The sequence below is a fragment of the Hemicordylus capensis genome, chromosome 3, assembly GCF_027244095.1.
Source record: "Hemicordylus capensis ecotype Gifberg chromosome 3, rHemCap1.1.pri, whole genome shotgun sequence".
In the NCBI taxonomy this organism is placed as follows: domain Eukaryota; kingdom Metazoa; phylum Chordata; class Lepidosauria; order Squamata; family Cordylidae; genus Hemicordylus; species Hemicordylus capensis.
In genome coordinates, this window is record NC_069659.1 from 255,647,805 (window position 1) to 255,791,983 (window position 144,179).

The 144,179-nt window shown below is 43.1% G+C and overlaps 1 long non-coding RNA gene across 1 annotated transcript; it reads left to right on the plus strand.

Moving 5' to 3' along the window:
* Window positions 1–44,625: 44,625 nt before the first annotated feature.
* Window positions 44,626–95,130, plus strand: LOC128351575 (uncharacterized). Its single transcript, XR_008319876.1, has 3 exons — window positions 44,626–44,737; window positions 54,456–54,542; window positions 94,990–95,130. It is a non-coding gene; the product is annotated as an uncharacterized LOC128351575 (long non-coding RNA).
* Window positions 95,131–144,179: the final 49,049 nt, after the last annotated feature.

Genomic DNA, 144,179 nt, shown 5'->3' on the forward strand with positions numbered 1-144,179 from the left:
TAAACAGCTTTGGACTGGGCTACCTGGGATAGCTTCTTCTTCAGTATGATCCCCACTGCTTTTTAAGGTGATCAGAAGAAGTCCATCTGGTTGCCGCCAGCTCATCTGACGGTAACTAGGGACCGGGCCTTCTCTGTAGCAGCTCCTGGGCTCTAGAATGCACTCCCTACAAATATTAGAGGTTTAAGAGTTTTATCAACCTTTAAAAGAGCCCTAAAAACATCTTTTTAGCCTGGCCTTTAGTGAGTACTGAAATGATTTTAACTGGATTTAATTTTGTTTTAATGAGATTTGTTTGTTTTTTATCTGATTTTCACCTAGAGCCATCTGGGTGAGACAAGATAAAAGTCTAATAGATAGATAGATAGATAGATAGATAGATAGATAGATAGATAACATAATAAAGCTTGCCTCCAGCCTCAGAGGCAAGATGCCTCAGAGGCAAGATGCCTCTGAATACCAGTTGCGAAACGGTGCCCAGGGCAAGCTGGCCCTGAAATGGCACCCCCCGGCCCCCACATACCATGAGGGTGCGGCGGCGCCCCCCAGGCGGCAGATCGCCGGCGGTGGCGGCGACTTGGTGGTGGCGTGCGGCGGGTTGCCACCGAGTGTGGTGGTGGGTCGCCCGCCGAGTGTGGCGGCGTGCGTGCGGTGGCAATTTGGCGGCGGCGGGCAGCGGCGGCGGGTCGCCTGCGCCCCGCCGAGTGCAGCGGTGGCTAGCTGGTGGCTGGCGTGGCGGCGATGAGCTGTAGCGCGGCCCGAGCGGTGGCGGATCACCCGCTGAGGATGGAGTGCAGGCCGCAGAGCGACACCGAGCCTGCCTCCTGGCCCGGCATTGCTTCCCAACTGCGCAGGCGCGCCTGAACTGCACAGGCGCGCCTGCACAGTTGGGAAGCGACGCCAGGCCAGGAGGCAGACTCGGCGTCGCTCTGCGGCCTGCACTCCGTCCTCGGCGGGCGATCCACCGCCACCGCTCGGGCCACGCTACAGCCCATCGCCACCACTCCAGCCACCAGCCAGCCACCACCACACTCGGCAGGCCATGGGCGACCCGCCGCCGCCCGCCACCACCAAATCGCTGCCGCCCGCCCGCCGCCACACCACCCCGGCGGGCGATCCAGGGGGGTGGGGGGAAGCCACTTTTTGGCGCCCCCCACGTGACCCGCCGGGGTGGTGCCCGGTGCACGTGCCCCCCCTGCCCCCCTATCATTACGCCCCTGGTTGCAGGGGAGCAACATCAGAAGAGAGGACCTGTGGGCCTCTCAGAGGCATCTGTTGGGCCACTGTGGGAAGCAGGATACTGGACTAGATAGAGGCCTTGGGCCTATTCTGGCAGTGATGATCTTAAATGATGAGACCCATATCCAGCATCTGCAGGAGGGCCAAAATGGTGCAGCCTGGTGTAGACCCTGCTGGTCTCTTTCATCACTGCCACCATGCAAGCACATCTCTCTGCTGAGTGAAATGACGGTTAGATTTGGCAACCTATTGGTTATCCTCTCCTACCTGATGGTCCACCAAAATCTGTAGGTGGCCTTGAACCTTGGATGCCACGGTATACATGGTACAAGCCAGCCTATGGGTTACTTAGCATGTTTTCTATTTTCTATTAATGGAGTGACAAGATACTACTTGTAGCAGACTCTATGGATACACTGGCTAACAAGATGAGGAAAATTACTCAAAGTAACCCCACTGAAAATAAAAGGACAAGTTAGGAATTGCCTAATTTTAATTTCAATGGGACTACTTTAGGTATGGTTAGGCATTCCCTAACTTGTCCCTTTAATTCCAATGGGGCTACTTTGATTAATTTTCCTTATCATGTCAGCCACTGAAAAATAATCAAGGCATTATTAGGTAATTATTTTGTTGAATAGTTTATTTCTGAGTAACAGCTAGTTATTTGGGGAGCAAGCTCCTTATATCTACTTCTCACAATGAACATTCCATCTGAGCTTGAAGATTTGTCACAGCTGCTGTGGCAGTCCCAAAGTAAATGGGGAAATTGTCAGTTGTATAGATACAGATCCCAACCCAAAACATTTAATGGCTCGTGGATAACCACTCATGCCTGGTGTGTATGTTTCAGGTAGTCTCTTATGGGCTGATACAAAAGCTCTACCCTCCTGCTAATTTAGCTGTGTTTGTATTGGGCAAAAGCCAGCATCTCCTACTTGTGTAAATGCATTTATATTACAAAGAGCCTGCAGATCTGACCTGTTTAACCTATGATGGAAAAATGCACATTTCCTCTTCCTTTGAAAGATTCCATTTCTATCTACAACTTGTTTTTCAATCTCTTCCTTCCCATATTGTGGCAGGAGATCACATTTGCAGAAGACTAACTTTAATTTCTAATGACATATTTTTACTATCTCAATAGCTGAGATATTTTACTATCTCAATAGCTGGAACCCATTTTTCAGTATTCACAGTTAAATCACAACCAAATAAATAAATAAATAGACACTGTTTAATGTAAAACACAGGGATGCCAGTCTTTCAGATCATGCCTTCATTCAGTTCTTTTGTACAGAATAATAGTGATATCATTGAGGTTAGGAGATTCTACTTTTGCAATCATGTCCTGTGACTAAGATGGCAATTTAGTGAGTCACTAAAACAACAAGAGTCTTAGAATAAGCTTTTCGTGGACTGCAGTCCATTTCTTTAGATACATTAATTGTAATTCTTAGTAGGCGATATAGATGCATGGGTATGGAGTGGGGTGACCCGGGGTGTCAATAGCAGGAAATGCAAGAGGTCTAGCCTTGTGACTAACTTAAAACTATGCAAAATAAACATGGTGACAATTCACAATGAGTAACAGCCAGACTAGTCTTGTGCTAGTGCTTTGGGGTCCAGAAATGGGACTGTCTGTATATCCCCCTTGGAACCAATACAAAGGTGCTTAGTCTGGTTTAACCTGGCTTTGAGAGAGAAAGAGTGAGAGAGAGTGAGTATGAGACTGTGTGTCTGTGTCAGGAACAGTGTTCAACATTGAAAAAAAAGGGTAGCATAGGAAGACAAGCAAGGAAATAGGCGTAGCAATTGCATCCTATCCCTATAGGAGTCTGCAAAGGGCTCCCCAACACCCACAAATAGACTCTCTGCATGGCTCCCAGAAGCATTCTTGAGACTTCAAACCAGGTGTCCATGTTTTCTGCATGTCCTACCTTTCCTCACCTAAGTGTTAAAACTATCCAGTTCCTTCCATAACTGCCTAAGCAGGAGAGTCAACAAGCCTCTAAAATCTTTAAATTCAACACTTTACTTCCCAGGTAATCCCATCATTCAGTCCAGCCCTTCAGATCTATTCTTCTATTGAAGACCACCCCCATTAATTTATAACCAGAAGAGACACTGGACCGGGTCTCACGACCCGTGAGACCCGGTTTGGGGTGGTGAGTGGGAAGAGTGGGCTAAGCCCGCTCTCCCTGCTCACGAGTGGGGAGGGAGCCCTAGGCGGCTGGATTGGCCACCCACACGATTTCCAGCTCTGAGATGGAGCCGGCGGGGGCTGGGGAGCTCGGGGGCTGCGCGGTCCCCGGAAGCCCCAGTATGCCCTGTGCAAGTGCAAGTGCAGGGCATACTGGGGAGACCCCCAGAGCTGGGAGGTGGCTTTTTGCCTCCCCTCCTGGGGTCTACTCATGAGTAGGCATGGCGTGAAGGCGCGCCGTGGCTACTCATGATAATTAAAACAAGGTTTGCAGAGCACTCGAGCGGGTTACCTGCTCTAGAACCACCGGGCTTGGCTGCGAGCCCGGTGGTTCTTACGAATGGCAAAAATTGGGCTAGGCTTTCCTATTCCGATTTTTGCCGATCGTCTGAATAGCCCCACTGTTGTAGTTTCTTTATACAACTGCTGACCTAAACTTCAGTGGCATAGAGAGCTTACAGGTGGCTGAGGGACAAAGTGCAGCCAGAGGGCCCTCCCTCCACTTTCCCACTGCATGTACAATGTGCGTGTGCACCCCAAGCCACACCCCCTGCACAGGCGCGGCTCATGAACGTGCCTCCGGGGGGGTGATGGGCGGCTTCTTTAACTGTAAACAGAGCCAGTGCTCCATGCCACCCAGCAGCCCCCGCAGTGAGGAATCACCTCCTCCACTCACCTGACTCCCATGGAGGCGAGCTCCCTCCAGCGGCTAGGTGAGTGGCGGAGGTGATTCCCCGCCGCGGGGGCTGCTGGGCGGCATGGAGCACCGGCTCTGTTTACAGTTAAAGAAGCCGCCTGCCGCCCCCCGGAGGTGAGTTCACGAGCTGCCCCTGCCCCTGCATCTGACATCAGACATAACGGGTGGGGCAATTAGCTGCTTTACTCACATTGGGCAACCGGCCTCTGCTGCCTCCTCCCGACTGGCATGGTCGGGCTCTTCAGGTGCCACTTTGGCCACTCTGCAGCCAGCCTTGGGTGCCACTTACCTGTGGTCACTCTGCATCAGCTAGCAGCCTGCCCAGCACCCAGCTGTGCAGGCAGGAAGAACCATTGCTAGTTCTTCCTGCCTAGCACACCTGATCTCATCTCCAAAATGAAACGCTGCCGGGTTTCTTGGCATTGGCCCCGCCCTTTGTGACTGACATCAGATGCATGACAGGACCAATGCCCGGGAGAGGGTCCCTCCCTCTTCCAGAGAGCTGGAGAAGAGAGGGGCATGCTTCGTGCTCCCAGCCAGTGAGCACTTTGCTCCGCAGCCAAGGAAGGGGCAAGATAACATTCTTAATAAGGGAGAGCCTTGTGGGTGTCACGCCCTCGATCTCCGACAGCGAGGAAGAAGGGGAAGCTGTCAACTTTCCAGCCGAGTCAGGAGTGCCTGAGGGGCAGAGCCCGGCTGTCAGCGTTCATGAAATGGCTGTGGTAGATCCAACTAATGATTTAGAGCAGGCACAACAACCTGAGTCAGCAGAAAGCGTGAGAGACCAATCGGAAGAAGAACTAGGCAATGAAACACTGACACCAAAACAACGCAGGCGCAATAAACGCAGAACGCAATTAGAATCTATTAGAAGGAGCAAACGCCTCTTGCTGAAGGCTGATAAGCCGTGAATTATTGCCAGCTGGGAGCTATCGGCTTCCACTATAAATCCTGTCACTAGCCGTCTACTCCTTGCTGAAAAACAACGTACGTCATTCAGTCGACAGCGTTCAGCCAAGCCGTGAACTTCCCTGGCATTTGGCCAGACCTTGACAGTGGGCCCCTCTGACCCTCTGGGCCTGGGGTCAATTGTCCTCCCTTATTTAATGGATGCTATGCCCCTGCTAAACCTTCCAATTTTCAGTCTTTGGGACCCATTCTGAAGGCTGTTCAACCCTTTGCTTTGCCACTGTACTCCACTCCATTTTTCTCCACTGAGGTCCCAGCTTTCTTCTTTTCACATTGGACAGGTAAATTATAGGGAGAATCTCACTCCTTCCTCTGCTCCCAAGAGTCTTCTATCCATCCTGGGTGTGTGTGTGTGTGTGTGTGTGTATGAATGTGTAAGGTACCAACTAACTATGCTAGAAGCGTTTTAGATCTATTTTTGACCAGAAAAGTGGGAAATGGTATATTCCGCCTTCCAAGTCAACTCCTCCCCAGAATAAAAAAGAAACTCCTGTGGGGACCCTGACCCAAAAGTCTGCCCAAAGACCACATATTCATGAGAGATGATATTCATTAAAGATGGTACTCATACTCATGAGAGAGATATTCATGAGAGATGGTCCATTAGGAGAACAAGTCAATTTGATCATTTCTTCCATGTACCAGAAAAAATGATCAAATGGACTTGTTTACTAATGGAGTCTGCACATAGACCAGTCTCTCACAAGAGTGTGAGCTGCAGTCAGAGAGCTGTTTCTTAGGCTTTAGATGCCTGGGATGGAATGAATTTCAGCTGATTTTCTCAGCCTGGGGTACTGATCTGGTGTCCCTTTAGATTCAGGTGATATTTGCCACATCGCCCCTGCTTGTTGTCTTCAATTGCCCCCTCTTCTGCCATTCCAAAATGGGCCTCCAACCCCCCCTCAAGTCCTCTTGGTGACATGAGCACCGCTCATTTCAGGGTTCTCAGCAAATTCGCTTCATTTGCATAACTCTGCCCTGGGGTTCACACCATAGTCAGGTTGCCGAGCTGCAGCCCTTCCTTCATAGAATGAAACTAGTTCTCCCCACTCTTTCCTAGTATCTTTACCCAAACTCATTTGGGCTTTTCAGTCTCTCCATTCTGCTCCCTTCTCTGAATCTCGAAATGGGCTCAATCTGATTTATTTTTCCAAACTTGCTCAGGTCTAAACTTTGCTTCCTATCGTGTTCTACACTGAGGTGATGGTTTTGAGCTAAGAATAATACTCAGGAGGAGATGTGAGGTGTAGTTCGTGGGAGTCATATGTCAGAAGCTGGGAATCAATACGAAGGAGCATACAGGGGCAATCAAAGAGCATGGTCAAGGGAAGCTGAGGGTTGAAATCCAGCAGTCTATATGGAGCAGCACACAAGAGCAGATGAGAGTGTGGTCAAGGGAAGCTGAGGATCAAAATCCAGAAGTCTATACGGAGCAGCACACAGGAGCACACAAGAGCATTGTCAAGGGCAGCCTAGAATCAGGAACCAGGAGTCAAGACTAAGAAGGAATAACAGACAGGCAGGCACTTTGGCAATGATGCTGCTTCAGCAATTGTTGTCTGCTGACTGAGCTCTTATATAGTCTGGCTGCGGGTTACAGTTTGTTGCTCCATCCCTTCTTCCGGAGACTGTGGCTGTTTCAAGTGGCCAATCTCTATTCCTTAAACACAGACTCCTACAGAGAGGTGGTGGTTCTTCAGCCCCTGGATGAGGATCAAGTTCATCTTCTGAATCAGAGGATATGGGCAATGGAGTATCCTCGGGGTGAGGTATGGGTGGAGGCTCTTTGGGAACAAGTGTCTTTTTGGTTTCCCTCTCCTCAGAACTTTCCTCACTCTGTCCTGATTTGGCTGGTGCTACACATGGTTTCCAGAGCGGAGCCTCAGGGCTGGATTTTGCGGGCGCCTCCAGGGGACAGAATCCAGTGAGAGCTCCTCTGAGCTCACACTATCTACCTCTACATGGTGTGGTGGTGGATTTGGGTCCATGGCACTTCCTTCTACTCTTCCTCCAGTCCTCTGGACTCACTCTACAAACTTCCCTTCCCTGAACAAATTCTCTACCTGGATTTGTCCTCCACTTTCTTCCACTCCTCCTCTGGTCCTCTCAACTGACCCAATTTGCTTTCTCTCCCTGAATTTTTTTTTTGGTTTTTGTCTTCCTTCCGTCCACTCTTCCTCTAGTCTTCCAGATTGACTTGGTCTACATTTCCTCCCCAAACTCATTTTAGTCTCTCTTCAACTTTCCTCCGCTTCTTACCTTCCTTGATTGATCCTGCTCATTCCTGTCTCTCCCTCATCTCCCTTAACATCCTTCACCTCCTTCCCTGCCCCCAGTCTTCAGTATAGCACATGCATTTAAATAGTCAGTATGTTAAAGGTCAACTATTAGCACCCAGACACATGTCCACCTTGCAAATTCTGTATCAAGTGAGGATGCCCCGCAAAGTTCTATCATATTCACATCTGTATTCTGTTATATATATATATATATATATATATATATATATATATATATATATATATAAAAATAATTTGGATTTTAATCATGTGGTGATAACTTTCTGGGAAACTGCCTACTTTATAACCTTAGCCTAAAAGATCCCTCAAGGGGATAGATGACTCCTGTCATAACACTAGTGTAAATGTTGTGCGAGCATGACACGTGGTCATTGCATGAAGAAATTCACCTCCATTCCAGATATTATTGTGCTAGCACAAGCTCTTGTGCTACCTCTTGCACAAGCTCTTGTGCTACCTCTTGCACAAGCCTGCATATGTGCAGATGGTGAACTCCTTCCTCAAAGTGCATTTGAGTTTATCTTCCAAAAGTGGAAGTATACATGTGGGGCAATACAACCGTAGTCCTTCTGTGAGCACAACTATGGATTCTGCTACCCCAAAGCAGTAATAAGTAATAATTAACTTAGCATTGCTAGGGGGTTATCAACATTGTGGTATAATTAAAACAAAACCAAAACATTGAGGCTATCCCCATGATCACTGGAAAGCAGACTAAGGGAGCTTAGCCCACTTAGGAGGAGAGCTGGTCTTGTGGTAGCAAGCATGACTTGTCCCCTTAGCTAAGCAGGGTCCACCCTGGTTGCATTTGAAGGGGAGACTTGATGTGTGAGCACTGTAAGATATTACCCTCAAGGGATGGAGCCGCTCTGGGAAGAGCAGAAGGTTTCAAGTTCCCTCCCTGGTTTCTTCAAGATAGGACTGAGAGAGATTCCTGCCTGCAACCTTGGAGAAGCCACTGCCAGTCTGTGAAGACAATACTGAGCTAGATAGACCAATGGTCTGACTCAGTATATGGCAGCTTCCTATGTTCCTATGTTCACTTTCCAGGGATCATGGGAACCACCAGGCTTGCAGGTGAGCCCAGTGCTCCCAAGGCGGCTAGCCCGCCTAATTCCCCCTACTTTTAAATGAAGTTAACAGAGCGAGCGCTCCATTAACCTCATTTGGTTGCTTGTGTGTCACCACGGCACACAGCGACACACGAGCAGACCCTCGACCAGGAGGCTGCAAGCAGCCTCCTGGGCTTGGGGGTCCCTCCAGGATGCCCTGCATGCTTGTGTGAGGCATCCTGGAATGTGTGGGGTCTGCGTGCCCCCGATCCTCGCAGCACCCGCTGGCTCCATGACAGAGCCAGCAGCTGTGTGGGCGGCTGATTCGGCTGCCCAGATACGAGCAGCTGCTCATCTGTGGGGAGAGTGGGCTAAGAACCCCATCAGGCACTTGATCTTGATTCAGGCCTAAAGAGATGTTGACAAGCCTCACTATGAATTCAAATTCAGCTAATTCCAGGAGACTATGCTGCAAACCTCAAAGTGACAATTCTCCAGTAGAAACATTTCAACCAAAAACTAGGACAAGAACCAGGTCAATTAAAAAAAATTATAACGAGACTTGACACCATCTCCATAGGCTTTAATCGAAGCAACATTTTTTGTTTACTTCACATTGTAGAGCTAAATTAAATAGCAGTGCTAGGAGGTTATCACTTATTACTGCCACTGTGAATTGTCACCCTATTTATCTTGAATACTTTAAAGCTATATACTTTCTGCAATTTGACATTCCTGTTAGGGGTGTACATGAACCCAAAATCACAGTTTGGTTTCAATTCAGATTTAATTTGAACCAAAGCACGTGCTATGGAACCAGTTTGGTTGAACCGGTTGGTCCGTTTGACCGAACCGGTTTGGTGGTTAGAGCAGCTAATATCTGTAAAGCAGAATCCAGTGAGGATTCCCTTTTTCAAGTAGAGTGGCTTGACATGGTGGGCATGGGTGGTGAGAGAAGTAATAAAGTTTTTACCTTGCAAGCACAGCTGTCAGCACTGCTGCTCAGACACACACACACACACACACACACCCTGCATGGCCCCAAGCATGTGCGATGCCTTGTTAGCCAGCCACCCATGTGGTAGTGGTGCAGTTCCTGCCTCTGTGGATGCATGGAGGCTGGAACCATGCTGCCGCCGTGTTGGTGGCTTGCTAACAAGGCATCACACGCACTTGGGTCTGCGACAGCGTGAGTGGTGGCAGCTGTGCTGGTCAAGTAAGACCCTTACTATTTTTCTTGCTGCCCCACCTGGCTACCCATTTGTTGCCCAACTGGTTTGCCTGAACTGGACTTGGTCCGGTTCGATTGTGGACCAAACCACCCCCAGTTCAGTTCCTGATCAAGCCGCTTAACCAGCCCGGTTCAAGGCGAACTGTTTCGGCAACAAATGGTTTGTGCATACCCCTAATTCCTGTTTTTGTTGTTTTTTAAATTTCCCCCCTGTTCCCATACGTATGTAGGTGCCTATTACAGATTATATTTAATGCATCTGATGAAGTAAACTATAGTCCACAAAAACTTACATTACAGTACATTTGTTATATTTCAGTGTGCCACAAGACTCTTTATTGTTTTTGCTGCTACAGACCAATCCATCTGGAACTTTTCTGTGGTATTTCTAAGTTTGAAGATCTATTAGTGACTGACTTGCCCAACTAGCTGTTTTTGCTTTAGTAGATTTTATTGGAAAACCATGAATAATGTGCTATATCTGATTTGAATACAGTCTTCAAAATTTCTCATGCTACAGAGCATTGTTTTAAATTTTCTTTCTCATTATAGTTGTTGCATATTTCTCATTTGTCACCATTCCACAAGACACTTTGAAATGCTCTCTAATCACTTGAAGCCATAAATCCTGGATATCATGAAGCCATGCAAGCAAAAGATGAAACAAATTCTATTAGGTCATCTAGCCCATCTTGCTGCCAATTCAAGATTGTTCTGTGGATCTGGACAGTTCACACTGCCAGGACAGACTTCCTGAGCAAAATGGGAATCATAATGCTATCTCAAACAAGTGATACTTGGAGCAAAACTCAGACTTTGCTTCTTTATAAAGTGATAGAGGTTTGCTTTCATGTTAGTGTCTCATCAGAAAGGAACATTTAGCACACACAAGTTATTGTTAGTAAATGATTCTGCACAATTTCAGAAGATACTGGCAAATCTACACTATGTTGGACAGCTTAAATCTCATTAAGGTCCATGGGATTTAATCAGCCTGTCTGTGGGCAGGATTGTGGCTGTCTATGCATCAACGTATATTAAAATAATAATAACCAATGCTGTTGATTTTGGATCTCTGCAATATTTTTTTCCTACCATAACTGAATAGCAGCCATATCTTTGTTGTTGTTGTTTTATCCATTATTCAATTTATATACAGCTTTTCATTAGAATACTCTCAAAGCAGTTTATAATATTGTTAAAACAATACACAATTAAAATATAGAAAGTACCGCTATTAATATAAATATAAAAATAATCTCCATTAAATTTTTTAAAAACCTATATGAAACAGTAATACACTATACACATAGCAGCAGAAGTAAAAACGAATTTCATTTAAAAGCCTGGGTGAAGAGCCATGTCTTTACTTGTTTTCTAAAAACGGTGGTGGAAGCTGAGGAGTGGATACCAGTTGGGAGAGCATTCCAAAGCCTGGGGGCAATGACTGAGAAGGCCCTGATATGCATGCTTGACAGCCAAGCCTCTTTCACTGTCGGCACGCAGAGCAGAGCCTCCTCCAATGATCTTGTCCAACGGGCAGAAATCTTTGGGAGCAGGCGGTCTTAGATAACCAGGGCCCAAACCATTTCAGGCTTTACAGGTCTAAACCAGCACCTTGAATTGGACCTGGAAACAAATTGGTAGCCAGTGCAGCTCTTTCAGAATAGGTGTCATATGCTCTGAGCCAGCAGTTCCAGAAAGAACCCTGGCAACTGCATTCTGCACCAACTGAACTTTCTGAATATTCTTCAAGGGCAGCTCCACATAGAGCACATTGCAGTAATTCAGCCGTGACATGACTAAGGCATGGGTAACAGTGGCCAGAAATTTAAAGTTTGTTTCTTAAAAGATGGCATTAAAAAATATCGCAAAAGCTAAAAACAAAAAAGCCTTGGGGCATATTTCACCATTTAAGTCAGTTTAAAAACTACTTTTAATTTTGTCTAGAACAGGATCATGATGCAAATAGGAGATTAGATAAAGTTAAAATATAATTGACCTAATTTTGCAGTGATAATAACAGGGAAGCATGGCCTAATCAGGCTTAGTTTCTTGGTTCATCCCAATTCAACAGTTCTTTCTAGTCTGTTTGTAAAATACTTCCTTCCACCTGCTGGGATATTCAGCTATATATGTTAATAGCATTGAGAATTGCCGTAAAGGCTGTTACTGGTTGCTGTTCAATTAGACTAAAACCAGTGAGGTTTTAGTGCTCTTGTCATTCTTTTCAACATGTGGGTGCCTTTTTGTTTTCTCAAAAATATAGCATTGCCTTCATCACAGCCAAAGTGCTCCTTTTAAAACTGTAACAAAGAAGTTACAGAGCAAATTGAAAACATGTACATATGACTACAAAAAGAACACATCTTAATGAATACATTTCCCCCGATGTGCATTTGTTACTCCTATTCAGTTATGAAACTCAGTATGTATACAGAATAAAGAAATGAAAATATACATTTCTCATTAGATGAATTTCCTTCAAGATTTAGAGTTCATGATCACATATTTAGTTTCAAGTAGGCTTTTATTAATCCAGTAGAAATCAGTGCATCAATACATATGATTGGTTATTTTGTTGGTTTGTTACACTGGTAGCTACTCACTCCTTTGTCCAAGGAGCCTTACAGTATGATGCCATACATATCCACGCAAAAGTAAATCTCGCTATTGGGACTTTGCCAGGAAAATGTGCATTGAATTGAGCTTCAGACCATGATTCCTAAAGGTCTTTCTATCCAGTTACTTGCTGGGCCCAGATTTGATTAGCTTCTGTCAGATCTTGTGCTGGATTCAATACATGCTGCTGGTGCTGCTGGGAGGGTCTTACTGAAGAGCAGACAGATGGTGGTCGAAGGGCCTAGAAACAGCAAATGTGGACAAGAGAGGCTGGGATCAAATTGGCAAAGAACAGAAGGGCCAGAAGCAGAAGTTATGGTTGTGGAAAGATGAATGATCAAATCCTGGTAATGCTGTGCTGCTGCTCAATAAAGAAATGTCCAGCTGGGACAGTTAAACAGTACCAGCTAGGTGCCTATGGGCTCTTGAGGTCACCAGATTTAGAGAGCTGCAGTACTGATTCTGGCCATTATGTGGGTGGCACTGCACTGCTGTTCAGAGCAGGCTGGTGACTTCTTTTGCTTTGGAGCTGCTGTGGTGGTGCAGAGTAAGGCACTTGCACTTTGCTACCAGAGTTGTGGTTCAGGATCCTCTGGTACTTTGCACTTTTAAAGATGGAACTGTATGGAGCCTTTTCAGACCATTCTCTGCTAATGTCAATAGTGTGTGAGCTGGTTGAGACAATTGTCCACTGGCAAATGTAATCAGGGTGGGGATGTGCAGATAGAGCACCCACCCTGACATCACTGCAGGATGTCCCAAAGTGCTGTTGTGGCATCCTTTAATTACACAAGAGGCAGGTTCATCTGAATCACTCCTCTAAACATGTTCTCAAACCCTGTTTAAACAGTGCTTTGTAGAACATTTAGAGGAGTGATTCAGATGAACACCCTTCTCACACAATTAAAGGATGCCTTTACAGCATGTCAGAGTATCTTGCAGGGACTTTAGAGTGGGTGATTTCTTAGCACAGATTTCTTAGACCTGTCCTGGTAGCGTGATGAGGCCGGTGATCATGTGAACTGGCCCTCTACATTGTTAATGTTGGAAATAATGTAGTCACTTTATTATTATTTATTTCTTCAGTACAGACATTTGATTTGCTCAATAGTATTGAACAAATGTATCCAAAAATGCAACTTTATTTCTCCCTTGATAGGTCCGAAAAACTTTGGTGCCATAAGAAAGAAAGATTCTGCATCTATGAGAAGCATTATCCTACTATGACTCTTTATTTGCAATAGCATTATGTAATTCCACCCAAAGCTTATCATGGCTATAATTAAAATTCTACACTAAGTAACCTGAAGACCACCAGGTCCCAAACATTCATATAAAATATGTTGCTATGGGAGCTGGTATTGAATGGCAAGGTAAAAATCCGTAATGTTACATTATGTTTGCTCGGTTCCCACTAGAAGGGCCCTTAAAATAAAGTCACCTTTTATCTTTGCTTTCTGAATAAACATAAAACTGGATTTTTAGTGCAAAATCCCTATTTCAAGGTTATTGATGCCAGACTAAATTAATACAGTCTGTGCGATAGCATACAAAATCCTCAGCAAAGCCAGGGATACTCCTGTCTTTTGAATGCTTGACATTTGTTTTTCATCATGAACTTAAAGGTCACCAGCTACAGATGAATCAGGATACCTGCCTGAGTTTACATTTACATGCATTTTATTTTATTCCCATGTGAACTTTTTTTAAAATGAAATCCATCACTTGGATAAAACTGTATCCTTCTCTTATTATCTAGGCTGGATAAACTGGAAGAATAGTCAACATACTGCCTTTAAGAACAAACAAGAGTTGCTTTTACTCCCGGTCCTCTGTAGGACAGAGTGAAATGCCGTATCTATCTCTGGACTATTGCTTTTCTCTTGTACTGATCATTCCTGCTAAACAACTCCATACAATAGCACTTAGCCCACTTGTAATATCACAGACAGATTTTTTTTTATTGTTATCATTATCAAGATTTTTTTTCCAAGCTGTAATAATAAATGTCCATAACGATTTAGATATATAGCATTCATTTCCTTCTGCTCTCAATACTTAAGTTGCTGCAGATAAAAATGATACAGTAAAATACAATCAGGACAGCTCAAAAGTGTTGGCACTTTTTTGAATTCTAATGTGAGTTTCTAGACAAACAGAATCCATTAAGACATAACACAGGATCCTGGAGTTTATACAGATTCAAACAGAAATAAATATTGCATAATACAGAAAGTACTCTGCCCTTTTCTGCATGTAATTCTCCCACCCCCACCCTAGTTTCTGCTAGGCGTGTGACCCGTCTCACTGTACAGTTTCTCTCTTTTTTTTAGCAAAACCAAATAATGTTTTTTTAAAATTAAAAAAAGCCAAAAATACCTGTGGAGCTGATAGAGCATGATGCATTCATTTTCCTTGATTTTGTAGTGAGGGAAAAGGCTAGCATGAATAATTCAAAAATAATGCTGAGACTGTTAAGATTTAGTACTGGAGAGGTCATTGCAGTTGGGAGAATGAGCTAGGAGACTATTACTATTCCACGATCTTTGAATCTCAAGGTGACATCATTATTATTTCTCTATACTATAATGTGGTGCTGCAACCAACTTATTGCAGTGTTTCTCTTGTAGGGTAGAAAGATCAATTACATACAGACCTCAAAATGTGAACTATAAGCATAGTATCCAATAAAACTGTCATTAACAGTCACCACAATTTTAGCTGTATGCTTCCAGGTCAAGCTGTTTTAAAAATGATAACTGACATTGAAAGGTTGAATAAAGAGCACTCATCTTAAAGGGAACAACTTTCAAAGCCAAATAAGCTCTTTCATTAACAAGCATGTTAATCTTTCTCTGGACATAAGGTTTATAGTTATTTATTGATGCAAATGCATTGTTCAGAGATTCATGTATACTCTGCAAAAATAATTAACAACTTTAGAACGCCAGATATGGTGAACCCCAGACAAAGCATCCTCTTCTGAATGTGACTTAAAATAATATATTTCAGCAGAAAGTTGAACAATTTTAATAGGAAGAGGAACAAAATTCCTACACCAGGGTGCTGATTCACAGATTAAGGTTCCAGGGTACATACAGAGGACACACAATCTGTTTACATTGATATATAGGTACATGTGGAAACTGATAGACATTCAGAGATCCAGGTTTATTGGAGTCCCTGGGGGCAGGGAGTGCTGCAGAACTGCATTTAGCTTTTCCACATTATCATATGGTGACATCAGAAAAAAAAGTAATCAAAACTTTCAAACACTCACCACCTGTGTCAGCATTCCCACTCCTTGTATGTATACCCCACGCCCCACACACCCAGAGTGGCATGAGAACCACTTTCCCACATACAATCCCACTCTGCTAGGGAGTGTGTGTGAATATTGCAAACATAGGTGGCCTTCCCACAAAACTGGCACCCTTCCGGAAGGGATGGTGCTTTTCATTGAGAAAGGTACATGATTGGAGAAGCAGCTCTCATGCCACTGGGTATGTAGCTGATTTTAGCAACCCATAGGTGAAACTGAATATCAGACTATTAGGACATAGTTTTCTTTAGCAACCTTTGATTCTTTTTTTTTTTTTTTGTACTTCACAGGCTCTATTCACATCTATACCAATGACCTTCCCATCACCACTTTCCACCATTCTATCTTCATAAACAATTATGTTTGGCAGTACAGGACCAAATCTTCCATCTCCTATGAGACATCTGACAGGAAAGAGATGGCCCACTATTGCAAAAGGCAGAGACAAACATATGGCCAAAAAGTCAATTTCCAGCTGCTCCCACATAAATGCCAGCTTACAGTTACTAAGCTTTCTGAATGGAAACATACTGGACTGTAACCCAAAGCCTGTGTATATATGGGAGATTTTCTCCTTGCCTTTCAAGGATAACCTTATTATGACATTGCAGAATTAAAGACTTGAAACAATCTGATGAACAAACTCGATCATTCCACTTGGAAAGCCAAAGCACAACTTTGGTCTTACCTGAAGTCATCCTGTGGTAGAGTGCTGCTCCCTAGTGTGGCTGAGTTCTTGCATGAGACTTGCAGATACTCAAGTGAATGAGACAAGCAGTTTCACTGACTGCCTTATTCAAACATTAGCCAACAAAAGATAGCAAGTTGTCTTGTAGAATCCACTCCGTTAAGGTGCAGCATGCAACACACATAGTCCTCCTTAAAAATATATTATAGTTTGATATGCTGTAGAAACCACCCTTAGGTACAGATGGGTTGTTTATATTCTTTTAAGTTTATATCCAGTTTTGTGAATGTTTTAAACATCTGGGATTCTGGGTCCTGCAATTATGGATGACACATATGTCCCTTTATACCTGAGCTCACCTATTTTCCTCTTGGGTTTATAGCCCTCAAAGCCACCTAATGGCGCAGTGGGGAAATGACTTGACTAGCAAGCCAGAGGTTGCCGGTTCGAATCCCCGCTGGTATCTTGCCCAGACTATGGGAAACACCTATATCGGGCAGCAGCGATATAGGAAGATGCTGAAAGGCATCATCTCATACTACGGAGGAGATGGCAATGGTAAACCCTTCCTGTATGCTAACAAAGACAACCACAGGGCTCTGTGGTCGCCAGGAGTTGACACTGACTTGATGGCACACTTTACTTACTTTACAGCCCTCAAGTACTTTTCTATCCTTGGCTTCTCAATCATTTCCTACTTACCTCATTATCATCACATGAGGGAAACAGCTAACAATTGCATGCAAATTGTAACTTTTTGTTACTATTGTTACTATTAAACATTGGAGGACAGGGAGGGAAATCTAGGCAAGCTAAAGAAAGGAAAAATTGGTACTGTAGTTATTTCATGTTCACACTCTGAGGTATAGTTGCAGTAGGTTATATAGACTAGGGAGTTGTGCCAAAAGCTTCACTGAAAGGTTAATTTTTAAGGAAGGATTTAAAGTAGGAGAGGAGCATCGTGTAGGTACTCTAGAATGGCATTTCAGGCATAAGAGACAGCAAGAAAGAAAGGGTGGTGTTTGAGGGAGAAGGAGATCTTTAAACAACTAAAGGCAGTAGAGCTAGAGGTCATGGGTAAGAGTGTAATAAGATATGAAAGGGGTGGACAAGCCATTGAAGGCTTTGAAGGTAAAGGGAGGATCTTGTGCTGGATACGGGAGTAAACAGAAAACCAGTATAAGGAGGGTTGTGATGTGATCACAGAACTGAGAGGATGAATGATTTGGCAGCAGCATGCTGGATGAAGGCAAGGGGACTAAAGTGAGGTAATGGAAGACCAGAGAAGAGAAGTTTGACCATGCCACTGGGCATGTAGCTGATGAGTACATACTGGCCACATTTGCACATAACATGAAACTGGATGTTGCTGAACCCACAGTTAATTTTTTTAACTATGAATTTCATCACATATGTTTGTTCAACAGCAGCCCAACAACCTCTATTTTCAGGGAAGAGTGACCCCAGGAGAGTGGCATCGCCTTCCTGGCAAAAATAAAGAAGGAAATGTTCAAATGGGTAGATGGGCTGGCAAAGGGCCTGCTTTGCGTGCTTCCTCGCGGCTGTTGCCAAGATAGGGAGAGTGTTGCTGAGGTACCTGTTCCCACTTCATGCTTGTGTGGAGCAATCGGGCTGGGTGCTCTTGTGAAAGAGCAGTCCATGGAAGAAGGGCTTTCATCACACATTATTAGTGATTCTGCTCAATCCCCCTGTACCCCCAGATAGTTCTTCTCATGAGTTGTGGTCTTCCACTCATGGCCTTCCACTATCATGAGAGAGTGGTCCACTCAGGAGCAGCAGCCATCCTCATCACATATGAGAAATCTCTCCTTTCACTATGGCTGCAGGGCTCTTCTCATGAGTATGTCTAGGGACTGCATGCGTTAATCCAAGGGGAAGGGGGTAGGCCCCCTTTCCCAACATCATTATACAGAAAATAGACCTCTGCCATTCAAGAATTTCTGAGTGAGGCTGCCTTTTAAACCCAACCCTGTGTATTGCTGCCCTGCTATATGTTACCACCTGAGCGATTTAATGGGGTTGCCCTGTTTATGTTGCCAGCACAACTGCATGTGCTTGTGAACATACATTTTTATCGCTTCATTTTCAGAGAGCAAAGCACATAGTGCCCGTCTTGCTAACCTGTCTCCTTTCTCTCCTGGTTGCCAGGAGGGGAAAACAAGGCACAGTGGGAAGGGGGCGTGGCCCCATGTGAGTTACAAGCTTGGGATGGTATGAGGTGTAAGCTTTTGACAAGATTACAAGCTTTGTATGGGATGTGGCGGAGTCCCTGTTGCTGAGCAACTGCCTTATTAGATGGAGACAGGGGCAGGGCAAGGAGAGGCGGCCAGTGAGAAACATTGCAGGTATGGAGTAGGCGCAATCCCAGGTGGGTCTGCATTGATTATGGTTCCAGAAAGTGCATGAAACCATGGTTATGGCAGAATCATCTGCATTTGGACGTAACACTGCCACTGCAAAACCTCAGGTGGGTGTGGCAAAACTCACTACAAACTGTAGGTTCAAACTGGAGTTTGGTGAAGGAAACTGCAGGTCACCTTTGCTGTGAAACCACAGTTTCATGCATTCTGATGTACACAAATTCCAACCTCTGCCACAATTAACTGTGGTTTCATGTTACATGCGAATGTGGCCAGTGAGTAGCTCTGAGCCAAATATAAATGAAATCTTATGCTAAATTATTCAGATACCTAACCTCCAATTATGCTTGGCCAGGGCATGAGCTAGAACTTTTGATGAGGGGATAGAGAGGAATAATAATAATTAGCTGGGCCAGGCGAAGAGCATCTGTGCCTCCAGTTTCCCCCACTCGCCTGCCACTGCCTTTTTCTTTTCCACTTGCCTCCGCTTTCTTTGCCCACCCTCCACCACCGCTGTTTTCTTCCCCACCTTCCCACTGCCATTGTTTTCTTTTCCCCGCCCTCCTGCCTGCCACCACAGTTTCCCCCACTGCTGTTTTGTTTCCCACCTCGCCTGCCTGTCTGGTGATGCTACCGCTTTCCTCTCTCCCTGCTGACAGCTTGTTTGCGAGCTCTCGCAAGAGCTGCCACACATGGGATTAACAACAGGTACGCCTTAGGGGATATTTATTTATTTATTTACTGACTGACTGACATATACTGGAGGGAGACATGGACGATTGAGCACTTAAGAACATAAGAACAGCCCTGCTGGATCAGGCCCAAGGTCCATCTAGTCCAGCATCCTTTTTCACACAGTGGCCCACCAGATGCTGCTGGAAGCCAGAGGCTGGAGTTGAGGGCATGCCCTCTCACCTGCTGTTACTCCCCTGCAACTGGTATTAAGAGGCACCCTGCCTTGGAGGCTGGAGGTGGCCTAGCCCTTCAACTAAAAAAGAGAACTGGCTCAGTATTGTCTTCACAAACTGTCAGCGGCTTCTCCAAGGTTGCAGGCAGGAGTCTCTCTCAGCCCTATCTTGGAGATGCCAGGGAGGGAACTTGGAACCTTCTGATGCTTTTCCGAGAGCGGCTCCATCCCCTGAGGGGAATATCTTACAGTGCTCACACTTCTAGTCTTCCATTCATTTGTAACCAGGGCAGACTAACCAGGGCTTGGCTAAGTGGACAAGTTATGCTTGCTACCACAAGAGCAGCTCTCCCATGCTGCTATGTGTGTCTAAACCCCATCTCCGCTGTTGTGGAACAGCCCTGTTCCCCTGCAACTTAAAGTTGCTCAAATACAGTTGTGTAACATCCATTATGGATGTTTCACAACTGTGCTTGTGCAATTTTAAATCTCAGTGGAACAAGGCTGTTCCACAACAGCAGAGGTGGAGTTCAGACATACACAGCTCAGCTATGCACTTTGAGTAAATAGCAAAAATGAGTTGCAGTAAATAGGAAAAAGGCCAAATCTTTATGAAATGTTATGCAGGATGGCTGTCGGGCGCTGTGGCATCCAAAGCTCTTGCAGCCCTGCAGCCCATGTCGAGGCACATGTGGGGTGCTTTCCCTCCTTTGAGGCATTCCTTCCTCCCCGACCCTGAGGCAGGCAGGCTGTGATTGGAGCGGTGCACACTTTGCACCACCAAGGACCCCTGGAATAAGGAGCTGCTGGCAGCAACACAAGTACTAACATGAGATCCCAGAAGAATGAGAGCAGGGAACAAGACCTGGGAGGGGGCGGGGTTGAGGGGAAGGTTGGAGCCCTGCTGGCTCTGCTCAAGGCTATTTGAATGTGAGGCAGCCGATGATGAGAGCTGCTCTCTGGGAATGGGCTGGAGTTCTCCCAGAGAGGAGATCAGTCAAGGTAGCAGCACAGGAGGCCGAAACGGTGATGGTACAAGCCCCTCTCCTGCACCACTCTGAGGCATCTGCCAATGCAAAGAATCTGGGAGTTAAATCCATAAAGGGGCGAGCGTGCCACTTATTCTCAACATTGCCTGATAATGGTTCAGATACTTAACCTTCAAATGTGCTTATAGAATACAACAGAATAGGAATGATTCCTATTTCCACAGCCAGGACACAATCCCAGTCACTATTAAGCACCTTTAAGACTCATTTATTTATTTCAATAGAAGATATTTAATCAGAGGCATTATGTTCCCATTGAAATCAAAATGCTTAGCTATGGCTGGATTGTACCCTCAAAGGCCATTCACACAACCAAACTGAGGAGAGTTGGGGGGAAGGCAGGATCCTACCTGCCTTCCCGCAGATGATCCGAACCTCTTCTGGACTCTACTGCTTGAGTGCCCACATGACCAATGCTGTGCTGAACCCAGTGACAGAGTAAGGAGTGGAGGGGAAAGGAAGCTGTGTTGATATCCCACAGTGTACCATGGGAGAAGCACAGTGCATTGGGAAACCTCCCTGCTTCCAGGCTGCTCTTTTCCCCACGCTTTATTGCCAAGCAGCTGCTGGCAGCACATGCACCCAGATGACCAGAGACTGAGATAGGAGCAGCGTGTTTGTTCTCCTACCTCACTTTCTGCCTGGATTTAGGATCAGGTCTACCTGGGGGAAGAGCAGCAGGATCGGGAGCAATCCTGGCACTTCTAACAATCGGTCTTACCTGGGCTAGCCCTGTCCTATCCAGATTATGGCTGGTTGTGAGAACAATCCTCAGTAGTGATCCTCAATAACAGTTTAATATCAGTGTTAAATATTGTCGAGCAGTATTATTATAAAGATGACTTAATTTTAACCTATAATCAGAGCTTTAAGGCATTCACATTAGAAGAACTTCATAATTTGGTGATTTAAAAAACCCCTTTTTGTTCCATTACACAGACTCAGGAGGACCTCTATATTTCAAATTTAAAACACTCTATCTATGAAAATCTGTATTGATGCAATTTCTTATTAAGCTCCATAAAAATATTCCCAGAACTAATTTTTAATTAATATAGTTCATGGAAAACTTATAAAAGATTCATATATAAGATGATAAAAGAAATAAACATCTTCAATGCCATGTCACTTTATTTCTTCTCTTTGTGAAACATCTCCTTTTATGTTATCACAATGACAAAACCAAGGTTCAGGAAATTTCTTACATTTATATTTTGCTAGATCTGTCATTTTTTGGACATTTTATTAAAAAAATAAAGTGCTACTTCCAAAGTTTGTCACCAACAGCATCTCAGCTCTTGTGATGTACCAGCAGTGGAATGCTCAGTGTTGTGTGTTTAAGTATTCAGTGGCCACCCCAAGAGAGACCTGGGAGGGGGAAAGAGAAGGGCTAATCAATTTATTGGAACTTACTGCTGGAGGGCATCCAGGGAGGGTAGAAGACCTGGTTTATGAACCATAGGAACAGCCACTTAGAGGCCTCTAGTACTTTGTGTGAGCATCAATAACAGCACCAGTCCACACTTTCTCAGATATTATTTATTATTTATTAATTTATTAATTTAATACACTTCTATACTGCCCAAAACGCAAGTTCTCTGGGTGGTTTACAAAACAATAAAAACAGCCAATAAAAGATTTAAACATTTCAACAATTAAAATTAAAAGTTAAAACTATTAAAACACAATTAAAACAGTATCTAATTAAAAGCCTGGGTGAACAAATGCATCTTGACTGCCCTTTTAAAAGTTGTAAGAGATGGGGAGGCTCTTATTTCAGCAGGAAGTGTGTTCCAAAGCCTCGGGGGCAGCAATGGAGAAGGCCCGTTCCTGAGTAGCCACTAGACGAGCCGGTGGGAACTTCAGGTGAACCTTTCCAGATGATCTCAATGTGCAGTGTGGTTCATAGCAAAGAAGACGTTCTCTTAAATAGGGCCAAAGCTGTTTAGGGCTTTATAGGTTATAACCAAAACCTTGTACTTTGCCCAGAAACTTACCAGCAGCCAGTGTAGATGTTTTAAGATAGGAGTGATATGGTCTCTCTGAGATGACCCAGAGACCAATCTGGCTGCCACATTCTGAACTAACTGCAGTTTCCGGACTACATACAAAGGCAGCCCCACATAGAGCGCATTGCAGTAGTCAAGTCTGGAGTTGACCAGCAGATGTACTACTGTTCTGAGGACATTTATGATGCAGTTGGCATATCAGCTGAAGAAATGGATGCAGTTGGCGTATCAGCTGAAGCTGATAAAAGGCACCTCTGGCCACTGCTTCAACCTAGGACACCAGGGGGAGGTTTGTGTCCAGAAGCACCCCCAGACTGCGTACCTGTTCCTTCTGGGGAAGTGTGACCCCATCCAGAACAGGCAGATCAAAATAATCTCCCGAGTTCCGACCCTGCACAATAAGTATCTCCGTCTTCTCTGGATTCAGTCTCAGCTTCTTACCTCTCATCTAGTCCATCACTGCCTCCAGGCAGGCATTTAGGGAGGTTATGCCTTCTCCTGATCATGTTGACATGGAGAAATAGATTTGGGTGTCATCAGCATACTGATAACACCCTGCACCAAATCTCCTGATGATCTCTCCCAGCAGTTTCATCTAGATGTTAAACAACACCGGAGACAATATGGAGCCCTGAGGGACACCATACCAAAGTTCAGTTTTTGAAGAACAGTCCCCAAGGGACACCATCTGGAATCTGCTCGAGAGGTAAGAGTGGAACCACTGCAAAGTAGTGCCTCCCGCCCCTAACCCCCTCAGATACTCCAGAAGGATACTATGGTTGATAGTATTGAAATCCGCCAAGAGGTCCAAAAGGAACAACAGAGTCACACTTCCTCTGTCAATTCCCAATTGGAGATCATCCATCAGGCTGACCAAGGCAGCCTCCACCCCATAGCCCACCCGAAAGCCGGTCTGAAATGGGTCTAGATAGTGCGTTTCATCCAAGGCTGCCTGGAGGCTGATATCAAGAGGCTGCTGCTATGCAACATAGAGGAATTCCTCCATCACCCTTTGCAGGTGTCCTGCACTAACAGTCAACAGACAGACTTTTATGCCTTCCCAGGTGCTGCCTTGAATGGTGACTTTCAAGTATCATACCTACTCCCCATTGCAGGAGCCATTGGTGATTATTCCTGCCCCCAGGCAACAACAACAAACAACAGCAACAACAACAACAATATAATGAATAATAAAATTAATAAACGATATTTGTAAGCTGCCTCATAACAAATTGTTCTTTGGGTAGCTCACAACAGAGGATTAAAACATACAATAAAAACATATAACACATTAAATCATAACAGCCAAAAATGAAGAAAAGAAAAATACAAAATACAATACAAAACAGGTTAAAACATTTTAAAATTAGTTAAAAATCAGATCAAATCTGGAACCCAAAATTTAGAAGGCCAGAGTGAACAAAAAGGTCTTTACCTGGTGTCTAAAAGAACAAAGCGATGAAGCCAAGAGAACCTCACTGGGGAGGCTATTCCATAATCTTACTTATTTTCCTTCACAATGGACCAGAACCAAAGTATGCAATGGCTGAAATACAGAATGCCTTTGGTTAAGCATTGACCATGACTGGGCAATGTGGTATTGTATATCATGATTGTTTGGGATGGTGGTTTTTATTATTTACTGCTGCTACTACTACTACTGGGAGGAGATCCCCCCCCCCCCCGCAATTGTAGACAGATAAGTCAGAATTACCAACCTGTAAAGCTGTGTTCTGCCAGAGAAGCAGTATTGGGGTCTGAAAAACCCGTAAACTACAGATTCATCCAGGCTCCCCCTCCCATTTCTGCGGTGGCTCTGTCCCTAATCCACCAGATCCCCCCAGATTCTAGTCCTATCTACCATGGCTTCACAACCTTGCTCCACTCTAGGGACCAGGATTTTTGAACCAACATCTGGCAGCCCTAAAAGGAAGGACTGTAACATGAATCAGAGTAGTGTATAATTTGAGTGCAGGGTTCTTGTGTCTTTTATCTAGGGTGGGATTTTTGGAAAAGTCATCTATCTATCTATCTATCTATCTATCTATCTATCTATCTATCTATCTATCTATCTATGATAAATCGTATTATATTATGAATTTGTGCAACCTCTGTTGTGCTCCAGACATGATGATTTCACTATCTGAAAGGTATGCAAAACCTAAGTACAAAATCTGATGTTAATTTGTAAATAAATGCCAAATCTGAAGATCAGGTTGCTTAGCTTAACTTCATATTAGTACTATTTCTTCTCAGTGTGGGTAGGGGTTGTGCAGCATCAGCCAAACAGCTAATGTCATTATATGATGGTGGTCTTAGTTTGTTTTAAATTTCATCAAAAACACCACTGGGTATTCCTTAATGTTAGAGGAAAGAAAATGATTAATTCAAAGCTCAGGTGCAAGACAGGGTCAGGAACAGAATGTTAGTGGATGTTCTGAGCATTTCATGATGAATTTGTGGTTCGAAGCATCATTTTATGATGCATTTTCTATTTTGTTATCAGGGGAAGTATGATGTGTGACATGCAAGTGATCACAGTGTTTTGGCGCAATGTTCTGTGATGGGCTTTTCATAAAAATTAGCTGACAATGTCATGAGTATACAAGTAAATTTATAGCTTTCATACTGGACTGCCATTCCCATAGCAATTTCCAATCACTTGGGCTTTTTATTAAGTTTATTGTTCTTTTATTGTTCAGCAGAGTGTAAGCAGTGAGATTACAAATAAATGTAAGTTTCACTGGGTATGAAGTCAAGCTTGTAGAATTAGGAAAGAAACAAGTGAAGGAAAGCACAAATTAATTTGAATCATTTGTGATATGAAAGCCCACATCCTGGCGTTTCTTGTCAAATGCATACACTGTCTGCGGCAGCTGAAACTGACATACTGCTCATGTTCATGTCGAAAGAGAAATTTTTTGAAAACAAAGCATCATTTGTAGCAAAAAAAAAAAAAAAAGGATTGATGGAGCTTTTGACTTCCTTGCAGAGATCTGTCATTTATGTTTCCCCAGATCGCTTCCAAAATTCGTCATTCTGGTTTCTCATACCAGCGATTGCTTGCAGCATACCAGAAACCAACAAGTGAAGGGCATTGAACTTTCTCAGTGCAGTATCATTCTAATAATATCTGCAGCTTGAGACCTTCAGCATTTATTTCTCTCCACTTATTTTCCCTCGAAGAATGAATGCTTTATCATTTTGGTTAATATCTCAAGCAGCAGAGCAGAAAATCAGACTCATAGCTTTTAATGACATATTTTCAACTGCAAGTTAGTAAAAAAAAATGTGTGTCTTCAATACTTACACAGTCTTTGGGAAATATAATTAAAATTTGTGTTCCTTTCTTGTTATTACAGTATTGGAGTTCACTAAAACTGGATGCTGTTTGTCTGGACAAACAGACAATAGCTGGTATCCACCAGCAAATCGATTTGCTACATGGTTTGTGCTATTACTTAAGTTATAAATAAAATGATTTTTTCCCAGATGGCTCCCTGATGGCCCTGCAATCTTCCCAGCACACAAACAGCTTTTCATCCCTGCCGTAAGTCCCTCCTGACTCTCTTGATCCACTAGCACCTACTGCTTTGTTTCTTCCTTGCAGATTTGCTGAAAGCTCTCCCCAAATGGTAACCTTAGAATGCCAAGCTTATAACGACAGAAAGCAGTTTGGACACAAATAATTCAGGAATCAAATATTTCTCATATGATCCAGTTCTGAAAAGCTCTGCAAAAGTGTTCAGCATGCCCCGCCCCACCCCCGCACCCCTCCTATGTAGTGCTGTTACTTAACATGGATACCATTTGGTTGGGTTCTTAAAACTGGGTGTACAGGATATCAACAAATGAAGTTCAGTGGGAAAGGAAAGCTATGCACCAGTAATGCCAGAGCAACACACACGGGTCTCTAGTATGGCATTGTTGTGAGGATAAACATAACCATGTACAGCGCTCTGAGCTCCTTTTAGAAAGAGTGGGCTATGCATGTAAATAAATAAAAATAGAGGCTAATAGTGGCAGTGTGACTTGGGAAGTCCCTAGTTCAAATTGAACCTCAGCCATGGACTTATTAGGTAGCCTTGGGAAAGCTATTTTCTCTCAGCCTCAGTTCCCACCATTTGAAATATGCAGTTAATACTACTGATCTATCTTAATTTAATTGTAAGGATTGCTGATATAATGTTAATGATGCACTTCGAACACTTGAAATATAATATATAAATGCAAGATATTATTATCATGATGATTTCATCCCTAAGGACAATAAATACACTGCATGCTCCCACTGCAGTTGATTGAAATTCTGGCTTTTTTTCCTATCAGGAAGCAATCCCAACCTACAATGAAAAAGTGTGGGGGAAATAGTTGTGAGGTGATTTCTGAAATTGCTTTGCAACAGTTAATTATGATGGTGGCTGGCCCTGGTACTTCAAACAGGTGAAATGGCATTTTTCTTAGTTGCCACCTATGCTAAGTGATGTGATATTAGAACAAAGGCAGGACTTATGGAATGATCAAAGAGGCAATAAATATCTTTGTAGTAGCCATCTAAAAGCCTAACATATGACATCTGTAGTGCATGGGAAGACAGTTGTTGGTATCATCTGTTTGTACATTATAGCAGTATCACAGACATTTGGGATACTGTGAATGGGTGAGGGAGGGGTAATTTAATGATAGGCTGGGTTATTATCTATATATATAATTCTTGTAGATGTACCTGTTGCTAATCCCATGTGCGGCAGCTCTCATGAGAGTTCGCGAGCAAGGGGCGGGGGAAAGGAAAGTGACAGCAGAGAAGATAAGGTGAACAGCCAGGTGGCCAGGCAGGGAGAGAAACCGGCGGCCAGACTATTTATATAGCACTTTTTAAAAAAAGTATCAAAGCAGTTTATATACAATTTATATATATATGAGGATAGTTCACTATCCCAAAGATGCTCAAAAACAAAAAAATAAACAATAAACTATTTATTAGCCGCCCCATAAAAAATTGTTCTCTGGATGGTTCACAACACAGCATTAAAACATGAAATAAAAACACATACCACATTAAATCATAACAGACAAAACTGGGGGAAGAAAATACCAAATACAATACAAAGCAATTTAAAAACTCTTTTAAAATAAATTAAAAGTCAATTTTGAAAATCAAAATTTTAAAAAGCCTGAGTGAACAAAAAGAACAAAGTGATGGCAACAGGCGAGCTTCCCTGGGGAGGCTATTTCATAAATGGGGTGCAACCACCAAAAAGGCTCTCTCCCTAGTAGCCACTTGCTTCACCTTGTTTGGCAGGTGGACCTGGAGGAGGGACTCCTCCCTGAAGAAGGCCCTGCTCTGAAGTGCTTTCTTGCTCAATTAGCAAGAGTGAGGCATGGTGACATGTGGTCATAGGCATGTGGTATAGTGGACAGTGTGTTGGATTTGGACTGGGGAGACTTTGTTCAGAGGCTAACCTTACCTACCTCATGCATAGAAACAGATAAATAGATTTACACAGATTATCATGTGGTAGACATCACAGTATATTTTAAGTCTGAAGACACTCAAAGGCAGGAAGTGTCAATAGAGCTCTTCACTTGTTGGCTAGAGAATGGTAGAGAGGATCCCCCGCTTATTGACCAAAAGAACCCCTCATAAATCATTGTGGATCAGAAAATAAAACTGTGGTATCTAGCAAGTGGAAAAATAATGTATAATTAGTCATATTATGTGGCAGCCAGTCTGGTCTCTGGGACAACACAAAGGGACCATAGAACACCACATTACTCTAGCAAATTCATGCCCAGCAGAGTTGTCTAGGATTGTGAAAGGCTAGTATATGCCCCCTCCCCTTGAATTTGAACTTGGAACCATTAGTCACTCGCTGTGATGTTTTCAATGACTTTTTTGCTAATTAAATCTCTTGTATTTGTGCCAAACTGGATTCCATAGTTACTGCAGAATCTACTGTGGAGGTGTCTAACAACTTCTCTTATTGGATTAAATTGGATCATTTTCAGTTTTTGACTCCTGAGTTTGTGGACAAACTGCTTTGGATTGCATGTCCTACAACCTGTCCTCTTGACCATTGCCTAACTTGACTTATTTCTTCTGGTAATTGTATTATCAGAGATATTATAAATGCAGAGATATGAATATTATCATAAATATTATAAATGCTGCTCTGAGGGAGGAGGGATGCTTCCTTAAGGAGGCTATTAGTAGATCTTATTTGAAGAAACCTGTATTGGATCCCTCAGGGTTAGCTAATTACAGACCCATTTCCAATCTTCCATGGTTGGGTAAGGTGACTGAGCAGGTGGTGGTCTCTCAGCTCTAGGCAGTTTTGTATGGTACAGATTATTTAGACCCATTTCAGACCAGTTTTTGAGTGGGCTATGGGGTTGAGACTTGCCTTGGTCAGCCTAATGGATGACATTCAATTGGCTATCGACAGAGGGAGTGTGATGCTGCTGATCCTTTTGGATCTCTCAGTGGCTTTCAATACCACTGACCATGGTATCCTTCTGGGTCACCTAAGGGAGGTGGGATTTTACAGTGGTTCCATTCCTACTTCTTTGGTAGATTCCAGATGGTGTCACTTGGGAACTTGCTCTGCAAAGTTAGAACTAAAGTATGCAGTTCCACAAGGCTCCATACTGTCTCCAACCAGAGATCATCAGGAGGTTTGGTGCAGGATGTTATCAATATGCTGATGACACCCAGATCAATGTCTCCATATCAACCTCATCAAGAAATATCATAACTTCCCTAAATGATTGCCTGGAGGTGGTAATGGGCTGGATGGGGGAATAACAAACTCAAGTTGAATCCAAATAATACAAGGTACTGACTGTGGAGGGGTTAGGACCTGAGAGATTATTTAGATCTTTCCTGTTCTTGATGGGGTTATACTTCTGAAAGACTCCTATGTTAGATAATTTGCCTGGCCGGTCCGATGAATTTTATTTAAATTATCTTTTAACTAATGTGGACACTGATATTATCTCTTTATGGCCAGGTTCTGTTATATTATTTGTAAAATACATACTGGTTTATTGTAAATGTTTGCTGGTCAATGACCGAATAAACTTATCTATCTATCTTCTGAAAGATTAGGTAAGTAGCTTGGGAGTGCTCCTGGATCCAAAACTGTCTCTGGTTTCTAAGGTTGAGGCAGTGACCAGGAGTGATTTTTATCAGCGTTGACTGGTAGGTCAGCTACGCCCAAGTATACCACCCTTCCAAAATGGCTCAGGGCGGTTTACAATTAAAACACTCCACTAAAACAGTAAAGAGCTAAAACAAATTAAAAAACAATATAACAATTAACAATTAAAAAACATTTTAAAACAACAATTAAACAATTACAGTGATTAAAAACCCCAAAATTGGGTTTTGAATTTTAAAATAAACCAGAAATTAAAACCCCCACAATTTAGGAAGCTGAGAAAGCTTGGGTGAAAAGAAGGGTTTTCAGGTGTTTTTTAAAAATTGCCAGAGATGGGGAGGATCATATCTCAGCAGGGAGCGCAATCTCGGGGCAGCGACCGAGAAGGCCCGTCTCTGTGTAGCCACCAAACTTGTTGGTGGTAACTGGAGACGGACCTCCTCAGATGACCTCAATGGGTGGTGGGGCTCATTACGAAGAAGACGCTTTCTTAGGTACCCAGGGCCTAAGCCGTTTAGGGCTTTGTAAGTTATAACTAGCACTTTGTATTTTGTCCGGAAACCTATTGGCAGCCAGTGTAACTCCATCAGTAAAGGAGTAACATGGTCTCTTCGAGATGACCCAGAGACCAACCTGGCTGCTGCGTTCTGAACCAACTGAAGTTTCCAGACTACGTACAAAGGCAGCCCCACGTAGAGCACATTACAAAAGTCAAGTCTGGAGGTTACCAGCAGATGTACCACAGTTTTGAGGTCATTGATCTTGAGAAATGGGCGCAGCTGGCATATCAGCAGGAGCTGATAGAAAGCACCCCTGGTCACCGCCTCAACCTGAGAAACCAGGGAGAGGTGTGGATCCAGTAGTACTCCCAGACTGCGAACCTGTTCCTTTTGGGGAAGTGTGACCCCGTCTAGAACAGGCAGATCAAAATTGTCTCTAGAGTTCTGATCTCGCACAATAAGTACCTCCGTCTCATCTGGATTCAGCTTCAGTTGATTCTCCCTCATCCAGCCCATTACTGCTTCCAGGCAGGCATTTAGGGAGGATATGCCAGCTCCTGAAGAAGTTGACATGGAGAAGTAGATCTGGGTGTCATCAGCATACTGGTAACACCCAGCTCCAGATCCCCTGATGATCTCTCCCAGAGGTTTCATGTAGATGTTAAAAAGCATTGGAGAAAGTACGGGGCCTTGAGGGACACCATACAGCATATGCTGTTAACCTCCAGGCTTGACTACTGTAATGCACTCTGCATGGGGCTGCCTTTGTAGGTAGTCCAAAAACTACAATTAATACAGAATGCAAAAGTCAGACTGGTCTCTGGAACAACCTGAAGGGACCATATAACACTGATTTTAAAATAATTGCACTGGCTGCTGATATTTTTCTGAGTGAAATACAAAGTGCTGGTTATTACCTGTAAAGCCCTCAATGGCTTGGGTCCAGGGTACTTAAAAGACCATTCTCTTCTTTGTCATGAACCCTGCCACTTATTAAATCTTCTGGGGAGGTTTGGTTATAGTTGCCACCGGCTCATTTGGTGGTGACTCAGGCCTTCTTTGTGGCTGCCTCGGGGCTTTGGAATATGCTCCATGTCAAAATAAGAGCCTTATTTGTTTGTTTTTAGGAAGCCCCTCAAGAAAAATCTGCTTCCTCAGGCTTTTAACTGGAATTAATTTTAAACTTCTTGTTTGTATTCCGTGTGATTGGTTTAACTTTTTATTCTGTGAATTTTTTAAAATTGTTTGTGGTGTTTTAAATCATGTACACTGCCTAGAGATGCACATTTCAGGTGGTATACAAATATGATAAATATGATAGGTAGGTAGGTAGGTAAGTAAGTAAATAAACAAACAAACAATATTAGTACACAGATTTTATTCCACTTGTCAGATATTATTCACACCAATCGTTCCAAATACTTATTATTCATATGTTATTTCTTTGATATTTCACAAAAGCCCTGTGTTCTTTTTGCCCACTGAATCTATTCATTTTATCATAATGAATTTAATTTAAAATATTATCAGTTATATAAATGTTTGTTTTCTAGTTTCTAAACAGTGAATTGAAGTGTATTCATGGCTAATTCAGACTGCAATCCTATGCACATTTACCTAGGAGTAAGCAGAGTGGAATGTACTCCTGAGTAAGCTCACATAAGACTGAGCTAAACACTTGACCAAGTACACAAAACATGGTTTCCATTGGACTACAATGTATGGGGCGCTTTTTATGTCAAAGGCAGAGCTTCAACAAGTACTCTACTGTTTCTACTTCCATGCTGAACAAAGCTGCACATACTGAAATTTCTTCTAAAGCTGTGTTTCTTCTAAACATAGATTCCCTGTCAGGACAAATTTTTTATTTAATATACCAAAGCGTTCTTAAAAAGTAGTTGCCAGCAGAAAGTGATACCCATTTTGACTCCAGATTTCTTGTGATGTAAGAATTAAAAAAATAATACACACACCTTCTTTTTAAAAGCCTTCTTTGATAGCTTGCAGCATTAAAGGAAAAATAAAATATACAGTAAGCCAACACATTCCAATTGTTCCAGAAATATATGATCTGGCTTCTTCCAGACATTTGCACTGTGAAAAAACATTTAACTTCAGATATGACAGATTAGAGTCACATTGTGCAAATCCTACTCATCACATGACTAATCACTATTTAAATGAGTTTTCCAGGTCAAGTATGAAATTATCATTGCCATAAATTGACATTATTGTGCTTGGAATTATAGGAATCTGCTTTGAAAAGCTTGAAGTCACTTTACTTCTGAGTAGTCCAGCTGGTTTCAGTCAATCAATCAATCTTCATTGATACAGTCACAGACCAGCAAACAACCCCAATACTGGTCGAACAAAAGAAAACAAGTTGGTTTCAGTGGGCAATTTGGGTTAAAGATTTCAAAGATTGCAGTCAAACTTTTAAATCTAGTATTTATTTCTTCTAAGCTTTCCCAAGCAAAGGTTGTGTGTCAACATGACTTTGGATTCCATACAGCACTTGGTAACATTTTAAGTGGATTTCCAAGCTGTTTTATGCTTCCCATGTGCATTTCACTTGCTTGGATTGAATCCCAGGAGGATAATTTTCTTTACCTAAAACTATGACTGCAAGACCCCCTTTCTATGGCCACCCTTTAGGACCTCTGCTACAGTTAAGGTACATGTTATGGTATGTATTGCCACCCCATTCATAATCCATTATTTTGGATAATTCCTTGTTTGTGAGACATGGAGAAATTGAGGAATGTTTGAGCATATTTGGAATACTTATCTAATGGTAGAGCACTGTAGAGTGTATCAGTTGACTTTATATCAAAAGGCAAATGACATTTGTTTTCTTAGCAAAAAAGAAAAGAAAAGAAAAGAAAAAGAAAAGCAACCCATTGTAGTGCTGGAAGAGAAAGCATTAATGAATGAGAGGATTATATACTAACACAGCAGATTTAAACAGCTGCTATTCTTAAGCGGGGATTTGAATTTTATGAAGTTATATGACTAACACTATACTATGGAGGGATGTGCAGGAAGTTAAAGAAACAGGACATTTTAAAGCAAATAAACTTCAGCAGAGCAATATAAGGAATGAGGTAATTCTTCATGAAACCCCTTAGATAAAACATCCTCATGTCTTGCTAATGGTCCGATAGTCTTGTCACTCAAAGTTCTCAAGCACAATGGGAGTTAATTGTTCTTGTATTTATAATGAGAACCCTCATGGTGGTGCAATCTGCTTCCTCTAAGTATCATATAAACACTACAGCAGAGGTAGAGGGGATACTTTGCTGAGGGTTCATTCATCCCCAAATGCTGCTGTAATGTTTAAAGGTCTTCAAACACTTGAGTGACACCAATCGCTTGGGTCCCTAATGCAAAATCATTACTCCTGATTCCAGTCAAATGAAGATTGCATGATAAGGACTTGTATGATTGACTCAATCTTCCTGATGGTGTTACAGTCCAGGCCTGATTTATATACTAAATATGCTCATTAGCTAGCATACAAAATTAGGCCTGGCTCATAGTGTCACCAAGTGACCAAGTTCTTTTATATGGTGACCATGTAGGATCTGGGCGCATGGAAGAAAGGAGATCAAACCAATCCTCAAAGATTCAATGGGCTTTATTGACTATAAAAGAATAACAACATCAATTCTAGTTGAGCAGAAAGCAGAACACTCTATCAATATTACCAACAGTATTTAAACAGAACATCCTAGCCAGTACCAATATTCAACCAGTGTTCCTAACTAACATGTGTGTGTGTGTGTGTGTGTGTATTAAATCTTCCTAGAGCCTAACATAATTCAGATATAGACAGAAAAAAGGTGGGGGGGGGGGGGGTAAGGAAGGCTGAGGGCTGGCATGGTTTTGGGGAGATCAGGAATTAGTAGAGGGAAAGGGGGGGGGAAGGAGAAGAAGGGGAAGGGATGAGGGGATCCAAGGCTTGTAAAGGCAGCATATTACCAGGATCAGAGAGACTTGAGAGCAGTGGATCTCTTCAGCTGAAGGAGCGAGGTTCTTGGCTGGAGACAGGAGTTTTAGCAGTTGCTCAGATCACGGCTGAGAGTCAGAGCACCATGGCTGGGGAAGTCTTGACTTCTCACTGCACAGTAGAAGTCACAGACAGCTCCTGTCCATGGACAGAGTTCCTGCTTGTTGCCCCGCGGCTTAGCAGCAAACCCTAGAATTGCTTGTGAGCAGATCTTGCTTGTAGGCACAGATTGCCCATAGGCACAAGACTGCCAACTCTCTGTCCAGTAGCCTCATTCTTTATAGTGTATTTTCCTTTGATCTATTCAAATCTCATCTTTTCCTGGGTCCTCAAAAAGGGGTGACAATGCTGTTACCTTCTGGACAATGTCTTTTAATTATTCAGGATATTGGCCAGTCCAGAGAGATCTGAATCTCATCTTCTGTAAACTGTGTGCTTAGGAAGGGGGGGCATTGCCCAAAGCAAATCTGCATCTCTGAGTTGCAAATGGGTCTCTTCCCAAAAGGTGTTAAAAGTCAGGAGTTAGTGAGAGACTTAGTTCTATTTGTGTGAGACAGCAATTACATTATTTCTTGTGTACCTCTATCTAGTGTGTAATTATAACAAGAGAATATTTAAAGTAACATAAAAAGGGGTATATGTGTGAGACGAGTTAATCAATACATTTGACTAAGGCAGAAGCATCCTGTCAGTGAGGTAAGAATTAAAGTCTACAGGTGTTTTATTTGTATGCATTTACCTATGTTGAATCTCTATAGAGAGCAATTGAGTTAATCGTTGACAAGGATTAACGCTGACTTCTTGCAACAGGAGAGGGGAGATCAGGCTCTGGCCTCTTCCACAGACATTATGTGGTAGTGAGTCACATTTTAGCATTTGGATATAGCATTCAGCATTCAGGCCTGGCTTTTGTACTCCCTTGAGTATCCATTTCACAATACAATGCTGGATTGCTTCCTCCTTCACAGAGCAGTTGACCTGGGTGTCAGTTCACCTTGAGTCCAGGCCTTAATTGAACTCTTAATATAAAATGAAATCAGGCATAGGCCTGAATTCCACATACTTCTGAGTTGGTACCTTTAAGTCTAAGGTTGGGGTACATACATGTGCCCGTAACATAGGCGGGCCTTATAACAGTGCTGTGGGATGAACCCATAGAAAACAAACTCCCACACTGCTGCTGTCACATCTGAACCAGGGGTTCTCAACCTGTGGTACTCCAGATGTTGCTGAACTTCAGCTCCCATCACTCCAGCTACAATTTATTGTGGATGGGGATGATGGGAGTTGTAGTTCAGCATCATCCGGAGGATCACAGGTTGAGAACCCCTGATCTAAAGGATACCAAACAAATCCACGCCACTTACAGATAATCATTCAAGCAGAACAGATTTTTGTAATGGAAGGAGTGGCATCCAGTGGCATACCTGGGTCAGAAGCATAGGTCGGGAATAAAACCTACCACCATGCTACTGCATTCCCCCACATATTTATTCATCCCAGACGGACACCTGTTAAGGGACCTCTGTAATAATAATGACATGGTTCAATATTACACTACTGGGATTTCCCTTCATGCCCTTCTGCATTCCACATTTAAAATTCTTAGAGTGTGTTTGTCCAGATAAGCTATCCTTCTTTGCTCCTTCATATACGCTTCTGAGGGTTGTTGTATCTGAATGGCTATGACCAGGGTGTCTGTGGAAGTCATGGGCACAGGACAGAGTTCTGAGGATCTCAATTTTTTAGACAAGCAAGTCTCAGGCTCTTCTGAAGATGAAGAGTTGAAAGTGTGTGGACTATGCCCAGTGAAAGGAAGGTCCCCACATAGCTCACTGTCCCTCTCCATGAGAAACAGTAGCAAAATAAATTATGCAAAATAAGCAAACATATTTAAAACTTATTTACACAGGTTGCAGCTTTTCCTGGCACAGTACATAACATTTTAGCTTCAATGACTATGTTTTTTTAAAGAGTCACAGCCATTGATTCCATACATGATCATATAAGCATATGAAGATACCTTATACTGACTCAGACCATTGGTCCAGCGAGGTCTCTATTTCGCTCACTGGTAGCAAATCTCCAGGGCTTCAGATGCCTAGAAATGAACCTCTTCTCTGCCACTGAGCTACAGTCCCATCCTGCATCCATATAAACAGAGGTACAGCTTGTATTTAGTTTTACATTAAAGGTTCTATATTATGGAGCAGTGCTCACACTAGACTTCTAATAACTAAATTATCTATTGTTTACAATTAATTGGAAAAACCCAGTGCATAACAAAAAACAAGCACATCTACCTACAAGCTGTATCTAGTTCTAGACATCGGGGCCTAGGGCTCCCTAGGATTGCTGCTGAGGAATGTGAAACCCAGAGAAAATAATACAGGCCGAACCATTTCCACAGGCTTCTGCTGCAAAACTAAAATGTTTCTTCAGTAATTTCACATGGCTTGTTTCATTCTGAGGCCTTCTGGGCTTGGTTGTGAACCATGCAGTACACAAAATTATAGAGCTAATAATTACACTATTTTGCTCTTAGACATGTCCATTTGGTGGCATCGAAATAATTTACAAAGAAGAATCCATCTTATTATCTGATAATAGAATAGTATTTTACTATTATGAACTGCCATGGTTCACAGTTATGTAATGATTTTTATTGCTCTTGAAACATATGAAATGGATTTATTTATTTATTTATCATATTTGTAGACTTCCACAAACTTCCATCTCTGGGCAGTTTACAACAACATAAGACAGATTAAAAGTTAAAACCTTAAAACTATTTAAAAACCAGTCAAATTAAACAGCTTGGGTGAAAAAATAAGTCTTTAGAGACTTTTTGAAAGTTGCAGTTTTGAAAGTTCTTACAACAACCACCCAGTGAGGCAACTATTGTACAATGGAGCCCTATTTTATGGGAGGAACTGAGGGTCATCCAGTGAGTTCATGCTCAAGGTGGGACTGAACATGGGTCTAGCTCCAGTGTTGTCATTGCAGTGGCACTCATTCATGTTCTTCTGGAAAGAGCGGATAAAATTCTCACTCTCAGAATGGGAGCACTAACATTATTTCAATATGGAGAGAATTATTTGGTTTTGAGAGAGTTATGCTTTTGTCTTTTGTGAAAATTTCTGGTCCAGCAGGTTACTTATGTTGCATGTTTGACTTAAACCTCACAGAATGTCAATGAGATTTGAGGCCTGCTGGTTACACACATTGCTTCAATGCTTTGTTGACCTCGCTTTACACTGTGATCTTCTTTCTGCTGAAGTCAAGATTCACCATGGGTCTACTGATTTCTGCAAGAACAAAACTGAGCCCTTCTGCTAAGATGTTGCAATGCAACTTTGCTCCGTGGATGTTTTTTTTTAAAAAAAATTATTTTCCTTTGGAAAAAGTGTGATGTTGCTTTTATTGATTTGGGGAGTGGGGAGACAGTGTTAGAGGGTGACCTTGAAAAATGTGATAAGTGGCAAGAGTGCTGAAAAGTTAAATCACAAATGGGATGGCTAAAAGCGGAATTCTTTCTAGCCTTTGTTGATATTCCAGGGTTAAAGACTTCCACTTGCTTCTACTCTATTTGAAAAAGCTATTTAGCAACCATCAAGTGGCCTGCTCTTCTCTCAGCTTCCAAAAGGAAATATTCACAGTTGTAGAAGTGTCCACCTGCAAAACATTAACCAAAATGTCCTCTAGGCATGCTCTCATATCTATACAATTTGTGTAGTTAAAAGCTCAATCTGTAAAGATCTCAGAATTATCATTATACAAATGCAATACATCATCCAGATATAGGGTAGTTTTTATTCTTTTGAATAGTGAATATTCTGAAAGTTCTCAAATATCTATTTGTAATGGCCTGGAGAAAAAGTATAAGTAAGACTAACTGCTTGCATGAACATTCTCTAATTCTGACTAGCATAGTCCCCATAGGTTCTTGTTATAAGACATTCTCTGAACCATTAGAAATCATTTCAGGGTCAGAAGTTCCATTTAGTTTTCTATTTAACACTCAGTTCTGCTGCAGAGCTGAAGGTCTACCATTTAGACACGGCAGGAGAGGCTGGCTGTAATCAACTTCTCCTTCCACTCATGTTTCAGATTATATATGATAATTCATCATTTGTGGCCAACTCCTTGGTTCTATCTACTGAGGAGCTAATGTTATAAACAAGTAAAATGGGCTGTTATAACATAGAAAACACTTGGCTTACAAAAAAGTTTGAATGTTTGACCCATGTTGATAACATTCCGATAGTTATTATGAGGTATAAAACAGTAACCACAACAAATGCTACAAAAATATATTGTATTTTTAAAAAATATATGATATTGTATATATTCAAGAGCAGGCCTTTAAACCTTGATTAGAATCTTATTCCCTGCACCACTCAGAATATGAAATGGGGCCCAAAGGGTAACATTTGAAAAACTGTGTGTTTTTAATTTGTGACAAAACCTGTGAAATATAAATTTGGACATTACAGCCTACGGATTGGTTGTAGAAACCCCATGGTCTGTTGTTGTGCTGGCAGGCTGAAGTTGACAGCTACTTGGAGTTGATTTAATAATCAGTTGCCTTTCTTTTATGAAAAAAAATTGTAATAAATCATGTAAGTAAAATTTTTTTGAATGGTGCTTCTAATTGAAAATGGCGTTCAAGGACTTAATTATACAATAAGAAATTTCTGGGCTCAGAACTGTGAGGAAAACCTGTGCCCTGTAATCTTAGATGTGTGAGGTCTGGTAAGATCTAAGATTACCAGTGTCACAGCTTCCAGAGATAGGAACTGCACATGGAGGCCTTGGAAACAACTGACTGCTGGGTGCCCTACAATTAAGATATAGAGACAACTCTGTTTAGAGGGATAGGCCTGCCAAAATGCTGCGTGCTTAGCATGGGAAGGTAACAAGCATGGTAGGAAAGGGGTAGCTACCCTGGTTACAGAGATGGCTCTGCACTGTAAGGATACATGAGACTTTCCCTTTAAGAAAAAAACTGTCTGGATTAGAAGTGAAGCCTGGAAAAATGGGGCAGGGGCAGGAAGGCAGTGTAAAAACAATTGAAGGAAAACACACCCGTTGTAAATACATTTCTTCACAGATATGACTTGGTTCTTTAGAGTGCAAGTGATAGGAGTTAGTGGCAGCAAAACCACATGGAAACATAAGGTATAGATTGGGGTCAGGAGAAGGAAACCGCAGGTCTATTTTCCCGCTAAACTCCAGTTGCCTGCATTCAGACATACAGCTTCCAAAACTGGAGGTGAAGGGACCTCTACTTTTGTGTTGTTTGTGAATGCAGCCAGTGTTTAGAGTACAGAGGCAGAAAGGGGAGAATATATAAATACTAGCTGATCCCACACAGAGCATCTGTGTGGTAGTGCACTGAGCCTGGGGCATCCCCTCTCTCTCTCCTCCCACAACTTACTCCCTGTCTCCCCCCCACAACTCTCTCACTCGCTCTCCCCCCAACTCTCTCGCTTACACTCTCCCCCCATAACTCTCTCAGTCTCTCTCCCCCCAACAACTCTCTCACACACACTCTCTCTCTCCACAACTCTCTCTCTCTCTCCTTGCACAAGTCTCTTTCTCTCTGAGCATCTGCAGCTCTGGCTGGCCCAGCCACTGCCGCTGTTTCCACCCCTATACACACAGGCTGTTGTTATGCCCGGCTTTCTGTCCTGCTGCCCCCCTCACTGAGCTTTCCCCTTGGCCGCTTCTCCTCAACCCTGCAGTGGCCACTTCTCCTTGGCCTGCCGGCTGACCCACCAGCAGGCACTTCCCCTCGGCCTGCTGGCAGCCACTTTCCCTTGACCCGCCAGTGGCTGCTTCACCTTGCCCGACCCGCCAGCCAGCCCAGCAGCAGCCAACTTCTTCTCGGGCCATTGGTGGCCACTTCTCCTCAGCCCACTGGCCGGCCCGGCAACAGCCGCTTCTTCTCGTTGAGGAACTCTCACGAGAGATTGCGACGCATCCCCACACATCAAAGACCGGCCTGTCTTGGAGAATTAATTATATTGATAGATAGATGTTAAGTTAAAACAAATAAGTAAGTAAATATGTTGGGCCTTAAATTGAGTAGGCTGTCACTGAGGGGGGTGAGCCTAAGAATGCAAACCTGCTGGCAGGGCCTCACTGGGTGAGGTTTCAGGACAACTTCATATTAGAACAGACTGTTGACACAGGAACAAGCCATGGTATAATGAACCTGTGGCTGCCCGCCACAGGGAATTACACAAGGCTGCATCCAACAGGAAACAGTTGCTACTGCATATGTGTGCTTTATAGAGACACAGAATGGTCTACTTAGCTCTGTATGATGTGGAACTGCTCCTTAGGATGAGAGACCTGTCATCCTGTGGTGAAGAACATTTTAACACACTGCTGCCTTGTTTAGACATTTTTGTACATGTGTGCAGATGTGGGTGCATGCACATAGTTTGGAGCCACTTCAGATGATACTTCATTTCCCTGGCCCACCACACATGATAAGGATGTGCATGTGCCATTTTGGAAGGGCGGTATACAAATAAAATAAAATAAATAAAATAAAATAAAATAAAAAAATAAATGTGCCATAAATGTGCATGTCCTTCCTCCCCTTCTGGCGTGCAGGAGCTTCTCTCCTTAATTGCATGGGTGTGTATGTGTCTGAACTGCCCTCCACACACGTTAGAAATACTAGTTAAACCTAGTATTAACATATGTAGAAGAGTGGCCCACCCCCACAAAATTAAGGAAAGACATTCTTGCACACCATTCATTGGGAAGGACATGCATACTCAGAGGGCATGCATATTCTTAAAACATGTGCTGGGCTGGGTGGGCAAAGTGTAGTCCAACAGCCCCTTTGTGCAAATGACTGTATATGGGTTCAGGTATAGTGAACAAGAACTAGTGTGCTCTATTGGAACAACTGTACTAATTTTTCTTTCTTGCCCCACTCCCCACTCTGGCATTTATGTACTATTGCAAGGATATGGCTTTGATGTTCCCACAGTGCAATGTTCCGATTGCAGTCCTTGGCAGGACAGTATAAGTCAGTGGACCGGGTTTCATGATCAGTGAGACCCAGTTTCTCCTGGTGAGCGGGAAGAGCGGGCTAAGCCCGCTCTCCCCGCTCACGAGCGGGCAGGGAGCCCTGGGCAGCCTGATCAGCCACCCACATGATGGTCGGCTCCGAGATGGAGCCGGTGGGGGGAGCGGGGGCCACGCGGCCCCTGCAAGCCCCAGCATGCCCTGCGCGACTGCGCAGGACATACTGGGGAGACCCCCGAGCTGGGAGGCTGCTTTTAAGCCTCCCGGCCAGGGGTCTACTCATGAGTAGGCGCCGTGCAAAGGCGCACCGCGGCTACTCACAATCGTAAAAAGCAGGTTTGCTGGAGCGCTCGCTCCGCAAACCTGCTTTTTGCCAGGGGTTCTCGAGCGGGTTACCTGCTCAAGAACCACCAGGCTTGGCTGCGAGCCCGGTGGTTCTTACCATCACAAAAATCGGGCTAGCCTCTGCTAGCCCGATTTTTGCTGATCGTGAGAAGCGCCCCCTTGTGTGAATAACAGCACATGTGTTCATTTAAAAAGTGAATCTGGGTTCAGGCCCCACAAATGCAGCATACTGAAAGGAAGTATACTATATGTGTGTTCAACATAATGTGTGAATAACAATATGTGCACAGATCATGCATACATCATATACAGAGTGTACATGTACTAAATGTGTGAATAGGGCTTCTATGTACAGCATACACATGCTTGTATCTGTACATGCAGATACAGTAATCTACAAATTAAGGTAATGCAACCTGACCATTACGTGTGGGTGGGGAAGGCGCAGGGGCAAGGGAAGATCCAGCTTATCTTCTCCCCAGACGAGCATGTTCCACATGTGGGACACGTGGCTCGTGCGCCCACACAATCTGCACTACACTAGCAGCGCAGAGTTCTGGAGGCCAGGAAAATGAGTCCTGGCCTTCAGGTATCCCACAGTGTAGTGCATGACAAGCACGGTGCATTGGGGGAATCCCCTGTGAATTGGGAGATCTAAGTGATGGGGATAAGGTACCTGATGGGGTGTGCTTGTGCCTTTAACCCTGACTAAAGTCTGGGCTAAAGAGTTGGGATACCTGTGAGAGCAGCAATGAGATTTGGCTTGATGCTGGTGCTCCACACAAGCAGACCAACCCAGGCTAGGCTGTCCTAGCCTGGGTTGGGCTGCTTGTGTGAACAGCCCTACTATGTTCCAATGGAGGCACAGCAGTACACAGCATTATTCTATTAATTCAACTATTTTTTGCTGACAACTCTCTGGAGCAGCCCACTACAAAGAAAATTAGACTGACAAATAAAAAACAAGCACAACATATCTGAGGACCGTCCTTACTTTATAATCCATCTCGGTCGAAGGCTGTTTAAACCCCTAAGGAGATCATATGAGCCCAACCCTTCACACAGGCTTCTGTTGCAAAACTAAACTTCCCATCCAGTTCTCTCACATGACCTTCTCATTGTGAGGCATTCTGGACTTGTCCCATAATACTGAACATATTCGTTAATATTAGGCATATGTGTGGATTCAGCAGTAGAACCACAGTGGCCATTTCAAGCTTCACATTCATATGAATTGACCCTGAAAGAGATTAGCAGGAAGCCAAGAAATAAGATACCTATTCATTTCCCCTTTAATTATTTTCCTGAAAGATTATTTCATCTTTATCAGTTTAAAATCTGGTCTGATAAGAACAAATATAGTCTTTCATAACATAACAGCCCTGCTGGATCAGGCCCAAGGCCCATCTAATCCAGCATCCTGTTTCACTCAGTGGCCCACCAGATGCCTCTGGGGAGCCCACAGGCAAGAGCTTAGGACATGCCCTCTCTCTTGCTGTTGCTTCATTTCCTTACCCCACCCCATCAGATCCTTTCTTAATTCATTTGCTTTTAATTAGTTATTTTTGGAGAGTTTGTCAATATGGTCTGGCTCCTCCTTTTGGCCTCAGTGATTAAAGGCCCACTCATTCATGGGAGACAAATGGAGCCCCAGCTCAGATACTCCTGCTTCTGAGGAGAATGTGAGGCAAAGGACGTGGTTGCAGAAACTACGAGAGGAAAACTAAAACACTGCAACCTCTGCGTAGGATGATTTGGAAAGGCACTGCAAGCCAGAACAGCAGTGGGAACAGCAGAAACTGCAACCTGCGAAAGGGGATGCGAATTACAGGGGATTTAAGCATAATCGCTGCAGGAGGAACAGAGACTGCAACCTGTGGGAGCAATGCTGAAAGAAAAGAACTGCAGGTCAGCATAGCAGCAGCAGGAGCAGGAACACAAGAGACTGCAGCTTGTCAGAGGCCCTGAATAAAAGCTGTAGGCCAGAGAAGCAGCGGGAAAAACAGAAACAGTAACCAGCAAGAGGAATTCTGAGAGAAAAGGAGCTTCAGGCTTCACAGCAGTGAAAAAAGAATAGAAAACTGCCACTTGGCTGCTCAGGTTCAGGGGAATGGAGCAAGTACGATGGCGAAAGGGGCAGAAAGGCTGAGCTTAGTGTTTTCTGACTGAAGCAATTTGGTACCTGCACTTGACTGGGCTACTAGGTGGTAGTATTAATGTATTTGTATATTAGTATTAATGCTGCTGGGTGATTTTTTAAAAAATTATTGTCAAGAGGTTCAGAGATTTGGGACATGGTTCTTCAATGTCAAAACTGAATTTTAAAAAATAGGCTAGGCTGAAGAAGCCGATTTAGTTAAATACTAGTTTTCTAGACATTTTGATCAAAGCTCTGCATTTTCTCAGATTTTTTTTTAAGTTGCTCTTACTTCAAAGGGAAATGTTAAGTTGGAAAACTTCAGTTATGAAAAATAACTATCGGCCATAAACAGCTTTCCTGAGATTATAGTTCTGAAGGTCAGAAGATATTGGGGCCGTTCACACGACAAGCCCTACCTGGGCTTGCACAGCCCTACCTGAGTAGGACTGGTCATGTGGAATGCTAGGATCAATCCCGATCCAGTGTTCTCCGACCAGGTATCTCAGGTTTTCTACCCGGGCTACAGCCTACAAGTAAGGGAGAAGGACATTTGTACGTCTACTCCCTTACTCCCAGCTTGTGCAGAAGCCTGGGCCCAAGCTTCCATATAATTGGGTAGAAAAAGCACCCAACAGCTTGGAACTCCCTCTATGCACCATGCTCTTTGCTCAGTGCATTGTGGGATTCTGGAGGACTTCCTGAGCAGATCATGCGATTGTGTGGACTTCCTGCTGTGGGTTGTCTGGGCACACGAGCAGCAGAAGTGGAAGGAGCTGCTGGTCGTCTGGAGGAGGCAGGTAGGAGCTTGCCTCCCCCCACTGCCCCGTTCTCAGTCTGGACGTTGAATGACATTATTTGTGCAAGGTATAGTGAGCAAGAACTAGTGTGCTCTACTGGAACAACTGTACTAATTTTTCCTTCTCTCTCTCTCCCCCCACCAACTCTGGCATTTATGTACTATTGCAAGGATATGGCTTTGATGTTGCCACAGTGCAATGTTACCCATGCAGTCCCGCCAAAAGGCAAAACTAGCACTTGGAGTGCAAAAATAAACCCCAGCCAAAAACACAAACCCCAAAGTTATTAAAGATCTTGTCTGGACCAAGATTAGCCTGCAAATTACTTCAGTGGGACTTATTTCCAAGTAAATGTGTTTGGAACCAAGGTGTTAGACACAAGTAAACAGTTTCATAGAATTTCTATGACTGAATCTTATTTTCAAGGAAGATATTTGTTAACAAACAGAAAAATAGAGTCAGAGTAGAGTCTGCACCTAATTGTGCAGGTAACCTGCCTAGAGAGCAGGAGGCTGTTGGTTCAAATCCCCACTGGTGTGTTTCCCAGAATATGGGAAACTCCTATATCAGGCAGCAGTGATATAGGAGGTGCTGAAAGGCAACATCTCAAACTGCACAGGAGAAGGCAATGGTAAATCACTCCTATATTCTACCAAAAAACTCACATGGCTCTGTGGTTGTCAGGAGTTGACTCTGACTCAACAGCACAACCTTTCCTTTTCCTTTAGAGTCTGAAAGCTGGTAATGCTGCTAACATATTGCATTTACTTGGGAGTTAATTCCATTGTAGTCAACAGGACATTCTTCTAGGAAAACTTGCATAGGATTGTGCTGCACCGATGCAAAATTTTCAACCAATGCTTCTACCTAAAGAGTGAATCATAGCTTTCCTCCCTAATCTCTGGTTCGGGTGGGAACCTAGAATACATATTGCAATCCACCAATTTCACCAATAGAACAAAGTTGCTAAAGAGAAGCTAAATACAAAATGTGTGTATAAAGTATCCCAGTTAGAGAAATGGAGGTTACTTGTTCCAAAAGTTCATGGAATTATTTTAGCACACAATCCTGGATCCCAAGCATTGAGTATCTGCTGAATTAGATCTAAACATAAAGCAACATCATTAAAAATATATTTGGTTCAAGTATTCTTTTCACATGATCAGTCATTTCTTGACAATAATGAGTTCTTGAAATTCATGATTATGAGATCTGCCTTGCCAAACTGGGACTCAAACCACATGCTTATCAAAACAAGTAGTATAAACTTGGCAAAGGCAGTGCTCTAGTTCAGCCAATCATATTTTTATTTCAAATAGCAAAATAACTTTCGAAGCCACTTAAGACTTAGCTCTGTTATTGTGTTTAAATAAAAACAACATTTCACACAGTATTCCTCCACATTGAAGCCAAAGTCAACAAAAGATTGGTACCTTTCCCTCTGAAATGATAATGGACTTATTCACAGAAGGTTCACAAAGTTCCTCACTGCCCACCCCAACCCCACCCCACCCCACCTTCTGCCCAGCATGCAGATATATAGAATTGCTTGCTTGGGGTTAAAGCTCTAAAACAGAATTATATATAGATTTTCTTCTGACTCTGCATTCAAAAGAATTGTGGAAATCACCAAACAGTGAAGTTCATTATAATTAGGGCTGTTCCCAAAATTCTCCTGTTTCAGGTTTTTAGCCAAAAACAGCAATGTGTGTGGGGTGGGTGGGGGTGGGGAGAATACTTAGGAATACCGCTCCCCAAAGTTTGAGTCTGTGAATGTACACACTGTTTTTATCCTTTTCAGTGCCATTGTTTCTTCTAACAGCTAGTGCTGCTTTAGCACCATCTCTTTCTAACTAGCCAACCTGCACAGAGCATCTTTGGGGCCGGCTGTATCCCGCTCACTCCCTTCTGCTCCACACTCTTGCCCCTCTTCCCCTACCTCCCACCCCACTCTCTTGCCCCCTCCTGCCTCACTCTCTCTTGCCCCTTCCCTTCCCTCCCCACTCTCTCTTGCCCCCTTCCCTCCCTCCCCACTCTCTCTTGCCCTTCCTCCCCCACCCACCCCTCTTTCTCACCTGCCTGCCCCAGTCTCTCTTGCCCTCCCCCTCCCCTGATCCTCTCTCCTGCCCCCCTTCCCCCTGCCCCACACTCTCTTGCCCTCCCTCCCCTCCCCCTGCTCATCTCTCCTGCCCTTCCCCTCTCCCCTCCCCCCACTCTCTTAGCCTCCCCCACTCTCTCTTTCCCTCCCCCTCCCTCTTTCTCTCCCCTGCCTCCTCCTTCTTGCCCTTGCCTTCACCCTGCCCCACTCTCTCTTCCCCTCCCCCTCCCCCCACTCTCTTCCCCTCCCCCTCCCTCCTCTCCCTGCATTTTATTTTACAGTATTTACCGGGCGGCAAACACGGAAGTTCTGCCACCCGGATCCCTCCCACCCCAGCCTCCCGTGGGCGTCTGGCCTCGGTGGCTGCTTCCACCGCCGCCTGGCCGTGAACTGCCTCCGTGGCCGGGCCCAGCACCTCCGTGGCCTGCCCCGCCGCTGGGCCGAGTGCCGCCTTTGCGGCTGGGCCTGCCGGGTCCATTGCCGCCGCTTGCTAGTCTCTGTGGCTGGCCTCTTTGAGGCTGGCTACCTCTCCCCCCACCCCCACCTTCTTGTCCAGGCTGCCGGGCTGAGTCCCGCTGCCTCGCCCTGGCCCGCTGCCTCGCCTCCACGGCCGGGACGGGCCTGCGGCCACCGTCACCACCCGCAGCCTGGCCCGCCGCTGGCCAAATTATCCTGGGTGCGCTGCGCTAGCCAATCAGGTGCCTACGCCACCAAGCCAATCAGCTGGGCATCCAGGACGCACATTTGGAGGCACACTCAGGAGAAATATATATATAAATAGATGAATGCTCCTTTTTTCACTTCCTAGATTAGTTACACAGGTAATCCTATTCAGTCAGGAATCTAATAATCACTAGGAAAAGTGTCATGACTCCGCATAGCCAATCAGATTTGGGTATGCAATAATATCACAGAAGGTAAATGATATCAAGAGGGAGTGGGGAGAGTAAATGAATAGGCTACCATTTTTGTGAGCAATGCTAAAATAAAATGTCAAAAAATGGGATAATATTTCTTTTTGACAAAATTGTTGATGTCACAGGCTTGCAACGCTCAATACGCCCACTGCACGGGCGCGTTGAAGGCCCAGATAGACAGGCCCATCAGCTGCTGCACCTGCTGCCACTGCCACCATGGGGGAGTCCGAGGCCTACTCAACTCATCTCCTCCCCACCTCCTGGTTGTGCACACGGCAGTGGTGAAAATGACGAGGAGTGGCGCAGCAGGCGTGGGCAGTGGCACGGTGGCAGGAGCCCCCCCAGGACATTTGGAGGCCCCCCTGGACTCAGGAGGCCACGGACTGGGGCCCATGGTCCGGGAGAAAGAGCACCTCTGCCTGAGGGCTAGAGAGGGAATAGAAAACTGATTCCAATTTGCAGGTGAAAATGTTGTTCTGCCAGTGCAGTCTTAGTCAGGATATCTTAGTGAGTAGTCTTAGCTGAACCCTAAATTATTTACTTTTGTTTTTTATTCAGAGTGAGTTTAGTTTCACAACAGCCATATAAAAGAAGAGGTTGTTTAGGCAGAGAAAGAATTTCATAGCAGAACAGGGAGTTGAACCAGGGGTTCTACTTTGATTGGAGCACACATTTCACATGTTTTATTTCCACTTATCTCAGTGCAGCTCAAAGAAATAAATAGGGATTCAATCCATTGGAATAATAGAGCACAATGGGCAAGGTACACCATAAAGTAAAGTAAACTTGTGCTGTCGAGTCGGTGTCTGCTCCTGGTGCCCACAGAGCCCTGTGGTTTTCTTTGGTAGAATACAGGAGGGGGTTACTATTGCCTCCTCCTGTGCAGTATGAATGATGCTTTTCAGCATCTTCCTTTATCACTGCTGCCCAATATAGGTGTTTCTCATAGTCTGGGAAACTTACCAGCGGGGATTCAAACCAGCAACCTCTTGCTTGCTAGGCAAGTTACTTCCCTACTGCGCCATTTGGTGGCTTGCCTATATGAAAGGCAGGGGTGGTTCTTCCATGAGGCAAGATGAGTCAGATATCTCAGGCAGCAGATTACTGAGCTGCCAGCATGCTGACAAGATTCCCTCTGCTGCCATCAGTGCAGTTCTTTGGGACTGATCTGACCCTTGCTAGTTTTGCATGGAGCAGCTCTTTGCAACACCTCTTTTGCATGGAGCAACTCTTTGCAAAGCTTGCAAGAAGCACAAGGAGAGAAGGGATTGCTGGCAACCTTTCCTCCTCATGCCACTTTTTGAGCTTATAAGGGTCAGTTTTGCAAGCCATACCAATTGCTTTGGTTGTGTTTTAGTCACTACAATATTTTTGGCCACCCTTGATGAAAAGTAGATACAGTGTTACATTTGTCCCATTTGGAGAAGCACCCAGCCTCTGTCACTTATATATCATTCTCCCCGCCAGGCTTGGTCACCATAGCTTTAGTATTTTAATTGTACCATACATTTATCTGGGGCAATGAGATGACCACTTCTTAGTTTAATCCTTGCATGAGACAGTCTGCCTATTTGACCCCTGGCTGTGTTTCTGCTTTCTGTTTCTGCTTTTCTGATATAGCAGGAAGTAGAAGAAGGGCTCCATGGTACATCAGAAAGCAATACCAGTGTGTCAGAAAAGGTTCTTGTACAGAAGCTACAACTCATGCCAACCTAAGTGGCTAAAGTGAGCCAATGATGACCTTGTTTGGGGATTCAGTTGCCTTTTGTGCATGATCAATGCACACACATGATGATATGATGCATTTTGGAGTTTGATCTGAGCATTGATACGCTAGGAAACTATTCACACATAAAGACAAAACTGGGCTAAGGAAGGCCAGGGTTTGCCTGCTCATGTGTACCACCGGGATCATGCCCGATCTCGGCGGCGCTTTGATGGCAAGCCTGCCTCCAAAGCCACCCTCTTAAATGAGGTTAGGAGAGAGTGTTCTCCTAACCCCATTATACTGATCATCTGCCAGCCCCGATCCAGCCACCCAGCAACAAAAAGAAGATTGTCTGCAGGGGAGGTAAGCTTTTTGAGGCTTTCTCTCCTCACCCCTTTGAGCCCTTCTCACAGATTGTGAGAAAGGGCTCATTGACTGCTCAGCTTCCCAGATATCAACAGATATAGACATGGCTTTGTAATACATTCTCTTTTAGGTGTGATCCACATTTTTCCAGCTATCAGTAGTCTTCAGTTAGTTTTATTGTGAGTTTTATAACTTCAGTAAGTTTTGAATACAAAACCTCAAGTTAGATCTAAAGAGGCATGAATAATTTGCTGAACATAAAACAAAGAATTGTCACCAAATGAAATTATATCAACTGGGACACCAACTTGACAGCTCTTAATCAATCAATCAATCAATCAGCCACTACACACAGGAAGCTAATTCCTTTTTAATATATTTATTATTTCAGCAGTATGTGATAATAGTTTTTGTTTATCTTTATTTAACTGATAGAACATCTTCAGAAGAAACAGAGCAAATACAAACTAGAGTGACTTATGTTATGTTAATTACATGTATGAAATAGACGTAGTGTGAAATAGAAGTTGTGCTCCTTGTATTTTTCACATACCATTAATGTTCTGTGGGGTTTACATACAGCCCTGATGTAGGGACAGCTCGCACATATCTTCTTTTGATCATTAATTGTATGCATGAATACAGGAAGTGTGACTTGCTATAAGATTCTGAGTATTTATAAGTACCTGTACTTTAATTTTTTAAAGAAGGCACTTCATTGACAACTGCCCATATTTACTTGGAACCATCTGTTATACACATAATTAAAATAATTTGTAATGAGCTTATTAGTGCACATAATATAAACTATGAGGATATAAATCATGAATGTTGGGGGATGGGCAGCATATGAGTGTGAAAATATAGCAACTTAAGCTCCCAATTATTCACGACTATGCCCTAGTAGTTTGACCCATTACAAAGGCAAAATCAGGAGTTCTAGTATTGCTGCAATTTTTAAAGTAATAATTTCTTTTTTCAAAGATTCTTTTTCTCTTCCTCCCACCTCTTGTCTGGAGTCAGATGGCCTCTTATAATTGCAGTATCAAATCTTTGCCTCAATTTTCAAGTGCAGGTGATTTCCAATGATTAAAGATGCACAACAGGGAATAAACAAAAATGCTTACATGCAATTATTTTTAATTAGTATTTGGCTATAACGTGTATGCCTTCATAAAAAAGTCTGTTATTCACATAAACATCTGTTACCATACACACAAGGAAACACACTGTAAGTCTGTCATCACATCACCACAACAGAAAATACTAAGGAAGGCCAGACAGGAAAGCCAACACTTGGAGTTTTGAAACAAAAGATATAAACATAACGGCCAAAACAGACACTGCACCACGCCTTACAATTAAGGCCCTTGACAATCAAAGGAAGAGCTGTTGCCAATGGAGTTGTACATGAAAAAGTTAAAATAAATGGAATTATTCTTTGAACACAATAGAATTCCATAAGCCTAGGATGATTTCAAACTCTTTTACTAATTTTGTACCAGTGTGCATAATCAAAAGATTTCCTGTTTGCGTGGTATTCATCAATTTTTGAAATCTTTTTTTAAAAAGCCAGTTATACCACATTAAGAACAAACAGCTCTGCTGAAGCACCTAAATAAATAAAAGCAGAGGACTACATTTTGGCCTCATATCCAGAAGCTGAATCATTAGTAAGTGGGAGAACAATGCATGTGGGATATTTTTCAAAATTTTCAAAATGTGAGTCTGCGTTTTGTCAAGAAATCATAGTGATGGGCACTATAGGAAGTCAAAGGGTAAACTAGAAGTTTGATGGTAATCAGTCTGGCAGTGACAACCCTAGTTGTTCCCAGACACAAGAGCAGAGCACAATTTACAGAGGAGAACTGGAGCTAAGGGTGCATAACCCTTCCCTTGTCTATACCATTTCCCCACAATAAGCCTCTCCTTTTGCTCTTTCTCCTTCAGCTGGGATTCCCAGGCTGACAAATATTTAGTTCATTTCTAAGACACCTTGCTACTCCCCCTTTTGTATTTATGGGTCATAGCCATGCTTCATGGGCCAGGAGCTAGAGTTCCAACCTGCAACTCAGATAAATGCAATGAATGTATCAGGCAGCTATGGACAGCCACGAAGAATTCTATCTGTCATACCACATTCTAGGTTATGGGGCAGTTTCCAAGTGCTAGGCAAGATGGGAGGTTTCTGTCATTTCCTGTCTACCAGGATTCTGAAGCAGGGATCATTGGAGGGATTGTTGATGTTATTTTCTAGCTGTTATTGCTAGAGCAGCTTAGGGAAAAGACATATGTAATATTAAAAGGGAGCTCAAAACATAGATGTGCTGCCAGTTTAACTTCCCTGTTGAACTGAAAGCAAAGTGAATGCTGGTTCAAGCTTTCAGTTTGCCCCTCCCCACCCATTTCTCCTCACCACCACCACTTCCTCCTCTTTTTCTTCCTTCTCTTCCTCCATATAGGAAAAATTAACCATGTACCATGAAGCTGATGGCCTGAAACAGTAGCTTCCCATCTTGGGCACTTGCCTACATAGTGCTTGACTGTGGAATAGTCCACCTTGCACAATGGTGGGTTTGCCTTAATTAGAAGTTTACCTACAGAGGCTGGTCAGATATATGTCAGGGTTATCACAATAGTTTCCTTCTCTGTGCAGGGGGTTTGACTAGAAGACCTCTAAGGTCACTTCCAACTCTAAAATTCTATGTTTATATTATTGAACTTTGATCTAGAAAAATCCTATAATTGGTTCAAGAACCTAGAACCCAGTGTGCTTTTGGAACTACTTGTAGACACTATCCAGTACTACCCAGGAAATTCCCCTCCAAGCATCTGCTTTTGTGCTCATCCCTGCTTCTTGGAACTGGCTAGTAGCATATACGGTGCAGATGGTCAGATTGGAAGCTGGTGGCAGTCTGTGACTTCTACATTAAGGTGCCTGCCTGGCAGCCTTGGCCTCTTGCCCCCATAGTTCCATGCTTTATTACAGAATGGAACCCTGGATCTCCATGCCTGAGGTCCTTCCCTTTGTTTGCATCAACTTCAGCAGACAAGGCAAGGATGGCCCTAGGGGTTTTGGTGCCCTAGGCAAAGTTTTACTTTGTCAGCACCCCCACCAAGAAGTGCTTTAACGTGAGCCACCCAAGCTGGTCATTGGCCAAGTCGAATGACCAGCCTATGCAAATGACCAATGAATACCCTGTGTTGGTTTGGGGATAGAGTGGAAGGGGAAGAGCTGAGGAGCTCAGAGTCTGCCCAATACCCAGCTTTGCTCTATTGCCTCTGCTTACCTTTTCTAAGGAGTGCAGGCCCTGCTATGCGCAGGACCAAGCAAACTCTGTCTTCCTGAGAGGCAGCTTTTAACAGTGCTGTGAGGAGGTTCTCTCCATGACCAACTGCAGCCAAGCCTACCATCACACCATTTACTTCCTGGTTTGGGATTGAGAAACCAGAATGGAGACTACTACCTGAGCAGCTGCAACAGTCACCAAGCAGAGGGAGGCAGGGAGGGGTGGTGCAGAGCACACTGGAGGAGGAAAGTAAGTCAGAGACCACCTAGGAGGCGGGCCTTGCCCGCTTGACTTTTGTCCAGGGAGCTGTGGCACCCCCCACAAACTGGTGCCCTAGGCAACTGCCTAGGCCTGCCTAGTGGTGGATGGGCTGACCCTGAGATTTGGAAAGGAAAGGCATGATTTCCTTCCTCCTCCACACCTTTTTTTCCTTACTTTCATTTTTCTTGCAAGCAGCTTGACTGCTTCCTCCTCCTTTGGAAGGAACAACCTTGCTACTACAATGAATACTCAGTAGTTACAGTGTTGTGCTTCTCTTATTCCTTTCTTTGAGAAGTCTTGTCTTTGCCTCTCACTGGGGCTGGGGAGATACCATAAGGTATATTTCATTGTTCAGATCCAAAGTTATTACACATGCTGGTTGGGTGCTAGTCATTTGGAACATTTTTTTTAAAAAAAATTGAAATAACCTTCCTACCAATAAAGGTTTACACATATTTCATTAAAAATCAGGCTTCAAACCAAATACAGAAAGTACAACACATACCAAAGAAAATATGCAAGATGGCATAGATGGAAAAACCTTAAACAAAATAAAATACACTCATTGTATGACCAGTACCTCCAGATAGAGAGCTAGCTACCTGTGTCTCCAGCAGTAGGGAAAGGGCTGTAGTAGGGGAAAGTAAAGTTGGCTGTAGTAGGGAAAGGGTTTCTCTAGCAATTGAGTAATTCCCCAGCTTTGAAGTACGTATATTTGCCCTGAAACACTTGAGTTGGTGTGCCAGCCAATGACACACAACTAGGTGTAATTTGTTTAAGGGGCATGAGTCTGTGCAAGTGTGGTAACACTACTCACACAACACTGGAATAAAATAGAACTTCTCTTATCTCAGTAACTGTAAAATGAATGCAACTATTCAAACAGTACATATTTCATCACACAGTATTCTGCTGGAAATTTAACTTTATTCACCCTTTTCTCCACCCCAAATTTTGCACCTCACTTGTAACCAATTAAAAAGAAGAAAATAAGCTTAAATGCAGAGGTCTGGCCCTATCAGGTGTGATTACTGGAGCTTGTGAATTAAACTGGAATGTAGTACCTTTTACTCTTTACTTTTCACATTTGTCCTTCAGCATAGCCCAAGAATGTGCATCTCTAAGAGCTTACCTTTGTTTTGTAGGGTTCCTTGAGTTCAGTCATCATTTTGCCTGGAGCAGCACAGCCAGTGCCCAAGTGAAATTGTAAAGCACCCACAGACTACATAGTGGTAAGGATGACCCTTTGCTTGAAAGCCGATTGGAATCTTTTCCAACTTGCATTGATTTACTAGCCTTCTCCTGCAGATCTGCATCTCATATATCTTCCAAAGTGTCAGAAATATGAAAGCCATACATTATGTGAGGGGAATGGCCCAGTTCATTATTATCATTTTTATTTATTTAATGATACAGTTTTTAATCAGGAGAAACAGACAGCTGAAATTGTTTATTGCAATCATACAATACAGCCATAAATAAGCATTGTAGTAGGCTACAAGTGTAATGGAAAACATCTGATATATATAAAAATAAAAGAAAAACCCTTCTAAGAATTCCATATAAAAGAGATAGTGTTTGCAAATTACTTGACAAAGAGTTTTTAAAAATGTGGAAAATGAATAAGGAGACTATTGTAAAATAAAAATGTATAGAGCAGTCAAGGAAACATGTATATTAAATAGTAGCAATACATTCCATATTAAGGTTGCTATCATATATAATTACTCAGGAGTAGGAGCACAGGAGTACTTACATCTGAATAAGTATGAATAAAATTGGGTTGCACTTTTCTGAAAAGAGATCTTATATTTCCTGCAGACTTCCAGGTATTATATGGAATGTATTTCACAGCCACCTGTAAAAGACATTTAACCTAACTGTCCCAATAAGCCTGCTGGGAGCGAGCTGTGGGACCTGGGTTTAAAGATGAAGTAGGATGGATGAAAGTAATGGTGCCAGGAGACCTAAATCTAGGCTGTAGTGCTTGCAGTTTCCAAACTCAGGGACACACACAGGTTCAACATCTTGTAAAACCATGGTTTATTTTAACTAAGGTTTATTTAACATTTTCTGGGTTTGGGAATCAAACACAATAGTACTTGATAGGAATAAAATAATGGACTTGGTTATTAAAGTCCATTATTCTATTCCTATCAAGTGCTATCCAACGGGAAAGGAATTTGATAGGAATAAAATAATGGACTTGGTTATTAAAGTCCATTATTCTATTCCTATCAAGTGCTATCCAACGGGAAAGGAATCTGGTATCCTGGGAACTATCATTATAATGATTCTGTGTAAATGAGTCATATTTCCACATTCAGTCATTCTTTCCCAACGGTCTGTCAAATTGTTGCATCACATAACATTGTAACATGACTGAGCATTACCTCAGGTACATTCAGTCAATATGTGTTGGGGGGCATTGTGGCAGCCATGTTAATCTCCACATATTCATTTAAGGTCTTTCAGTTAAATGGCAGGGTTCTTGTTTGTGGGAAGAAAGCCCTCCATGCAAACAGGTGTATACATGAGGACCTTGTTCAGTGTCACACGAGTGCATGAAGAGGAGGTGTGGTGCCTTTTACCTCCCCCCCCCCACCCAATGTGTTCATAGAACACACAGGTAGTAACATCAAAAAGGGCTTGGGACAATTGGCTGACAGACTAACACCACAGAGCACAAGATTGTTTTCTGTTCCACAAGAGTGTGTGTGGTTTTTGACCAACCCCCTTTCCCTCGGCAGCCCTCCGTGCCCACCAAAATATTTGTTCCTGAAGATCCCCAACCCTCAGGCACATATTTTTGGGAGGCACAGGGCCTTAGGGGTGGCTGAGCCAGGCAGTCGCCCAGGGTACCTGCCTGAAGGGGGCACCAAGCTGAGCTTGATGGCTTGCTGTGTGTTTAGTGTATTCTCTGCAGTAAGCTAGGGGGAAAGAGGGAAGACTGAATAAGACCCTGAGACTTCAATGGGATCCCAGAACTGGAACTGGAAAACACTGCCAGCAAAGCAGGAATTATTGGGAGGTAGCTCTGCCTCTTTCCATGGGTACTGTGGGAAAGCCTGGGAACATTAGGACCTGTTCTACTACTAGGTTTGCAATCCTGCACAAGCCACAGAACATGGCAACACTGATAAACTAACTTGGGGCGGGGGGGAGTCTTTGCAAAGGCACTCTTTGCAAAGCATGCTGTTTTTCTTAGGTCTGGCTCGGGGCATAGATGGCTGCAGAGAGATGACTGAAAATCACTTCCCCACCACATACACACACTTGCATTATGGAAAACCACAGTCATGCAAGCGTTGCATGCACATGGCATTCGTTTGGATGTTGATCATTGAGAATGAAGTTAGTGCCACCCCATGTCCTGTTTCTTTACCTTCTGTACTCCATGTACTTATTTTGTCCCATATAAGGCTAGAGCCAGATTGAGAATCCTATAGTTTCTGACAATGTGCAAAGTGTTGATGTTCGGGGCAGGTGGGGGGCATTTGCAGACTAGAAGCAGCAAGTGAATGGGCAATGCTAAACACTTTCCCTCTGCAACTCCTTCCCTAATTGCTTTTCTTTGATTTACTAGGAAGTCCAGACTTGGAGCAAGGTTATGGGGAAAGGGGCCAGGAGGCATATGGGTAACAAATAAAAAATTGCATATAGAGAAAGGATTAAGGAGTTTTCCTACCCACAATTTTTCTTCTGCAAATATTCACCAGGACTCATTTTGAATATCAAAGGGAAACAAGGGATTGGGAATTCTGTTATTTCTGCAGGAGTAGCTCATTCCATACTAACGCCACATTTGCACATAACGGGAAACCGGAATTAAATGGGGCAGAGGTTGGATTTCTAGCAAGTCCAAATGCATGGAACCTCTGTCCCATTCAAAAAGTGACCTGAGGTTTCCTTCGCTAAGCTCCAATTCGAACCCTCGGGTTGTTGTGAGTTTGTGAACTGAGGTTTGTGTTTGGCAGTGTTACATCTGAATGTTGAACTGGAGGCAGCCTTCCTTTCCTGAGACTGGAGTTGAGGGAAGGAAGCTCCTCCATCTCTCCATTCCGATTGGCTGCTGTGGCTGTCCTTCACGTGAAGGAGGAAGTCGGGCAGCCAGTTCCACTCCCTGTACAGTCAGTTCCATCTCCTTTCTGCAGTCTTCCTGACTACAATATGTGTCCTGGTAGATACGTCTGAATGCAGACAGGTTATCTCTATCTCCAAGCAACATGTATCCTGGCCATGTCCTTTGCTCCACTCATGCCATTTGCCTCAATAGTGGAGAGAAGGAGTGGAGAGTCATGATTATAAACAGAGGCAGGGCTGGGGAAAGGATGTTGAATGCGTGTCCTGCTCTTCCCCACCCATCAAACATTTCAGACCTTTAGCTAGTAAGTAATAACAAGCACTTTGTGCCTGAAAGCTCCGCACATTCAAATTTCATTACTCTTCTACTATATTTCATTTGACCAAACATTCCATTTTTAGCAATATTAGAAATATTAGAACATAAATTAGAAAAAAGATGAGTATCAAGCAGTGATTTTCCTTTGGACTATTGTCTATTAATGAATTCTGTATTTTCCTATTATTATTATTATTATTATTATTATTATTATTACATTTATATCCCGATCTCCCTCCAAGGAGCCCAGAGCGGTGTACTACATACTTGAGTTTCTCTTTCACAACAACCCCGTGAAGTAGGCTAGGCTGAGAGAGAAGTGACTGGCCCAGAGTCACCCAGCTAGTATCATGGCCGAATTGGGATTTGAACTCGGGTCTCCCCGGTCCTAGTCCAGCACTCTAACCACTACACCACGCTGGCTCTCTTACTTTCTAGTAAGAGTCAAATTGCTTTTCTTAGTTTTGTACAGAATTGAGCATTTTCTATTTTGTCATATAAAAGTTTATTTTGTAGCTGTTTCCCTCATACACACAAAGAAATGTTATGTAGATTTAACTAAAGATCTATTCAGCAACAACTCCATTTTCTCCTTCTCCCTTCCCTTCCTTTTTCTTTCTGACCCCCCCCGCCCCCCCCCCCCCCCCCACACACACTCTCTACAGGATCCCCACTGGGACAAACATCCAAGCAACTAAATACAAAAGATTACTGGATGGAATACAACAAAATTGCTTGTTTATTTCACTCATATTTATATTTGTGTCCATCCAGCTGTGCTCTGATGTGTTTTGTGTACTATGTGTTGCTCAAATGAATAGCAGTTTCCCCGTTTTATTTCTGGTTTTTGCATGCAGTTACCCAGCCTAGATATTATTCCAGCTGTTAAGTGCATTTCAACCCCTTCTATTTTTTTTAATCATCCACTCTGAAGGCTTGACTTAGTTGCTGTCATTTATTATTATTTTATCTTCATCATAAACTGACATTAACTAACAAATGTTCCAAATGCCAAAAGTACAGCAGTGATAAAATCCTAGCATGCTCATCGTACCACAACCCCTGCAGGGGCCGAATTCAGTCTTAACAACAATCATCTCATAAATGGTATACTATAAATTGTTTTCTACAATAATAAAGCAGAGAGACAAATCTCAAATTTGTCACTGAATTTCTTGATTGGAAAAAAAGTGTGTGGAAACATGGCATTAATGAATTTGCTTTTGTTATTTAGATAGGAACAACATCTTAAATAGGATTAAATTACTCATGAGTTATAGTAGGATACAAGATTGATGATGTCCTCATTTGTTTTTACTGTCTTACATTAAAAAACAGTGACTAATCTAATTGTTTTTTTTACTAAACATATCATCTCGTAATTCTTCATAAAGGTAATTATTTACGTATGACAGAGCAACAGTAACAGTTGGGCAAGGCTTCACATAAATTTGTGCTTAAAACCACAGAGATCATAAGGAGAAAGCGCCAACCAAGGGCATAATAATTGCATTACTGATTCTGAAAGATTCCAGTTGAGAAGCTAGGAGACTACTCAAGAGTAAGTAGGTTGAAGATTCTGACATAACTCCAGCAAGCTATTTTTTCCTTCATACTAAGGCATCGTTCTCTACAGTTAATTTCTTAGATGTGGGTTCCAGTTTCAAATAACCTGCATCAATTTGCAGTTTATTCTAGAGAGGTACCATATCATGGTCTCTGAGGAAGGAATTGATGTGAGGAATGCCCCCAAACCCAATCCCGTAAACTCATCGCCCACAACACAATCCAGTAGTGCATGGTGATGAAAGACAAATGCAGGATGTGATCTCATGCCATTGAGAGCTTCCTAGTCCTCATTCTATTTCAATTGCTGCCAGCGGTACAGAGACAGGGAAACTTTCAATGCAATGATGTTATTGATGGAGAGAAGAGGAAGATATGCATGCTTGGTCTGAGCAGAATAAAGGCAGGGCCATGTTCAGAAAATCATTTCTGTCCCCTTTCCTTCTTCCACCCACACCAACTGACTGGTGGAGAGTGGAAGTGGGCTGTTTCCCCCAATAGTTTCATGTTATCATATCATCTAGTTCTACTTTAAGAGACAGAACTAGGGTGTAAGCGACCCAATAAATCACAAATTTAAACCTCAGCATTGTCATGAGCTTGCAAGATGCCCTTAAGCAGCTACTATCTTTCAGCCTCATCCTTGAAATATGGGAATAATAGTGTCCTATTATTAGGCCATTAATACTGTTATTACTTAAGACATCAGTAATTATGTCTTAATTAATTATTACTTAAAGGATTGCTGTAGGGATTACTGTAATATACATAATGTGCTTTAAATACTCTAAAATGCTTATAAACGATAAATATTTTTATTGTTATTGCATAATCATTGTTTGTGGCCATAGACTCATTAAACTATTGCCCTTTGATATTGATATTCAATAGTCCTCATTTTCTAATTAGCTCTTTCAAAGTAAACATTAAGCCCTCAGGCAGTGTTTGGTCCATCAAGGATTTCAGCCATTTTGTGGTGTGTGTGTGTGTGTGTAAAAATATTCCCTACCAAGAATCTGCCCATGCAGCATGAACACTACAGGATGATGACCATTATTCAAAGGCATGCTCCTTGTACTATATTAGGAAAAATGATGAATCCTCTGTAGGGGTGTGCATTTCGTTTTGGATACAAAATGTTTTGTGCTCAAAACAGGCCATTTCGGCTGTTTTGTAGCTGAAACAAAACACCAGTGCTCAAAACGGAAAATTTTGTAGCCAAAAAACCCATCCCGAATTTGGATACAACATGTTTTGTTTTTCTGGATGTTTTGGAACTCCATTTTGCAATCGTGAAAACTCTTTCTCCTTCAGTCTCCATTTTGAGTTTTGACATCTGTTTGAAATTCCAGCCCTTCCAGCCTGCAGATTGGCCAGCGAAAGCATGGGCTGATCTGCTGGCAATTGCCTCATTCCTTTTCCAGGAAATTTGAGGGTAAAATTTACCCTCATTGGCCAGTGAGACAGTGTGCATTTACCCTCATTGGCCAGTTGGGTAGTGTACACACTGTGTGGGGCAGTGTACATTTCATTGCTGTTGTTTCACACTGTTGTGTGTAGATCAGTTGCATTTCTGGGAGGAAAGTGGATGTGCATGACCTTTGGAAATCTGCTTGGTTTTTTGCAAAGTGTCAAGGTCTGGCCAGCTGCTAGGGAAGTTCATGAAGCAAGCGGAGCTGCTGAAATCGGATATGGCTTGGCTGAACACTGTCGACAAGGAATGTTGATGAACGTTGATTCTCAGCAATGAGTAGGAGGCTGGAGATGTGATTTATAGAGCAAGCCGAGAGCTCCCAGCTGGTAGGAATTCAAGGCTTGTCAGCCCTCAGCAACAGGCATTTGCTCCTCCTAACAGCCTATAATTGCATCCTACGCCTCGTGATCCTGCACTGTTGTGGAGTCAGTGGTGTTTCATTGCATAGCTCTCCTTCGGATTGGTCCCTCATGCTTTCTGCTGACTCAGGTTGTTGTGCCTGCTCTAAATCATTAGTTGGATCTACCACAGCCATTTCCTGAACGCTGACAGCTGGGCTCTGCCCCTCAGACACTCCTGAATCGGCAGGAAAGTTGACAGCTTCCCCTTTCTCCTCGCTGTCGGAGATCGAGGGCGTGACACAAAGCTCTGCTGTTGTTGTCGATGTGTGATGTTGATGTTATTTGGGGTGGTTTTGGGGCAGAAAGGGGGCTTTGGGGGCCCAAGAGTGGGTCAGGTGGTAGTGCCCCAATGGGTGCCTGCTGCCACCCAGATTCCAAAGGAACTGGGAAAAGGGCTGTTTTTGAAAAGAATTTCTGAAGTTTACATGTCTTTGGGGAAGATTTGGGGCAGAAAGGGGGCCTGAGGGGCAAAACAGTGGGTTGGTTGGCAGTGCCCCAAAGGGTGCCTGCCACAACCCAGATTCCAAAGGAATAGGGCAAAGGGCTGATTTCTTAGGACTTTTGCTCTTATTGCATTTGCTCTTAGTGCCTGTTCCTGTGCAGCCAGTATTAAACCCTCTGTTTCTTTCTTCAAGTTGCCATTCTTAAGCCATTGCCAGGTCTTGGTGATGTCTGATTTTCCACTTATATTGTGCAAGTATTGACCATGCAGGGGCTTATTTTTCCATTTTTCTGCTCGGTTCTTGACTTGTTCTTTCTTGTAGGCCTGCTTTGTTTCATTGGTGTTGAATAGTTTCGCATTATTGACCATTTGAAGTGCATCTTCTTCACTGTCCCAGTTGGTATATTCTTCAAGGCCTCTTTTCCCCTCCTCTACTGTTTGATGGACTTGCAGCATTCCTCTTCCACCTGAGCTGCGAGGGAGGTATAGCCTATCGACATCACTGCAGGGGTGCAGAGCATGATTGATGGTCATGATTTTCCTGGTCTTACGATCTAGCGTCTCTAGCTCTGCCTGGGTCCAGTCTATTATTCCTGCAGTGTATCTGATAACAGGTATAGCCCAGGTGTTTATGGCTTGTATGGTGTTCCCGCCACTGAGTTTGGACTTTAGGATTTTTCTAATTCTTCTGATGTATTCACTTCCTATTTTTCTTTTAACTTCAGTGTGTGCAATGTTATCAGCCTGGAGAATGCCCAAGTATTTGTAAGGTTCTTTCTCTTCCAGGTTCTTGATATCGCTTCCATTGGGCAGTTCTATTCCTTCTGCTTTTGTTATTTTCCCTCTGTTCATTATTAATGCAGCACACTTGTCTAGTCCAAACTCCATTGCTATATCGCTACTGAATATACGGACAGTGTTTAGCAGTGATTCGATTTCTGACCGGGACTTTCCATACAACTTCAGATCGTCCATGTACAGCAGATGGTTTATTTTTCTTGATGTTTTAGATGTTTGGTATCCGAGGCTAAACTAGGGTATCCTAAACTTTTGTTTAGTATTTGTGAAAGTGGGGTCATGGCGATTACAAACAACAGAGGGGATAGTGAGTCCCCTTGGAAAATGCCTCTTCTAATGCTAACCTGTCCAAGTGTCTCGCCATTGATTGTTAACTGTGTACTCCACATGCTCATTGCTTTTTTTTATAAAGATCTGAATGTTTTTGCTGACACCAGTTGTTTCTAAACATTTTAGTATCCATGTGTGAGGCAATGAATCGAAGGATTTCTTGTAGTCAATCCATGCAACACTTAGATTGGTTTTTCTTCTCTTGCAGTTTTCTGAAATCATTTTGTCAATCAGCAGCTGGTCTTTTGTGCCTCTGGTGTTCGGGCAATTTCCTTTCTGTTCAACTGGAAGCTGTTTGTTAGTTAATAAGTGTTGCATCACTTCATCTGCTCTTATTCCAGTTAATAATTTAAACATGGTTGGCAGGCAGGTTATCGCTCTATAATTACTTCGAACTGCACCTTTTGCTGGGTCTTCCATGATGAGATGAGTTTTCCCAGTTGTTAGCCATTGTTCAATATCACCTCCTTGCAAAATGTGATTGAACTGTTTTTATTTAATGTATACTTATAGAGTAATTCTTACAAATAATGTATTGCACAATCCTCACAAATAATGTTCTTTGCCATCCCTTTGTCCCTCCAGTCCAGATTGTGGGCAGTGGTGGCTGAAGCTAGACCTGAAAGATTTCTTCTAAATCTTTATATCAGACCCGAAGTCTGGAGGATGATGTTGCACACCCTCTACCCCTAAGGTCCAAGTATACACAACCTACATTAGCTCACCAGACTAGGGCCTATCTTCAAACCTTGGAGTTCCAAGTTCAAGCCCTAGATGTCCCATGACAGCCTTTGGTGCTCACTCTCATTAAACTATGCCTGTTTGGGTTGGGGAGAAATCTCCTTTTTATGTGTATACCAAAGCTATGCAACTATTGTATTCTAGACCACAGTTATATTCTTCCCATTGCTCTGCAGGCTGGAAGTGGACATAAAGTAAATTGGGAAAGGAAATAAGCATAAACTCCAACAGTGAACAAGGTGAAAATTTGATCCTGCAACCTATATTTAGCTCCTTCATAATGTCCCTTATCAGAAGATCTTGCCACTAGTGCTTCGATAACACTAGAAGCAACTTTGGTATATCTGTCTATTAAGATTGGTGATAAAGAAACTCTGGCCTAACTGATAGTACTGATAGTTTAACTGGATATTTAAGGCTATGAGTCTGAAAACAATCATATAAATATTGCCATTTATTCCATTGATACTATTTACAACTGATTGTGAACCGTAAAAAATAAATGATGGTGCCTTTTTGTATACTATTTACAAACTATTTATGTGCCTTTTTGTATACTATTTACATGCCTTTTTGGTGAAAGAAAATGGGCAAAACTGTACTACTACCCCAGTTTTACTCCATAGACCTCAGAGTAAACCAGCTTGCTAGTTTTATCTCTATATCTCAGCCATTCAAGAGAACAGTCTTACCATTACTTTTGTCAGAACAAGCTATAGTAGAAAAACCGGAATAAAATGTATTAAAGAACATGTTTTCATAATTGGATAAAATACTGCACAAGAACTATGCAAAGTGCCAACAAAGTCTCCAGGTAATTTTGATAGTTTAAAAAAAAAATATCAAAGAAAATTCAGTCAATTCGTTGATACAAGGTCATAACCTTTCTCCGTGCTCATCCACAAAGCTGATTTCTTTCATTTTCTCTTTCCTTTTACTTGTATTGAACATCTTATTAACAATTTGTATAAATACCTCTTCCAGAATATTACTGCTACACCAGACTGTTGACTCCAATTTTATAAATGTGTAAGAAGTGAGCAAATTAAGTAGTATGAACTATGACAGTCCTCTGACACTGACAGTGTAGAGTACTGGCCCACACATGCTGTACAGCATAATGATTACATTACAATCTTGTGATATTATTCAAAATGACTTCAGATAAATGAATGATAAACTAGGGGTTATGCTTCCTTTATTACAGGGCTGATAAGGTAGCTAATCAGTGTCCAAGTATATGTCATTACATAAATTATGAACCAGAGTTTGATGTGAATTCCCCAACGAGCCTGAGCCCGTGTGTCATCTGCTGAGAGACTAAAGGCTGAAAAACGAATTCTGAAAACAATAGCCTTTTTATGTTTTGTTTTAACCACATTAAGAAATTATAAAGAAATGGTAATAGATTGGTTTTTATTTAATTAGACATCTTGTGCTGAGCTTCTATTGCAGCAAAGATGATTGGGCCAGTGTTTCCCTTCTACCAGTCCTAAACATTTTGATCCTGCACCCATGCACTTTTTAATGGTGTTTCACAAGTGCCTCATAGATAGATACCATTTAAATCAAACAAATCTCCTGCTCCATCAATTTAGTTGTGAATGGGGCTGAAATGATTAATTATATTAATGAATTAAAGACAACTTTTGAAGAACTAAAATGATTCCTCAGTTAACTGAACAGCAGAAAGTAAAAACAAAATATTATTTTCAATCCAGGTATTTGCAGATGGCCAACTCCATCTAAGGAGAGGCTTGCTCCCTTCTCTCTAACACAGGAGGCAAGAACGTTGTTCTCATGACCATTTATACCCAGGTAGAGTTGCACTTCCTGGGTGTAGCCAGTCATGAGAAACACTGGGATCAGTTGAGATCCCGGTTCTCCACGACAGGGTAGCCTGGATTTTTTAACCTAGGGTAATAGCGAGTAGAAGGGTGTGAGTGCGCCCTTCTACTCCACTCCCCATCATGGGAATGCTTCAGCTGACTGCAGCCTAAGTATTCACACAGCCAGGTGACAAGAGCACCTGACAGTGAGGGAATCCCCCAATGCACTGCTCTCCCGGTGCAGTGCATTATGGGATGCTGGAGGACTTCCTCCTCCAGCTCCCAGCTCTGCTGCTCGCCATGGCACTGCTTGTGTGTTGGGTGAGTGGCAGAGCTTGGAAGGACGGGGAGATTGTGCAATCATGAGAACAACCTCAGTGGCTGTTATAAGATTATGACTTCTATGACTTAAGTGTGCATCATCCACCAAAAAAGATTGTTTGTTTCAGAACTTACATGCAAATGTATGCAGATGTATTGGATTAATTGATTAACCAGTCCAAACTCATGATTAATTGAGGAGGATTTCTTTAAATGGATGATAGCCCCACTTGTGAACAGATTATTGCACTATGACGAGATTTATATAAATGGAAGAGCAATATTGTGATCCTAAATATATTTACTAGAAATAAACATATAACCCTAGAATAGTTATTACAGTTTTATTGTGATGCAAAGAGAATCATCCAGTATCTGGTGAGTGTTTACCCGGCCCAGAGAATTTAGAAATTAGAGGTCTTGGTTTTGCTACAAATCCACTGGGAAATCTCTCCCACTCTCTAGTGTCGTTCTTTAAATGCATATTTGACAAGAAATGCAGATATAACTTTAGCTAGTCTAAAGCTAAGCTGAAAATATATGAGTCAAAATTAAGTTACAGAAGAGTCAGGTTGACACAGATTACCAGGAGTATTTACCAAGTTCTACCACTATGTCACCCATAATCGCTGTGCTTGCAAAATTTAATTTAAACTTTATTCTGAATAATATTGAAAGAGTGTAAATTATGCAACATGGGAAAAAGGGGAATATTCGTTGCATCTTTGCTTAGCTTTATCTACTTTATGGGAATTACTGTTACACTTACATAAAGTAACAAGTAAGATTTATAACAGAACATCTGGAATAACCTACTTATATACATTTACTTTGGCAGAATTAAAATCAAGTCAGAGTTTTGTTCCAAGATGAGATGAGAATATGTTGTTGGCCTCTTGAGATTTATAGTAGGTTATTTTAGGGGTGTTTCACACAATGGACCTTATCCAGCAAAAGTTAGTCATGCTTTAGTTCCTTTAAAAATAATGGACAGCAAAGTCCAAATCAGATGTGACATGAAATTGTGTGCATTTCCCCCCTGACTTTAATTTTTTAACCCAAAGCAGTGTCAGGAAGTTATGAGTTTAAACAGATGAACCACAGGAGAAAGGGTGGTAATTAAATCCTTTCCCCTTTGGTCATTTTCCCACTCAAAATCATATTCCGCAGGCTGCTTTTCTCCCCATAGGAGGAAAAACACAGGAAAGACACACAGGACTTCAATGGCATAATGACTAAGAATTGGATCAGATGGCCCTGGTCTGAACCTACTTTCTGCTATGAATTCCTGTGGTAGCCTTAGATTCTCTGGCCCCATTCAGATGTAGTGTGAAAACTCAGATAGACAAAACTGTAGTTAATCTGTGAAGCCAAGAATCATGGCGCAGACAATGATCAATTGCAGTTTGGCAACTTCTAGTTTGTGGACAGAGGAACCCCTCCCTCTTCCTAGACCACCCAGGCTGCATCGCAGCACACTCTGGCTCCCCAGACTGTGGGCAAGGTATCAGCATGTAAGTAAAGCAGCAGCTATTGGCTACGATGTTAGAGGGGGCGTGCTCAGTGTGATTGTGCCTTTTCGGCACTGATCACCCTCCTTTGGCAGGGCAAAGACATTTCAACTTTTCCCTCACACCACTGCCTTTGCAAGAACTCCCAAGCTACACGGTCATGCACAAGCAAAATTATTGATACCCCAGGGTGGCAAGGGGCAGTTCCAGATGGCAGTGGGTTTTTTGGTGGATAGACGCAGAACAGCAACTGAGAAATTGGGGCGAGGAGTGGGTGGGTTGGTGGCTGGCCGGCTGGGATAAGGGATGGTCTACCAGAAAAATTAATGCTGTTTCATATCCGCATAGTTGCTTCCAAAGCCTGGGATGGATCTTATGCAAATTAATTGTGGATGCTGTTTCTGGGAGCTGTTACTTACCTGGCAAGGTGGTACCTGGCAAAGCCATATGCCTGCCACCTTTGGTCAGGAGGAGTGAGCTGTGTTTTAAACATCCAAACTTAAAGAGAAGGGGGGATTTATGCATGTAGTTTCCGATCGCTGCATTTAGAAGGGCAGTTGTGGAGACTCCCCTTGGTAGCAATCGCAGTACAAACCCATACCCCACCATTGCATGGGAACCTACAACCAGCAAGTGGACGATCCCTAGCAGGAATCTGCTTGCTGCATTGGAATTAAACATCTAGAAAAACATCTAGAAAAATGACTTTTCACTTCTGGCTGTAGGACACCTACATACCCCTTGTGGTAAAGGTAAGGTTGTGCCCTCGAGTCGGTGGCAACTCCTGGTGACCACAGAGCCATGTGGTTTTCTTTGGTAGAATACAGGAAGGGTTTACCATTGCCTCCTCCTGCACAATGTGAGATGATGCCTTTCAACACCTTCTTATATCACTGCTGCCCAATATAAGTGTTTCTCATATTCCCATAAGTGTTTCCCATATTCTGGGAAACATACCAGCGGGGATTTGAACCAGCAACCTCTTGCTTGCTAGCAACCAGCAACCTCTTCCCTGATGCACCAGTGTGGGGGTCAGAAAAACTGTCTTCCCCAGTTGGGGAGGAAGGGACTTGGGGCTCCCTCCCTCCTTCTGCCCCCTGGGAAGAGAGGATTAGCCCCTATCTTCCTACTTTAACTGGTTAAAAACAGACTGCACAAGTGTTCCCTCTGTCCCCCCCCCCCAATAAAAGGATTCTTTGCACATGTGCCTCTTCTCCTTCTTCAATTGGAAGCTGTCACGACATTTTCAATAGGAATTCTAATTTCCTGCATGCCAGGAAACACGCCAAGAGGTGCATTGCTGGGTGCTCACACAATCCGTGCCCCAATCCCTTTTGGCAGTAAGTGCACTACAAACCAACCACCTTCTTCTTCAGAGCAAGCCAGGCTTTGCCCATCAAACCCCTTGGAACCCTTGCTTTTCAAATGCCAGCACAAGAGAAATACCACAGAAGTGAACACCTGACTTCCTAGCATTCCACCACATGCCAGCCTTCCACCACATGCTGTTAATTAACAGAATCAATTGACAGAGACAGAAACCACGTTTGTACAGCAAAATGCTATCTCTTTAAATGATTGAATAATAAGAAGGTTACATGGGCAGGGTTACTACAGGTGTGTTCCTGATGTAGCTTTGATGGAAGTTGCACTGCGAGCGGATGCAGCATCCAAGTCTCTTGCACTTTAAAAGCAGTGTGCTCTTTCATCACCATGCACCTGTCTGCCTTGCTGTTGGAGCAGTTGAAAATGCTCCAAGGCATATCTTGAGAAAACTACTCTTACTGCCTGTGCTTCCCTGGTGCTGCTCTGTCTCCTCTCTGCTGGAACAGGGGTGGACACTGAACAGGGGTGGACACTGACAGGGGTCTTGCTCTTGCATCTGGCCACTGCCACTCTCATTTGCCAGAGGGGCTGGCGGATCTGTATGGTCCTGCAGCAGGATGTCTCCCCTCGACTCACAGATGTTGTGAAGGATGCAGCAGGCCACTATGACCTGTGGAACCAGCTCCTCCTCCACATTGAGCAAGATGTAGAGGGCATACCAATGGGACTTCAGCCTCCCCAAATCCCGCTCCACCACCGTTCTTACACTGCTTGGTGAAAGTTGACATTCTTCTCCATGGCATTCTGGGGTGCATTCTGAAGAGCCACTTCTGAAGGCTGTATCCCTGGTTTCCAAATATCACAAGCTTGACTGCAACACCATTGACAATGATGGGGGCTGTAGAAACAAATGTCATAGCCCTCAGTTTTGCTGCAAGAAGGGACACCCAGAAGGTCACTGTGTAATGACTTCTTCTGGACACTTCTGTATAAATCCATGAAATGCCCTGTGAAGTCCACCAGAGCTTGCAGGGTCATTCTGTTGTAGTGCTTATAGTTGTAGTCATGGCAGCCAGGGGGCACCAAAAATTTCAATACTCCCACAAAGGCCTGGAAAACCCTTCTCTTGGAATCTTGCCATCACCTCCTGGGGGCTGTCCATGCAAATCAGGTCCTCAAGGAATTGCTCATTCAGCAGGAGAACAACTTCATTGAGGTAGGCAGTTGACTTGTAGGTGGCTGCCGAAGCCAGCTGTCAAAGGGGGCCAGCCTTTGGTGTTGGGTCTTCGGTGTGGGACTGAAGTCTGGCGGTGGGGTGAGAGGTTATATTAAGACAGGGTTGGAGGTCTGGGCTACAGTTTGTTAGTTCTCCTTTTAGGGGGTTGTGCCAGGCCTTCTGCTGCTATGTGTTTGGGCTCTCTTGGGAAGGGTGATATGGGGGGTGCATCTGGCAGCTCTGGGGCAGCTATTACTGTTGTGGTGGGGAATAGAAGAATTGGCATTAGCAGAGCAGCTGGCTGTTTCTGGGGAAGAGAAACTAGTAATTTAGTAACTGTTTCCACTTTCGCCTGCCCTGTCAGCTCTCAGACCTTGAGGAGCAGTTCCAGCCACCCACAGAACCTGGCCATGCTCTTCTGCAATTCCAGGTCAGTTCAGAATAAGACCAGGGAGCTGACCTGGCTTGTATAATTGAGCCCTGGATGGGGGGTGGCTAGTGGCCCAGTTTGGGTCCAGCTTCTCCCATCAGGCTACTCTGTTGTGGAGCAGACTAGGGGAAGTGGGTGTGTGGAGTGGCTGTGGTCCATAAGAATACCATCTCCCCTGCTAGGGCCCTTGTGAGAAGGTTGACTTATATAGAATGTGTATTTTTGAGGATGGAAACTAGGGATAGATCAGGTATTCTGTTGGTGTACTATCCACCCCACTGCCCAACTGACTCCCTAACTGGTCTTGGAGTTGGTGTTGGAGTCACCCAGATGTTTAGTGCTGGGTGACTTCAATATCCACTTTGAGGCTGATTTGTCTGGTGCGGCTCAGGAGTTCATAGCGGCCATGACAACTATGGGCCTCTCCCAATTAGTTTCAGGAAAAATTCATGTTGCCGGCCACACACTTGATTTGGTCTTTTGTTCAGATCAGGGGGGTGTTCCATGGGTGGGAGATCTGGTGGTTTCCCCATTGTCATGGACAGATCACCACCTGCTTAAGGTTGGTTTCATGGCCACAACCCAGCCCTGTAGGGGTGGTGGGCCTAATAAGATGGTCTGCCCAAGAAGGCTGCTGGATCCAGTAGGATTCCAAAAGGCCTTGGAGGGTTTCAATGTTGGTGCTGCCAGTGATTCTGTCGATGACCTGGTGGGAACCTGGAATAGGGAACTCACCAGGGAAGTAGACATGATTGCGTCCCTTCTGACCTGCTTTAAAAGTGGCCCCTTGGTATACAGAGGAGTTGTGGGGTCTGAAACAGCAAGGTAGGCAACTGGAACGCAAGTGGAGGGGAATTCGACTCGAATTTGACAGGACACAGCATAGAGCCCACTTGAAGGTTTATGCAGAAGCGGTGCATGCAGCAAAAAACAAAAACAAAAAACCAATTCTGGTCTGTGTGCATTGCATTTGCAGGTTCACATTCAGCAGAGTTGTCCTGGGTTGTGAGGAACTTGATTCAGTCTCCTTCTAGTTTAAACCAGTCCCCCGAGACTATGTTCTGCTGTAATGCTTTTAATGGGTTCTTTGCGGACAAAATGTCTTGTATTCAGGCTGACTTGTACTCCACTGTCTTTGCAGAGTCTATTAAGGTGGTGTTCAGCAATCCCTCTTGCAGTATTAGATTGTATCAGTTTCAATCTGTGATGCCTGAGGACATGGACAAGTTGCTTGGGGTGGTGCAACCTACCACTTGTTCTCTGGATCCTTGCCCAACTTGGCTGCTTCTATCTAGCAGTGAAATTGTTGGAGATGGCCTAGTTAATATCATTAACTCATCGCTGAGAGAAGGTAGGATGCCTCTTTCTTTGAAGGAAGCAATGATTAGACCACTTCCTAAGAAGCCTTCCCTAGATCCCTTAGCGATGGATAGTTATAGGCCAATCTCCAATGGTTGGGCAAGGTGATTGAGAGAGTGGTGGCTAACCAGCTCCAGGCAGTTTGGGAGGATACTGATTATCTAGACCCATTTCAAACTGGGTTTAGAGCAGGCTATGGGGAGACGGCCTTGGTTGGCCTGATGGATGACCTTTACTAGGGAATCTACAGAGGGAGTGTGGTTCTTTTGGATTCTCTGTAGTGTCTGATAACATGGTATCCTTCTGGATCACCTGAGGGAGTTCTGGATCTCCTAAGGCAGTGCCAGTTTTCATTGTTCTTCAAAATGGGAGCTATTATATGGAGTCCCTCAGGGCTCCATTCTGTCACCAATGCTTTTTAACATCTACATGAAACTGCTGAGTGAGGTCATCAGGAGATTTGGTGCTGGGTGTAATCAGTATTCTGATGACACCCAAATCTACTTCTCCATGTCAGCTTCATCAGGTAATGGCATAACTTCCCTAAATGTCTGCCTACAGGCAATAATGAGCTGGATGAGGGATAACAAACTGAAACTGAATCCAAGCAAGACGGAGGTGCTCATTGTAGGGGTTCAGAATTTGAGGGATGAGTTAGATCTTCCTGTGCTGGATGTGGTTACACTCCCCCGGAAAGAACAGGTACACAGCTTGGGAGTACTCTTGGACCCAGGCCTCACCCTGGTTTCTCAGATGGAATCTGAGACCTGAGCCATTTTGGAAGGGCAGTATATAAATCAAACAATCAAACAAACAAACAAACAAACAAACAAACAAACAAACAAACAAAAACAAACAAAATCTATGGCCAGGAGTGCTTCAGCTGATTCAACAGCTGCGCCCATTCCTGGAAGAGGACAACCTCAAAACAGTGGTGCATCAGCTGGCAACCTCCAGACTTGACTATTGCAATGCACTTTACATGGGGCTGCATTTGTACGTAGTTAGGAAACTTCAGTTAGTTCAAAATGTGGCAGCTAGACTGGTCTCTGGGGTAACTGGAAAGACCATATTATGCCTGTTCTCAAACAGTTGCATTGGCTGCCAGTATGTTTCCGGGCAAAGTATAAAGTGCTGGTTATCTCCTTTGAAGTCCTAAATGGCTTAGGTCTGGGAAATCTTAGAGAGCACCTTCTTCTACATGATCCCCATCACACATTGAGGTCATCCAGAGAGGTCTGTCTCCTGTTACCACTGGCATGACTTGGAACTGGGCCTTCTCTGTAGCTGCTCCTGGACTGTGGAATGAACTCCTGGCAGATATCCATAGTTTGGGCTCATTGTTGGCCTTCATGAGAGCCCTAAAGACTTACTTTTTTGGCCTGGCCTTCCAAGGTTTTTACATTGTTTTAAAGTATTTTTAATTTATTTTAAATCACTCTGAACTGTTTTAAATTTGTTTTTATATTGTTTTAACATGCTTGTTTTAAATGGTGACTATTTTTGTATTTCACTTGTTGTGCACTGCCCAGAGCCTTTGGATGGGGCAATATAGAAATGTAATGAATGAATGAAATCTCAAACGCTGTGAAGGTGCCTACCTGAATAGGTAGTTTAGATAGTTCACGTTAGAGGCCAACTTTTACCTGTACCGTGTAATGGCCAGCCGCTTCTGCATTGGCATGGCATGGTGCATGGTGGTGTTCTGGCAGCGGAGAATTCATTTCATTCATTACAAGGAACTTAAACGTTTGTCTGGACATTCTGAAGCTGCCCATGTACTGGTGGTCACCCCACTGTGACACATCTTCCATGGACTGCCATGTGTTGTGTCATGGCAGTGCCCACCCCATGTCCGCTGACATGTCCTCCTGTAGAAAGTGCACCAAGTATGAGATTGCTTCTGCATTTCTTTGCACACTTGCGAAAGCAGTTCTTGAGCGTGCAAGCAATCTGCTCCATTTGATGATGGCAGCACTGAACCTTGCAGCTTCCTCATGAGCAGCAGCTGCCTGCCCCCCACCACTCTGTGCTCCCAAAGCTTCTGAGAATTTGCAGTGATTTCATTCTGGCTTCCTCCTTCATGATTTCCAGGATCATTTCCATAGCAATGTGCACTGCCATGCTGGGTGCTCTGCCTATCATTGCTCAAATCTTCATTACTGGGCAAAAAGGAAGCGGATATTGCCCATCACCACTATGGAGACTTTAAAGTGTGCACATCACATACCTGTCACCTTCCCTGCTATGGAGGTTGGGGCAGGTCACATGTGTGCTCTGTGAGTTCCTTGAATAGCAGATACTTCCAATCTGTTATTGGAAGGTGTCGCCACGTGTCACCACTGGAGGCGATGTTCTCACAGAGGACAGAAGGAGCTGAAGAATGCTCTTTTTTTCAGCTGGGGTAGGTGGGTGGAGATGGATTTGCTGTTATCTGCACAGCTACAAGCACAGAAAAAGGATGCGTCATCCTGACTTCCGGAGCTCTGTGCTGCAGCATGCAGTGTGTATCGTCTGGGAGCATGGTCTGCACTCCCAGGAACATGTGAACACTTGGTATGGAGGGAAGGTGAGTTTAACCAGTCTTCACCCCTGCCCGCCCGCCACCCCGCCCACCCGATCATGTGAATGACCTCAAGATCTCTGCTCTAGAATTCCCCCCCAGATCTTAAAGGAAGGCCTGGAAGAACAGTACAATTATCAGAAGAAGAAAAAATAATGCATAAAATCAATTAAAATTTTGTTAAAACATTTCTTATTTTAATAGCAGCTGCACAAAATCTAGCCATAGCCATGGTAATATTCTTGTGCTGACTTGACAGGAAGAGCTCAATGTAGAACTCATCCTGATGTCCTGGAAATTTGCTTAAGTAAGATTCGAGCCAGGAGGTACAGATAGTTTTGTAAAAGGTACAGTATAAAAGCACATGTGCAGTTGTCTCTACCACATCTGCACCACAGGGACATAGTCGATCCTTATAAGGGACGCCCTTATACCTTCCCTCCAAAACCATAGATGGCAAAACATTAAATCGAGCCTGGGAGAATGCTCTTCTTTGGGTCAGAGCAGACAAGTATGTAAGATATGTTGCCGGAAATGAGTAACCTGAAAAGTAATCATTATAAACTCCAATAGAGACCCTACTCAGGTTCCTTTGTTTCTCCAGGTCCCAAATTCTCTGTTTTAAAACTTTTTTGACTAAATCTGGGCCTAAAGGATGTATGAATTGTTCGGAAAACCCACAGTTGCCCAGTATGACCTGTACATTTTTCTTCCAAATAGACGGATGTTCATCCTTTAAAACCAAAGGAACCAAGCCCAACCCATAAGAGCTAATTTTGTGCCAGTAATTAATTAAGCGTAACCAAGCCTGGGCCACTATCCTGGTAATGCCCACCTCTAAATGAAGCAACACATTCGAGACACAACGAGGGAGTTGGAAAATACCTTGTAGGAATCTCATTTGAACCCTTTCGAGTAACTGTAGAATTCCTGTAAAAAAAATAATCTGTATTCCATAGAGCATCCGGGCTAAAATTTTAGCTTGGTAAAACTTCAGCGCAGGAGGAATAGAATAGGCCCCTTTGGTGTAAATTTCTTTTAATACTGCTGTGACTGTATGTTGAACCTTAGAAGGCCAAATAGTCACTAGGGGTGTGCACGGAACCGTAGAACTGTGGTCTGGCACTGGGGTGGGCGGCTCCTTTAAGAGCGGGGGGAGGGCTTACTTACCCCTCCCGCCGCTTTCCCCCTCCGGCAACCGTAGTTCTTTTAATAATTGGGGCGGCAAGATACCTCCCTCCTGCCCCTTCTTACATTTTGCTGCTGCTGCTGGCTATACTCCAAAAGGCTTCAATAAGCCTGTAGCGCATGCGCACGTCGCGTGCGCTACAGGCTTATTGAAGCCTTTTGGAGTATAGCCAGCAGCAGCAGCAGCAGCAGCAGCAAAATGTAAGAAGGGGTGGCAGGTATCCTGCCACCCCAATTATTAAAAGAACTACGGTCGCCGGAGGGGGAAAGCAGCAGGAGGGGTAAGTAAGCCTTCCACCCGCTCTTAAAGGAACCCCCCTGAATCACCCGAGCCCCGAACCGCCCATGTCTGGACCGGTCTGGAGGCCTTTAGAATGGCCTCCGGAACGGTCCAGGCTCATCACTAATAGTCACCGTGAGGTCTCCATGAGAGACGCTCATGGAGCACAAGGCTGAGATATTTATACCTTTTAACTTGCTGAACACTATTACCATTTATAGAACAGTTATGCTTTTTTGATCTCCTACCAAACACCATCACCTTGGTTTTATGAGTATTAATGGCCAGAAATTCCTCAGCACAAAATTGTGCAAGAGTTCTCAGAGCCCTCCGCATGCCAACAAGTATCGTGGATAGTAGTGCTGCATCGTCAGCATACAACAGCTTGGACAAAGCTGTCCTGTTGTTCTCATAAGAACAGCCCTGCTGGATCAGGCCCAAGGCCCATCTAGTCCAGCATCCTATCTTACACAGTGGCCCACCAGATGCCTCTGGGGACCCCACAGGCAAGAGGTGAGGGCATGTCCTGTTTCCTGTTGTTGCTCCCCTGCAACTGGTATTGAGAGGCATCATGCATCTGAGGCTGGATGTGGCCCACAGCCACCAGACTAGTAGCCACTGATGGACCTATCTTCCATGAACAAGCTCCTTTAAAAGCCATCCAAGCTGGTGATCATCACCACATCCCATGGCAAGGAATTCCATAGATTAATTATGTGATGTGTGATAAAGTACTTCCTCTTGTTGGCGCTAAATTTCCCAACCTTCAGTTTTATGGGATGACCCCTGGTTCTAGTGTTGTGAGAGAGGGAGGAAAATTTATCTCTGTCCACTCTCTCCACTCCACTTCTCTCTCCACTCTAATTTTATACACATTAGTCACCTCTTTTCCAAAGTAAAGAGCCCCAGATGCTGAAGCCTTGCCTCATAAGGAAGGTGCTCCAGGACCTGATTGGTTGCCCTCTTCTGCACCTTTTTCAGCCTCCGTAAGATACAGTGACCAAAACTGTTTGCAGTACTCCAGATGTGGCTGCACCATAGATTTGTACAAGGGCAAGATAATATTAGCATTTTTATTTTCAATCCATAGCATGGAATTGGTCTTTTTCACCGCTGCTGCACACTGAATTTACTTTCAATGAGCACCACAACCCCAAGATTTCTTTCCTGGTCAGTGATTGACAGCTCGGATCCCATCAGTGTATATGTGAAGGTGGAGTTCTTTGCCCTAATATGCATCATATATCTGAAGTTGGATTTTTTTTGGTCCCACAAGTTCTCACTGCAACTTGATTAGCTGAGGACAACATGTGCGCTCACCAGGTATCTCTTCTTGCTGGAGATGAAGCATTGCCTGAACCATCAGTGAGCAAAGGTGTAGGTGGAAAACCCAGAAGTGGTATTTCGCTGACCATCCTGGAGAACATGCGAGTCAGGGAATGTGAGAACATGACTGCTGCATGTCCTGTGTTTGCTCCAAGAAACTGCTTGTGCTGAGTGGGGAACCTGACACATGCGGCTGCTCGGTTCTTCCGTTAGAACCCCTGAACTGTCCGGAGGGTTCGGCTTGAGTTTGAGCTGAACTGGGTCTGGTTCAGCTTGAGAGCGAGTTGGGGGCAAGCCCTCAAGATGACCAGGTTTGATGTCAAACCGGCTTGAGGCCAGGCCAGTAAATAGCCGGGCCAGTAAATAGCCTTACTATCTACAAAATGGGGCTAATAATATTGACCTACCTTACAGTCTTGTTGTAAGAGTTACAGCAAGATAAAATGTGGTGCTTTGAACCCTCAAAAATGTTACTGCTTTATTTGTTGGAAAGGGTTAAGAAGGGATTTGATACAGAGAATCCTATTTTATTCTTTTCTAGGAGTGAAAGCTATAAGGAATACAACTTTATATTTTTGTCTCTGGTTCCTTTTTTGTGGGCCTGACAGTTAGAAATAAAAAAATCATTTTTCCCACCTGTCACGAAAAGACAATAAACACAGACCCCCTACTGTGTTATTTTCACAGTCAGTCTGCACAGTAGACCTGCATTTAAAAGTTCTGACGTCCTCACATAATCTTTAATTTGTCATTTTTCGTTTCTGACAACTGGGAATGCCAAACACACAAAAACTGTGAGAAAATGTAAGTGGTAGAAAGCTTTAAAGGGGCGGGGGAAAGGTTAGTTTGGCAGTCTTTCTAAACTTGCCAAACATTTTGGAAATCCAGTCATTCAGATAAATGGGGATACTATTTACACGGGATTGCACTGATACGGAGATATTTGGAGGATATGCAGTAATTCTGAAAGGTTAAGAACTGGGGATTTCCAGTTAATTAATCAAGGCAGTAATGCAGAAGTTTCGGAAATGAATCAAGGGCTAGGAAGAGCTAATTTGGGAAGTCTGAGGACTTGGGCATGGTGAGTACGATGGCGGGCTTTTTTCTGTGGACAACAGACCTAACCCATAATGTCATATCTCAAACTTATTTGTGAAATTCTTTTCAGTTACAAAAGCCATTTTGCTTAATGGAATCGGGTTGGTGGTGCTTGAGGTTCACAACACAAATTCCTCTTGGAGATATCAAATTATTTAGGTCCCAGCAAAGGATAATAGTATCAAAGCAGTCAACAGATTGTGAAGAATGATGGTAAAATGTGATCATTTGGCCATTTTACATGTAACACTCATCTGGATTGGTATTTGCATTCCCAAAGACTTTTAATTAAAGGAAAAAAGTTACACAGACATTGCTGTTTATTTGATTTTTTAAATGTCTCTCTTTCCCCATGTATCTAACATTGAAAACATTTTGATGTAATCCAGACCAAGGCATACTTGAGCAATTGAGGAACAGAGTAGGACAGGGGATGAACAGGGCATCTGAGCTGATAACTTGGTTGAAATCTGAAATTCTGGTAGTAGCACAAGGTTCAGTAACAGAACTGTCTGGGAATGGAGCCGACTAGCTTGAGGTGTGTCCTGGGTTGAACCCAGTGATTTTGGATGCTGTAAGGTGTACAGTGGAGATGAAAGCAACCTGACTGAGGGAGAATTGTTTTGACTGGTAGTGGTGCAGCAGGGAAATGCTTGACTAACAAGCAGAAGGTTGCCGGTTTGAATCCCCACTGGTATTATATCAGGCAGCAGCGATATAGGAAGGTCCTGAATACTGTGCAGGAGGCGGCAATGGTAAACCCCTCATGGATTCTACCAAAGAGAACCACAGGGCTTTGTGGGAGCCAGGAGTCGATACTGACTTGACGGCACACTTTATTTTACAGCTAATTAGCTAAATAGATTAATAAAGACCAAAGACGTTTGAGCTGTTTGTTGGACCTAGACCACATTTACAGCTTTCAAATTCTATTGCAAGGATGTGAGAAATAAACAGGGCAAGTAAATACAGCAAGATGCTAGGGCTTGCTGGCTGTGGGACCCAGCAACTCTGAATAGGATTCAGTGCCACCCTCCTCAGATGCTCAATAGCTCCACAATGGAGGAAAGCTGCAGAGACCATGTCATCTTCTTCCACTACTACCCCCCATTTCCAAGAGGTGCACCAGAATTAGGAACTTATTCAGTATTTTTAATATGTCTGGCTGGTGTTGTGGGTGGTGGGGGTGGTGTGATGTATGTCTCATTCTGGATTGTTGGATTCCCCCCCCCCCCGACGCCTACCCTCTAAGAGCGGCATTTATTACTCAGAAGTATAGATGATGAGAACAACACTGGATATATACTTTAATAGACAATCAACACCATAAGAATCCTGTAGCCCAAAGGTAGTAATGTAAAAATATATATGTTTGCAATGTTTTTTCCACACAGTGGGCACTGCTGTAAGAGAAATATAAACATATAATATATATGAGCAGTACAATGTATGCAAATACTTTTTTTCCATATTTTATTTTGTTCCCTGGCATCCAGTGCTCTTAAAAGGATTGCTTTGAAGCACCCCCTTTAGATTTACAATACTATATTCCAGTGTATACATTTGCTAACAACAACAACAACAACAACAACAAAACCCTCTTTATTGTAACCACACCAGTGGCAAATCTGCCAGAAAGTGACTAGTTGATATGCCTTTTTATTACTGCAGCTGCCTTGTTTTTTCCTAGTCAAAATAAAAGAAAATCACAGGATCCTTAAAATAATAGCTGACAGCAGGTAGTTACTGAGAAATGCATGTCCCTGCCTCTTAACTTTGTAGCATCCATCCAGATGGCAGATTACAGGCTGGGATCTGCGGGTTAGTGACAAATACATGGGTAATAGCATTCAGCTCACCTAACTGTAAAAGTGAATTCACTATTCTGCTTTGATTGTAGACTTGACATATCAGATGAGAAGACTCTGTGGAAGAACCTGCCAGAGCAACAGCACAAATAAATGCCAGACACAAGTGCCGCTTGATGTAGAATTACAAACATGGTACCTATCATCAATTCAAATTTAGCTCAGTATGTAAAGTCTTGAGTTGTTGTTACATCACATGAACAGCAGGCTCGGAAGGCTGTTACTTGTTTACAGAAATACAAAAGAGGGTTTAAGCAGCCTGGCCCCAAGTGACTTCCAGGAGCAAAGCAGCTCCAACCATACTTTGGCTATGGGAAACAAGCAAAGAGTGGGATTTTAAACACACACACACACACACACACACCCCTCACAATATGTGGTACAGGCAGCATTTAACATTCTCACCTTTACACAGTCCCAAACTTATGGTATCAATTATTCAGGTTTTGAAGGAGCATATGTATTGATCTTTGGATTTTGCCTGGAAGTACACAGTGCAATTTGAAGAAAGCATGGAGCAAAGATTTTTTTAATCCTTATTATGGCCCTCCTATAACTGAGTACCAGGCTTCAGGCTAATCTCACAACATACTTCCAGACTGTTTGGTAATGGCTGCTACGCGGTCCTAAAAAAATGGGGAGGCTTTCTGATATATAAAGAGACCTAGTTGCAGTTTTCTTCCCCGATGCAAAAACTGTTGTGGATTCCTGTCTTTTCATATGATCATCTTGAGGATGTTTTAGGGGTACATCTAAGAATGTAGCATATGGATGCAACAAATATATGCTGCAGATGTATTCGTTATACAGCGACACTCATCAAGAAACGGTGACTTGCTGCACCATTTCTTTGCTGCAGCATAATGTGTGAATTAGATTGTCACCAATTCTGAGGCATCAGTAGGTTAGGACAATATATTACTTGATGAGCCTGTTCTCACAAGCAGCCACGAGAGGTCTAAGGCAGCCAAGCCTGCTCTTGGCTGCTCGAGAGAAGGGAGGCAAGTGGGAGGCAAGTGGCTGTTGCCGCCACTGCAGTGGCAAACCTGCCTGCGGAGCCCTCTTGCAAAATGAGGGCAAGAGAACAAGTGCTTTTTTGTTCTCTAGCAGCAGGCTGGGAGACTTCAGGGTCCCTGGCCATTGTCAGGGGAATCCCCACAATGCACTGCACACTCATGTGGTGCATTATGGGAGTTTCAGGTGGTGGGGTGCAGCCTCCCATCCTCCACGCTACTGGCAGCTACTGGCAATCGTGTGGGCGGGTGATTTGCCTGCCCAGGAAGAGAAAAGGGATCATCTGTGGGGAGGTAAGTGCTAGCAGCTTTCCTCCCTGCTTTCCCTCAAGCCCTTTCCTACCGATCAGGAGAAAGGACTCATTGTATAATAAAGGGAAATTGCTTCCTCTTTCACAAATACAAACATAATTTTAATTATAGTATTGTATTAGAATTGCATTTTAGCTTCTACTATACCTTTGCTTCTACTATACCTTTACTATACCTTTTGCCTCGCTAGTTCATTAACCTACACTCTTTCCTAAGGGGTTGTATAAGTTGAAATAATGGAACTTTAAAATACTATCAGTTTCTCTGTATGTTCAGAAGATATGTTACGACATATGTACTATATGTTCAGAATGCTTTTGCCATCATATTCAGTAAGAATATAAGATATAGATATATCTTTGCATAGATATATATTCTTACTCATCTCATATATATTCTTACTCATCTTTTTAAAAAATTGCATCTAGTAGCATTTGGTTAGCATGTATGGACAGCAGGACTATGCATCATGTTGAGTCTGACAGACCTCTTGGGTCTAATTTGTTGAACAGAGTCCCGCCATAACATCAGGGAGCCTCCAGCAATCCCAGAAGGGCGAAGGAACCAATGGAGCTGTTAGATCTCCAATGGAGCTCCGCAGGGAGGGGCTGATGTGGCCCCTCCCAACATATCCACTGTTGGATCGGATCTGACATTTTTGGTGATGCACAAGCCTAATGTACAATTAGTACACTACATTATTACATTTTTTTTGGTAATAATGGAAACAGATACTAGAAGATATACTAAAATTGATTTTCTATTAATAAGTTGCATATTGGCTTAAAAAAATTTCATGTCAAAATGGAATGCTTAAAAATGGCAAATTGTTGTCAAGTATCCTGATGTAAAAATAGTCACTAATGACTAGGTATCCATTTTTTAATGTGAGATGAACCTTAGATATAAACCTCCTGTTCCCTTTTTACAGGTGGCCTTCATTATCCACAGGGGTTCCATTCTCAGCTACAACTGTGGATAACTGAACCATTAATAATGAGACTGAGGCTATTCACACAATTGTAGAAAATCAGGGTAGCCTCTGCTAGCCCAATTTTCTACAACCGTGAGAACCACTGGGCTTGGCTGCGAGCCCGGTGGTTCTTGAGCAGATAATCCGCTCAAGTAGCCCGCCCCTAAAACCAGGTTTGTGGAGTGAGCACTCTGCAAGCCCGGGTTTTTTTTTATCATGAGTAGCCACGGTGCAGCTCTGTGCCATAGTTACTCACGAGTAGACCCCTGGCAGGAGGCTGAAAAGCAGCCTTCCAGCTCGGGGGTCTTCCCAGTATGCCCTGCGCTCTCGCACGGCCCCTGAACTCCCCATCCCCTCGCTGGCTCCGTCACGGAGCCGGCAATCGTGTGAGCGGCCAATCCGGCCACCCAGGGCTCCCGCCCTGATCGTCTGATTGTGAGACCTGGCTCTTTAAGTCAATGGGAACTTGGCCCCCATGCCCCACAAAGCCCCATATTCCACTGATTTCCCAGAAAAATTATGGAGGGGGGTTTAAACTAAGAGCCACAAAATGGCTGCTTTCAAATGGTGGCTGGAAATTACCTCAGAGGTCTTTTCCGGCCACCCAGGAACTGTGGTTAGGTGAATTTTAACTATTTTTGGATCAGCGAATAATGAGGTCAGATTTCCATTTCCCAACTGTGGATATGTGAAACCATGGGTGCCAGGACCGTGGATAACGAAGGTCACCTGTACATTTGCAGTTTATATAATTCAGAAAACATAAAAATGAAGACAAAATATAGAAAACTGTAACCAAGCAACAGATAATGGCAATCAAATTGTTAAATTAAAATATTATGAGGTCATTTACACAATCAAAAACTGTTCTACCCAGGTTTGGAAGCTATGTGTGCTCCCAATTTTAAGTTGTATGGAAGTAAGGTAAGAGGAAAATCTGGGTAGAAGTGATTGTGTAGAAGCAAGGTAGGAGGAAAAGCTACCCAGGTTTTCTTCCTACTTTGTTTCCACACAATCACTTCCGCCCAGGTTTTTTTCTTACCTTGCTTGCACACAACTGAAAATTGGGAGCACACACAGCTCCCAAACTTGAGCTCATGAGTCTAATACATTTTTGTCTTACAGCAGCCTACATCCAGACTAATGTTGCAGTAGAGCAAGGCTGCATGACATTGGCCCTGCAGCTGTTGTTGGACTACAACTCCCATAATCATAGGAACATAGGAAGCTGGCATATACTGAGTCAGACCATTGGTCCATCTAGCTCAGTATTGTCTTCACAGACTGGCAGCGACTTCTCCAAGGTTGCAGGCAGGGATCTCTCTCAGCCCTATCTTGGAGATGCCAGGGAGGGAACTTGGAACCTTCTGCTCTTCCCAGAGCGGCTCCATCCCCTGAGGGGAATATCTTGCAGTGCTCACACTTCTAGTCTCCCATTCAAATGCAAGGGCAGACCCTGCTTAGCTAAGGGGACAAGTCATGCTTGTTATCACAAGACCAGCTCTCCTCTCCAATCACAGCCACAGTAGTCAATAGTCAAGGATGATGGGTGTTTTAGTTCAACGTCTGTAGGAGGGCCAAAGTTGTGCAGCCCTGTGCAAGAGTAATGCTGTTGTGCTAGTTCAAGAACATAGCACAATGAAGTTGTGCAAAGAAAGGAACTCCTGTTGCAAACTAGTCTTGTGCTAGTCAAAATGTTGACATGTTGCAAAATGCATTGTGCAGCCCTGTATGTGTCCTGAAGGTCTTCCACTGACAGCTGTGCAGTGTCATGGAGCACCACAATTTTGTGCAACTCCACAAACTTCTTTATTGTTCACATCCTCTTTTATCATGCTTGTGCACTGGTAGTCTGGATGTCAGTGACTGAATTTTGCAGAGGAATTCATTTATTTCTGTTCTGTTATTCTTGAATTTATATCAGCAACGTTGCACCACAAAACTGCTCAAATCTGATGCTCAGTCTATACAGTATAATTGTCTCTATACTGGAAACATATATCAGACCTATGAAAACATTCTAGCTGTGTACCTAACAGTCCCCAGTTGCTATATTCAAAACTCTGAAATGACTATATTTCTTTCAAGGAACTGAAAAGTGGAATTGACACCTCAGCCCTAAGCACCTTAGCTGGAAAAGTTGCACTGATTTCAGAGGGACATTCTCCCAAGGAACATGTATAGGATAAGAATGAAAGGCTGCAGTACTAAAACCTTCAGAGAAGTACCTCTGGAATCGATGGCCTCAGGAAGAAAACTGTCTTACTCATACATGGCTGCAGTCCAATGTGCAAGGACTTCCACAAGCAAGATATGCAGTTAGTTTTTTTGCATGCAAGACAGATTTTCTGGTGTAGCTGGAATAAGTCATTCCAGCTCCTAGACTACTGTTATCCAACATCTTCTTAGAGCTTATTGCCCAAGCCGGCTATTCTACCCGGGCGCTCAATCCTTCCCAGTGCTCAATGAGCTCTATAACAGAAGCAATAATCTGCCTTCTGGGTCTTGGTTACCCTACAGAGCTATTTAAAAGAGAAACGAAAATAATGGCTGTAGACCTAGCAGAAGGTTGCTGGTTTGAATCCCTGCTGGTATGTTTCCTAGATCAGGGTTTCTTAACCTTGGGCCCCAGATGTTGATGGACTACAACTCCCACCATCCCCAGCCACAATGGACATGGCTGGGGATGATGGGAGTTGTAGTCCATCAACATCTGGGGGCCCAAGGTTAAGAAACCCAGCCCTAGACTATGGGAAAACACCTACATCAGGCAGCAGCGATATAGGAAGATGCTGAAAGGCATCATCTCATATTGCACAGGAGGAGGCAATGGTAAACCCCTCCTGTATTCTACTAAAGAAAACCACAGGGCTCTGTGGGCTCCAGGAGTCGAAATCGACTTGACAGCACACTTTACCATTAGAATTAAAACATTCCTTACCACTCACTAACCAGAATAATCCTGATTAACAAAAAGATGTTTGAAACACAAATGACTGGATACTTAAGACTAAATATGAGTGAAAAGGTAAATTGTCTAGCTGAACTCATTTAAGGGAGGGCAAACAAACAACAGACTAAGTATGCAGCTTTCATGTTGGACTATTTCATGCTGGGCAATTGGTGTATGTTCTCAATGAAGAGGTTAAATAATAATAAAAATAAGGAGACTAACTATAAAAGGTAATATCAAATTAGAATTTTATTTCATGTACCTAAATAGTCGATTCATATATCTAAAAATAACTTTACAACATCTGCTGGACTGTATTTAGTAATGAAATGTTTCCTCAGTATACACATAGCCTAGTCTCCCTCTAAGTCCATGTATGTAATTTCAATGAAATGTACCTTCAAGAAAATATGCCGATATGTCTTGGGATGCAACCCATGTCCTATTGACATGAAAGGCAAAGGGTTTGAGGGTAGCTAGGTTGTACCTTTTAATAAGAAAGCTTAAATCAATAGTTACAGCAGAACTTTGACTATATTTTATGTGCTGTGGATGTTCAACTAATTTATTTTGCTGTTGTCTGACCTGATGATCATCTGAAGATCTCTTCCTATAACCATGTTTATATTAAGTTCACAGCAACAATTAACTTTATCTGTAGTTGTCTAAAATACAGTAGATGGTAATATCTGCTGAAAGCAAATAAACATATTAGCAGGACATGGTTAAATGATCTGGATAACCCTATGAGCCGACATAGCAGGTGGTAATATCCTGTTCTTAAATTACATTTCAGCAAGTGAACATAATAAATCCTCTTGTGTTATATTTTGCTAGTAGCAACATATACTCACATTATTCTATTTGACCTCATTACTGCTAATCATTATCACATTTTTAATAGCTGCCACAATGAGTGAAACAGTTAATACAGTATTTCTTGCCGAAAGAGAGCCTGTCAGGTTATTGATGACAAATTAAAATTAATAAAGAAGATCTGTGTTGAATTTGAGGGTATGGAATAACTCCAAGCATCCAGATGATTGGGAAGGCCTCTGGGGTCCTCTGTGAAGAATAATGTTTTTGGTGTACGTGTATTGTCTTGAAAGCAACGCTAAAACTGCCAAATCTCTGCTTTTGCCTGCAAGACTTCCTGAAATAGGAGCTGTATTCTTTTGGCCCTCATCACATGTAATTTATTCCTCAGAGAGATATTTCCTGTTCTGTACACCTTAGCTTGGCGCCGTAATAATAGAATGTTTCTAAGGTTCTACAGTTTTATTTACCTCGGTAAGAACCTTTACAAGAGCAATCTCAGCCAAACACTGTAGGAGTCCAGATAATGTAACAAATAACTAAAAGTTCAATACAGCATTTCTTTCTACACACACTGGCTCTGCTTTTCAGTACATTTACCTTGCTACTATTTACTTTAGTCTTTTTCGCTATTTCGTTCCCCAAATCACTTATTCGCTAAGGGCAGTTAGAAAATGCTATGCCTTCCAGTCGTTCCCTGTATCTAAATTGCACTAGAAATCCTCTCTCCTGGAATATAACTCATTTCTTAAAAGGTTTGTATTTACATATCTTTTACATGCTCTTTATCTATTTCAAATATCATTGTTTATTAAAGGTGCATGTTCCATAGGGAACTGGGGAAAGAAAAAGTCATTCACCACCTGGGACTATGGTTCAAGGCCATCCCGAGGTCCTGAATTAATTGAATATAGTACTATTAGTTCAGTCCTTAGTAGACAGTAGTCCACATCATGGAATCACCAGACATAATTTTGACTATGCCCAGGAGGCATACCAGGGAGACTGAATTATCTTTTTCCAAAAGAGAAAGTAGTCCTTTGAGGTCAACACTAGAGGTCATTTGTGGGTCAGAGAAACTTCAACACTAGGCCTGTCCTGGTGAATAGGTTGTATGGGGGGTAGGGGGGGTAGGGGAACCATGTTCCAATTACTGTATGTACACAATTCATGCAGAATTTCTTTATACAGAAGGCTTTAGGATTAGAAAGCAAATGTGAAAGACCAGGCAAGTATTGAATTATTGGGGAGGGGAAAGAATGCATGGGAGAGAAAAGGATGAGAAGAAGGATGCATGGTACCAACATGAACTTAACTGGGCCAGATAAGCTTAAACTATTATTTGCCTTACGTCACTCTGCTTTTATTTCTGGGCAGTACAGGATGAATTCACAAGGCATTGTCCATTCTTTTTTTAATTTCTAGTACTTCTTAAAGAGAAACATGGTATTATGTATCACAATGCAAAAGTGAAAAACAACTGGGGAGCTGTGAAGGTAAATGGAAAACAATTAGGTGGCTGTGTTCAAGTAGATATTTCAGTAAACATTAACTTCATTTTGAATGAAAGGTTAAATTTAGATATAATTTTAGGGATTTGGCTTATCTTTGTCCAGAAGCTTAAAAACATCTTCTAAATATTGTTCATTTGAAACATGTACATTTCTGTATTACAGGAAAAGGCTATGCAATGAAAATATGTCATACATTTGAGGTTTATGTCTGTATGTTGAAATATAACCTTCCTTCAAATGGGATTAAGAGGATGCTTAAAGTGAAAGTCAGTAACAACCATGTGAAATACACATTCTTGAAAAATACCTGTCAGAATTGCTTTCTGTCATTAAAATGTAAAATAAAATATAGAAAATGAGAAATTAATTCATTTAAGCATTCCCCCCCCCACCCGCCTTTTACTTTTCCACGGTCCTCATGGGAATGATTCTTGAAGTGTATATCACCAGCAGACTTATTTTTACCATTATTTTTAACTTAATGAGTATACCTTGCACATCAGAGAGAAAGCACAAAGGTTAAATTTTACATTAAGATCACATTGCAACATGGTATGCAAATGTTCCTATGCAAATGTAAAGCTTCTGGAAGATAAATGTGTTATATCTTTAACCAGTTAACTATGACTGTGAAGTATGGTGTGAGATGTTCAGTGGTTTCATTTTTATATCTTTCTTGTAAATAATGCATAAAGTATGTAGATGTTGTCAAAATATGATTAAGCTATTAGCTTTATAGTTTTCATAGTTAAGAATGTGTTCGGCATGCAGCTCCTAATAACTCATTTCTAAATGCAGAGACTATTATAAAATATTTCTTGTTCAAGTCAACGCTATCATGTGACATAATGATTTTGCTTAAAACCAAGTTAAATGAGGAGTAAAATTAAACAATATTGCATGAATTGTGTTTGACTAATTTTGTGTCACATTATATTAGCTAGGCTTTCAAAATATGTGTTAATGACAAATAGGGTAAGCCCCTAACATACTTTTTACATCTGTAAAATCACCCTTAAGTCATTAACATTTAAAGGTTCATTTTGTTTGCAGTTTTTGTAGCCAGTGGCTTTTTAGTGATTACTTTGGTCTATAATACTAGAAGTGATAAATTTTTTTTTTACATAAATCATTGAGATTTATTGCCAGCATTTGGGACATGTTTGTGTGTGTTATAACAATATCTAATAATTGATGAACTTTGCAGTTTTGAGGTAAACACCACTAAGGGTGAATTTTTAATGTGGACATTTCATTTACATAAGCAGTTCACTGGGAAAAAAGTGAGCTTTGAGTCAACAGTATGGTTGCCTTAGGCTCTGAACTGTCAGCTGCCAGTTATACACAGAAACCCCGATCCAGCTAGGGTAATCAGTTCATGGTAACATGTTTCTGTGCATGGATTGCCCTTTGGATTGGGTCCAGTTTACATAAAAGGGGATGAAAACCTTCCCATCCAGCACATGTGTCTACATGCACAGAGGATCCCTATATAGCAATAGCAATAGCAATAGCACTTACATTTATATACCGCTTTATAGCCGGAGCTCTCTAAGCGGTTTACAATGATTTAGCATATTGCCCCCAACATTCTGGGTACTCATTTTACCGACCTCGGAAGGCTGGAAGGCTGAGTCAGCCTTGAGCCCCTGGTCAGGATCAAACTTGTAACCTTCTGGTTACAGGGTGGCAGTTTTACCACTGCACCACCAGGGGCTCAATATGCATAAATGCATATGATGCACTGATTTCGTCCTTTAGTTATCTAATATGTCATCCTTTAGTTATCTAATATCCCTGTGATCCACCAATGTATCTTAAACTTACAAGTTAAGAGGACATAATTAGGTTCTCTAAAAGTTAAAAAAGGCTAATCTGTGTTAAGTATTTCTGAACACCACTCTTGCTTGAATATCAAAGTTCCTAAGAGTAATCTGAATATTTTTTGCAAGAACCCCTGCAACCAAAAGGCACTAGATTGGTTTCTGTAAGTATGCCGCAATGGTGCATTAGAGAACTATGATTTACTTTTTGTTTCTTTGGGCCCTAAAAGAGATGGTAATATGGTCAATCAGTATTGCTTAACAATAGATAGGTACTTGGAAATAGATAAGTGATCGGCTACAAGACAGAACTATGACAGCCTGAGCAGTACATTGTGCCACTGCAGCCGAAATAGGATCTAAAATTGCTGTGTTGCTCTTTTCTCCATCTCAGGCAACCCTTGTACTCTACTGTCAGCCTCTGTGGATTTGGTAGCATACATTAGAACTGCCCTTCATAGTTCTTATGCCCCTTTGATTCTTCATATAGAATACTGAAGGATATGCTGTGCCCTTCCCACTGCTTTACTGATCCCTCACATGCAAATCAACATAACTGCCCTTGTGCAACACAGTAGGGCCAAGGCAATAGCAGTAAACAGCTCCCAGTGCAGGAGAAGCTATTTCCAGTGGGTGGGTTGAGGTGTTGAGTCTCATCCCATCATGCAGATCTATGTCATTCCTTTAGCGCCGAGACCTTAGTATCAGCACAGATGCTGACAGGACTGGGCCATCAATCAGTAAAAACCATCAATCAGAGAAACTGCAACCCTTGATGATTAGTTTTATTGATGTGTCCTTTTTTGGAACATCAGATACAACATTAAGGACAACAATAAAGTAAAGTGTGCTGTTGAGTTGGTTTCAATTCCTGGCGACCACAGAGCCCTGTGGTTTTCTTTGGTAGAATATGGGTTGGGGGGTTACCATTGCTTCCTCCCGTGCAGTATGAGATGATAACTTTCAGCATCTTCCTATATCGCTGCTCTCTGATATAGGTGTTTCCCATAGTCTGGGAAACATACCAGTGGGGATTCAAACCAGCAACCTCTGGCTTGATAATCAAATCATTTTCTCGCTGCACCATTAGGTGGCTTAAGGACAACAGATACCCTTAAATTTCTATCTATTTTATCCCTGTTAAACCCACCCCCCCACAACACACAAATTGTGATGTTACCACTCTTAGAGCCTAGCAAAAAGCTGCTGAAAGACTTGGAGGTACTAACCATGGGCATTTCCAGTCAGGAGTTTTGTTAAGTTTCTTCATGTCAAAGGGGGAAAAAAGCAATACTGTGTTTGCGAAATTTTGCTGTAAAAAGCTCTGTGGTGCTATTTACACTCCAACTGGGGTGGTGGTGGGGTGGAAACCAAGAGGACATCCCTGGAAAAACCTGGTTGTAAGCAGATTGGAAGAGCAATAAGCAGAATGGAATGCTGAGGGAATGTTTCTGTGGAAGTAGCATCCAGAATGATAGTATGCATCCTAGAGCAATGGGCAGCTATTTCAAAGCTTAATGACACTCAACACAGCCACAGACAAAAGCCCTTTACCACACATGGGGTGGGGAGAGGAATGTTTTTACAATGTATAGTGCTCCACCGAGCACCTGGAAATCCTGCCCCCAACAATGGGGTGCCTTAACTCTGCCAATAATGAAAATGCTCACAATCATGTTTACAGTGATTGCCTCTTCAGACAAATGCCATAACTGTCATATGACAGAGAGGACAAGGCTTCCTGACACATCATCACCAGAGGTGGGGCTTCCGGGTACACTCTGGAATGCTGTACTTGGTTATAGCATTCGTTCCCCCACTATGTGTGAACAGTGCTTGAAATGAAACTATACAAGGTGCAAGTATAAGAGAATTTTTAAAAGACTAACCACGGGCCTATTCTGCTTCCTCGGAAATAAGGCCACAATTGAACCCCAGAAGGATTCTGCAGGTGATTCATTTCAATAACCTTACGGGTTTTGACAGAATTACAGAAGTTGTACCAGCAGACAACATGAATAGTTTCCTTTGGCAGAAAAACTGAGAAGGGGGTGGGTGGGGGTGGGGGTTGAGAAACAAATAATCATATTACTTTATCAATAGACCCTTAAGACACATCTGTTTTCTCAGACTTTTAATTAATGACATAACTTCCCTAAATGCTTGCCTGGAGGTGGTAATGAGCTGGATGAGGGATAACAAACTGAAGTTGAATGCAAATACGAAGGAGTTACTGATTGTGTGGTGTCAAGACCCGAGAGAACCCTGCCACTTAATGAGATCATCTGGGGAGGTCTGCTTATGGTTGCCACTGGCTCATCCAGGAGCAACTCGGGGCCAGGCCTTCATGTGGCTGCCCTAGACCTTTGGAATGCACTTCCTGTCAAAATAAGCACATCTCCATCTCTTATTGCTTTTTAAAAGACCCTTGACAGACCTGTCTTCTCAAGCTTTTAATTAAAAATAATTTTAAACTTGTTTAATTATTTTTATCCTGTGAAATTAATTAAATTGTTTCACTCTGTGAATTGTTTTTAATTGTTTTTATTCTGTGGGAAGTGTTTCAATTGTTTATTTTTATTTTTATATTGTAATTTGGATTGTGTACACTGCCTAGGGATGTATATATCAGGCGGTATATACATATGATAAATAAATAAAATAAGGAATTGTAACAAGTCAAAGCATGGCCTTGGAATTATGGTTCCACAAGATAGAGCTAACGTGCCCTGGTGAAGGAACCCCTCTAACCGCCCCATTTCTTCACTGTTCTACCTGAAGTGCTTCTGGCTCTTTCATTGCTGCTATGCATTAGCACAGAGGTGATCAGCTTGTATTTTGATGGGTCATTCTATTATCCACACTGTAGTCCAAGGGTGGGAATATATTTTGCCATTCAAACTGACTCTCCTCATGAGTGGTCAGGCTTCATAATAAAACTGGTACCAACTAGCAATAAGGACTTCACAGTAACAGAGCACATGTGCTCAGACTAGGAATGTGAAGAAAGCTTCTGAGAAAATTCTCCAACATTTCTCCTTGGGTAAAGGTAAAGGGTGCCGTCAAGTCGATTTCGACTCCTGGTGCCCTCAGAGCCGTGTGGTTTCTTTTGGTAGAATACAGGAGGGGTTTACCATAGCTTCCTCCCATGTAGTATGAGATGATGCCTTTCAGCATCTTCCTGTATCGCTGCTGCCCGATATAGTACCAGCGGGGATTTGAACCCGCAACCTTCTGCTTGTTAGTCAAGCATTTCCCTGCTGTGCCACTTAAGATGGTTTCTCCTTGGGAGTAACCCCGAAAATTTGCCCCTGCTAACTGGGCAAACAGGCACCTTTATAAATGGAAAGTGTCTTATATTTAGCTGTTGGGAGAGCAACCTTCTCTATCCAAACTCAGCACAGCATGTTTCCAGTGGCTGTTGCTGGTGACCACCTTGTGTTTCTTTTTGGATTGTGAGTCCTCTTGGGACAGGGAACCACCTTATTTCTTTTTCTATGTAAACTGTGTTGAGAACTTTATTGTTGAAAAGCAGTATATAAATGTTCATAACAACCAGTACAATTGTCTTTGAATTCTCTCTCAAATTTCATTCTGGAGAAATTTTGTTTCCAACCCTAATTTAGGTATGTCACATACAAATATGCACATTGATGTATAACATGAAGGTTAAATACAACATACGAAAGAGATATAACATTAAAGTGTGGAATATCTTACATCTTGAAAGCATTTCCTTTTTCCATACAAATGAAAATTTGGACCACATTTTTTACTCATGGGTCACCCACCACTCAGTCATCTTTTCGTTAACTATAACATTGGCGTGTATTTTTAAATAATTTGTTCCAGTTTACATTCTTGGTGTCAATGGAACCAGTCCCAAGAAAGTGAATTGTAGGTTATAGGCTAAAAAGCAGCAAGTGCCATTATGTACATTAGCAACTATGCTAGCATATTGCTGTGCTTCCCTCCTCACTACATTTTCATTAGAAATATTATGTTATCTTATTCTTCACCAGGTGATCAGTCTTCTTTTGGGAAGCAGCTTTTGAATGTCACACTTACCTCCCTACAAAAGTGTTAAATAATCTCCTAATAACCTTAGAATGGCAGCACCCATTTATTTGTCTGAGGTACGCATGTTTGCATTTGCTACTGAAGGCTGATTTACATACATACAGAATGCATGGCCAGACAGTTTGGGTGGTGGTAGTAGTGGTCTGGCTTGTGGTTTGCTCAGGATGAATGGGTGAGGTTTGTATACAGATTATGATTGTCTGAATCACCACACAAACCTCCCCAAACTAGCTTGTATGATGACATTCCTAACTATGCTGTAGTCAGGAATGTGACCTTCATGCGACTTATCTACCACAAGGAAACTGTAATGTCAGGGTGGGGAGGGGAGAAGCAGCCTGCGGAACATTCAGTGGCCTTGTGAATTGATTTGGAGGGTGTTGGATGGAAAAGCTGGTAAAAATCATGAGAAAATATATGTACCACAATTGCCGATATCTGGAATTTTTCTTTTAAAACGTTTTAAACGCAGTTGTATTTTTTGAAGTGATTTTCAAGGCTAAATATTCAGATGTCAAATTTTACTCCCTTATCATCCATCCTACCATGAAGTAAATAAAGGTTTTTGTTCTGAACACCAGAAGCAGGATACTGTTTCTTTCTTTTTTGGTTCCCTGCCTGGAACTGCATGTTTATTCCTTGGTTGGTTTTTTTTAGCCTTCCATGTGAGCCTCTAAAATTGAGAACAGAGGTGAGCAGATGCCCCCACATCACACAGTTCTGCTCTAGAGATCAGATGATTTATGATGCAAAAGAGATATGCCAGGCTTTCACTAAGGCACAGAGTATTCCTTTGACACGGAGGGTTTCCTGTAAATCCAGTTTGAGGACACAGTGCCACCTCTTATATTCCAGGGCCCATCCCTGAGGTATCTGATGTGGAACATAGTTTTAGCATGGTGAACTACTACTACTGTCTACGCATTGGTATTGGAAATACCCCAGAGGCTACATGCTACTTATGGCTTCACAGGCAGGAAATTATGGCTTCACAGGCAGGAAATGAGGATAAAGACAATACAAAAGAGTGTAGAGAAAAGGCAAATTTGGAAAGTGAGAGGATTTTTATGTTCAAGTCCCTCAATAAAATTTTGATTCCACCCACCCTACTTTCTATTAGAATGTTACAGCTTTATCTAAAGAGTTTTCCCTCCGGATACTTGTCAGAACAAAGGCTACAGACTTTGCATATAAGGTATACAGTTTTATATAAGGTACTTGTCACATCTTAATGCTGAACCTCACCAGAGAGCAGACCTCTCCAACACTCTTTAATCTATAGTGTACTCTGTGTTTGGGTGGGCAAATTGAAAGCATTCACCAGCTCTACCCTTTTCCTATCTCTTGTGTATTATCCATATTAGCCACCTAGTTCTTACCTGCATTGAAGTCTCCAGCCTATTCCTGATGGTATACATTGCCATGGGTTTTTATTTCCATAGGGTATTGAATATAGCAGGCAAGGAAAAATGGGTGGAACAATGAGACAGAGAAAAGCTCTTAAAGGATTGAGAACATTGCATTCAAGGAACCTGGGAATAGCTATCACTGTGGGATGTCTGTCCTTCTAAGAAAGCTTCTGGGTACCTGCCCTGGATTTTAGTTGAAATTGTATGTACCTACATACTCTTAATCTATGCTACTGAGGTTATGGCCTTGTTTTTTCCTAATACATTTTCTGGGTTTCTTGGCTTTCAAGCATTCTTTTCCATGTCTGTCTTTTTAGGAATTGGGATCAGTCACATAGCAGTCCTTGTGCCCACAATCTAGATGTGTGAGATGCTTCAGACTTCACCCATTTACCCCACTATCAAGAATGGAATCATGTGGGCTGGGCCTTCCTGTGCTCATTGCAGGAGTGTTCTGGGAAAAGGTAATTCTTCCATTGTGCAGTATAATGATAAACCAATTGGTTGTGTGGACGTGTCCTAAGAATCAGCAGTTCTGCCACAGAGGAGTAAAGTGATGGACAGCAGGTGGGAGAGGATACTACCATAATTGTTGAAAAAGTAGGTTCATTATAGTTTACCATGAGTACTCTTAAATGGGAGAAATATAGATGGTTTCACACTTGAAATTTAAAGCAGTTCTTATTTCATATGAATGTGAAACCTACATTGGCCAGAATGCCCATTTGCATTACAAATGTACCTTCTGCTTTCCCTTTCACATGAAAATGCTCAAATGTTAACATAAGGTCTGGTAGTCCACACTTACCTATCACTGGCAGGTGATAGGGGATACAGAGGTGGGCCTGAAGTCTCAAAATCTAAGAGATAGGACAAGGGCAGGCTTAGCTGGTGCTATTTGTAACATGAGTCCAATGAATAGGATGGCCAGGGTAACATTCCCACCAGAGCCATTCAGAGAGATCTTGTGCCAGAAGCAGGTGCGTCGGGCACTGGGTGGCATGTCACCTCGACAGGCACATGTGTGCCAATGCTGCTGGCAACTATTTGAAGGGACAGGAGAGGGGGCCAAGGAGGAGAAATGGGAGGAAGTCTGATTGCCACATTTCTCCCACAAGGGTGGAGGTCAAGTGAAGCTGTTCCTGAGAAGAAACAGGAGGTTAAAAAAAAAACTTGGTAAAAAACATGCTTTCTTTCCCGCTCCCAGTCTGAGACCACCAGGGACAATCAGAGGGACTATCAGTTTGGCTAGCTGGTGAGGGGCCAAGGGGACACACACAGATAGGTAAGTTGCCTCCTTCCTTGCCCTAACATATGAAAATGCCCTGGAAAATGTTGAGGTGTGGCAGTCAAACAGATTGCATGGTGTGCCTGGTTTTTGCTGAAGTGTAGCCTGTCAACTCAAGTACACAGCACTTACAACTGATGTATTAAGCTCACTGTATCCCCCTTACTCACAACCTGTGTGAAATTTCATTTAGCTCCATTGAAGAATTCAGCCTCTAGGCCATGAGGCTGCTGTCATCTGCTCTGGAAAATATTTGTTCCAGGTCTAAAAGGTGTGCTTTTGTTAAAACAAAAGAAAACAAGAGTCCTGTTGGTGCAATTAAAACTCCAGTTTATCTTTAACTTGTTTAAAATAAATGTATTATTTTATTCAATTTAAAGAGCACCATTCTAGTATCAAAATAATGTGAATTTTAGCAGTCAAGTGATCCTATACATTCATTCATAACTCTGGAAAAAGTCATTTTTGTCCCTCACGCACTACAAAGAGTCAATAGAATGATTCTCTCCACACACAGCCTTTTTATTGAGTTGAAGCAGTGTTCGTGTATTCTTAAGACTTATCTCTCTGTGAACCCCCACAAATAATGTCTGTACATTCTAGCCAATTATGTAGTTCTATTTATTTAAGAGGTTCATTTAGGCTCACTCTGAGTATGAATGGATTTGCAAAGATGAACGTGGAGCATATTAAACAGCAAATTAATACCTTTCCCCTTTTCTGCATACAATAAGTATTCAGAAAACAGCGCACAATATAACAGCCAGGTTTTGTTTATAGGATTTGTCTGTATGTTCCCAAACAGTGACAGGATCTCAAAGATAACTATAGTGACTGCACATAAACAGTACCTGTATTTCTTTATAGTCCATTCATTCTTTGGAAAGGTGCTTGGATTACAGGAGGTTCCTACTAGTCCTAACTTAGCAATAGCGAGCAAGCCCCTGTGGGCTGTAAGGGGAGAATTCCATCTGGGGTAGCTGAGATTATGATATTCCTTACTGGAGATGGTTGTATCACTGGGCCACATCATGGTAGATCAGCTATTATTCTGGTTGCTGGATATGGTGGTCACTGCAGGCCAGACTATTATGTTCTCTTTCTGCTTCTGTCAAGCACAGAAAATGGCTTACTACCCCATCTTATAAGAGATGCCTGGTGTTGGATGTTTCTTCATGAATGGTATGGTGTCAAGCAGGGGCATGCCTGCTCTCACCACTGCCTGTCCTCATCACTGCACAGGTCTACATTATTATTATTATTATTATTACATTTATATCCCGCTCTTCCTCCAAGGAGCCCAGAGCGGTGTACTACATACTTAAGTTTTTCTTTCACAACAACCCTGAGAAGTAGGTTAGGCTGAGAGAGAAGTGGCTGGCCCAGAGTCACCCAGCTAGTTTTCATGGCTGAATGGGGATTTGAACTCGGGTCTCCCTGGTCCTAGTCCAGCACTCTAACCACTACACCATGCTGGCTAATTGTGCTTCCGGTCAATTAAGAATGGATACTCTCTGGATAGCCAGGAAAACAAGATAATGGATCATATTACAAATCAATCCAGGATTCTCACTCGAGGCACAAATGGCCAGGCTCAAACTATCATACTTTGGACACATTATGCGAAGACCTAGCTCCCTTGAGAAGTTCATAATGCTGGGAAAAGTTAAAGGAAAGAGAAGAAGAGGATGACTAGCAGCAAGGTGGATGGATTCGATTTCGACAACAATGAATGTACCACTGAGAGACCTTAAAGTTCAAGACAGATCATTCTGGAGAGAATCTATCTATGTGTTCACTAAGAGTCGACATCGACTTGATGGCACTTAATCACTCAACCACTCTCTGGTGCACTAAGATAAAATCACCATATATATTTGAATTAAAGGTTCCTGAATCTGCTAACTCAATGCAACCCCTTTTAATTTTTTTTATCACTCAGATTAGTTGACTGAAGCATAGTAAGATCAGGTGTTTTTTTTTAAAAGATCAGGCAATGTTTATAAAGCTATAGGGAGCCTTCTATTCAGTAAGCTTATTGAGCCCTCTACTACCCCAATGTATACACTAATTATTACATATTTGCATAGAAGCTAGTCCCAGTGATTCCAATGGAGATTAGAGTTGGTCTTGTGGAAAAAAGCATGAATTGCCCCCTTTGCTAAGTAGGGTCCATCCTGGTTTGCATTTGGATGTGTGGCTACATGTGAGCACTGTTTGCTGTAAGATATTCTCTATAGGAGATGAGGCTGTAGATCAGCGGTAGAGAATCTACTTGCATGCAGAAGGTTCCATGGTCGCTATCTGGTATCTCCAGGTGGAGCTGAAGAAGACTCCTGCCTGAAACCTTGGAGAGTTGTTGCTAGTCAGTGCAGACAATACTGAGCTCGATTGACCAACAGTCTGAGTCAGTATAAAACAGATTCCTGTGTCCCTAAGTGTGTAGGATTGCAGCTTTACTCTAATTGAATAAACTGATCCACTATAATTACACTGTATATAGAAGGCTTGTATTCCTGGGCCCCAATATTAAAACTATGTTACAAAAAACAGCAGTTGCTGATTTTTTTCAGAGCCATGCCCCCATACATCTTAGAGCTCGTGAAATTATGCACTCCTAAACACATACCCCTGAGGGGTAAAGAGAACTAATTGGGGAGGGTTCCTCATGCTTTCTGACACAGCACATGCTTAAAAAAGATCTACTACCCAACAGTTCTTCTATTTAATTAAGTGAACTAATATCAAAGCAGTTTTTTGCATTTAAAATTCGTGCTTAAACTTCTCACAGATTAAGTGGGCTTAAACAGTTGCTATTCCTGACTTTAACAGCATTATAAAATACATTAGAGATTGAGAGGATAAAATTCTGCCATGTTAGGTTATAACCTAACTGCTATTTGCAGTTGTAAGGACTACTAATGGCACAGGGACAAGATTTATTACAGTAAAGACATCCTGCTTAACATTAGCCTTGTCATTCCATTAATAATGACTGCTTATGAGCCATCTCGTTGGCATCTTTGTTGTCCTGAAAACTTAAAACTCACAGCACAATTCTTTACGATGTGCTACATTGCCCCCTCTGGGTATTCCTGACCATTATCCCATTTGGTTATATTCAAAACTGCTGCCTCCTGAGAGAGCATTAGGGCTGACCTTTAACCCTGCAATATTCTTGGTTCAAATGGCGTAATAACATGTAGTGAATATTTACAAGCATACTTATACCATAATAGAGTACTGCTGTGAACATTAGCACATATTTTCTGCTCAATCAGGCTTTGATGTAGAGCTTGCCTTGCACCCTGGAGAAAATGCAGTCCCCAATAAGCTGTGCTAGTGAAACACCCTTGAACCTAAACAGCTTACATAACATAAACTGACTAGATGCAGATTAGCAAGCAAACATATACGTTTGAAATGTTGCAAGTCCCAGTAGCATGTTACTAGGCTGCATAATGTCTTAAAGAGTCTTCCCACTAGAGAAATAAGTGAGAGGGAGGCACACTACCTTACTAAGTACCTGGGCTTGTAAGCTGCAGCTAATGGTTCACAAAAAAGGTGATCTTATCCATGCGGAGAAAATTAATAGCCATAAGCAATCATGACAACAGGCAAATTATTTCCATCTTTCTTCATCTCAGTCAGCGGCCTCTATTACACGGCTATTCCTTCCCTTGCCTTCATCCAGGGTTCCTGCCACACGCTTTCTAACATGACATCAAAGAATGCAGGCTGCTCTGATACAAACGGTGCTCATTTTCAAATCACCCTTCTAATTTGTTTGTGCTCTCAAGACAAGAGTTTCAACACCAAAATATTTTATACCATGACCATTGACATTACCATGGTCAGAAACTTGATGCCTACATAATAGATTAGAGCTGTAGCTGACTTCGCTTTATATCATGGCCAAATTATAGTCACCCCAATCCAATGATTTACTTATTTATTTAAAATATTTATATCCCGCCCCTCCAGCACACTGCTGCTGGGGGCAAATTACAATAAAGGCAGAAAAACAAAATCAATAAAAAGTGAAAGACAATACAGTGGATCATCCTGAAATACAATGAGGCTGTTCTCATGAGCAGGCAAAACTGGGCCCAGTCTTGCCAAGCCCAAAGCCAAGGCTGGTCTTGCCTGTATGTGAGATTGTGTGTAAGATTGTGCCCAATCCCAACAACGCCTCGGCGGCAAACTCTCTTTACCCCATTCTGCAGATCGTCTGGCAGCCCTGACTGCAGAGCTTCCAGCCGGCATCAGGAGGCTCCTCATAGTGCATCTCACACTCTCACGGTGCATTATGGTAGTTCCGGGGGCCTACCAGCCCCCAAACCTCCTGGCTGCCAGTAGAAGCCGGCAAATGTCTGGGCGAGCGATCTGCTCACCCAACAGGAAGACCAGGATAGTCTGTGGGGGATGCAAGTGTAGGAAGGTTTCCTCTCCTGCAGCATGGAGCCCTTTCTCCATGATTTTATTTATTTATTTCCTCCAAGGAGCCCAGAGCGGGCTTCTACATACTTGAGTTTCTCCTCACAACAACCCTGTGAAGTAGGTTAGGCTGAGAGAGAAGTGACTGGCCCAGAGTCACCCAGCAAGTATCATGGCTGAATGGGGATTTGAACTCGGGTCTCCCTGGTCCTAGTCCAGCACTCTAACCACTACACCACGCTGGCTCTCTCGTGATAATGAGAAAGGGCTCAATAAAAGACAGAGCAGATATAAGACAAGTAGAACAGCAGCCAGGATTAATTACACGATTACAGACATTCTTTAAAAGCTTCTTTAAAAAGGAAGGTTTTAAAGTTCTTTTTAAAACTAAGCAAAGAAGGGGACTGAGGAGGCCCTTCTGGGAGGGCATTCCAAAGATGGGGGCCACTACTGAGAGAGCCCAGTCCTTGGTCTTGTTTTGTTCTGATGTGTTATGGCTTCTGAGACAGGCACTATTATCAAGGTGGGCATCACAAATATATAGAAAAAAGACATGAACAATGGATTTTTATCTGGCTATGGTACCAGTAACATCTATGGGAAGGAGCGATATGAATCAAGAGACTGATGTTATTTCCTATGTTATCAGGGTTTACTGGCTTTCATACAGTGCAGCATGCCACTCATGGAAGGAGGATGCACACATGCTGGCTCAATGCGAGTCTAAACTGTATCCTCACTCCTACCAAGCTCAAAGAGCCTCCGTGGCTCCTAAGAATTGCATCAGAGCTGCAGAGACACTGCTCCCATTATTCCCAATGGGAGCAGGGTCACTGCAGCTCTGATGCAATTCTTAGGAGCCACGGAGGCTCCCTGAGCTTGTTAGAAGCGAGAATGCACTTTGGACTCTACGTTGCCTATGGACCTCTCACTGTTTAGGCAAGTGTGGATGGAGTCTTGCCCATGTTGGCTTTCTGCTTTCAATCAATCAACTTTGTCAGGGGCTTAGCAAGGCTGGAGAGAGCCCTGGAGCAAAAAGTGAAGATGGGCACCTCCCTCCTCACACCTTTTTTCAGAGAGGTGTGAGGGGGTGAGTAAAGAGCAAGCTGTCATCCAGCTGGTGCCACCCCACCAGGCCCCCCACCAGGGGCCCTATCATCTTTAGCTAGGCCTCTGAGTGGCATAGTGGGGAAATGCTTGACTAACAAGCAGAAGGTTGCTGGTTCATATCCTCGTTGGTACTATATCGGGCAGCAGCAATATAGGAAGATGCTGAAAGGCATCATTTCATACTGCATGGGAGGAGGCAAACCCCTCCTGTATTCTACCAAAGAAAACCACAGGGCTCTCTGGGCACCAGGAGTCAAAATTGACTTGATGGCACACTTTACTTTACCTGACATTTATTATGGCTGAAAGGTCCACCAAAACAGATATAAATGAAATCAAGAAGCTTTCTGCTTGTGGCCAGCTGGTCATATATGTCTATTGCCATATACAGGAATAGTACAAAATATGAATGAGCAAAACTGGATGTTCACAGATAGATCTTCAACCTTATTAAATCTGTTGGGAGAAGAAGCTACTGTTTGCACCAGAAAATGATCCATTATACAACTTGAAATAGTATCAAAATAGTCTGCACAGTTACCACATGATCCATGTTGGCTATCCCTGTCCACTGTTTTCCTGTGAGAACCGCCACATACACAAATGGACAAACGCTAATGGAGCCTGATGGACAGATAATATTGGGATGGAAATCACAAGGATAAGTTTCCAGCTGGTCATCTGCTTGTGCTGACCCATCAAAAGTATTTCAAATGAATTTTAATGGCACCACACACCTGAGTGGTCATGCGAATTGGCTCTAATATTTGAGAGTTACAGGGAGGGACCAAAGTATACTCAGTGCCAGAGAGAGAGAGATAGCTTACCTTGTGGAACAGGCAACTTTAAGTCTCATTAAATCTTCCTAATATGGATCTGCTGACTTTTCAGATCTTAAGAATGGCTTTGTATATAGTATCTTATGTTGGTATACCACTAGATTGTTTGTGTATGCAGTATTATTCCAGTTGGATAGCCTTTCTTGTAGAATTCTGATAGAACCTGAGTTTAAGCAAGAAGGTCTCATTATTATTATTTTTTTAAAAAACTTTGACTTGGCAGTGTCTGTCTGTCTATCTGTGAGACAGATAGCGTACATCTTATCTTGGATACATAATAAACCTGTTTCAATTTTTGCATTACAATCTCCACATACAAAGGAGATGTCCATTTTTGATATTTTATTCATAAGATCCCTCAAGGTGTCATTGAAATTCTTGCAGTCTTTCATCAGAGTGATCTGCTGTTGCAAAGTACACCTGCGCGCTAGATGAAATGGTTGTCCTCTGAGAATAATGGCAACCATTCTGATATTAATTGGGTCCCAAGTAATTATCAAGTTCATATATTTATGTTCGCAGACTTAACATTTTTCCTTTATTGATTCCCCCACCAAATATAGCAGGTCTATTTTCCCTGCTCTAAACCCAGGCTGTAAGATATCCCTGCTACAGATCTAATTCTTAAAACGAGATATATTTCATAATTCTATAATTATAGAAATATTCTCTTCCCTCTTTGGAATTGTTAATATTCAGTGTACAAGTTTAATGACATGCTGCTTACAAATGGTTACTTCCTAGGAAACAGGACTTTATTTCCACACAAACACTCACACCTACTCCATTAGCTTAGTTGGTTTCATTCCATAGACTACATGCCAACCTAATGGGGTGGAAAACCAGGCCTGTAACTCTTGGTATAATTTCCTTGGGAGGTATAAATATTTTCCTCAAATAGTATTAAAAATGCAAAGTCATTGTCTATTGTCAAATGTAATTAGCAGTGTGAATTGAATCCACTGTCATTACTGTTAAAGAGTTCATGACAAAGATTTTTCTATGTGCCACAGAACTCAGTTTCTAGGGTTGAATGTACTACAGTGCAACTACCTTGGGTTCACCTTGGGATTGACTTAGCTGTAATTTAAAAAACTATTCCTGGAAACAAATTATACGTGGGGCTGCCCACTACCAGAATACATATCACTTTTGAAAGTTTGTTCCAGAACTTATAGTAATAGCTCCCTGCTAGTGATTACCTAATTTGTTTCCAGACTTTGGGCTAGTTGTAGAATCATTGTTGTATCAGGGTTTGCTTCTGGACAGTTCCCAAATGCATTAATAGCCAAAAGGTGTCACTGAATATGTGTGAGTCCCACATGCTGTAAACAAATGTTCCAAAAGTTGTGATACAAATGTAATTCATAAAAACATATGAAGCTGTCTTATAGTCAGCTCATTGGTCCATCTAACTCAGTAAGGTTGTTCACATGAGCAAAATCCCTGGGGCTAGGGAGGGCTGGGGGGGGAGGCATGATTATACCTACTCCTCCCCCAACAAGCACAGGTCCGTCCCTGCTTCGCTGTGCCACTCATCCACATGATCACCACTGTGGTCAATGGCATGGCAATCTGGAGACAGTGAGTGTGAGGCCCAGCCTTCAGGATTCCCACCATGCACCACACTCCTCATGGATGATGCTCCTCCATCCCAGATGCTCCTTCATCTCAGCTCTATGGTTGAGCTGGCTGCCAACAGCTGCCAGCAGTCCGCTCACCCACATGTCTTGGAAGTAAAGTTTGAGTATGCATGCACACCTTCTAACCTCACTTTTAGCTTGTGTAGAAAACCGAGGCTACCTGGTAGGATATCGCTGGGACTGATCCCAGTGCTGCACAAAACCAGCCCTACCCAGGTAGGGCTGTGCAAGCCTAGATAGGGCTGGTCGTGTGAATGGCCCCAGTATTATCTACACTGACTGGCATCTGTTGTCCATGGATTCAGACATGGGCTTTCCCCAGCCCTAACTTGATACTAGGGACTGAATATGAGACCTTTTGCATACAAAACATGTGCTCTGCCACTGTGCTATGGCCCCATGCCCTGGTTCACAATCAGAATATGTTTCTTTTGAGGCAAGTTATCTTAAGTAGCCTGGTGTTCTACAAGCCCAGCGAATTCCAAATATTGGACTCTAAATAAATTTGAATTCATTTCCCCAAGTCCTGGATTTCAGTAGATCCACCCTTGCTGACTTGTCTAAGATATATCTTTCAGAGTGGTATTCTTTTATATTTAGCAGGCGAAGAGCAACTGTCTCAATTCAATTCTAGCAGAATATCTTTCCAATGGCTGTTGTGGTGACTGTTAGCAGGACTGCACAGGGCTCTGTCTATGCTTTTGGGCTAAAGTGCGGAAATTAGCTCAAAGTCTCAGATGGGGTGCAGTTCTGTCACAGTATCAATTTAAGCAAGTCTGGTGTATTGTAAAGGATGAGGAGATGTAATTAAAGTTTCAAAGCTTTATTGAAGGTAGAAATGGGGAAACACAGCAGGCAAAGGAGTTTGGTTAGCAAATTCTATAACTTGGGCTAGCATTGGGTGCGTTCGGTGCACTATGGTCAGGCAGGGTGCCTTCTTTGAGTAGGGTGTAATGTGGGATGCAGCTGGGAAGAGGGGCAAGGAGCAGCAGCCACAACTCATGTGTGATAGTCTCTAGGGAATGAAGATTCTAGAGATTCTGGACTCTGAAGCCATGTTGTGTACTACCCAGGAACATTTTTGTATGGGGCAGTATATAAAAATATTAAATAAATAAATTTGGTGGCTTAGAGTAGTTATAGTTGCAAACATGCCCTGATTAAATCAAGTGGCTATCCCATCCTGGAGGGTAAGGAGTTTCTTTGCAAAACATCAGAGTTCATTGTGTGGATGGACAAGTCACTGCAGCTGTGTCCCCATGGACAAAAGCAAGGCAGGCTCTGTAAATGTTCTAGTGTATAGAGATAATGGGGCTATATTTGTTTGCTTTCTCAAGATGGAGGTGTCTTAGGTGCAAAATGCAGATATGTTGTTTGCTCACAAGTGTCTCCTCTCTGGTCTTTGTTAGCCAACTTATCAAACTTAATAGGGTGAGGAATGGCCACTTTTGTGCTTTTCTGCAGAGCATTCCAACTGTTATCTCTGAGCCGAGAGTACCTGTTCCCAGAGAAATTTGATTTTGATGGGTCTATTAGCTGGCTTGCCTTTGTTAAAGGAGGGGTTGGTGCATCCTGTTTCGGTTTGTTGTCTCTTTAACCTGAAGGCACACAGCCAAACTCGGCCTGGGCTTAATGACCAATTTGTGCCAAATGGCTGGAGTTTGCACAAGGTGAAAAGTTCATGGAGACTATGATCCCATAGCCTTGTACTGTCTGTGTATCCTATAGAGGTCTTCTGCACCACCCCCAACAGTGATGAAAACCTTACTGCATTGTGGAACCTTACTCTCAAGACAAGAACCATCCTTCCTGCCCTTGCTGTGAACAGACCAGGAGAGGTATAAACTGCTCTCTCTTTCTTTCCCCTCTTTCCTCATTTTCCACACAACATTTCATTTTTCCTGCAAGAGTCTTGAAAACATCATCCCCTGCTTCTCCCTGCTTCCTCTCAGAACAGCTTCCAGTCCTGCTACTGTAACTGATACTCAATACTCAAGTCATTGTGTTGTGCTTCTTTAATAAAACTTACTATTTTCTATTAAAGAGTCCTTGTCTTTTGACTCTGGTTGCCATTTTGGGGGTACTCTGTGGTGACACTTCACTCTTCAGACCTGTTTGGTAAATATTCACACTTACCTGCTCACTGCTGGTCAAGTTGGACTCACTCAACTGGATGGTTAGTTGCATCTTTCCTCAGCTGTTCAGAGTTGGATGCATTAGCTAAAGGGTTCTCTAGCACTTGCGTAATTTCCCCAGCTCCAAAGTATAGGTTTCCCAAGACTGAGTTAGGTTCCAGACATGGACATGAAACTAAGGTGTACATGTGTATAAATAAAGACATGGGTCTGAGTAAGTATGGCAACATGTGAGCAAGCAAGACCCACACCCTTTCCCTCCCATCTGTGATTTAAGCATTTCTTTAATGTATTTAAATCATGAGGCAGCAGTTTAGACACTCTGACCTTGGAATTATGAAAAGTAGAAAGGTGCACCAGAGAAGAGAGCAGGTCATGTGTACTCCCATCCCTCACTGTGTGCTGGTAGAGCCATTTTAAACATAACGTCTGTGGCGTTTTTTAAATACTTTCCTTCTGTGTAATGGTAAATGTTCAAACAAAACAACATGCAGACTCAGCAATGGTCAAGTTTTCTTCTCTAGCTATGATTCCACATTCTCCCCCTCCCTTGCCCCCCAGATTCTCTTTTCATTCTTTTCCTTTCCTCCTGTACAGTGTATTTTGGAAGGAGGCCTAGACATATGCTTTGTGATCATTGTCAGCCTTCAGGTCTGGCAAGTATGAGGTGTTCATTGTGAAGTCTATTATGTGCCAAACTGACCCTGATTCAAAATGTCAGCAGGCAGGCTATTTATGGAGCTCTTTTACACCTTCAGTTTATACCTTCATCTTTGGACCTTCAAAGGTATAGTAGGGATGAAAAATACTAAATTCAAGCAATTTCTGAACTATGCTGCTTGAAGTAAAGATTTCTAAGAGAATCCTCACACATTCATATTTCACCCCAGAATGCTCAATTAATATGAAGCAGTAATATATAGAAGACATGCCTCTTGGTTGAACCTGTTTGGATCTATTACTTGACTAGTTTGTGGTGATGTGTTGTTTTTGCCTCCTAGTTGAGTAGATATATTCATTTTTCATACATCTAAATGTATACACATATGTAGATGTCTACAATTATATGTCCACTTTAAATGTAGAGCATAGAAATGTCTGTTTCCACAGAACTCTAGTCAAAGCAGAATTCACTCAGTTAACTAAAATGGGCCTAACTGGGGAGGGGAGTGGAGGAGAGGGGAAAGGAACAGACCACTACAGGGGAAAAAACCCCTCATATCTTTTTCCAGAGCGGACGTAAGTGTTCTTTCTACCTGTATTTTTCCCTAATATATAAATATGATAAATAAATATATGACTTCCGTGGGAGAGCTAGATAGAATGCTATTGCCTTCCCTTCCCTTGTGAACATACAATCAGCTGCAGAGAAAGTAGGGAGGAGAATATAACTATTTTTAGGCTGCATTTAGAGAAAATTCTTCAACACAGTTCCCATTTTCACCAACACTGTTTGTGTGCATGCATGTGTGTGTGTGTGTGTGTGTGTGTGTGTGTGCGTGCATGCGCGCGCGCTTTCTTCCAGTGGCAGTAAATCTTTAACCTGACTCATCCATTTATTACTGGCTGGCAATTGCTCAGGCTCAGACACTAGAGTGATTTGTTTTTTTAGTTGCCAATAATGCAGATGTAACAAATCTCTTCTGATATTTATCGGTTGCAAGGTCTTTTTGTTGTATGAAGAACACAACAGTTAAGACATATTCTACTGGTATTTAGAGAAAAAGATACAGCAACTATATCATTTCGCATTAGCAATTTTCTAGCAAAAGGCAATTCTAAGAGCGGTCCATAATTTTTGAAAAGCTCTCTTATATGTTTCAGAGAGCAAATTTTCAATAATTAAGGATTCCAGGCTGTTGAGGATGGGGTTGAGTCAACTCATGAAAATGATTCTAGTGGTTCATTTGAAACAGAAACCTGGATGGCATACAGCATGGTGCTGCTGACCAAGATATCAAACAAGAGGGAGCGAGCAAGTATTGGTATGCATCACAATCTGAGGTCTGAAGCAGCAAAAGTTATAGCTACTATTCAGGAAATTCAAAGAAGTTCAGAATGAGGAACAAATATTATGCTTGAAAATGAGTAAAGGAGCCCTGGTTGGGAGGGACAGAAAAGGCAGGATAACAGCAAGGCAGAAATATAGGTACTTTTCTCTAGCAGAACAACTGTAAACCAAGATACAAGTCTGGAAGAATCATGGAAGAACTGCATGTGGTGACATATGGTGGCTTATTGCAGAAATTTAGTGTTGCATTTGAGACCAACCAGAAATATAGACTAAGGATCAGGCCAGGCTGCTGCATGCATCACTAGGATGGGCATCCGACCTCAACCTTAGCCAAAGGGGAATAATTTCTCGATACTGTAGTCATATATTTGAGGCGAATGGCACATGGCTGTATTGGTTATGGTAAAAATAGCTTTGAAGATGGATATAAATGCAGTAGTCGGTCAGGTGGAATGGGGATGAAGAAGACTGACCAGGTCACTGGAAAAATATTGTGAGGAAAATGACTGCGCTGGGTTGGCACTTGGGGTCTGATGTTACAATGCATCTCCCAGGTGAAAGGGCAAAGACAGCATATGCAATAATAAAAAAAATCAGAGCTGGTTTTAAGCACTTCTGTGCCCTATGGTCATAGGAAGCTGCCTTATATTATTGGTCCAGCTAGCTCAGTATTGTCTACATTGACTGGCAGTGGCTTCTCCAAGGTTGCAGAATCTCTCTCAGCCCTATCTTGGACATGCCAGGGAGGGAACTTGTCTTGGAACCTTCTGCTTTTCCCAGAGCATCTCCATCCCCTTACAGTGCTCACACATCAAGTCTCCCATTCATATGCAACTAGGGTGGACTCTGCTTAGCTAACGGGACAAGTCATGCTTGCTACTACAAGACCAGCTCCCCAAAGTTACAGGCAAGAGTCTCTCCAGCCCTACCTGAAGGTGCAAGGGAGTGAAACTCTCACTGAGCTATGGTCCCATACCATAAAGGGGATATCTTTCATTGCTCACATGTAGTGTCCCATCTAAAGGCAAACCCAGCTTAGCAAAGGGGACAATTCATGCTCACTCCCACAAGACCAGCTCTCAAATGACACACACTGCTGTGCCCCAAGTCAAATGACGTTCTGTGAGTGGTCCTAGAGCTTTTGGGCCTGAGGGCCTATTCTTATTTCTCCTGAATGCCCACATGGGGTTTTCATTCCTTTCTCCTTCATTTCTGCATCTGGACCATCTAGATTGTTCTTGCTGCTAGCCTATAGATTCTAAAGCAGTAACAGTATGGATGCAGGGAACTAGTTCATTGAGAAGAATAAAATGATAGACATTCTTGTCATTCTTGCAAGAGATTGTGGTTCCTTTTGCAGCCAGATTTTGGAATAAATTATCAAACTGGAATTCAAAATAAGCACTGTTCAGGTGTCCTCAGTCCATGAGCACAGTATCCACATACAACCATCACAGGAGTATGTCCTGCCTTTTGCACCAACATGCTACGTAATCATGCCCTCCCAGCTTTCCATGAATACAGCATTTGCCTGCAGAGACAAATGTTTCCAAAAAGACCCCATTATTAAGAATGTTCCAGGTTGGTGCAGGATGGGGGCTTGCTCCTGTGGGCACTGTGCCTGCGTACAACACCCATGGATCGAGAATGCCTGCATATAGACAAGATATAGACAAGAGTGAATCTCAGAATTGATTTTGAAAGTTGCAGTGCTCATTTGCTGATTAAATGAGCAGATGGTCACCAAACATAGAAATGAACATGTGTGAGAACTGGCAATATGCCTGCTTTGTCCTGATCTCAGTGCATTCAAGGTTCCATTTGTACAGGGACCTACATACATACACAAGTGTGCATAAATTCCCTCCTCAGATTTGTACTTTCCATTTTGTTGAGTACTAATTATATGTAGGACTATGTGCATTAGTATTATGTGCCTAGCCTTCAGTGCAAATGAGATCTTGCATGCATGGAGGCTAGGGATGGGGACAGTGTATGTGATTCCAGTCCCCATCACAATTGTCTACACTCAATGATAATCTGCAGAGGGATAATGTGACAGAGCACAGGTATTGCTATACTGAGTGGAATTTACCTGCCAGGAAACCCAATTAGGATTGTGCTATTAGGTAACTATAGGCTGATGGGTATGTAGGATTTGTGTATGCAAGGGAAGTGCCAATGGCTTACAAATTGTTTAACCCGTGACAGTTTTTCATTTCATAGCTGTGCTTTGCACCTTGTTCTCCAGAACACTGGTGACTTAATTAACCTTCTTGTAGATGTGGCAGTTTAAGATACATTTCACCACGCATCTACATCTCTTTTCCAGTCATCATATACTTAAATTGCAAATTCCCCTGAACTGTAACCCAATGTCTTCTAGCTCTTGGTTCTACATTTCCCTGTAGATCTTCTCTCTTCAAATGTGTCAGAGCTGAAGTACGAGGTTGCTACCAAAAAGGTATAACTATATTAAATCACAGAACAAAAAAAAAACAACCACCATTCAAACAATGTGTAGGGTTTGATTCTTGACCACAAAAGGCATCGGAGTAAAAAGTAAAATTGTATCCTTAGTTCACTCCCTTGGGCACTGACATTGCATTACCACAGAGCAGAGTCTATAAGGTCTACATGACCCATTTGAGCCACTGTGTTGGGTTGTGGGAACGATTAAGATCTCCCTCTTCAATGGCACTCCACCATTGCTGCCTTTGATTGGCTGAATGCTTTGGATGAACTGCATGCAACTTGCGTGAATGAATGAATGCCTACTGTAATTTTGAATGACAAAACTAGAAGTCTTCCTGTCATTGTATTCCTCAAGCATATATCAGTGGCTTAATCTGGGAAATAATGCAACACCACCATCAAAGATAATCTTAGGACTGCAGCAATGAGGACGGCAAAGTCCAATAAGCAGAGCTTCCCAAAAATATAACAGAAAAATTTTAACTGATGTTTGTGCTTTACTTGTAGTTATCACATGATAAAAAATATCTCCTTTGGGAACTGGGGTTGCTGATTATGCTAATATTTGTGAAAAGCTGTTGCTGTGGCAAAAACTCTGGCCAAGTGGACATTAGTTTAAAAAAAGGGAAGTTTTATTAAAACCTATGACTGGCAATACATTTAAGCATATCTAGTGCTGACTGAATTATGTATTACAATCATGTGCTATGGAGCAGTCTTTTTTGTTTTGAAAGTATGTAATGTATACCAATGAGATACCTATTTTCTTCTTAGAACATATATATACACACCACAAAGTTGGGAAACTCAGAGGGAATATATTCATAGCACACTTATAAATATTTGGCTATGGCTCACCTTGTCCACACAATCCCAACATTAAAGTTGTTCTCACAACCAGCTCTTCACAGGTAGGTCTGCCCTAGCCCAGGTAGAGCCAGTTGTGAGAAGTGGAAGGATCAGCCACAATCCCAGCATTCCTTGACTGGGTAGCCCGGATTTTGTACCCGGGCTAAAAGTGAGGTCAGAGGGTGCACCATGTCCTCTTACCTCACTCTCCAGTCGTGTGGATGACCAGGCTGCCAGCAGCTCCTCCTGGGCTTCAGGCAGCCATTCTGACCACAGAGGCTGGAGGAAGGAGTGACCCAGACTTAGGGATTTCTACAAGACACTGTGCAAGCAGCAGATTTCATTGTGGAGGTCAGGCATCCTTCCCCCGCTCTCTCTCTTGCCACTCCCCATTGTGGAGCTTATATGGAAGCATGGCACAGTGAGTGGGGCGACAGTACTGGTAATGTGAGGGAAGCTAGAGCAGATCCTTCATTTCACCAGCTCTGGGACAAATGGCCGTGAGAACAACCTCATTGTCTCAGACAATGACGTTGCAGTTCATTGCATTCATTACACATTAGTGAGCAAAATGATGATGATGATGGCCAACATGATGTGCAGTGTTACATCACAATGGGGAAACCTGTGGAAGTGCTGCTTGCACTACCACTTTCTTAACAGTGTCAGGGCTGCTTTATAAGTCCACAGCTGCCCTGGGGCACAGTGTTATGGAGGTATACTATAGAGCTACAAATCATGTCAGCCAACAATAATCAATCATTTTGCTTAATGCATGTCATGAAAAATGCATGTTTTCCAGCACAAGCAAACATCTGGTTCAGATGCTGGCAAAGGCCAAACCACCCTACAGACTGGAGTGTAGAATTTATTATCTAGAACAGAGAGCAATAGGCAGGCATTCCAGTAATGCAGAAGAAAAGCCTAGTGCCTATTCTCATGGCCAGCCCAGGCCCTCCCAGAGCCCAAGATGGCACAACAAATTGCCATTCCCTGGCCTTTCTCCTCTCCGCCATCCCCTACCCCATTTTAGCAGCAGTGACCTTTTTACCACTTCAGCCCCCCATCTCTTCCCTGTCCTCCTGAAGCATGCAAGGTATGCCACTTACTTCCCCCACCCAGCAGGTTTCCTGGGCTCCCTCTCACTTGTGGGGCTTCTAATATCCCTCTCACCCCATTCCAGTTGTGCCACACCATCAAGATACACCTGGCAGTGGCACATTAGTCACCATCCTCCTCCTCCTCACCCCCACCTCTGGCTTTTCAAGTGTAGTGTAGGAGGTGCACCAGGCTTGGACTGGATCAGGGGATCCATCCAAGTCCTGGGAATAGCTGGAGGAGCTCTCGAGAAGAGCACAGGCTGGGCCAGTCCTAGAGTTATAGCAGGGGATTCACTTGAGCAGAGCTGTGGCTTCAGGCAGGAGCAGAGTCAGGGATCAGCGTTCTGAATACAAGGAACTGGGACTAGAGAGCACTTCAAGAAACAGACAAGCTATTGCTTCCAGCAGAGACTGAGAAGGGTTATGTAGGCCAGGAAAAGGGCCAAGCCCTTTCCTACCTGAATGTGTTGCTGGAAATCCCTCACACGAGTAGGCCTTTCTTGCTCCTATCTTGTGGCAACTGTTGGGCTGCCAAGCATGCACTCCTCTGCCTCGTCCCGATTGTGCTTCCCGATTGGGCTTCCCGATTGTGCTGGCATCTGCGGGCTGGAGGATTGGGTGAGTGTCTCCCTTAAAGAGTGAGGGACAATTGGTGGAGGCTCTGGGGATGTGTGGCTTTGAGTCTGGCTGCATTCACATGAAATGTGAAGCCAGAAGTCGCAGGACCCATGGCTAATTTTTCTAACTGTGAATTGCATTGCAGACATTCGCCCAACTACAGTCTGGTAACCTCTGGTTTCAGACAGAGGAGCCCCTCTTTCTGGTCTGCTGAGGCTGCATCCCAGCAACCTTTGCAGACTGAGGGCAAGGCAGCAATACATCACTGGAGCAGCTGCCATTGACCACAGTCTTCAAGGGGCTGTGCTGAGTGCAATCATGCCTTTTTGGAGTGGTCCGCCTGTCCTTGGCAGGGAAAGGGTATTTAAATCCCTTTAAATGTCATGACATGCCACCCCTTCTTCTGACATCGATTGCACCACCATCCTCTGAAGAGCCCCAAAACAAAACATACTCACACAATCACAATTTCTGGTGGGGTAGTGGTGTTCCTGGGGGGCAGTATTTCCCCGTTACTCAGGAAAGGGAAGGGGACATGATAATTTCCTAGGAGGGGATATGTATATGAGGGAGGGCAAAGGATCCTGGGGTCTGGCCTGCTGTGACCAAGGATGTTCTTGCGAGGGCTCACCTCAGCAAAGCAGTCCATGCATGCCAAACCACACTCCTGTCCCTGTGGTGGCTTGCCACCAGCAGACTAACACTCTCTTGAGAGGGCCAGTCTACTGGGGATGACCTTAGGCTTGAAAACCTTTGGTATTCTGTCGGACTGCATGCTCATCAGTTGAGCTAAGCCAACAAAGAGGACCCTGTTTGCATGGGGTCTCCAGCTCTGGTTAATGATATAACTTTTACACAGCCACCCCTTCCTCCCCTGGAAAGCCTTTAACTCACCCAAAGGAGATTTTGACACTCCACATATCAGAGCCCAGCTGCATGTTCAGACTGAGAAAACACCAGGTGCGGGGATGGATCTTTACTCTCATTCAAAATGCCTAGGTTCAGACCAGCTTTGTACCATATGCAGATCTGCTGCTGTGGGGAATTGTGGGAGAAGGGAGCCCCAGTTTCCAGCAACCCAAGGAGAGTGTGGTTGCTGTTTTAGGCACAAACAAAGGTGTACATATTCAAATGAGTGGCTGAATTGGCAGAAGACATGCTTATATATAAGAAAGTCACGGATATGGCTTTCCCACCAACAGCTCTCCCTGTCTTGGAGACTGTCACCAAGAAGCTGTCAAAGCATGTCTTCTGCCAGTTCATCCACTGAACCTGACCCCGTGTATTGTTGTTCTGCCATGTGTTTCCGTCCGAGTGCTCTAATGATGTCTGTGTTGCCATCTCAAAGGGGTGTGCTTGTGAACATACATAACTGTCGCTTCATTTTCAGGAAGCAAACCACTTTGTGCCCATCTTGTCATCCTGCCCCCTTTCTCTCCTTCTTGCCGGGGGTGGGGGAGCAAGGGACAGAGTGGGAAGAGGGAATGCCCCTGTGGGATTTTGCCATTTGACAGGCTGCCAAACTTGGGTTGGGAACATGGCAATATACAGTACGTTGCCAGGCAACTGCTTTGTTGGATTAGAGATGGGGGGGGGGAGTGCTCAGAGACGTGGCCAGCAAGAAGTGCCACTGGTATGGAGCGGGCGTGATTCTGAATGGATCTATGCTGCCATCTCTATGAAGTGAATTTATTTATTTATTTATTTATTTATTTATTACATTTATATACCGCCCTTCCAAAATGGCTCAGGGTGGTTCACAACCATTGAATGAAACCGTTGTTATGGTGCCATCTGTGTTTGGACGTAATGCTGCTGCTGCCAAACCTCATTATGGTGGCAAAACTTACTACAAACTGATGGTTCAAATTGGAGTTTGACAAGGCAAATTGCAGGTTGTTTTTGCTGCGAAATCATGGGTGCACGCATTTGGACGTAACAGAGTTCTAGCCTCTGCCCTGTGTAGCTGCTCCTGCTGACAAAAAGGAGTGCAGAAGTGACCTCAGCAGTCACTTCTAGCCCTCTAGGAACTGCGGGCACATGGGTTTTAACCCTTTAATATCCGCGGATACTGAAATTGGGTGTCAGTTATGTTGGAAGTTAAAGGACTTTGCGCTGTCTCTTTGTCTCAGACAGTGGAGGACAGACTAGTAAGTCAGAGGGCTAGAGAGTCAAGACATTGGTCATCCCTTCTCCACTGCTCTGATGCTATCCCTTTGAAATGTAGATTGCTACTCTTAGGGAATTCAACTTCCTTCCTCTCTCCCTCTTCCCTACCTGCTCTTCTACCTTGCAACATGGCAAGCCTCATTCCCTGCACCATGTGTGCAGAGAAGATGCAGAATCCATCTGCATCCAGCTAGATAGATAGATTAGAGATCCTAAATCCTCACTTTCCTATCTAGAATGGAGTTCCTTAATAAATGCCTTTTATATTGATTTGAAACTATGAATTGGCTCCAAGTTACTTTACTCTCAGCACACACGCATGCCTAACTAAATTTCCGCTGTGTTGTGCCTCTGTGCACTCTGCTATAATGAGAAAGGGATTCTCTCACCACTGAGAATTTCCAACAAATTAGACGCCCGCAAATACGTGAAACTGTGGAAATAGAATCCACGTATAATGAGGTTCTCCTGTATATTGTTTCCCCAGAAGTGAAAGGAAATTCATAAATATGTGTTACTGACTTTGAAATATATTATACAAAATCTGAAAATTAACACTGTTGACTCTTACATGTATACCATATACCAGATGTGGACTTTATTCATAAAGGATAAGAAGCAAATTTCCTGTAATCCTGTTCATATGATTGATAATTAAGGGCACCATGTCCTTTACAGGTTCAGTCTCACAGTACTTAATACACATAGGTTCAAGTTAGGTTGATCTCTTGGCAGCTCCTTTTCTTTCTGCGTGTCTGTTCATCAGCAGTTTGGAGCAGATGAAACCATTACCACTTCACCCTCCAGAAACTCTTTGTGATTCCTAATTAAAACCTTTGTCTGAACACAAAATAATTAATACATAAAAATGAAGTGCAGGGAAAGAATCGACTGTGAAACTAGTCTCTCAGTTGTATATTTAAACAATATTTAATCATTAGAGTAACACAGTGATTGCACTTTTGGAAAGAAAACAAGCCCAGTACTTCATGTTTATTTAACACTTTGACTAGTTAGTTCTTGGAAGTATAAAATGAGGCTTATAGAGTGCTGGAACAGTAAATCATATGATCTGGAGAATCAGCGGGTCTTTAAACAGAAGTGTCATTTTAAACGTGAACAGTTCATTGGGGCACAGGCATATAAAACTGATGTCTTATAACCTTGACTTTAAATACTGAAAGACAAGTAGAAGAAATAAAAACAAGACTTAAAAATATACTTTCACGAGGATATCATTGATTCTTGTTTCACCTTAAATACGGAGGGATGTGATCATTTTTATGCAGCTAGGACACGAAAACGAAAGTGAAGATGGAGAATTGGCAGGGAGATCTTTTATTGGACCAACCTGTTGGTGGGAGGGCAAGAAATAGAACTCCCCCACCTTTTCTTCTTCTTCTTTCTTTTTTGGAGTTCACATATTCTTATTTAGCTTTAGATGGAATGGTTAGATAAAATATTTAAAACCCCAGAAATGAAAATGGGAGAATATGGGGAGACTGTGCTGTGCTAGGTAGGGCACATTATCATTTCAAAGCCCCACATACACAAAGGATGTTAGTTTGAGGAGAAGTTGGGTGGTGTTTTAATTAGAAGCTATGCTTTATGCTCTGGAGAATAATCTTGCAAAGTTATGCATTTATATTTATGATAATGGACACTACCTAGAACAGTCTATCCCCCCCCCACCCTTTCGTTCTGAGGTTTAGAATATTTGCTTCCACTATTTCATCTCTGCCTGAAGAAGAATTTGCACACTTTCTTTGCATTTTTTAAATCTATTATTCTTGGTGGTGGGGAAATATTTCATTCTTCTTATGAGAATGCTGTGAGATGATAAATGCCCCCTTTCACACTTTCAAATGTGTGTACAATGAATGCATGTAGGGCAGGAGTGGGGTTGTGGCACCAAGTCCCAGCCTCCACTGAATGTGCATATGTTTACAATGGGTGGGCACACACAGGCTAATGCATGTGGCCAGGGACCCTGCAAAAATGACAGCCCCCAGCTGTGTGGGTGAGCCTGTGCTACATTCCAAACATGCAGACTAATGCATTTACGGTGGAGTGTGATAAGCCACTCTTAACTTTACATTTTCCATGCACCCCATGCTTACCACACACACATATATACACACTTAGTGCTGCTTCACACATAACATGGCACCTAAAGTTTTCATGAGCTGCTGCTTCCTGGAACCTGTGTGGGAGCCCTGCTTGTGGTTTTGACAATGATATGCCAAGATTGGATGTGTCGTTTAAACCTGCCATCTGTAACCTACTTCAAATCTATGTTATAGCTGTCCGTACCTCACGTAGGGCAGGATATGCAGTAACTGTTCATACAACATGTTCATACAACATGTTCACTTCTGGCATATCATTGCTGACACCAAAATTAGGGCTGGTCCAACACACACTCCAGGAACCAGTGGCTCATGACAACCTTAGGTGCTGTATTACCTTCTTAGGATGCTTCAGCAGTCCCACTTAGAATCTCCTCTTCAAACCCTGCAATCTCTATTCTATTCTGTTCTGTTCCCTCCTGTCCTGTCCTGTTCTATTATTAAACATTCTATTCTATTCTGTTATTAAATATTCTATTCTATTCTATTCTATTCTATTCTATTCTATTCTATTCTATCATGTCATATTGTATTGTATTGTATTGTATTGTATTGTATTGTATTGTATTGTATTGTATTGTATTGTATCAATCATGAGCCTTTCCATCTTTGTCCAATGGCGGCAAATAATAATATAAAGTGGGTTCAGGGAAATGCACAACATGATAAAATGCTCCTTTACTAAATGTAATGGGGAGATTGCTGTTTTTGGTGGCTAGCCTTTGATCCAAATGATGTTTAATCTATGCTTGGAACTTGGAAGCTGCGGCACCAAAATATTTCACTAACATTTCTTCTATGCCTTCCAAAATTCTGTTCATTGTATATGAGTGTTTCAGTTCAAATACTCACTTTTCCAGGCAATTCAAGAAAAAAAGCATTTATTATTGAGGAATATTTTTACAAATAGTTTCAATTATTTGTGATAATTGCACAATTATTGAATGATTTCCTGGGGATCTGTGAAATTACAGGCCGGTCAGCTTAACTTGGGTGCCGAGTAAATTGATGGAAAGCATACTTAAGGACAAAAGCATATAGAAGAAAGGCCTTGTTGAAGGAGATCCAGCATGGCTTCTCCAAAGGAAAGTCTTGCCTCACTAACCTTTTGGAGTTCTTTGAGAGTGTGAACATGCATGTGGATAAAGGTGATCTGGTTGACATAATATACTTGGACTTCCAAAAAGCTTTTGATAAAGTTTCCCAGCAAAGGCCCCTGGGTAAACTTAGCAGTCATGGAATAAGGGGACAGGTTCATGTGTGGATTGGTAACTGCTTGAAGGACAGGAAACAGAGTAGGAATAAATGGACAGTTTTCACAATGGAGGTAGGTAGGAAGTGGGGTCCACCACGGATCGGTACTGGGACCAGTGCTCTTTAACTTGTTCATAAATGATCTAGAAGTTGGGGTGACCAGCAAAGTGGCCAAATTTGCAGATGACACTAAACTACTTAGGGTAGTGAAATCCACAACAGATTGTGAGGAACTCCAAAAACATCTCTCCCAACTGGGGGAGTGAGTGACAAAATGGCAAATACGGTTCCGTGTAAGCAGGTGTAAAGTGATGCACATTGGGCCAAAGAACACCAACTTCACATATATGCTGATGGGATCTGAGCTGTCAGTGACTGACCAGGAGAGAGATCTTGGGGTCGTGGTGGACAGCTCATTGAAAGTGTCATTGAAGTGCACAGCAGCTGTGATAAATGCTAATTCCATGCTAGGAATCATTAGGAAGGGGATTGAAAATAAAAATGCAGATATTATAATGCCCTTGTACAAATCTGTGCTGCGGCCACATCTGGAAATCTGCATACAGCTTTGGTCACTGTATATTAAGAAGGATATTAAGAGCCAGCGTGGTGTAGTGGTTAGAGTGCTGGACTAGGAGCGGGAAGACCCGAGTTCAAATCCCCATTCAGCCATAATACTAGCTGGGTGACTCTGGGCCAGTCACTTCTCTCTCAGCCTAGCCTACTTCACAGGGTTGTTGTGAAAGAGAAACTCAAGTATGTAGTACACCGCTCTGGGCTCCTTGGAGGAAGAGCGGGATATAAATGTTAAATAAATAAATAAATAAATAAATAAATATTGTAGAATTGGAAAAGGTGGAGAAGAGGGCAACCAAAATGATCAGGGGCCTGGAACACCTTCCTTATGAAGCTAGGCTACAGCATCTGGGGCTCTTTACTTTGGAAAAGAGACAACTAAGGGGAGACATGATCAAGGTGTATAAAATTATGCGTGGAGTGGAGAGGGTGGACCGAGAAAATTTTTTCTCCTTCTCACAACTCTAGAACTGGGGTCACCCCATGAAACTGAAGGTCAGGAAATTTAGGACCGACAAGAGGAAGTACTTTTTCACACAGTGCATAATTAATCTATGGAATTAGATTATGGGATGTGGCCATGGGATGTGGTGATGGCCACTGGCTTGGATGGCTTTAAAAGGGGCTTAGGCAGATTCATGGTGGACAGGTCTATCAATGGCTACTAGTCTGGTGGCTGTGGGCCATCTCCAGCCTCAGAGGCATGATGCCTCTGAATTGCAGTTGCAGGGGAGCAAAAGCAGGAGAGAGGGCATGCACATACCTCTTGCCTGTGGGCTCCCCAGAGGCTTGAGCATGGAGGAGGCAAAGGGCAATCATTGCATCCAGTCAGGCTCAGTGGAGGGGAGTGATGGATGACTCTCATGACCACCAGCAGCCTAGCTGCCTGGCTCAATGGAGGAGGGGCCTCTCGTGCATAGATGCAACCCAGCCATCAGGTTCAGTGTAGGAGATGGTGGTGATGGCACAGGAATATTTATTTATTAGATTTTTTATTAGATTAGGAGGTGGGTAACCTCTCCAAGAAGTACTATTAATCCCTAAAAACTTCTGATTTCAAAAATGCCACGGTGCAGAAACAAACAAACAAACAAACAAACAGGTAGTGAGATGGGATACTAATGCACAGCCCCACACCTGCTGTGCCTACCAGTTTTCATGCCATGGGTATGTCACTGCAAGAAGTGATTGCACAAGGGAGGGAAATTTAATTTTTTTTTTTAAGCAAGTACTGTGGGCCAAAACACACCAGGTAGAAGAAGGATGTTCTGGTGCTTAATGGCTTAAAAAAAAAAGTGGATTCCTTTAGACAACCTGAAAAGGTTTAGTGATCAAACCATGTGTGGGGGGGACTGTGGGGCTGAGCCATGATCTGTGGGCCCAAAGCCTAGATTTTTAAGATACCTAGCAATACCTCTTTCCAAATCCATTTTAATAAAACAAGAAACACATAATGGACACCAGCAACAGCCACTAGTGGAATACTATGCTGGGATTAGATAGGGACAGTTGCGCCCTTCATACTAAATATAAAGTGAATCACCACTTTGAAAGGTGCCTCTTTGCCCATAGCAGTCTGACATTTGGACAGCAGATATAGATTTGTAGAATATTGGCACTGGGGATTTCCATTGCTGCAACCACATTTGCCAATTTAGGATGTTGGTGTCAGGCTGTTAATCCACCAAGTTTCATGAGTCATAAATCTTTTCATATTGAAAGGGATTTAAAAGAACAACAACCCTATTTCATTCATTTTCCTCCTTTAGATATTTCTCTCTCTTTCCTCTAAGGCATATGAAATGAACTCAACAACTAACTGAAGAATACACGTATATATTCTGCATGTTCAGGCTCTAATTAATTGCCATATTTGAGGTTGTGAAGGCGTTTTTTCCAAGTCATTGGCACTTTACTAGTATTTCTTCTGCCTTATAGAGGGTTATTTTTTAGTCTTTTGGGAATCAACTTATCCTTTGTCTTTTTATTTAGGCATATTTTGGCACAGTTAATCATGGTAATTCCTGATCTTCTATGATCATTCCTGATCCAGGGAGGAGAGCTGGTCTTTTAGTAGTAAACATTACTTGTGTCCCCTTAGCTAAGTTGGGTCTGCCCTGGTTGCAGGGAGACTAGAAGTTTGAGCACTGTAAGATATTCCCCTTAGGGGATAGAGCCACTCTGGGAAGAGCATCTAGGCTACTTCCCTCCCTGGCACCTCCAAGATAATGCTGAGAGAGATTCCTGCCTGCGGCCTTGGAGAAGCCGCTGCCAGTCTGTGTAGACAATATTGAGCTAGATGATCTGACTCAGTATATGGCAGCTTCCTATGTTCCTATCTTTGCTTGTAGCACTTTCTAGAGATTAATCTGGTAGGCAATGCTGAGGTAGTGATTATTCTTCTAAGTGTAGGGGGTTGTGTGGCCCTACTTGACCATACACTCAGTTCAGAACATCTTCCAAGCTATGTTTTCAAGGACTGTGAATGAGTCATGTCCTCTCTTGAACTGCATGGCTTCCTTCCCCATTTAATGTTTAGCACTAAACATAGTTTGCCATAAACTGACAAACTACAGTTATCATTTGCACTCCAATCTGGAATCAGAAACTCACTTCAAATAATTGCTATTGATTTAGTTTCTGTGATTTTATGTTCTACAACTAAATGTTTTCTAAATTATAATTTACAATTGTTAATGTAAATCATCATTAATACTATGTTGTTCCATCAATACAAATGATCTTAAACCAGATTTATTTTGAAGGCAGATTTAGGTTTATGTTAATATTAGGAAGATCCTCATAATAATACTGAGCAGTTCAACAACTGGATTATACCTTCCACATAGGGCTTTCAAGAAAAAGACAAGAAATATTTACAAAAGGATGTTGAGTCACTGCCGAAATTTCTCCAAAGTGATATCTGAAAGGGAATTTCAGTCTTCCTCCCAAGGAGTACTTTCTCAGATGGTTTCTCTACATCCTTGGTAAGAATATAAGAACAGCCCTGCTGGATCAGGCCCAAGGCCTATCTAGTTCAGCATCCTGTTTCACACAATGGCTCTCCAGATGCCTCTGGGAAACCCACAGGCAAGAGATGAAGGCATGCCCTCTTTCCTGCTATTGCTCCCCTGCAACTGGTATTCAGAGTCATCCTACCTCTGAGCCTGGAGGCAGCCTATAGCCATCAGGACTGGTAACCATTTGATAGATCTTTCCTCCATGAATTTGTCTAAGACCCTCTTAAAACCACCCAAGCTGATGGCCATCACCACTCCCCGGGCACAGAATTGCTTAGATACATTATGCATGGTGTGAAAAAGTACTTCTTTTTGTCAGTCCTGAAATTCCAGGCAATCAGTTTCATGGGATGACCCCAGGATCTAGTGTTGTGAGAAAAGGGAGAAAAAAATTCTCTCTGCACCATACATAATTTCATAGACCTCTATCATGGAACATAGGAAGCTGCCATATACTGAGTCAGACCATTCATCCATCTAGCTAAGTATTGTCTACACAGACTGGCAGTGGCTTCCCCAAGGTTGCAGGCAAGAGTCTCAGCCCTATCTTGGAGATGCTAGGGAGAGAATGTGGAACCTTCTGCATGCAAGCATGCAGGTGCTCTTCCCAGAGTGGCTCCATCCCCTAAGGAATATCTTACAGTGTTCACATGTAGTCTCCTATTCATATGCAACTGGGGCAGACCCTGCTTAGCAAAGGGGAGAAGTCATGCTTGCTACCACAAGACCAGCTCTCCTCCCCAGTCATCTTTTTTCTAAACTAAAAAGCCCCAGATGTTGTAGCCTTGCCTCATAAGGAAGGTGCTCTAGGTGCCCCATCTTGGTGCTCTAGGTGCCCCATCTTGGTTACCCTCCTATTATTTATTATTTATTTATTACATTTATAGACCTCCCCATCTAAGGCTCTGGGTGGTGGACATCAAGTTTAAAACAACATTAAAACAAACACCATTTAAAACATACTCCTTAAAATAACGCAAAAACAATTTTAAAACAATTCAAAACCATTTAAAACCAATTAAAATACTTTAAAAACAATTTAAAATTCTTGGAAGGCCAGGCCTTCTTCTGCACCTTTTCCAGTTCTGCAATGCCCCCTTTTTTAGTATGGTAACCAGAACTGTACACAGTACCCCAAATGTGGCCATAGATTGTATAAGGGCATTATAACATTAGCAATTTTATTTTCAACTCCCTTCCTAAGGAGCCCAAGCATAGAATTTGCTGTTTTCACAACTGCTGTGTACTGAGTCAATGTTTTCACTGAGCTGTCCACCACAATCCCAAGATCCCTCTCCTGGTCATTCACTGACAGCTCAATACTCATGAGTGTATATGTGAAGTTGGGATTTTTTTTACCTCAGTGTGCATCACTTAACAAATATGCATCACTTTAGGTATAGAATATCCTTTTCTAAAGGTAAAAGGTTGGACTAGATCCATTAGATCGTTTCCAAGATCCAGTGAGTCCCATCCAAGTTTATGATGTTGGACACAGCTGCTCCCCAGAAAAGTGTTGCAGAAGTAAAAAATCAGTCTATATGTCTACCAGTCCTCAGTCCATTTCAGAAAAAAATCTGCATGCAGAAGCAGTTTCATAACCAACAATGCTCCTCAAGAGCCCCATACAAAGCACATTACAGTAGTCCAAATGCATTGTGACTAAGGCAAAGTTAGCCATGGCCAGATTTGCCTTCACAAGGAAGGACAGTATCTGGCCCACCAGCTGAAGCTGTGCAAAGGGACTCCTGGCCACTGCTGACTTTTGGCTATCTAGGAACAAAGCTGGATCCAGGAGAAAACCATAGCTATAGACCTGCTTCTTCAGAGGGTATGCTACCCTTTCCAGAACAGGACAAATCTCCTCACCCTGATCAGCTCTCCTACTGACTGATCAACAGCACTTCTATCTTAACAGGATTAAGTCAGGATGTTGAAATACCTTCACTTCTGAGCTTGTGCTCTCTATATGTATAATATGAGCTGAAGTGCATAGGTCATATTTTCATATTATTATTTTTTAAATCTGGAAAAGCAGTTTGTTACACTTTAAATCGCTTATGATTGGATCATTGAGATGCCTCCCAATTATTAATCCTTAGAAACACGACCCTTCAATTAACTGCAATAATTGCATTGTGACTATTGAGTACCTGTACTATTAATAAACACCATAGGGTTAATATTGGTTCATTTCATTTTATTGTCCATGATATTTACCACTCAGAGAATGACTTTCTACTTAATTATACAAAATCATGTGGCATTCACTTTTGATTAACGTGTGAAGTTGAGACAGATTTTGTTAAGCAAACATTTATTATGTGCAGAGCATTATTAATTACTAAAGCATTTTCCTTAGCTTCATGTTGTATATGAAAACATTTTTGTCATGTTGAAAATTCCCACTCTATATGGGGCACAATGCTTCATGTTTGCTTAGTATCAGAATAACTGAATGCACATTTGATTGCTCTACTGTATATATAAATGAGGGTGCCAGAGTATAATCCAGATTATGACTCTCAGATTTTTCTGACAAAAACCCACAAATACGACTGTATTTATATGATGCTGCCTTACAGTGAGTTAGGCCACTGGCTCATCTAGCCCACTTTTATCTCCTCTGACTGGCAGCAGCAATTCCATCTCTAACGTGGGTCTTTTCCAGTCCGGATATATCTGAGATCCTTTTCTCTGGAGATCCTGAAGACTGATTCTGGGGCTTTCTGCATGCAAAGCATGTGTGCTACTGATGAGGAAGCTGGAGAGTGAGCAGCTGGTAGCAGCTGCTGCTGCTGCTCTTCACCACTGTGCAGCTCCTCTGGGAGAGAGAAAAAAATGCAGGTGAGAACGTAGGTGGCAAGGGCAATGGGACGAGCATCAATGCCAGGAGATTCTCAATGGGGGCCTCTTGCTGGGACATAGCCTTGGTGAGTACCCAGCCCCAATGTTGGCCCTACTTGCCAGTATATGACACAATGAGGTCTTTCACGTGGCCTCGGCTGGGAGGGAGGGCAGTTGGGGGGATGGCAGGAGCTCACCTGCCTTCCCCTGCAGATAGCTGTCAATGTGCTGCACAGCCACGTGAGTGGCAATGCGGCAAAGGCTGTAGCTGGGAATGGGAGTACTTACCTCCTCCCGCATCCCAGGGTGCACTGTTCACATTAGAACAGCTGTCACATTCGGCACAGCCTCTCCCTCCCCCTGCAGTTCACTGTTGGAAATGATGGTGGGCCAGGGGGAAGCCTTTGAATCCAGTGGCAATCACCCAGACGATCACCTGAGGTTTAAAATCAAGTTAGGCAGGCAGGCAAGCAGTGTCGGGCTCGGGCTCAATCCCAGTATTGCACACAAGCAGCATAGCCCAGCTTCAAGCAATAATAGTATCTTGAATGTATTTGTATGAAAGAACTAAGCTCTTGCAATGTTTTTCACGATCTAACTTGAAGGGGAAAAGAACAGTACAAAATTTAGGCCTAAACCCATGCTCCAGTGAATGCATGTAATGCATAGCTTACACAGATATATCCTCTTGTAGAATGAAAGCTCCAATTTGACCATCTTTTCATTTTAATGGTATTTAAGAGTAGGGGCATTAATCGCTATCATGGCATTCCAGACTTGGCATTTCTTAAGTATGAACATCTTGCACACAAAAGCTGTAATATCTCATCACTTATGAGTGTGCCGTAAATCCACATTTTTATACTAGGTATAATTATCTAATGCAGCAATACTATTTATGTTACTGTCAGCGGTAGAGAGATTTCATTGTTGTGCAATACATTTTAAATTCTAAAATACTCTGTTTCAAAACCAAGTCTAAAAATATGATCTGGCTCTTGACAGATTTCTAGTTTTCCAGAAAATAGATTTAAAATATGTGAACATTTAGGCAATAGTCATGCAACTGAGCTGACTTTTAACAAAGGTTTATCAAATGCTAGTCTTCAGGTTTGTAACTGTTAGTGAAACTGCTCCTGGGTGATTAGCGATTACCCCAAAATCTACCTTTTGGGCTCACATGGGGAAATTAGCTCAGAAAGGAACAGTTTCACATAAGTTTTAATTTGTGCAAAGTTGTGGGCACAGGAAATGAAATGGACTGAGACAAGATTTAAGTTTCAAAAATATAAAGAAGATATTTATTGTAGGAAGGGGTACAAAGTAGAAATATGTGGTTAAAGCAATATTGTTATCAAAAAATACATTTAACTTCAATAAGGCATTTTAGCTTAGAGTCCTAATTGTGTAAGTTCCCAGGCGGGCAAGAGAAATAGGCTTTTAGACAGGGAGGGGGATTGAATCTAAGAAAAGGGAACAGAGAAAGATTTTGGGCCCAAGGAGGGGTGAAGGCTCATATCACCTGGTCTGGATGAAGGGCTCCGGGGACCGCTGATTATTAATTATTATTATTATTAATTCGATTTCTATACCGCCCTTCCAAAAATGGCTCAGGGCGGTTTACAAAGAGAAATAACAAACAAATACGATGGCTCCCTGTCCCCAAAGGGCTCACATTCTAAAAAGAAACGTAAGACACACACCAGCAACAGTCACTGGAAGTACTGTGCTGGGGGTGGATAGGGCCAGTTACTCTCCCCCTGCTAAATAAAGAGAATCACCACGGAAAAAGGTGCCTCTTTGCCCAGTTAGCAGGGGATGAACTTTGTTTCTCAGGTCGGCCCAAGGTGGGTGCAAGCAGGATGGAGGGGTTAGTCACTAGAGGTGATTACAGAAGGGTGCTTCCTCCTTGGACCCAGCTTCCTGGGTTAGTGAGGAAGACTGGGCAGATCAGGCTGGTCAAGAAAGCTGATCTGGAAAATGGCACAAAATACTAAGCACCACCTTGTGTGATGGCTGGTAGGCAGTGAATCAGCCAAAAAGCTGATAGAGTAGGCGGTGGAGTCCCAAGTGAGAGGCACAAGGGAGCACCTGATGGAAGTGAAGCATATGAGGGAGCACACTGGATCATGTAACTTGCGGTCTTTATACCCAAAACATATCCTGGGGGCAAATTCCTATTCACTGTTGCTGTCTAACAGGTGCGTTGGGAGGGACTGGCAAGGTTGCTGATCTTCCCTCCTGAGTGTAACAATCTGGGAATCGCCGAAGTATGCTAAGGCTTTTGTCATGAAAGCAGAGTGCATAGATGTGAGAAGGGGCATCTGCATAAACGGAAAGGTCCAGTAATCTAATCAGTACTTTTGATGGGTGCATCTTTTAGGCTCGTATCACTTGCTCAACCTTCTTCATGAGGGGAGAAAATTTACGTCTGCAGGCCTTATTGCATTCTTCTGGTTGAGCTAATTGGCGCATTAGCTGACTGCTATCCTTTTTATGGAAGGAGAGGAAAGACAAAGCTGTTCACCCTGAGTGCAGAGTGGCCTTGACAGAGAGTTAACCTGCTTGTAGTTAACTTCTTGGATCTACTCAGGATTAGGGAGGGTGTGCATCTGTGCCCATTTACAATTTGCTTGTTAGGAGCCAAATCTAGGGGCAACTGGACCACTGAGCTCATGAAGCTGTGAGGCTCCTGAGCATATGCAGAGTGAGATCTCCAAGAGACTCAAACATGAATGAAGGGGCTCCTGGGAGCCAACAGAAAAGGCTTTGCTAGCAACATAATGTCTTATGTCAAATACTCTGCAGTGGATCCTGGAGCTCGCTCATCTGATGGCTTATTCTTACTTATGTTTGTTCAGGGTTTTTCTCTCATTACCTTTCCCATTCTCATAGCTATGCCACTGAGTTTACCTCCTCTCTTGGCCTATGGGTTCCTGCAAATGCTGTCAAGTTAACCACACCTCACGACAGTCCCAGGCTAACTGGTACCCTCATCCAACCCCTACATCTGCAAGAATCCTTTTCTTAATACTGCATACTGTACTACTACTACTACTACTACTACTATGAATAAGAATAAGAATATGTATATACTGCTCTTCAACCAAGGTTCACAAAGCGGTTTACATAGAAAAATAAATAATACATATTATTATGCATTATGTAATCCCCTGTCCTCAAAGGGCTCACAATCTAAAAAGAAACATATGGCAGTTACCAGCATCAGCCACTGGAGGGATGCTGTGCTGAGGTAACATCAGACTGTTAAGCCTTTCTTTTTGCTCCTGTGCTTGTGCAGAAAGAATGCATGTTATAATATTTGCTGCTGCAGACATTATTTTAAAAAAGTCACTGGAGATTGCAGTGTGGGACAAACAAAACTTAACACTTCAGCTTTTACTGTGACAACTGAACTCAAAATGCGGCCCTAGGTTTCAGTTCTCTGCTGGTGTTCCTCAGAAGTGGAACTCATTCAAAGAACACTTTGGGCCAGTTCGCACAGTCCAAACACTCAAAGAGGGTGGCGACATGCCAAGAGCGTGCACCCTAACATCATTCAAGGAAGTGACATCAGTAAGGAAGGAGCAGCACTAATGTTTAGACAAGACTTTGGAGTGTGTGTTTGAGGGCCATTCGGATGAACAGCCGCCAAACACGAATGAAGGGCACACCAACAGCGTGTTGGGATGTCCTTCAATGATATCAGGGTGGGAGTGTTCTTTGCATGTTGGGCTGGTACTCATGTAAACTGGCCCTTTGATTCCCACCATCATTACACATGCATTACTATTAGAAATTGAGTGTCCAGGCCGTCTAGTGGAAAAGCGTAGTGCTGCTCCTTCTTCACTTTCCTTGGCGGTTTCCTAGCGTTATCTAGTATTACTGGACTTTAAAATCACTGCACCAAAATGGAGTATTTAATCTCAGATATGCCTGTCCTTCGGATTGTGAGGATGTTTCCTTATATACAAACCTATGAATATGGAGCCATATTGTGACTGTTTAGCAAATGAGGTGTTAATTGGTCTTTAGGAACATCCAGATCTCTTCTTAAAAATTAAAAAATAGCCATCATTATTTCTTGGAAAAGCCAATTGCCAATAAGTTGAATGCTGTTGTTTATATAGCCAGTTTATTAGGTGGGTGAGAACCATGAGAAACTGAGCTAAATACATCAAAATTATTCCATTTAAGGTTTTTTTGTCTCACTAATCTGATCAGTTTGATATGTGGCTCCTCTCCTCTGGGTGAATTGAATCTGGGGTCTAGAAACTTAAAGGCCAGTGCCTAATTTGGTGCACAGTCCTGCCTATGAAATATTCCATTATTTAAAAATTATTATTTTTTGATGAATGGTCTGTCAGCATTGGATGAAGTTAACATTCTTTTGGTCAATAAAGTAAATATTGAGGTTGTAAGCTAAACAGAGCCCAAGTTAGCAAAAAATATTGCATGCTTTAGAGTTGTTCAGATCCACTACATCTGCTTTAACTAGTTTCAGTATCACTATTATAGTTTTCATCCATAATATATGAATAGTTTCATAGAATTTCCTTTACATGTGTGAACCATATTTAATGTTAACATTTCCAAATTGGTATGTTATAAATAATACACTAATAGGTGTGAAGACCTGCAAATGATTTCTTTATGCTGCACCTGCTAATCTTGGCTTTCTTTTCTGACTTTTAAAAAAAAATAACAATGTAGACAGATAATTCCCATCAAAGGGGTAATAGCCTTTGTGCCCCCCCACCATATAAATTAAAATTACTTAGCCAGTCATGTCAAAAATAAACAGTTGAAGCAGCTTGCAGACAACATTTATTTTGTATGTACATTAATGGGCACTTCCGTTTTTCCTGGAGGCTAGAATCCACTTTGAAATTCATGTTTGATAAATTCCCTGGCTTTCTGAGTAATTTAGCTGTCTATGGGGCCGCTGATCCTTTGAGTGTATTGCTGAACCATTGGGACTTCGGCACCACATCTACATATCCAAGTTCAAATATATACTCAAGATGATTGGTTTAAACTTTAAGTTGTTGATCTTATTCCTGATAGATTTGTTAGATTGTCTCCCATTTCATTTCTAAAATCTGTGCCTAATCCATAAATACCCTCCTTTTAAATATATCTTTGCTAAATTCACTGATTGAGTTGGTAAAGGAGTAATTTTATAGTCACAGTGTGAAATTAATATTCAGCACAGCATAATGATCTAAAGAGGAAAAGGCTGTTTGGTAGTACGCATGTGAATTAGTAACTGAACTGGGCCTTTGCTGCTTTGTTTATCCATGTGTTATTTCCAAAAATAAGAGATTTACTCTTCCATCCAGCTTCCTTTCTTGTATCTTAACATCTTCTCCTCCTTATTTAGTAACAAATAAGCTGCAACAATTTATGACTCACACTCAGAGAAGAAAACAAAGGCACAGTGAGACTGAAATATATAACATCTATATCATGAATCTAAACTCAGGCTTTCTACATCATTGTTTTTAGGGCATGCATTATGGTTTCATAGGTGGACATGGTGACAAATTAAAAACAAAATTTGTAGGTTTATTGAGGGACAAAGCCTGATATGAACACAGTTCAGCTATTATCAGTTGCCCATAGCCATTGGTCAAGCTGTTATGATTTCACAGAAGCTTGTGAGGCAGAGGTAGGGATTGGGAGGAAGATGCTGACAGGATATAATGGGTGGGTGTGAATGTTATGGATGTAAGGACACAAGATAGCCCAGGAGAAGGGACTTCAGGAAGCAGGAAACAGGCTTCTGAGGAAAAAAGGGAAACAGGAAACAGTCTAAAGAAGTAGGGAGCAGAAGTGCCTGGACATCTAACCATTTTGCTGTTTGGGCTGTTACATTGTAAAATAATGTTCTGGAGGAAAATCCTCACACAGGGTGTAAGGATAAAAATGTTTGTAACTTGTTAGTGCGAACAGTGAGGCAAGGAATTTGTGATGCTTCCTCAAGGTTATTTTGTTCCCCATGCCAGGTTTCTGGCTGTAGTGTTTATTAGCACACATATAAAGTTTAACTTATAAGGAGAGAAGCCAAAATTTAGGCCGGCAATGAAAGCCTTCTTGAACTGAAAGAAGTTTCTCTGGTGAAACTGTTCCCTTAACTCCAGTGGAGCATGTTGAATCTTTCCTATTTTACAAATAAATGTAATACAAGCATCAACCTGTACACTAGAAACTAAGGCTGTACGAAGCTTCAGAGGCCTGTTCAGGTTTGTTGCACTTTGACCCCCTTCAACTCCCTTCGGCCTGAAGCGAAGCACCATCTGGGATGCGTCAAAGTGAAGCAAACTGGACTGAAGCCTTCAGCCCCTCGAAGCTTTGCTTCAGTCTATCCCCACACGTCAACACCCACCACCTGGACTACTTACCAGGACTGGCAGGGGTGAGGAGAAAAGTCCCTAGTCTTTATCATTGGTCCCTGCTGCAAGGGAGAAACCAACCATGTTCTGTGGCTTGGCTTTGAAAAGGACACTGTAAAACATTTCCCCGTTGAATTCTGGGTGCTCCTAGGATTTCTAGTATTTTCTAAGGCTGCAGCAATGGCTGCACCCTCAGAAAATACTACAAATCCCTGGAGCACCTATGGCATTTCCTGGCAGAGAAAGACTAAGGCTCTTTTTCTTTTCCCCTGCCAGCTCTAATAAACGATTTGAGGGGTTTGGGTGGGGTGGGGAGGGAGAAGGGTCTTGGTTCAAGCCACCAAAAGGTTCAGTTTGAAGTGAAGCAGGCCCCCTCAAAGTGGGGCCAAAGGGGGCTGAGGCAATTGGGGACATTTTGGAATCTCCAAAGTGATCCCAGAAGTGAAAAGGCATCACTTTGCACAGGGCTACTAGAAATAACCCTACCTTCCAGTGTCAATGAACAGAATGTACTCACATTGGATCCACTTGGAGGCATTTGTTTAAGAATCATTGAGGCTGTTCTCACACGCAGGCAAAATCGGGCTAATGAAGCCAAACCCGGTCTTGCCCACCCATGAGAACTGACAGGATCAGGGGCGTATCTAGGGTAGGGCAGGCAGGGCACGTGCCCCAGGCGCCACTTGAAGGGGGCGCCATTTTGTAAAATTAATTTTTTTTAAAAAATGGCTGCCGGAAACAAAATGGCCACCTTGCATGCTCAAATGGCCTCTGTGAGGCCCTAGGTCATGCCAGGCTTTGCAGAGGCCATTTGAGCATGCGCGGTGGCCATTTTGTTTTCAGTGGCCATATTTTTTTTAAAAAGGATTATTTTTAAAAACGGCCACTGCACATGCTCAAATGGTCCCTGCGAGGCCCTAGAGGCCAGCGGGGTGAGGGGGAACCTTTGCAACCCCCCAGCCTTTAGGAAGCCCCCCAAAGGGGCTACAGGTTTTATTAATATAATATAATATAATATAATATAATATAATATAATATAATATAAGACACTGTACACATATTCAGATTGGCACTATGTACAGAGAATCAGGGCTTGTGAATACTGAGCTGACGCTTATGAGCTAGGATTGTATTCATTTGCTCTTACTTTGCTTCTTGTGATTAGTGAGTTAAATGTGATGTCTTGCTAATATGGCTATTAATGGTGAGCTTGTCTTTGAATCAGTGTGAAATCCTTAATATTAAGGCCCACTGGGAGTTTCTTGCTCTCTTTCTCTCATTTTAACTGTCTTTCTGAAAGACTAGAATATATTCCAAGCGGTGACACAGTTTACTCTGCATATCCTTTAATTATTTTCAGAGTATCTGGGAAAAGTCAAATTCTCCATTGATTTTAAAAACTTATGTAATGGTGATGCTACAATGCATAGTAGAGAATTAGACAGGCACTTCTGTTTAGTTTTCCAAGTACACCTCCACATAGTATTTGGGTATTTCATGAGCCCCCGCATACTGAAATTTGTAGTTTTCCAGCATTTTTTGGTCTGGCTAAGTCCACTGCTGAATAGTTTTTGAAATATTAAAAGATTAACGAGCTTGACTTGTATTTTTCAGCTGATATTATGGTAAAGTTATCTGAAAGATGGGTGTCAGATGCTTGGACAGGGGGCGCAATTTCAGTGTTTGCCCTAGGCGCTATTTCCCCTAGATACGCCTCTGGACAGGATCGTGCCTGATCCTGGCAGTGTCTTGGCAGCAAATCTGCCAAGCCAGCTACCCTCTTAAACTGGGTTAAGGGAGCTAGCATTCCCTTCGCCCCATTTTTTTCATCATCTGCCAGTGCCGGTTGCTTGCAGCCTGAGCTGGGAATCTGCGGGGCTCCTGGCCAGCTTCAGGGGAAACCCTATCATGCACTGCTCACTCGCCATCATCAGAGGCATTCATCGTCTGCAGGGAGGTTGGTTTTCAAGGCTTCCTCTCTGTTCTCCCTTGGGCCCCTTCTCTCCAATTGTGTGAAAGGGCTCATTAGGTTAAATAAACTTTGAGTTTTGAAAACCAAAAAATTTGGTTTTCTCCAAAAGAACCCATATTAGTAGTTTCCACTCTTGGTTATCAAGTTTTTCTGGCTGCATGGTACATTATGGAGAGCAAGAAAACCTCCTCTCATTGCTCTCACTTTAAATGGGGACAAAAAGGGAACATTGCTGAAGAAATTGTGCCAGTATTCCCTGTTTTGATAAACTGTGTTGTGGGGCTTTCAGGACAGCATGGCAAGACAAGATGACTCAACTAGTTGCTTCAACAACAAGGGACACCTGGTGAACATTTTTATGCTCCATTGCACCCCCCTCAAAAATCACTAAGAAGTCAAGGAGCAGGAAAATATTTGTGAAATTCAGCTCTGTTTTGGCTCCCCTGAAAGTGGCAGTCCTCCATTTCACTTCTTTGCTCATTACTTTCAGGCAACCTATCACTTCTTAGTTCTCCCACATCTGTAATATGGAACAACAACACTGGCAAGCATTACAGGGTTGTATTAAGAAATACCGGATAATTTAAGTGAACTGCTGTGAACACTTTAGAAACGTGTTTGAAAGAAAATGGAGAGATGCTAATGTATCAAGTCCCACAGTAGGTGGAGCAGCAGCTTAGGGCACCCTGAAGGGGCTTGCCTGAACCTGCTGGCTGTGTTGAGAATGCCTATATTACTTAATAATTACATTACTTCACTATCAACCTCATGAGCTTGCATCCCTCTGTTTCTTTTGCATTTCCTTGAAAAGGTGAATAATTGTGGGGGGACAGAGAAAGGAATGGAATGGAACAACCTTCTGTGTGGCCTGCTGAGGTGAGACCCAGTTACTTCCTCATTTTAGCTTATAAAACCAATCTGACCAGTAGTGCCAGGATTCAAATTTACAGTCTCTAGGGCCACATTTTAATAGAGTCTTTTCTTTTTCTGTTCTCTCTTTTTGCCTGTGTTAAAGCTTAACTCTGCTGTTACATTCATATTCTACCATGGAGGTTTAACTACCCAATTTTATTAGCAGTGAAATAAAAGTATTAGGAAAATGAAATCTCTGTTTTTGTGCCATGGAATAGACTGCCCTTGCCCCTTTTTCCCAATGGTAATTTATATCCCCTTGAAGTTTTTCTTTCTTTTTATGGATCGTGATGCAAATTTCAGTTCAGGTCACTTTTTTAAAGGGAAGAAAGTAAAATGCCATTTGAGAACCTTTTTATTTAACTGAATTATGTATAGAAGAAATGAGTACTCAGCTCATATTATTTTTTCCCCTCTCCATGAATTAAAGTTTGCTTAGAAGCTGCCTCAGATTGCATAATATCTTAGTCACCTCTGACCTCTACTAATATAATATAATATATTTATAGCCCCCACCTTTAGAAAAGTATTTAAATACAGTAAAATGCTCCAGGTCTGTGCAGTTTTGGGGAGCATGAAATGTCAGGAATAAGGGGGTGCCATAATGCACAGAAATGCACAGAAATACATAGGGAGGTTAAGAAATAATACATGGAAAGAGTAATACAGGTTTTAAGTTAATGATATCTTGATAAGAAAATCCCTGTTCATACTGAGTACAGGGCTAATGTGAACATGCTGGCTAGCCCCCAGCTTCCTGCACCAGCTCACCCCATATCCATAACCCTGCCCTCCCCCAAGTACAGTCTTTAGACATAGTGACAATGTTACATTCCAGATTGTGGAGAGCAATTCTCTCTTCTGCTGCAGACAAATGCAGTACTGGATCGGGATGTACATATAGCCGGTTCCCCCAGTTTGATTTGAGTCCAAACCAGACTTGAACCAGACCAGGCATGTTCGGTTTTGGCAGCAGGGGGAGGGGGAACCACCAGAGACCCTCCTGCAGCTGCAGCAGCCAACCCTGAGGCTGCAGAAGCATTCGGCAGTGGTAAATCTGCCTTTTAAACAAAATGAAACAAAACCCCCAACCAGCCCCAGACCTTGAGCTGAACTGGACCAGTTCGAGTGTGAGCCGGTTTGACCTTGAGCTGACTTGCACATTCCTAGTACTGAAGGGGTCATGGAATGCATGGATATGCAGTGTACCAGTGTGGGAAGCAGGGTAGTTGGAGCATGTTAGCCTTACTCAAGTACATTGTACTTGGTACATCACACCTGAACAAAGCTAGAGATATACATCAATTCATGAACCAATTCATATATCTATATATTTAATTCTCTAGTCTAAGGCATACCCATGGTGAATCCCATGCATGGAGAGTTCATGAACAGAAGCACTGTGGTGATTGGACAGTGGGGATTCCATATGCAGATAGGGAGGAAGAGCCTGTGCTACCATGGTGATTGGGCAGTGGGGATTCCATATGCAGATAGGAACCCCTGCTAACTGGGCAAAGAGGCACCTTTTACCGTGGTGATTCTCTTTATTTAGCAGGGGGAGAGTAATTGGCCCTATCCACCCCCAGCACAGTACTTCCAGTGACTGTTGCTGGTGTCTATCTTATGTTTCGTTTTAGAATGTGAGCCCTTTGGGGACAGGGAGCCATCTTATTTATTTATTGTTTCTCTTTGTAACCCGCCCTGAGCTATTTTTGGAATGGCGGTATAGAAATTGAAATAATAATAGGGAGGAGGAGCCTGTGAGAGCAGAAGCACTATGGTGATTGGGCAGTGGGGATTCTATATGCAGATAGGAAGGAGGAGCCTGTGGCACTGTGGTGATTGGGCAGTGGGGATTCCATATGCAGATAGGGAGGAGGAGTCTGTGATGGTTAAGGTCATTTGGAATGCAACTGTTACTGATCAGAGGATGTTCTTGATTGTAGAGAAGAGGAATCTCTCTCTCTCTCTCTCTCATTTAGTGGGCAGGGGTCTGTGAAGAGAGGGGCGGTGAGGGAGGAAAGAGCCTCTTCAGGAGAAGGAGGCTGCCATTGTGTGAATTAGATGAGGAAATAAGATGAACAAGATCTGTTAGGAAGGGAGGGAGACGGGGGGGAGAGGGAAAGAACAAAGGGCAAGGGACAGGCCCGAGCCTGCCAGCAACCTAAGGAGAATGAGTGGCCATGGTGGCAGCAGCAAGGAAGGTCCCAATCAACCACTGCTACTGTTGGGGCTACCGAGGCCATTGGCGGAAGGAGGCAGGCAGGCAAGTGACAGGCCTGGGCCTGTCAGCGGCCTGAGGGGAACGAGCGGCCATGGTGGTAGAAGCAGTGAGGAAGGGCCTGATCAACTGTTGCTGCTCCTGTGGTGAGGAGGAGGAGTGGGGCTCAGGTAAGGGTGGGGAGGTCTCTGGGGATAGGGGGTTGCAGCTTGGCTAATAGGTGCCACAAAGCTGCAGCCATGATCATACTATGCCATTGAGGTGTCTCATACTATGCCATCGAGGTGTCCCTATGTATCACTCACTACAACTGTACCGAATTTGATTCAAATCGGTTAATTTGTAAGTCACCTTAAATTTAATTTTAAGGCAAAGCATTTTGAGTGAGTGAGTTACGATTGTGACATAGATACTGATTCCTGGGAATTAAGTCTTCCATTGCACTGAGAACATCTATAACGAAGAATCACTGGGATTGGTTGATGATGTAGTTATTTCCCATGCCAATGCTGCTGATGGTATTGACATGGAGAATAATAATATCATTAATCCATCCAATGTGGTTCTTGTATATGGGTTTTACTGGTAAGGCATGGGATCTAACTGCTGTGCCATGGTGATTTTATTAATGACCATGGCACAATAATACAAGTTGTTCAGTAAGAACTAATCTGCTTACTTTCCATTCACTATCCCTACAACTGGACTAAATTTGGTGCAGATCAGTCAGGAAGCTCACCTGTTAGCTCACTCGTGTCTCAAACATTTATGCATATGCCACCTTGAATTGAAGTGGACGACATCATCACAAACTATGCTGTTGAGGTGTACCTGTGTGTCGCTCACTACAACGGTACCATATTTGGTTCAAATCGGTTAGACAGTCCACAAGTTAGCCCACTTGTTGCTCAAATGTTCATGTGTCCACCATCTTGAATTGGGTGGATGACATCATCACAGACTATACCACTGAGATGTCCCTATGTGTCCTTACAGCTGTAGCAAATTTGGCTCAAATCGGTTAGGCGGTTCACAAATTAGCCCACTTGCGCCTCAAAAGTTGAAATTTACACCATCTTGAATTGGGGTGGATGACATCATCACAAACTACACCATTGAGGTGCCCCCTATGTGTCCCTACAACTGTACCCAATTTCATTCATATTGGTCCAGGCATTGCATAACTGATAGGGAGGAAACACAGAGACAGACTGACACATACATGGAATGCTGGGTGATCTCATAAGTCACTGGAAAGTAGGCTAGAAATATGAACTGGTCTCTTGGGCCAAATTCAGACTTAACACAGAACCTGGACCCCCAGCTCCACTCCCCGCCCCACACGTGGTTATCTTTCTGAATTCAGATTTAAGTGCTGGCCTCCTCTCTGTAGTCTGTGAGACTGCAGAGAGGAGGGGGAGCTGTCTGCTGGGATTCCTCCTTTGATTGATGGACAGCCACAGCAGCCAATCAGGATGGAGAGAGGGAGGAGCTTCCTTCCCTCAATTTTGGTCCCAGGGAAGGCTGCCTCCAGTTCTGCATTTGGGCATAACAGAGACAGCCACAAACCAGAGACCTGAGCAGTGAATCTCACTTTAAACTGAAGGTTTAAACTTGAGTGATCCCTCAGTTTGAATTAGGATCCAAACTGTGTTTTCACGCATTCAGACACACAGTTACATCAACCTCAGCCACGCGTAACTCTAGTTTCATGAGATGTCCAAATGTGGCTAAAGTGTGTGAAATGTTTAAATCTTACAATGTATATTTTCCCAATCAAGATAAGATCCACACATGTAAGCTTACTGGATCAGAAACTATAGGCATAAATCAGATGTGTATCAGAACGTGGATGCCTTCTGTTCACAATGCACTGTACCAACAAGATGTACAGTTGAATGTGTGTCCTTGTCCACATGATGATGCAACTAGTCAGAAGTAAATACATTTTAAATCATGACTAAAGTTTGATGAGGGCATTAATGTGTGATGTGTTCTCATAGTCTGAATACTGCAAGCAGAAAAAGCTCTAACTTATATGGTCTTGGTCCACGACCCAGCTAATTGGTAAGGAAACATTGCTAATAAGCAATACGATGGTTTATATATTACAAATAAGAAAGATATACATCTCTTTCCCCACCTCTGCTGTAAAGTAGAAGTTGCTGACTGACCCACAGTGAAATTTCTATGCCCTGATATCTTTTGAACCCATGGTGAGATCATTTAAGTCCTTTTTACACAATACATATGAATGTATCATATAAACTGGTTTCAGTGTCATCATGGGTTTTTTTTTTAATAGAAGAGCTATTTCAGATGCTGAGGCATTGCTTTTATTTATTTATTTATTTATTTATTTATGCATTTATATACCGCCTTTCGTTAAAAAGATAACCCCAAGGCGGTTTACAAAAGTTAAAAACATACAATAAAAAGACAATAAAAACATCATGTTAAAAATATAAAAAAACATAAAAACAGGCATAAAAACAACACAACAAATACAACAAATAAAAACACAAAGAAGCTGCAGTAGAAAACGATCATGTAAAAGCCTGGGTAAAAAGCCAAGTCTTTAAAAGCTTTCTAAAAGCCGTGATGGAGTCCGAGGAACGAATGGCCACTGGGAGAGCATTCCAGAGTCTGGGGGCAGCAACAGAGAAGGCCCTGTCCCGAGTGCACGACAGCCGGGCCTCCCTCATTGTCGGCACCCGGAGCAGGGCCCCCTCAGATGTCCTTGTCAAGCGGGCAGCAACCCGTGGGAGCAGGCGGTCCCTCAGATACCCCGGGCCCAAACCGTTTAGGGCTTTAAAGGTCAAAACCAGCACCTTGAATTGGACCCGGAAACGAACCGGCAGCCAGTGCAGCTCTTTCAAAATGGGGGTGATATGTTCCCAACGGGCAGCTCTGGATAAAACCCTCGCTGCCGCGTTTTGCACTAGCTGCAGTTTCCGGATATTCTTCAAGGGCAGCCCCACGTAGAGCGCGTTACAGTAATCCAGCCGCGACGTGACTAAGGCGTGGGTAACCGTGGCCAGATCTGCCTTCTCGAGAAAGGGACGCAGCTGGCGCACCAGCCGAAGCCGTGCAAAGGCACCCCTGGCCACCGCCTCCACCTGAGCTTCCAAAAGCAGAGCCGGGTCCAGTAGAACCCCCAAGCTGCGTACTTGCTCCTTCAAGGGAAGTGCAACCCCATCCAGAACCGGTAAAATCTCCTCATCCCGATTGGCTCTCCTACTGACCAACAGTACCTCCGTCTTATCCGGATTCAATTTCAGTTTGTTAGCCCACATCCAACCCATCACGGCCTCCAGCCCCCGATTCAGGACATCCACTGCCTCCCTGGGATCAGATGACAAGGAGAGATAGAGCTGAGTGTCATCCGCATATTGCTGACAACTCAGTCCAAATCTCCGGATGACCTCTCCCAGAGGCTTCATGTAGATGTTAAACAGCATGGGGGACAAGACCGATCCCTGCAGGACCCCACAGGCCAACGGCCACGGGGCCGAGCAGTAGTCCCCCAGCACCACCTTCTGAACCCTCCCCTCAAGAAAGGACTGAAACCACTGCAACGCAGTGCCTCCGATTCCCATACTAGAGAGGCGGCCCAGAAGGATACCATGGTCGATGGTATCGAACGCCGCCGAGAGGTCCAGCAGAACCAACAGGGACGCACTCCCCCTGTCTAGTTCCCGGCGTAGGTCATCCACTAGGGCGACCAAGGCAGTCTCAGTCCCATACCCGGGGCGGAAGCCAGATTGAAAAGGGTCCAGATAATCCGTATCATCCAAGACCCTCTGCAGCTGGGACGCCCCACACGCTCCATCACCTTGCCCAAAAAGGGGAGGTTAGACACAGGTCTATAGTTGTCCAGGTTGGAGGGATCAAGGGAGGGCTTTTTTAATAGAGGTCTTACCACCGCCTCCTTAAGGCACGATGGCATCCTGCCCTCCCTTAATGAAGCATTAACGATCACCTCCAGCCATCTACCTGTCCCCTCCCTGGCAGCTTTTATTAGCCATGAAGGGCAAGGGTCAAGAGCGCACGAAGTCACCCGCACACTGCCCAGGATCTTGTCCACATCCTCAGGCCGCAGCAACTGAAAAGAATCCAACACAACGGGACCAGATGGTACCAAAGGCACATCTGCTGGAACTGCCAAAACTCTGGAGTCCAGGTCAGCACGGATGCAAGCGACTTTATCTGCAAAGCGACAGGCAAACCGATCACAAAGAGCTGTAGATGGCTCCTCCCCCATTGTCTGGGGGGGATGTGTGGAGCAAGGTTTTCACCACACGAAACAGCTCTGTTTGTCTGCACTGAGCAGACACAATGGAGGCGGAGAAAAAGCATTTCTTCGCCACCCCCACCGCCACGGCATAGTCCCTAAAATGGGCTCTAGCCCGTGTTCGGTCGGATTCATGACGACTCTTCCTCCAGCGTCGCTCCAGCCGTCGCCCGAGTTGCTTCATCGCCCTAAGCTCCGAGGAAAACCAAGGAGTCGAACGGGCTCCACCAAGCCGGAGAGGGCGCTTGGGGGCAACCGTGTCAACAGCCCGGGCCATCTCTCCATTCCAGAGATCAACCAAGGCCTCGACAGGGTCACCAGCTCTGGACACTGGAAACTCCCCGAGGGCCGTCTGAAATCCAAGCGGATCCATAAGCCTCCAGGGGCGGACCATCTTAATCGGCCCACCACCCCTGCAGAGGGTAGACGGAGCAGTCAAACTAAACCCCACCAGGTGATGATCTGTCCATGACAAGGGAGTGGTCTCAAATTCCCCCACCTCCAGATCATTTATTTCCCGGTTGGCAAAAACCAGATCCAGAGTGTGTCCCGCCACGTGGGTAGGGCCCGATACCAATTGAGACAGGCCCATGGTTGCCATGGAGGCCATGAAATCCTGAGCCGCACCCACTAGGGGGGCCTCAGCGTGGACATTGAAATCCCCCAAAACAATAAGCCTGGGGGAACCCAAGGCCACCTCCGAGACCACCCCCGCCAGCTCAGGTAGGGAGACTGAAGTGCAGCGGGGTGGTCGGTACACCAGCAGAATCCCCAGCCTATCTCGGAGGCCCACCCTCAAGGACAAATACTCAAAATTCTGAGATTGCCTGACCGGGCACCTGGAAACGGGAAGAGTCTCACGAAAGATGACTGCAACGTCTCCTCCCCGACCCTCGAGGCGGGGCTGCTGCACGATCTGGAAACCTGGAGGACAAAGCTGAGAGAGACCAACCCCGCCCAGCAGATCCAACCAGGTCTCCGTCACGCATACCAGGTCAGCATGCTCATCCACAATCAGATCGTGGATAAGAGATGTTTTTGTGTTAACTGACCTGGCATTCAGCAGCAGCACCCTAATCCTCGAAGGAGTGTTCCCAGAGCTCCCTAGGGTCAGAGGGTTGGGAGAAGGGCCGGAAAAAGGAACAGGCCTCAATTGCCTGGACTGATTTCCCCTGTAACGGCCTGCCGAACTCCCACCGCCATACCTCCCTCTGCCCGCTACCCGTGATATTGCCGCCACCACTCCAGACCCACTTTTTTGCTCCCCCAGGCACATCTCCCCAGAATAAACCACCACGGCTTCTTGGCTTGATAAAAAACCAAGACCAGACTTGCGTGATCTCCTGCTAGCTTCTTGATTGTGGGAAGACAGATCTTCAGGGCAGAAGGAAAAGATCTTCAGGGCCCCAGGCAGCTCACCCCACGGCTGAGAGCCACAAGGACGAGAGCCCTTGTGCTCTCGCCAAGAGGCTCACGCCCCTGGCCCAGCCTGAGCTTTAGAGCAGCAGAGTCAGCCCCATAGATGGAACACACCTGAAGAAAGGTAGGGCAGAAGCAGAAACACAGTCACTGCCAGCCCAAGACCTTCCCTCTTCCCTTCTTCAGGCCCTGGCCCAGCCTGAGCTTTAGAGCAGCAGAGTCAGCCCCATAGATTGAACACACCTGAAGAAAGGTAGGGCAGAAGCAGAAACACAGTCACTGCCAGCCCAAGATCTTCCCTCTTCTCTCTTTTCTGTAATTAGCAGGAATTGGAACTAAAACAGGGGTTTCATATATCTTATTAACAAAGCAATGGTCTTCCTCATAGCCAAGATCCCCTTATAATGTTTCCTTACTAGTAACTCCTGTTTAGAAAGGTTCCTAGCAACTTCAAATAAATGTTCATTGTTTGTAGGTTCAACCCATTTTGTCACATCTTGTTGATCCCAGTGTGTGTATGTGTGTGTGATTGATGCCCATTGACTAATCTCTCTGAATTGCCCCAATGTTAGTTTTTGTTTATATTGGGGTAAGGTTTTAATTATTGGTCTCATGGCATTATTCCCCCCTTCTTTTTAATAGTGCTGTTTATCTCTTAAAAGGGTGGGGGGGATCCCACCAGGACAGAAATTGACATTTGGGGAAATTCAGAATGGCTGTTCAAGCAACTTCTCACTAGTCTCTCCAGCTGTCTAGAAAGCAATAGAATGGGCTGAACGTACAAAGAGGAAATATTTATTTAAAGATACAAGTGACTGCAAGTCTTGATAATACTTCGCCTGTTCACAATGAGCAGACTGGTGCTGCAAGTGAGTTTTATTGCAAAAAGGATTTTTTTAAAAAATCACCAATCAGGTCTGAAAAAATGTTGGAAGATAACACCGGGAACACTAGACAACCAAGTCACAATAGTGTCATTGGATGCTCTGAAAACATGGATGGCAAATCCAGGAGAAATGGCTATTGTGAGCAATCATAATCCACTACAACACAAAGCGAAGATGTTCTGAATGACAGGCTGCAATCTTATGCATAACGATTTGGAAATAAATCCTAGTGAAAAAAGACAATTGACAATTAGTTCTAAGTAAACATGCATAGGATCAGATAGTCTCATTTCTGTCTAATTGCATTCACAGGATAAAGGCAATCTGTGGTACATTCAGGGCATGTAAAAAAATGTGATCTTATGAACCAACCCTAACATTTTACTCCTGCTATAGACTTGGCTGTTTCATTGTAACCAAAATGAGGACCCCACTAACCAGCAGAAAGCATTAACAAAAAATTGAAGTGGGGAGCAATGTTTGCTGTCTGGGGATTATTTTATCTTCTTTATGCATATTTATGAGGTTGGAAGGCACAGGCTTTTGTATTCAACCCTGAATCGTTAGTGTAATTAAATTATATTAGGTTGGCCAAAACATGCAGAGGAAGTTTCTATTCAAGACAATGGGATCACTACTGGATCCTTGGTAACATTTGCATAAAGCACTGGGAAAGGGGGGGAGGAAGACAGTGATAAAAATTGTGTATGTTTTTTAGCATCTGTTCATTGTCCACAATAGAAACAAAAAGCCAAAAGCAATAGAGAATTTTACCAAAGTACCAGTAATAAGGTCCATCATTACTGTCATCTTAACGATGACATAACTTCTAGAACTGTACAAATAATTTAAAAATCTAATATAAAATTATAATATTTGTGGTTGTGCTTTCGTATTTATG